Raw genomic sequence first — 144,179 nt, 5'->3', positions numbered from 1 at the left:
AACAAGCATCCTGGGCTTCATAGGCCACACAACTCAACACTATGGCATGAGACTGAGGCTGACATGAGAAGTGGGCATGTCTGCTGCTGTGGGAGATTCTCCATGGCATTTGTGTGTGGAGAAGGGGACTTTAGAGAGATGCTTAGGTCATGAGAGTTCCACATGGAAAAGGATTGCTGGGATTGGGTCCCTCCTTCCCACTTACCTTCCAAATTTGAGAACACAGCAAGGAGCAAGGAGGTCCCCAGCAGACACCACTGGCATGGCCTTGGAATTCCTAGCCTCTGAACTCTGAGAAATAAATCTGAGCGCTTCATAAATTACCCAGGCTCTGTCATAGCAACAGAGGTCAGACTGACACAACAGGATTCCAATAAAACTTTCCCAGCTCAAGTTCAGAATTCAGGATTATTGCTGTCTCATCCCACTGGGTCACCCCTCCCAACTAAGTCAGTTGCCAAGTCATTCAGGACTGGAAATCCACAGAATCCTCACTTGGAGGGATATTTGTCAACTTTCAGCTCGAGCTCATAACACTTCAGATAAAAACTGTTCGAAAGGCTGTGCTGACTGTCCTAGCGTCATTTCTGCAGCTGTGGCAAACACCCTGACAAAGAGCAGCATGGGAGAGCAAAGCGTTTGTGGGGCTTACAATTCTAGGTTGCAGTCCCTCATTTCAGGGAGTTGAGGCCAGAACTCATCAAGATACCACATTATAGCTACAGTCAAGTGCATAGAGAGAATACACACACCCTTCCTTTTGCTTGCTTATTAGTATTCAGCTATATTCTCTTTTTAAAAAGTAATCCAGAGCTCTGCCCATGAAATCATGCCACCAGAAGGGCCTTGGTTTTCCCACCTGAATTAGTAATCAAGATAAGCCGCACCCACGGGTATGTCCACAGGCTAACCTGATCTAGATAATCCCCCATGGTAGTCTCTTCCAAGGTGAGTTTAGGTTACTTCAAGATGACCATTACAGCTAACAAGCACACTAAGTACAAAGTAATTTTATGAACAGAACTCTGGTTAATATTACACCTGTGAAAAAAATTGATGGAGTCTAATAAGAGACAATATTAACCAACCTTTAGCAGGTCTCAAATTCTCTCACATTGTTGTGCCACCCATTAGGCACTTACTGTTTACCATGTTTCCTTTTCTGCTCCTTCCTCATAGTGATGGCAAAGTCTTTGGCATAAAGCACTTGTGACCTGGTTTAGGTTCCTTGTCCATCATTTCCAATAAAAGTCTTCCATGATGTATATTCATAAAGAGGGGGCTTTAGATATGAATATAGGCGATGTGGCCAAGGTGAGTGTATACCTTTATTTATGCCAAATGCAGATCTCTACTAATATGTTTCTAGCAGTGGGCAGTGGCTGGGGACAAAATCCCTTGCCCCTCTGAGTGAGCACAGACCATCAGAGTAAGAGAAGTAGATACCAGAGGTTCATATAATAAGATACAATCAATCCTGGTCTCTGCCTACTCACATTTATATATAACCACCAAATCCACACTGGGCACCATTGTGAGCATCTGTGGACACATGCCTAGCCCTGAGGAAGCTGAGGTGTGGATGGCCATTCCGGGTGAGATCTAATGGATGAGGTGACTGACAGCCTCTGTGTTTCAGATCTTATCATTCCCCACAAGTGTCACTGCATGCTCTTTACTGTGATGCTGTGGTGATTGCTCTGCTTAGTTGAGATGCTATCTGGTGTTCCTACACACAAACAGGCCGTGATTTGCCTTACGAATGACATTCCCGGTATTATATCAGTTTCTTCAAGGAATGAGCTATATAGACTGGTATTGACCACAACCTTATTTTGAATTGGCAAAAGCCCAATAAGGCGTCTTTATCAGAAGGATAAATGAAACAAGGCCGTACGCGGATCATTTGATTTAAAGTTGATCATGTATGTATAGGCACCTAACCTTGCACTTCCTCTAGGAATAATGATTCAATATTTGGTAATTCAGTATTTTTGGTGATTTTATAGAATGTAGCTATCATGAATAACTAAAAATATTGTGTAGCGAAATTTCACGGCACATCAAACGCCTGGGGCAGTTGTCGTGTTAAGCTTTTGCTGCACGCTCCCTAACTACCGCCATTCTCGCCTCTCTGTGAACAGACACAGGAAGGCTGATGCCGGTGGAAGCAAAGCAGAGTGAAGCAGGGATCACAGGTGTTCAGTGCCAGCCTGCCCAGAGCGAGCAGTGCGGAGATTGCACTCTGCAGTGGGAAGTAAGCCGCTCTTCCTCCTGTGAGTGCCCATAGGTACAGAGAAGCACTCAAGTTTACCATGATCTGAAAGGTCACAGCGAAGCCTCGTTTTCCTTTCTGAACAGCCCTCTAGGACAATCTGAACTAAAAGACAATCAATCACGGAAACAGATGGGGCACAGAATGCACTTCTGCGCTGCAATTAGTTAAAGGGAGAGACGGAGAAAGTGAAACTCATTACGCTGAAAAGCAGAAGCATCGCCAGCAGCAAAAAGACCTTGTGGTCACGCACAGCTGTAAACTGCAGGGCAGACACACCGCTCCCGGGAGAGAAGAGGCTAGAACTGATAAACACATCCGGATGCTTTTCAGATGTTCCAGCCCAAACGAGGAGACACATTAAGTTGTCTACAAACATGAACCAAGATGTTGATAGACTTGAGAATGCTGAATTCGTGGCCATCAGCAGTCACCTGTGTGTGTATCAAAGGACAATTAAATAAGAGCCAGCATGTCAACCTGGCTGATTAAAGACCTCTAGCCTAGAGTGGAGATTTACTGCTCCTCTGTATTTACAATAAACCCAGCTCCTAATGATGGAGCATAGCTCTGAAACCAAGTGGGTTACAGATTGGCTGACTATTCACAATGAAAGTGCCTCTGGGTCCCTCCCGACCTACTTATACATAGTCCAGCTCTGGGTCCTAAGAGTGGTGCACTGTCGGCCACTCAGTGTAGTCCCCAGCAAAGTGCATGATGTCACCTGGGAGGCTGTAGGAATCCTAAGTCAAGAAGGATGAATTCGAGCTTGGCTTTCAAGACCTCTACAATCACCTTCAATGAAGGCTGCCAATCCCTTGGAGTCTGGTGTCAACCCTGTAAGAAATCTCTGGTTCACAGAAAACTGAACTGAAGTACTCATAGTACATTCTCAACTGGATGATAACATGAGACTTGAGAGTTAATGAGGGACTCTGTACCCTCAAATGATTGCCCAGGCTGGGCTTCAGAGTCACATCCGTGGGAGCCCTAAAAGAAAGTGAAGTGAGAATGTAAGGAGTCACATGGAAAACTACAACTTCAAAGGAGCATCTTCTAATCCAAGGCATAATGGCACAATTTCATTTTGAAGATGAGCAGGAAAAAACAAGTAAACAAATGAAAGTAGCAACAACAACAAGAAAATGCCCAGGAGACACTTGTGTTTGGCTCCATCATCTCGGTCTTTTCAAGTCCAAGGATAGCCACCACGATAGCAGCTATGTCCAAGCCACCAGATTTCCCTCAGACTGAGAAACAACAGCAGCAGCATCCTAAGCAGAGGTGGGGGTGGACAGTGCTTAGAAATTTAGAAACTTGGGCTCTACTCCAGCCCTGCTGAGCTGTGGTCCCTTTGAGAAAGCCTCATACGGGAGATACTGCATCCTGTGTACAAATACAACAGCTTAACCATCCCTTTGAGCCTGGGAGTATTTTATGATTTTTCTTGTCTTTCATGTTTCTGTTTTTATTTTAGCCACAGAACAAGACAAAACCCATTGTCACAGCTACAGATTCAAGAACTGTGTCGAAGGGATGACCTTCTGTGATCAGACAATGCCCTTGCTGACCTCAAAGGAACACCTGCCCTGGCTCAAGGAACATAAGGCACTTTGCTGTCTCCAGGGATCCCTAGGATCTGACCTAGGTCAGATGATGTCATCTGCACACAGCCAGTGCCGCAGGCTGTGCCTCGGACAGCCTGCACAGACACACCTCAGCGTCCCTGCTGCCCTTTGCAAACGATTCTGTGATTTTGTGATGGTGGCTCGTATTAGAAAGTTTGGCTCAACCATACAGGCTGGCTTGGCCCATAAGAAATGGAGCAATCTCTTCTATAAGTAAATAATGTTGCCATCGTACTTTCTACCTTAGCATCACTTTTCCGGTAACCTGGAGTACCAGGACTGTATGCCAGTTCTCTGGGTAATAGCTAAACATCACAGTCCAGATATTGTCTTGGACACTCAATAAACATCAATGTGTTTAATCTATATGACAACTCAAAGTAGCAACTATGACTGGTTCCACTTTACGAATTAGGGAATTTGAGGTGTGTGTGGGGGGTAACTTTCCCATGTTACCCAGAAGGAAGATTCTACAGCAACACACTAAGAACCATGTTAAAACACAGTGTTTGTCTTACCTTTCCTTTCCTGAAAATTCTATTTTTGAAGTTATTGTAGCAATAGATGGGGGAGCTGCATGCAGGAGTGGCCTTGTTACAGCAGATAGAATATGCCTTTACACCTGTGCATACCGAGCTCCCTGGTGTACAAGGGACAATGAGCCCAGACTTGTCCACACGTGAGCCAAACGCATAGTGTAAAGGCAGCAATCAAAGTGACAGAAATCACTCAGATAATCCATTAGCTCTCACAGTAGCCTTGTGAACTATGTGAGTCTGGATTAATTGTTAGGAACTGTCAAACCGTGGCATGTTGAGGTTCTATTCTTGGTCTCCAGGTGGGTGGAGGGGGCTTTGTGAAGCAGAGAACTGATTCTCAAGTAGGGGAAGGGAATGTCAACTCTCTCTCCAGGTTTGCAGGGGAAGAGACAAAGGGAGCAGGGTGCTGACTGATGGAGGGGTGTCAACCCTGGCACATGGCTAGGTGGCTTTCTCAGCCTCCTTGAGGCTAGCATGGCCTCGGGAATCAGTTCAAGGCAGTGAGATGTGACAATAGTCATGTCTTTAGAGCCCCATCTGACCAATGATGTCAATACTCAGAGAATCAGAAAGATCCACTGAGGGAAGACGGCAGAACCTTGGGTAATGTGGCCCTTAGCTGCCTGCCTGTTGTGACCTTTCCGATCCTTTCCATCTCCTGCTTAACCAAGACCAGCTGTCCCATTCTTGTGCCACCTCCTGTCTATTCCTTAAGATTTCATTTTATAAAGGGATTGAAATGTGGAGAATTGCCTGGAACTCCAGATAGTATTATCCAAACTATTATACTAATCTGTGTCCATCAACCCATATGCTACTTCAATTCACTCACATTGTTTCAAATTCCCATGAATAAAATTTCTGTCAGCCAGGCAGGCGGCATATAACTGTGAGCCCAGAAAGCAGGAGACTGAGGTAAGAGGATGATGAGGCCTACCTGAACTGTGAAAAATCCTAACTCAAAACATAACAACCAAGATTACATGAAGGCTAGGAAAAAATGCTTTAAAGGATTAAGGATAATTTTCTTCTCATACGGGTGTTAAGTTGGTAGTTTTCCTTATTGCCTATCAGAATATTCACACTGGATACATGAGAAGACAGATGGATGGATGGACAGATGGATGGATGGGAAACAAGCTTTACAGCAAGGACAGAGGAGTTTGTGAAAAGAATGACATTGATGTCTTTTAGCATTCTTTAGATTTCCTGGGTCAAATCAGAGTCATAAAGTGAGGCATATGGCTCCATCATGAAGTTCCCAGGCTTGTCAATCTTGACAAGACAGACATTGGAGCAGGGACAAGGAAAATTGAAAGGGTGCTACCTCCTTTGGAGAGAGGTTGCTATTCTCAAAGGACTGGACACTACTAGTCACTTTCATTGACCTATACTCCAGATATACATTGACAAAATCAATTTAGATGTATTTGCCACAGTTGTATACATTAAGGAAGTGTCACATTTGATTTCCTTGTGGCCACGCAGTACAATTAATTTCCCAAAGCTCCACGAGTCGATAGTTTCCTACTTCTCATCCTCCCCTCAAGCAGCAAGTTTCCTCCAGCCATATCATTTTTCTCTATGGACTACCTGCTTCTCAGTTTCCCCTACTGCAAGAAAAGCTAGGAATCAACAATTAAGAAATTTGAAGCCTACAGAGAAACTTGAAGACATAGACCAACTAGTTGCAGATATGGGAAAGAATATGACCTGAAGCAAGGCTCGCTATCTACTTCTTTGGCCCTTAGGAACAAATAAAACCATCACCCAAAGAAACCGTCCCCACAGCATCATCAGCCCATTTTGCCAGGTAGAGAAGAAGATGGAGCAAGGAAGTTCCCTGTCCTTTGTTCTGGCTGCGCACATTTGATAGGCTTCTGTAACTTCAGCACATGTACTGGCAGAGAAGAGCGCATCCATCCCCCTCCTCCACCAGGCCTGGGTAATACCTCTTGGCAGAGACCTCCACACATTCATCTCTCTCCAGGTCCTTCCAAGCTGCCGTGATTCTGCAGAACAGATGGGAAGGTCTGCTTGTCTGATGGCTGGCTGTTTTATCTCCCTCAATAAACATTTACAGGCACTTCACCTATGCCAAGCCCTCTGCTGAGGATAGTCCATAGATACATATGCTAACAGGCATGTGTCAACCTGCCTCACGAAGCAAGCACTGTGTGTGGCTGTCACCACCAAATCACCAAACAAACAGGTGAACAGCAAAAATGGAAAGACGACCAGCAACAGGGAGTTGAAGTGGTCAAGAGAGAAATGTCACGGTCTAGCCTGCAATTTCTCATTCTTGAACTCGGCCATCCTCACAAATCCCCCAGGGGATCCTTACACCAGATTCTGTGCAGCAGGATGCGCTCTGGATTCTGCATTTCTAATCAGCTCCCACGGGATGCTGCTGGTGCTCACCTGAGGGCCACAGAGCTGGAAAAGGCACTCTCATTTCCATACTCAGGTCATATTTTAGTGTAATAGTGTGTGTGTGGGTAGGTGGCATTTATTGATCCAAATCCACATGTACCCAAGAGGGAAATGAAGCCATGGAGCTCACTTCATAATGGGTCCACCACATGTCAAATTCTTTGCCTGTGTAAATCCAATCAATCTCATAGGCAGGTGCTGGTGCAGCTGTCTCAAGGTGAGAAGGTTACACTCAGAGCAATGCAGCCACTTGTCTGAGGGCCCACAGCCAACGGGTCTTAAAAGCAAGATCTAACGTGGTCTCCCTATTGCAGGAAAGCCACACCTGGCATCCTCGACTATGGAGTCTCCTCGTCCAGCTAGCCTACCTCTGCTCTGAAATAGTCTGCTGGGTGTGCTGCAGATTTAGAAGCAGGCTGTGTGTTCACTGAACTTAGCAAATGCTCAGAGGCCTTATTCAATTAATCTGAGATTTTAAAACATAGCTTCTGTTCATTAGTCTGAGTTTTTAAGCATAGCTATTACTAAAACACCTAGGTAGGTGTTGAGAGAAAAATAATCTACCAAATGGGAGTCACCACAATCCCTTTGAAATGACCTGACAGTAACAAACAGGTACCCGTAGGATTTTGTCATGTCAGAACAAAGAAATAATAAAGGCCAAGGGTGAAATACCGTATCTCAAGAGAAGACTTACCAGGAGACCGTCCACCAGACAGTCTTTGACTCAGCCTAGCCATTGCCAGAAAAGGGACTTATGACCATTGTTATGTAGCCCAGCCAAGTATTCAAAATACATTGGGTTTCATGGTAAAAGAATTATGCTTACTGTTTCTTCTAATCAATTCTCTTTCACAAAATAAATAGTGGCATGTCATTCTTAATTTCTCAGAAGAAAGGGTTGTCAGAAGCCTTACAAATAAACCATGCTAAAGGAAATGGGTTGAGAGTGGGTTCCTAACCCACAGGAGGATCTACAGCTGGCTCTGTAAGTTCACAGGAAACTCTAACCGCACAAAGAAACCCACAATTTCTCCAGAGAACTATTACTTAGCAAAATCCCCACAATAACAATGAATGATAGCTTGCCAAGGAATATAAATAGAAAAGGGGTTGATGCATGCTTTTAGTCATGAAATCATTGGCCAAAGGGTCCTGATAATAAGATCACTCCCTCAGCCCCAATCAAATTCCCACAAAATAATATTCAGATCTCCAGCCTCATAAGGGGAGAAGATGACCCTTTAATTTGCTGCCCAACTTGCATTTATTTTTCTATAAGGGAAATAAAAATGACAAAATAATTCCATTTTGAAGTAGTTCTTAGTGTGCTAATCTACCCATGGCTTTGAATTTATAATGCTGCCTATTCCCTGTTTCTGAGGACAATGAGCCCCTGACAAGAACTGAAACTGAGGAGCATTTGAGTTATTTCCTTTCCTTCCCATAACTGTGGTGAGTCCTGGGCCATTCTCAGTCCTCCCTCTCCTCTTTTCTTTCTGTTACTCCCAGGACTTTTGCTCAATAAAAAAAAAATCAAAGCAACAAAAATGAAGAATTCTTAATGCCTCATAGACTCTGGAAGTCAAAACTAAAACGAAATTTAAAAGGTAGCATCAATTAAAACAAAAGGGAATCAAGAATAAATGGTCCTTCTGATTATTTCAGCTGAAGATGGGCCACTTCTCAGGATGTCCTCTCACGTTTTGCAGGAAACCTCAGGATGCAAAGTGTGATACCTTCTAACTCTATTTTGCAGCCATCATTATTCATAAATATACAAGCTTTTGTATAACTATGAAATATGTCTAACTATCTCATTACTATTTAATCTTCTCACTAGTTATTTGCTGTTACACTGGGGAGACACGTTTTAAAGAAAATTCTTGGGATTAGAACTATGTAATAAACTTCATTCCGTTGGTCTATTTTTTAACTGCTCTAAAATGCCACATAAACTGAATAAAGGTTTAATTCTCAAAATAGCCTCACTATAGATAGTATTTTACAGTCATCCAGACTATCATGGGCAATCTAGAATATCCTGAATTAAACAAAGGCTTTCTGATTGACTGCAGCCATCAGAGTAAACAATTACAGTAAGAGTAATTTAAGTGACAACTCTGATGAACGACACGCACCCAGCCACAAGCTGGGCTGGAGGCCAGGGTATATGCACTTGGGCATATGAGGCTGCTGTGACCCAGGGAATGGCCAAGTAAATGCCCTTCTGGCAAATGCTGGAGTTTTTAAATTTTATGTAGCATTTTCAGTGATATCATCTTAGGCAGAAAGGACTTCCACAGAGTTACTGTATTAACTGTAATAAATGAAGCATAAGAAAGGAAACAAATCAAGAAATATTGGTCTTTGAATGTGGTTCTTGTGTTCAGAGCATCTCTTGAGTACTCATCTCAAGCTGAAATACATTTTAGCGATGCTTCAATTAGAATATCTTTCTAGGCTTCCCTCCCCGATGCTAACGCCCCACCACTTTCCCATGTGCAAACACCTGCATCTGCATGAGCATCCTGTGTTATGGTGGCATTTGAGTGCCCAGCTGGAACATGGCCTCCAGGAGGTTAGGCACTGTGCAGTGTGTTTATGAGTGTCTGCTTGCCTTTATCCCCCATACTTACTATAGCTGGGAAAAGATGGATGCTCAGTACATATTCATTGAATAATGGAGGAGGCGTCTGGGTCATCTTTCCATTTGTTCTTCTTGCTCATGCCAGCCTGAAGGAAATGGCCCAGGAGGGGCAGCAGTAGGTACTAACCATTTGGATTCCAAGGCTTTAAAAAACGTTTTTTTATAGGCATTGCCTCAGGCAATCCTTTCAAGCCCACAGTGACTTAGAAAACTTAGTGTTCTGTTTCATACAAAGGGACTCTAAAGCTCGGAGGATTTGAGTGTATTTCTCATATCCGTATGGCTTGGCTGGGACATTATAAAAGCAAACTAGCATCTGGGTTCTTAGGCACCAAGTCCAACTCTGTTGCCATGAAAACACAGCAATATCCTATGCTGGAAACTTCTGGAAAGAGGATCCCTCCATCCATGGCAGCCATGGCCAGGGAAGAGATGAAGACTCAGCCTGGAATCTGGATTGTTCTTTGGTGCCATTATAGCTTCATTTACTAAGCCAGAGGTCCAACATTCATCTTTTGCAGCATTCAGGCAGTTTTCAGTCCACAGCGTGGAAACTGATGAGTGTGGGTAAGAGGCTAAGGGCTCAGATCTGGATTCATGGGATGAAAATAACAGTGACATATGGGTTCCTTCCGGTTAATCTTCATCTTAGAGGTATGTGCTAAACATCCCATTTTGCAGGGGAAAAAAACAGTCTCAGGAAATGAAGTAACCTAGCCAAAGACTACTAAATGTCAGGACTCCATTCAAAGTTCAATTCCATTGGCCCACAGCTATATTCTCAACCATCCATAAGGCCTCCAGCCCACCCATGGAATCTTCTGAGCTATACTGGGTTGCACACATCTGTACTCTTAGCACATGGGAAGCTGAGGCAGGAGCATCACAAGCCTGAGGCCAGCCTGGGATACACAACAACATCTTGTCTGTAAAACAGGAGCTACTCAACTGAAAACAGACAAGCAGAAATGCCCTATAACCTCAAACCCAACATCTAGTATACATTTCCCAAGTCTCTGAGCAACTTGTAAAGTGTCTACTTAAGTTGGTCTGTATTCTGAACACCCTTTGCTCCTTGGCTCTAAAGACAAGAGTCATTTTGTAACTATAGATTTGCTCTTCACTTCTCCAAACTGTTCATTACAGAGCTCATCAACCTGTATCCTGATTCTACTTGTGCTGTACGTCTGAAGAGTGTAGACCCAGAATTCTAGCCACCCCTATAAGGTTCAATACTCAAGAGCATCATTATTGTAATCACCCTTCCATCCTGCTGTTCTACCACAGATCAGCAAAACCAGAACTCTCAAGTCACAGGGTCACATCAGGGAGCTAAGGCCAGAAGCTTTCTGGCCTCACTGTACTACAGTGGCTTCATTTCTTTATCAGTGCTAATTGAGCGTAATCTATCATATTGAATTCTATTATACTCAAGCATAAATTTACTCAAGACAGGTAAAACTACAAATTGCTAACTGCCATGCAACACACAAAGCTTAGTTTCATTAGTTTGGGCTTTCCCACATTTTAAATGTTGACTTAGTTGGCATATAAAATCCTGGAGATTTTACACTGGTTTCCAGACTCACCCATAATCCAGATTTCAAAATGATCTCTTATATTTAGATATTTGCCATTTACAGGCCCCCAAAGCAGGCCAGTATTGAAGTTAATTTCACTCCTTGTTCCCATTACAGGTGTCATATTTCTTGGTGATTCCTGTCTCCGGAAGGCATTTGAATGTGCAAAGTTCTTTGTTGAGGATTACTGTTTAGAGGACACAACTAATAAAGGAACTATGTCTGCATCGATCCTGTGAATACCATAATATGTGCTCAGTGTGTCCCAGGATAGATGGAAAATGCAACCCATTTTGTCCACTTTACAGCTTTCTGCTGTGACTCTCCAGCTGACAGTCCCGGAGTCAGCCCACACTGCTGAGCAGACCCCACGGGCCCTGTGGCAAGCTGCCTGTGACCCTGTGTCGTCTCCTCTTCTGTTAGTCATGTGACTGCGTCACCTCACCACACATGGAAAAGAGGCTTCCAACATAGTTAGTCATCAATAAACCTCACAGAGGAGGTTTTCCTGAATTGCCTGGGTGGACCAATCTTCCACTGTCCTTCCAGAGCACAGAGCTTTCCCTGGATGCAAGTAGAAAAAAATGAGAGGAAAAAAATGTCCGGGAAGCTTCAAGTACAAGAAGGACTTGGCCCACTGTATTAGTCAGGGTTCTGAAGAGGAGCAGAACTTGAAGAATAAATATATATCCTAATAAATATATATTCAAATATATGATAGTTTACATCTTAAATTTTATATAAAACAATAATTTATAATATGAATACATGTATAATAAATAATACATTTAATTATAATAATCTAAAATATTATATCCCGTTCAGTAAATCTCATATCTATATCTATCTCATAGGTATGAGATAGATATAGATGTCGATATAGATATAGATGTAGATGTAGATATAGATATGAGATTTATTAGAATGGCTTACAGGCTGTGGTCCAGGAAGTACAACAATAGAAGGTCCAAGAATCTAGTAGTTGTTTAGTCCACAAGGCTGGACGTCTCAGTATATGCCAGATTCCTGAAAAAGTAGGCTCTGATGCCAATGAAGGAATGGATTTGTCATGGAAAGTGAGAGCAACCAGGCAGAGAGCCAGCTTCCTTATTCCATGTCCTTTATATAGATTGCCAGTAGAAGGTGCGGTCCAGGTTAAAGGTGGATCTTCCTACTTCAAATGACTTAATGAAGAGAAAATAAAATCCCCCACAGGTATGCCCAGATATTTTGGTTTTAGTTAACTCCAGGGATAGTCAAGCTGAAGACCAAGAAAAACCACCTGCCCACCATTGCTGGCTTTGAAGATAGCTAGGCTATTAAACCAAGGGTATACTTCTAACCGTTCAGAATGATCCCAGTTTACAAAGAAGAACTGGAGATCAGGGGTCACAGTCCTACATCCCTAGGGAACTGAGTTCTCTCAAAAATGTAGATAGAATTCCATGCGGATGGGGTCTTAGAAATGACTCAGTGGCTAAGAGAAAACACTGCCATTCCTGAGAGCCTGAATTTGGTGCCCAGCACCTGTGGCATGTGGCTGGCTCATCCCCAATGTATCTCCAGGAATCTAGTCCCCTCTCCCCTCTTCAGGCCTCCAAGAGTACTCCTACACACACACACACACACACACACTATTTTTTTCCTTAAAGTTCATACTGGTGACCCTTTTGTGGCTTGCTGGAACTCTAACCTGAGTGTTCACCCACACCTGACTAAATTTCTGGTCAACAGAAAGCTGGAAATAAGTAATGTGTAGTGACTGGAGCCGCTAGGCTTGCTTTATTTGGTGCATCAGTATTATAAAGTTGGCTGAGGCCTCACAATCACCAGCTCCCCTCAAGATGGGATCTGAAGGACTTGGACTGTTTCATTCACACGAATCATTATTTCTGTCTCATTGTGATGTTGTTAATCATTGGTATTTTTAAGTCAATCAGAGTGAGTTGGAATCTACAAATTTTTGTTGCTGTTAGAGCAAATCCACACATACAGAATATACAGGGAGCAAAGTTGGTGTGTTACAAATATTTGAGTGTGTTTGCTTAGCCACCCAACTATCTCTCTTTTGTCTTTAAAAACTGCCTTCTCTTTAACTGGTAGACCATACGTGTATAGATTAGAGGACCCACTTTAAAGTACTGTGAGTGAGTTTTCCTTGGTAATCATACCTGAGAGCCAACAGTGAGCTGTCTCTGCCGTGCTTTCCTGCAGAAATTCAAACCTTCAGATCTACCCACCTGAGCTGAGCATGTGGAACTTGAACTCACAGTGCCATTGTCACCACCCATCATTTTCTTGATGTATGCCCACACCAATGTAGCCACTGCAGCTTCCAGACTTTCTACAACCAACTATCTGCATGGTTATTCTACATTCTAGGGACATGGTGCTACGACGAGGAGCCTACACTAAAGGACAGAGTCAAGAACATCTGAACTGACATCCTCTTAGCTTTGCAACCTTGGCTTATGTCAGTTAACCCTGTTCTGTCTATATACATTTTGCAGAATACAGGCTACCTAAGAGTGAGGATTAAATAGCAGGTCTAGGTCTTCTAGTCCACCACATACACACAACAAGCACTCAACAATTATTACTTAACAGCACCCAGGCCATTATTCAATTTTATCCATCTCTTTGAAAATGAGCATGCATTTTTCAAATGGCAGATGAACCCAGAATGTTGCTTTTTGCCTGACTTGTTACCTGGCTGCAAATCTAACTGAAGAATAATCATTTTAGAGCACAGCTTCTTAAATTATGGGCTACGACCCTATAGGAGGGTCACATGACTGGATGGGGCATCACAAAATATTGGCCACAGTAAGAGGTTTCTGAATGCTTAACAATACAAAGTGTACAATGAACCCAAGATGTATCTGGCAGCATCTGCCAGTTGCTTCACCGGACTTTACTGTAACCTTGGTTCTGGGCACATGACCTATGCATATTGCACTGTGCATCCCATCACACCATGCATCAAGAACAAATCCTGGCTGAAACACCTCAGCTCACATTAGAAACTATTATACATTAGGAATTGCTGTTTTCACTGTACATAACAAGTTGTCTGTTTTTAAAGAACATGATCATTTAATAATATGAGGGAAAGACCCTTAATATTTTCCTACTATCACTTCTTACCATATAAGCATTCGAATTCAGAATATCTTTGCAATGCATTACACTTGAAGATTTGATTTTAAAAGTTGTTATCTGAAGAGTCAGAGGAATTAGCTCGGCTAGCACAGTGCCTGCATGTAAGCATGAGGGCCTGAGGTTTGAATATCCATTGGCCATGTACAAATAGTCATGGATGTATCCGGTACTTGTTCCTCCAGTGGCTGGGGAGGGGCGGGGAGGCTGACAGGCAGCTCTCTGAAGCCTGTTTGTGAGGCAGCCTACCTGAATCAATTAAGCTTCAGGTTGAACAAGAGACCCTCTCTAAAAATCAAGGTAGAGAGCATTCAGAGAAAGCCATTCATCTGGACCTCTGCCCTCCACTTCCACATGCATATCCTCACCTGTATGCACACAACTACACTAAAAGGATGTATATCACAACTACATGCATGCATGTACATGTAAACAAAACTGCTGCATGAGTTGCTGGCCTGAGTTTCATAAGAAGTTCTTCAGTGAATTTTATGAGGAGTAGGTCAAATATCTAAAATGGCCCTAAACATAAATCTGACACTTTGTACCATATATTTATGTGAAGGAGCCTTCTCAGCATTAGTAATTATAAAATGAAATATCAGTTAACTCAGAACAACATTGAAGATTCTCTATATCCTGCAGTATCAAATATCCCCCAAGATTTAGGATTTTTTTCTTTTTGGTTTTTCAAGACAGGGTTTCTCTGTGTCATTTTAGTGCTGGTCCTGAATCTCACTCTGTAGACCAGGCTGGCCTCAAACTCACAGAGATCTGCCTGGCTCTGCCTCCTGAATGCTAGGATTAAAGGTGTGTGCCACCACTGCCCAGCCCAAGATTTAGTTCTTATATAAAAATAAAAATTTAAAAATCCACCTAATCTGTATGAAAATATTTTCATCTTTAATAAGTGCCAAAGTTCTATTGTACAAAAAGAAATTATTTGAAATAAATTTCTTAATGGTTTATTATTAGTAAATATTTAATTTGTTCCCTCATTTCACATACTTACAAATCTGGAGTCTTGTAAAACTTCTTGGAAGACAGTTCATGAGTAGAAACAGTTTAAGAAGCCCTACTTTGGCATATTTCATCAGTGTCAATTTCTTCCTTTTTTCCCTATCTCATGTATGTTTGTTAATTAACAGAGGGAAAAACAAGTAAAGAATTTTAATTTTCTGGATATAAGTTTTAAATAATACGAAGACCCCCCAACTGCAGAAAAAGCAAGGGCCCTGTGGCTGAGAAGCCAAAGATGAAAGGGCCAGAACAGACATTCTTCCAAGTCCAGCTGGGTTTTATTGTTAGGAGTTTATCTGGTTGGTTGGTTGGTTGGTTGGTTGGTTGGTTGGTTGGTTGGTTGGTTGGTTGGTTCTGCTCTAAGAAGGATGGTGGAGAAAGAAAATGAGAAGGAGACAGGGTAAAAGAGGTAGGGTATGAGTGTAAGCACCAGGGTGACAAAGTTAGAAAGAAAGACATGATAAGAAAGGGATACAAAGAGGAAGGAAGGAAGGGAAGAAGGAAAGGAGGGGAAGAAGTAGAGGAGACAGGCACCCTAGTGCTATGCAGAGGCAAAGCCAGAGGGCACAGAGGTGTTCAGACAGAGGAACACATGCTTCGTGGTTCCTGTAACTTGTGACTCTAGGAAGATGGAAATGGACTTTTAATTCATGTTGCTATGATATCGCTGAACAATGATGTGAGGCTTGTTTGTGTGGTTATGTTGGTGTTATTGTTTTCACATTACAGAGACCCAGCACACAAGGTAAAGTGTTCTCAGGTTGTTTGTTGATTAAGAACTGTGTTTGCAGAAAAGAATCAAATGCAAACACAAACCCTTGGCTTTGACACTGGCCATGAATATTGTTGATGTGATAATCTCTAGAGTAACCTAGAAGTGAACTCTGGTCATCTGTGAGGATTTTCTAGATTAGGGTCCTTGAGGTGGACATGCCATCTTCAATGTAGGCAGCACTATTCCATAGCCTGGGATCTTGACTGTGTGGGAGAAAGCCGGCTGGGCACCAGCATTTAGGTCTCTCTGCTTCCTGAGTGAGGCTGCAAGGAGATCAGTAACTTCATGCCTGACAGCCAGAAGCTCCCTGCCACCCTTCAACTGTGAGCCAAAGTAGACCCTTTCAATCTTCAATTTCTTTTACCACAACAATGAGTTAAGTTACTACTACAGACAGTGATGTTATTTCTCGAATTATTTTGTTTCTACTCTTCATCAAAAAATCTGTATGTCAGTATATAATATCCAAATAACAGTGTCTTAATTATATATTGTTATTATATTATTATATTATGTTAATATATTATATATATTGAAATGTTTTTTAAGATAGGGTTTCTCTGTGTAATAAACCTGGCTGTCCTCCCAAGTGCTGGGGTTAAAGGCATGTGCCACCACCACCCAGCTGTCTTGATTATATTTTAAGATTAGGTTTTTGATCAAATGTACTCTGTTTACCTAGAGAGAAAAAGCAGTCCATTCCTCACTATGATTATGTTCATTTCTTTTTTTAGTGGCAAAACTTTAATCTGATGTCTGCAAAAGATGAAAGTAAGCTTTGTAAGTCAGCCTTTTGTCACAATGGCAAAATGCCTGAGAAAATCAACTTAAAAGTGAAATGACTTCTTTTGGCCCCCAGTTCCAAAAGTTTCAGACAATATTCTCATAGCCCTGCCCAAGGTGACACAGAGATCATGGTGGGCAACATGCAGTGTGGGAGAGCAGCCTACCTCATACAGTTAGAAGGAGAACAGAGAGCAGGGGAGGGGATTGGTGGGGACAAGACACAGACACGGAACAGGCCTCCAGGGAAAAGCTACCTGAAAACAAATCTCAAGCACTGTGTTTTTATCATCTCCCTGAAACTCCCAGCAGCCAATGTGAATCTCAACAGAGGCTGCCTCTAAGGGTGGTAGAGCCAGAAGTCAGAGTGACATGAATGGACACTGAGGCAGGGGACCGACTAGCATGGCCACATTTGGGTGACATGGAGCAGAATTAAACCCATCACATTGCAGAGCTCCTGGATGAGTTACAAATATTTGAGTGTGTTTTCTTATCCACACATCTATCCCTCTTCTGTCTTTAAAAACTCCCTTCTCTTTGACGTGCAGAACATACTTGCATAGATTACAGGATCCACTTTTAAGTACTGTGACTGAGTCCAACTCAGCCCTAAATACGTACTTTGTACTTCAACACCTAGCTCTTAACAATGGTCACTGATTAAATGGATCCATCAATAATCAATGAACTAACAAAAATCAGATGTGTGCCTTTAAGAAAGTCAGAGGACTCCTGTAGGGCTGCTATAAAGAATAGTGGGAATGAAGAGAAACTGGTCACCCTGTAAAACACATAAAACACAAGAGCAAAACAGAGAAATGGTGATGTGAAAGGTGAGTATAGTAACGGAACACAGACTCGAGCTACTCATTGCTCAGACCATTGCACCTCCCGAGCTTGTGAGCAATAAGCTGTTAAGAACTCACTCCAGTCTTCCATGTCACCGTCTCCACTGGGAGGGACACAGTGTTTTAATGTCTCTCTATACCTAGGAGATCCTTGTCCTTACAGGGAACCAACTCCCAGGTCATGCTGAACTTACACTGTTGTCTCACACAGGACCAGTGTGTGTTTACTTGGGGAAGAAAAGGCACATTCACTCACTTCAATGCTGTGTGTGCCCGGTAAAGATAAATGGACTTTTTAAAAAACATTCATGTGATTGACTGATCACTCCCAACCACCACATGTGTGGCTCAGCTGTTTTGCTGGCACGTACTTCAGAGCCCTTTTAATACAGTTATTAATTGTTCTCTTTATCATATGAGCGAGGCAGTTTTAACAAACATTTCAAGGTTAAGATAATTCACATTCATTTTTAAGATGGGTGAATGCTGATGTTTGTCTTAAAATGTGAATAACTTAAGTGTCCTCTGAATTTTTACTTGAGTAATAAGAAAAAAAAAGAGGAAGAGAGTCTGTCTTCACCTCCAGATGATCTGCCCTTTGAAACTCTGAATAGCAGAAAGTTTTACAGACTAACACAATTGCTTCATGCTACAATATGTGATGCTTAATTTTTTGTTTGGTTTGTCTAAGATTAGCTATAATAGGAGTATAGAGGTTGTCCATATATGACTCATATGCACATTGGGGCAAACCATCTGAGCAGAGTTAAATAAAACAGAGATGGTTAAGGTCGGCTAATCTATGCTCCCATTATTTGCAGCTAGCTTCAAATCTGATGAAGTTTTCAATTTCTTCATGCCTACTGGAAGGATAACCTCCTAGGGTTTGTGGGCTTTTTTTTTCCCAGTGTAAGTGTCAAGTATGTTTTTTCCTTGAAAACGGGATATACTATACAATTTAGCTATTCACTTATGCAAATGACGGTAAACAGAATTCTAAAGGCAGATAATAAACAGCAAATGAGGTTATTTTGTTTCACGCTTTATGTTGTCAGAGTTCTGAGCATGGTTTAGTGTTTTCTATTCATGCTTTATATTACCAAATTACTCCCTGATGGTGTCTCAGATGTGCTTTTGTCTGCAAATGAGAAGAAATAAAATACCAGGACATTAACGTTAAATTACAATCGTTAATGGCGTAAATACGAAAATAATTACTGCATCATACCATCAATTGTTATGTGTTCATTACTGAAGTTCTTGTAAAGCCTTCATTTTCTTGTTACAATTATTTTTTTCCTTTATTTTTGTCTGGCTATTTTATAACCCTGACAGTACTTTAACAACACTCAGCAGTTACACAAGCCATTTAATCCCGCTCAAAGCTTCATTTAAACTTCATTTAGCTGCATTTTATTTGCGTATATGACTTTTACTTCTTCCTGGCAGTCGAAAGGTTTTTCTGGATAGGTGCAGGAAAGATGTGTCAGAGGATTGCCTAAAACCAGTCATAAACTTCAGAGGAGATTTCAGACTGACTTTAACACCACTCTGTAAAACACCTTTGGAAAATAATCACATTTATTGTGCCATAGCCTCTAAAATGTTGGCTTCGTCTTTATTTTCTTTTTCTTTCTTTAATATCTTTTTAAAAGCTCAGTTTATAATTCTTCAGCTTATCAGACGAGATGCTTCAAATCCCGGCTTTCCTCCCCCCCGCCCCCCCCCCCCCCGGACTCCTGTCTCTCCTGCTCTCCCTGTTTTCTGGCTCTCTGGCAGGAAGGGGACCTGTTCTACTCACACGTGTGTTCAGGCAGCAAGCCCTCCTAGGGTCTTCCAAATGTGCGCTTTTGTCTGCTCTGCTCAGACCTTCACTTCGCCTCTCCCCTATCAGAGCAAGAGTGGAATAGCTGGAACTCACCAGCTGTCAAAAGCGCGAAGGAGGCGGGGAGAAGGCACCCTGTGGTCCAGTCCCAGAGCATCCCTAGTCGCTGTGTGTGTCCACACTCTCACACAAGGCACATACATCGTAATGCACACGCGTGCGCGTGCACACACACACACACACACACACACACACACACACACACACACGTGTCTGCTGTCACTATCACCTGTTCGCTTTCAAAGCCAGTTCCAGTGCTGGGTAAAACTTATCTCTGGCCCACATTTCAGCCCTATTTCCAGCTCTAGGAACTACGGTACGATCAGGTACCCATTGTATTGTTCTTCCAAAATATCCAGACGCCGGGTATGCATATAGTACCGGTACCTTCCTCCATTTCCAACTCCTCAACAGCCACCTCACATGCATGCTGTGGCCAAGCACCCCATCCCAGCCAAATATCCAGGCTCAGAGCAACATCCTCCAGAACTGGGTCCTGGTCCTGCTCTCTCTGCTCACCTCCAGCACCTTGCATTCTGGTCAACTCCTGCCAGCTACAGCCTTATGCTAGCAGTTCTCTGGGCCCAGGCAATGCCCCAAACTTTTTATCGCCCCCTCTCAGGACCCATATCACCACAACCCAGAAGTAAGACGCCTGGGCTTGAGCCCAGACCCTCAAGGAGCTATCATCACTGCTCAGATGGACACTACATCTCATGATGTCTGCCCCAGTAAGCGCTGGACAGCGCTGAACCCCTCCGGGATCCGACTTAGGGGAGAAACACCCAAGGAGCCAGCAGGTGGAACTTGCCAGCTTCTCTCAGGTTCACACCCCTGGAAACCGCGGGAGAACAAAGCTGGAGTCCGGGAGCTGGTGAGGCTGGAGGCGCTAAGACAATGGCAATAAAGGGAACTTGGAAGAGGAGTGCTGCGCAAAGTTGCCTCCGACTCGGGACAGCCTAGCCTGGCTGAGGCGTCCGCAGAGACCCCACTCCCCCAACCCCCGACCCAGGGCCACGCACGCCGAACCCCCGCTGGGCATCCTCTGCCTGGATGCCACACAGATGCCCAGGCACCCGAACGCAGCTTTTGTGGCCCGGGACGCTCCAGGTTGGCACGGCAGCCACCGGGCAGGAGGCACGCGAGCGCGCTCCTGGCTTTACCTTTTGCGGGCTGCTGGGAGTCCACGGCGCGCCGCCCGCTGGCTGTGCCCTCAGCCCCTGCCGCCGCCGCCACCAGCCACCAGCGGGAGCCCGGGCCGCTGTGCCCCGCCCCCGGGCGCCAGGCCCCGCCCCTGGGCGCCAGGCCCCGCCTCCCCACGCTGGCTCTTTACCTACAGATCCAAGCTGGCCCGGTGGGGTTTCTGCTTATCCGTGGCGGGCTGCTGCAGTCACAACTCCTGTGGCTATAGCGGCTGGGCTACCGTGCTGACTGAAGTCACCACTACTATTGATGGTACATACTAGGACATCCCAAATTGCCAAGGAGGTTCCCCTACCCCAACAAAGGAGAGCACTGGAATTGAGGTCTGCACCTTGGCTGCCAAGTGTGGACCCTGCATCACCTGTGAGCTTGGTAGAAATCGCAATCGCTGGGCCCCACCCCGCAGCTACTGACTCCGAATCTCTGGGAACCCGAACTAGCTGGGGATATTTCAGCACGGTGGGGAAGAGGGGTTTCCCAATCACATTGAAGTTGGAAACCGGCTGACTACGAAAAGGAAGTAGAAAAGAGACCAACCCTTTGCCCTGGGTCCTGCTTGACCCCAGGAGCCACCAAGCACACAACCTGGCTTGGCACTGCCTGCAATGCTCACGAGCGTGTAGAGTGCGCCCTGCATGTCATTCATCTTTCTTTATTGACTACCAAATCTTTAGACATAAACAGAGAGGGGAACACATTTACTTTTGATCTGACAGCTCTAATGAGCTCAAGGAAGAATTATGTAAACGTTATTAAGTGTAATAAACACACGTCGGCACCAGGTAATCATCTCTGGAAAAGGGCTGGCAAAAGGCACGAGCCACAGTTTGCTTCCTAATGTCTTTTTAACCTTACATTGCCCGTGTAACAGGCCTTTGGCTGTGCTGTTGTCCAGACGGAAAGTCATTATCCCCGTAATGGATGAGCCCCTTTGACAGAAAAGCCACCTGGATGTGGAGCACTTTCATTCATAAATGCCGAGACTCCGAGACAAGGGGAGCCATCTCCTTCATTGTCCAGCTGTTGTCCTGGTTTAACATATAGAACTAAATAGAAGCTAGCCTTCATTTACCTAACCATTTATTATGTTCTCTTTCAGTATCTTCCCTCTATCCCTGCCCTTTCTCCTCTTCTCCCACTCCTTCTTCCCTCTACCTTCAGATAGTAATAAACTGATGGTCATTTTGGTGAGAGCCCATGGGGTACTTGTCTCTCCCACTGGCTCTGGACATGGATTTGGCTGTGAAGTAAAAGTTCCAGCCATTTTGGAAGCCTGAAGTTTGACCCTGCTGAACATTTTCTCATGGTTTCTAGAGCAAGAATGCCTTCAAGAGACCTCTTCTGAACTGCTTCACATTGCTCCTTCATTGTAAAGGTCAACCAAGGGCACAATCCCTTGGCAAAAGTGACATGTGTTATTGGCAGGAGATGAAAGGGGGCCTTTGAGGGTCAGCTGCTTCCCAAGCATCATTGGAAACATAGGCATATCTATGTTGGCTTCTTATGGTACAAGTGGCACAATCAATGACCAACAGTATCCTTTCTGACATGAACAGCTACAACCTCTCAGGTTGGGGACCTCCTTTAGACATAGTGACATTTCTGAAACATAGTATGGCTGTTGGTCAGTAGCCCTTTTACAAATAGCATGGTAAGTAGTTCACAACACCCGTTTGACTTACATGGATAGCAGGCGCCCCTGTCAGCCAGACAAGGCAGGAGACCTGGATAATAAAGAGAAAATCCTATGTTGCACCCTCAAGAAGAGCAGCCTAGGGCAAGAGGGTAGAAAGAAACACGATGTACCTGAAGACAGAACGAGAAAATGAGAGGAGAGCAACAAGTACCCCTTAATTGGCACTTACACACACCCCTTTCGACACAATCATTTACAGGCTCGCTGCTGAGCATGTCAGCTTCTGAATTCTAACTCAGAAAATGTAACTTCCCCCTTTTCCTGTCCATCTATTTCCCTTCTCCAAACACTGATCCAAATCCCAAGCCTCTTCATAAAGACAACAGATCAAGAACGTGACAAAAACAAACCATTGTTTTCAAGATGATCAATCCATCCAGGAACATAAACTGATTCAGCTTTATCTCCATGATTCCCAGTGCTAGGTGGGAAAAGCTCGAGGTGGAGTCAGAGATTATTCTATCAGGAAAATGAGAGGGAAAGGAAAAGACAAAAAGAACAGGCAAGAAGAAGAAAGGAACAGAGGAAGTGAGAAAGAGGAGGAAGGAAAGAAACGTTCATGGCCACTCTGCCTCTGAAATTAACCAAAAAGGAAGCTGGTCCAAGGTGGTGGTGGTGACAGAGCCCCACACTTTCCCAGCTGCCTGTCAGGGTAGATCTTCTAAACCACATTCTACCAGTGCAGAGCTCGAGTGCGGAGTCCAGAGGGTTGTTGAAAAGTTGTTCCCAGGAGATACCAATAGGGTACTGGGAGCAGAGCGGGAAGATAAGAAAACTTCCACAGTCCCCAAGTCCCCAAGTTGGTTTGGGACTGACACTGCCCAGGAGTTAAGTGAAGCCTCTAGCTTGTTTCTAATGGAGTGAGAAGAGCTGGGACTTTGGGTTCCTTTTCTGAATAAGCTATGGTAAATACTTTCCCAAGAGAAATAAACTTCTGGTGGCACTTCATTAGGCTCCGGTAATTCAAGAGCTGTCCTTCAAGGAAGAAACAAGGTCTTAGCCATAGAAAGCAATGGGACTAGGGGTTTGGGAGGAAGAAGGATGCAGAAACCTCAAAAAGGGGCTTAAGGTATTTGAGCTGACATCTGAGTCTGTCTACTTCAATATGGAATTTTTCTGTTCTGAACAGCAGGCAGGAACTGAGGATTAAACCCCACCCGAGAGTGCTCGGACCTAGGTACAGAGCCTCAGCCAGAAGCAGCTGGGGAAGGTTCTGTGAAATGCAATAGTTGGGGAAGTGAGGCAAGTGGGGCAGTGTTAGCTCAGAGAGGAAAGATATGGGAAACCTCTGCAGCCAGCCCCCAACTCTGGCACCAGGAGAGCTAGCACATTGTATCTAGCATAGGATGAGCAAGAGGGGATATATAAAATTATCTAATGAATGTAATCCTGTTATTGACGGCAGCATGAACAGAATGGGAGGATGTTACATTAAGAGCAGTAAGTCAGGCGCAGGTGTTCTCACAGATATGTAGAAACTAACAAAATTGATCTCAACAAAGTAGAGAGTAGAACAGTGGTTACCAGAGCTCAGGGAGAGAGGCAGGCATGAGAAAGTGGAGCATGGATGGCTAATCAGTGTAGACCCACATCTGGATAGGAGACACGACTTTATTGTTTTATTAATTAATGGAGTTTTGACAATGTCATACATGTATATAGTGCATTCTTCCAATCATATTCTCTCAGTGCCTTCTCTTAGCCTCCTCCCATTGAGCCCCTTCTAGGAGGCAGGTTTGTAATGTTCCTACAAATGGTTATCTGGATAATGATAGCAGACAACAATTAATCTGTGTATTTCAAAATCGCTGGTAGAGAGGATTTGGAATATTCCTACCATGAAGATAAGATAAATGTTTGATATTATAGATAGCCCAATTTACTCTATTTTGATCCTTGCATTCTATATACATGTATTTAGATGTCACACTGTACCCCATAAATAAGTATAATTGCATACCGGTTGAAATGAATAATAAAGACTGGACTGTGGTTTAGTGAAATTGCCCAGTATCTGAAAAGCCTGGAGTTTACTCCCCAGCCCTGGAAAGGAAGAAAGGAAGGAAAGGGAGGGCCCAATGGGTGGGTGGAGAGCAAGCGAGAAGATAAGAGGGAAGGGGAAGGACTTTTAGCCTCAGAAGCCATGACAACCATGTTAGAAAAGTTAAACAGTAAAACCTTGCCCATCTTCCTCTTCCCTTCCAGGTTCTACAACCGAGAAGTGATCTGTGCTTTAGGGGCAGAAGGGAAGGTATAAGCTCCAGACCTTCCTGCTGATGCTGGTTTGAGACAAGGAACCACAGGCTTCTCCTTCTTACTTCCTTGAAGGTAAGAGCCCCACCTGTGAGCATGGAGGCTGCCTAGGGGGTGAAACTGCAAGTTCAGTGGATGGGTTTGACAGCTGTAGGTGAAAAATGGAAAGTGACACAGTCTTGGTGATGGGTGTTCAGCCTGATGGGGAGGGGAGTTTGACACGACCTCTCTGACAAGTGCAGTCTGAGAGACAACGAAGAGCTCCTTGTTTGTACTGCACTTTGCACAGTGAGCTGCTCACTTTTGGAGTCATTTGTTCCTGTTTGCATCCTGTGACATGCACTCCAGTTCCTTACCCTACCTCGTGAGAGCCTCCACACCAGCAATGACTGGGACCACAGTCAGCACGTTTGCCTTGCCCAGCTCTGCTGTCCTCTGGAGCATTGAAAATGCCAGCAAAGCACAAAGGAAAAACTTTGATACACATGGTTGCATACCTTGGGTAAAGCTATTTTGCTTTCTTTTAAGGAAAAGCTCTCACTTAAAAATACGCATAGGGTAGATTGCTCTCTTCATTTTTTATATTTAGTTTCCTTTAAAATTACCATCTAAAAACCTTGATTTTTCTCTTAGTTGGAAAGTTTGGTCCTGAGTATATGCAATATGGGTTCATCAATTCAGGAAACTGGAGTTACCTTCACTTGGAAATGGTTGTTGTAATCACTGAAAGTTAAAAAGCCTGATGTCCTACAGATATCCATGATTTTTCCACTGCATGGATGTAAGGGGCCAGTGTCTCTTCACTCCAGTGTTGGAATGCTTGTGGGGTACCAGCTAAGTTCTCTACCCACCCCTTTTTGTCTGGTATTTCCTAACCTGCTATGGTGATATTTTATTTGTACTGAAATGTGATTTTATGTGTATGTTAATAAATAAAGTTCCCTGGGGGTCAGGGCTAATAGCAAGCCATAGCAGAAGCGGGGTAGTGGTGGGGCACGCCTTTAATCCCAGCTCTTGGGAGGCAGAGCTAGGCAGATCTCTGTGTGTTCAAGGATACAGCCAGCATGGAGACATATGCCTTTAATCTCAATACCAACCATAGAAGACCTGAAGGTCTGTACAGACAGGCAGTGATGGGGAGGTCATGTGGTTGGGTTTACAACCAATGAGAAGGAAGAAGAGAAAGTCAATAAAAAGGACAAACAGACAGGAAGTAGGTCTTTTGGCTGAAGAGGACAGCAGCAGCAGTGAAGGGTAAGGTTTTTAGCTCTTAGCTCTGACCTTTTGGGCTTTCATCTCTGCATTGGCTCTGTGTTTCTTATTTAACAAGACAGTTACATCTACAACCTGCCTTCTATCAGATTCTTCTCCATTTTCTTGGTCATGAGTATAAGATAAAATACACAGCCCATCCTGTTCTGCTGCGGATGTGATAAACATGATTCATTGGCCAGCACACATCAATACCAGGTTAGGGTAGAAAACACACCACATAATGAATAGTCTGCAGTTCAGGATTTGAGACAGTACAGTTGTCCCATAGAGGCTTTTCAGTGATGCCATCAATCACAGAAGCAAAACTAAAGTGGTCTGTGATCTACTGGAACACCACAAGGGTTCTCTTCTACCTCTCTCCTCAATCACCCAACCACAAACACCTGCTTTCCTTACAGATAGATATAAAACCAAAGGCTACATGGGAGCTCAGTTACCTCCTGCCTCTGTTGCAGTCCCATGAAAGGCATCTATTAGTGTTACATTATTGTCCAAGTAGAGCTATCCAATAATAAGTTCATAAAGATGTTCCAAGTTCATGAAGTTCATTTACTTACTGGATATAACCTCAGACCTCAGGACCACATAAAGGGATGGAGCTACTGATAATCTGAGAAGCAGAATTTCTTTTTTAAACACTTTTGAATCTAGCTCCAAATGCCTACTTAAGAAATTTCTCTCAAAACACAACACTTACAAAAGCTAAATCAAGATCAGATAAGCAAGCAATTAAAATAGATCTATCACCCCTAATGAAATAGTAATTAAAAGCCTCCAAGGATATATATATATATATATATATATATATATATATATATATATATATATATATATGCAGAGCCAGGGCCAGTTGGTTTTAGAGCAGAATTCTATCAGACTTTCAAAGAAGAGTTGATACCAATATTCCTCAAATTATTCCACAAAATAAAAACAGAAGGAACATTGCCAAATTTGCTTTATGAAGCCTCAATTACCCTGATACCCAAAACATGTAAAGACCCAACAAAGACAGATAAATACAGAACAATTTTCTTTATGATCATAGATGTAAAAATTCTCAATGAAGTAATTGAAAATCAAATCCAAGAACACATCAAAAAAAGAAAAAAGAGAGACAGAAAGAAAGAAAGAAAGAAAGAAAGAAAGAAAGAAAGAAAGAAAGAAAGAAAGAAAAAAAGTCATCCACCATGATCAACTATGCTTTGTTATATAAGGGATGGTTCAACATATGTAAATTGATAAAAGTAATTCACCATATTAAAAACCTGGAATACAAACAAAAACATGATCACCAGGCATGGTGGCACATGCTTTAATCCCAGCACTTGGGAGGGAGAGGTAGGGGGATTTCCATAAGTTCAAGGCCAGCCTGGTCTACAGAGTGAGTTCTGGAACAGCTAGGGCTATTACAAAGAGAAACCCTGTATTCAGGGGAAAAAAAGATCATTTCATTAGATACAGAAAAGGTCTCTGACAAAATCCAGCATCCTTTTATGATAAAAGTCCTGGATATTAGGGATACAAGGAACAATTTACAGCAAGCCCATAGCCTACATCAAATTAAATGGAGAGAAACTCAAAGCAATTCCACTAAAATTAGGAACAAGACAAGGTTGTCCAGTCTCTCCCTATCTATTCGAAATAGTACTTGAAGTCTCAGCTAGAGCAATAAGACACTGAAGGAAATCCAGGGGATACAAATTTTAAGAAAGAGGTCAAAGTATTGCTATTTGCAGATGATATGATAATATCCCTGAATGACCCTAAAAAATTCTACCTGGAATCTCCTACAGCTGAAAAACATTTTCAGCTAAGTAGCTGGATACAAAATTAACTCACAGAAATCAGTAAACCTCCCATATACAAATGAAAAATGGACCGAGATAGAAATAGGGAAACAACACCTTTCAACAATAGCCTCATATTACAAATATGTTGAGGTAGCTATAATAAAGCAAGTGAAAGACTTGTATAATAAAAACTTCAAGTCTCTGAAGAAATAGAAGGAGATATTAGAAGATGAAAGAGCTCCCACGCCCATGCTCAGTAGGATTAATATAGTAAAAATGGCCATTCTATGAAAAACAATTTACAGATTCAATGCAATCCCCCATCAAAATTCCAAAACAATTCTTCACAAATCTTGAAAGGAAAATTTCAGCTTCATATGAAAATACACACACACACACACACACACACACACACACACACACACCAAAACCAATCAATCAAACAAACAAAAATCAGGGTAGATAAAACAATCCTGAATAATAATAATAATAATAATAATAATAATAATAATAAAACTCCTTAAGATAGCAACATCCTGGACCTCAAATTGTACTACAGAGCTATAGTGAAAAAAAAATCATGGTATTGGCTCAAAACTAGAAAAGCTGATCAATGGAATCCAACTGAAAACACAGACATAAATTCACAGACTTATGGAAATCTGATTTTTGATTAAAAAAAAAGCCAAAAATATACACTAGAAGAACGTCAGCATCTTCAGCAAATAGTGCTGGTCAAACTAGATGGCTGCATGTAGAAGAATCCAAATAGATCCATACTTATCACTCTGCACAAAACTCAACTCCAAATTGATCAAAGACCTCAACACAAAACCAAACACACTGAACCTCATAGAAGAGAAAGAGGGAAATAGCCTTGAACTCATTGGCACAGGCAAAGACTTTCTGAACAGAACACTATTAGCACAGGCACTAAGATCAATAATCAATAAATGAGACCTCTTGAAACTGTAAAGCTTCTGCATGGCAAAGGCCATAGTCATTTGGACAAAGTGGCAGTCTACAGAATGGGAAAAGATTAATATCCAAGATATATAAAGAACTCAAAAAAAGTTACATGTCAAGAAATCAAGAACTCAATTAAAATGGGGTATAGATCTAAACAGAGAATTCTCAAAAGAGGAAACTTAAAAGGCTGAGAAACATTTAACTAAATGGTCAATATCCTTAGCCATCAGGGAAATGCAAATCAAAACAACTTTGAGATTTCATCTTACAGCTGTCAGAATGGCTAAGATCACAAACACACGTGACAGCTCACACTGGTAAAGGTGTGGGGCAAAGCAGCCTCTCCTCCACTGCTGGTGGGGGACAAACTTGTACAGCTACTTTGGAAATCAATATGGTGGTTCCTCAGAAAATTGGGAATCAATCTATCTCAAAACCTGACATATGCCCAACGGATGCTTCATCTTACCACATTTTGAATTCAATTTCTTTCCTAATTCTTAAGATTTTTATTTATTCTTTCAAGGCTTAAAATATGGACATACCCTCTTAAAGCAATTTTGTTTTTATCAAGTTTCTTGCAGTAGTAAAAAATTTCAATACATGCACATCTGGACAGTACATTTTCTTGCTTATGAAAATAATTTAAAAGACCTAACTGGTCTTTTAAATTAAAATAATTTAAAAAGTAACTAACCATGAGACATGAATAATATTTCTCATAAAAATCCTGCAGAGGCTTCTCCTTATTCCCCAGCACTGAGGTTCTGATACAACTCAATTGTGCTACTTTGCTGAGTGATAGGATGTTTACTGGATGATGACTCCAGTTTGAAAACTGGTAAGGTGTGTTTGGAAATGCTTGGATGCTTGCCATTTTGGTGATATTGTTTAAAGGTAAAAGAATAAAATCATCAAAATGTACAAACTTTTCATCCAGACTGCTTACATTGTTAAAATTATAGCAGATTCATGTTTATTTGGTATACCTACCTAAACATCAATTCTGTTCATTTTATTCCATTCTTTCTCATAAATGTTCTCCAAAACAAGTGAAAGGCCAAACCTAACCTTTTTCCCGTATTGACAGGCAGATGTAGGAGGCAGACCCATCCTACCCAACAAGTCTAGAGGAAAAGTGTGCCCTAGTGATGACCCTCCCAGTGCTCATGTAAGCAAACCTAAACAAATGCAAAGGGCACATGGGGGACTCTTCTGTAAAGACATGAAAGCTGGAGGGCAACTTGTTAAGAAGAAGGGGTTTGGTAGGAGGGGGACAAGAATGGATATGGGTGTGTATGATCAAAGTACATTGTATATGTTTATGAAATTGTGAATAAATAAAAAAAATGTACAAAACCCTTTATTTTGTATGCTAGCATTAAAACATTTTTAAAGGAAGTTGAGGCAGGGGAGAAAGTGAAAGCTTAATGATGTGAATGCAGTTCAGTGGTAGAGCACATTTTCAGCACAAAAGAGACCCTGTGATCCATCCCTGGTTTCCTACTCACCCCACAAAACAAAGTTTATTTAGGCTACCAGTTTTCCAGCTTCTAGTCTGTGATTGTTTGTCCCAGTTGCTTTGGGTTCAGTGATCTGGTTGCTTTGGGCCATGGGGAGTCCCACATCAGTCGGGAGGTCATGATGAGCAAACCTACTTACCTCACAGGCAAGACGCAAAAGAGAGAAAGGAAGGGTTCAACATCCCAAAGTTACCTCATTAGCATCCTCTAAGAATCTGAAGACCTCCCACAGGCCTACCCTTTCAGCAGCCTCTCAGCAGCACCAGCCTGGAGATCTTTAACACCCCCCCCCCCCCAGGAGAACAGCAAAGATTCAAGTGGTCACATGTACTCAGATGTAGATTTCCCAGGAAAATACAACTGGGCACTCCATTAGTTTACTCTGGCTTCATTCCAATTTTAGATTCCATACTTTATAAAACAATGCAGATTGTTGCTGTTGCCCCAAACCCACAACTCTCATCTCAAAGAAGACAAGAGATATTTTATTTTACAGCCAAGTATGTGGGAGCATGGCCACACTGTACAAAGGACAGGGTCAGGGTTAGGGAGATGACTCTAGAAGAGCCAGGTTCAAGTACCAAATGCAAGTGGTTGTTCACAATCAGTTCCAGCCTTCCTCTTTGACACAGGCCTCTCTTGGATGCTAATTTTACAGTTTTTGTGTAAGGCTCCCAGGACCTTGCTTTCTACTCTACTTTCCTATCTTCCACCACATGGAAAGCTAAGGGGAAAGATCATTATGTGCCAGGTCCCACTGGACTGTTAAACAGTCTTGAGCGGATGAATGAGGATTAAGAAATAACAGATATGAAAAACAGAGATGTAGACAACGTAAAAGAAGAAGACAGAGACACAGCATCAGGAGGGCTCTGAGTCAATACCACAGTCACCTAGAGTTTATTCCTCATGGACTTTTTATACACCAGCAAAGGGAGAGGCAAAAGACCTCTCTCTCTCAAGGACACTATAGTTCAAGGTACAAAGTACAGACAAGTGTAAACACTTCCTTAATTCTCAGAACATCTAGTGGCCATGCCTTATGGCAAAACATCCTGTAATTAGGCCTTGAAGTATAAGACACCTGATAACCATGCCTTTGGCCAAAACATCCTATTATGCAGCCTTGCAGGGCAAAACAAGTTCCAACTCTCTGACCTTGAGTCAAGATGGAATAAGGCCACACTATGGAGCCTCTGTGGGCCACCACAATCATGGATCATAGCCAGCCTAGAGTACTGGTCAGAATGGCTACAGACTAATTCTCTATAATGAACTAAGTGATGTGCCAGTGTGTCAGACAGATGCTGTAAATCACTCTTTCCTCTGGGCATTACACAACTGTGGCCATTACAAAGAGTGGTTTCTGTAGTAACTTATAGTGTACCTTTGTCCAATAGTCATGGCCTATAGCAATGTCACCGGAGCTGTTGTCACTCCTGTGGAGAAAGGGGACTAATTCTCACTTGGGATTCCAGCCATTACTCTCTCCCTTTCGGGATCCTACGGTATATTGAAGTTAGAAGGTCAACCTTCAGTCGATGTGGTTTTCATTTTGTTGACACCCATGCTGAGGGGAAACAGTGGAACTGTGGCTTTTGTGTACCTGTGGGAGAAATAAGACCCTCATTCCATAACAAATTTAAGAGACTTCAAGTTGGGAAAATGAAAAAGACAGATTTCTCTCTCTATGCAGAAGGTATTTTATACTCTCTGATACAAAGAAAGAAAAAAAACAGAAAGGAAAAGAAAAAAGAAAAGAAAAAAATCCTGCATTCCTTTTCCCACTGGATGGTATTCCAGAGAGTTCACTCTCCCCTCTCATTCAGAACAGCCTTTTCCTCAAATTCTCCTCCCCTTCTCTGACACAAAGGCTTAGTCATTTAACAATCTGCAGTGTTTCCACCCAAAGATAAACTGGCCCAACCAAGCAAGGGTCAGTGGATAGCTAGGGAAGATGGGGGCCAGGGGCTAGTGCCTCCAGGTTCTCTGAAAAGCTCCAAACACACTTTATTCTGAAAATTAACCACAAAGATTTGTTTCTAACAACTCACTTTCCTCTAAGTAACCACTTCCCATTCCCCACTAAGTGAACGACAAACTCTGGTTCACCAAGATGGAGGTGGACAGTACCATTTCTCTGCTCTGTCTTATATGCCGAATCTAAGGTTTGCTTACATCTCCCCAGCAAAAGCCACACAGCAGCAGCAGTGACACTTTACTGTGGCTGTGTTTTGCATTTTCCTAATTATTGATGAGTGTTTAAAATACTGCAGAAGTTCGCTGACCTCCTATGTTTCCTTGTTTGTTAAATGTTTGTCCTTGTCTTTCTGGGTTTCAGTGGAGCATTGATCAAGGGAGATTCTGATTTAAAAGCTTTAACGTTGACAAACGGGAGCCTTTAAAAGAACTTGGTGATATTAAAATGAATATAACTCACCCTTCCCAATACACTTAAAAATCACTCCACTTGATCTCAAATCCCCTTTAACTTCCCACTGCCAAACCCAACCAATCATAAATTTTAAATGCTAGAGGGAAATTAATTCACTTATATTCATTAATGTGTCTACATCTAGAAGATGGATTGTACAAAGCTCTTAGATACAATCTGTAAAACATAAATATTGTAAAACTTTTAAGTTAAGTAATATTCTCACTTAAATTTTTATTAAAATATCAAATATATTTCATCCTTTCTTTTTAGCAGAGGTTTAAGTTTGAAGTAAATTGCTAGTCTATAAATTCAAAAGTATTAATGGCAATGTTGTTTACCAAACTTTACACCAATGAAGGCAAAGGACTTGGTTGGCATTGTTTTGTCTCTTTAAGAAATAAAAACTATATCTGTATCATACATCACTTTAAAAAGCTAAGCAGAAACTATTTAATAAGAAAGAAAAATAATTGAATTCCTTTTGTTACCTAAAAGAGAGATGACATTTTAAAATCTAATCCTATATGTAGTGAATACATAGTAACAATGCAGCTTTCCTGTTGTGAAGGAAGTAGAGCTAACAGAATCGATAAGCTCACTTGCCTGAAGGGAAAGAAGTTGGTAATGCTGCTGCTGAAATGTCTGAAACTGTGGAGTGTGTACATGAGAAGTGAGAGCAATGCTGACCACCACCACTCACCAACTCCTGAGTGTTAGGGACAGACTGTGAGTTATTGGACAAGAACAGGACTGCTTAGCAACAGAGTGATAGAGTATACAAAGCTAAAAGAAGAGGCACCTGTGTGGAACACAATGAGGCACCTGCCCAGATAAGAGAACTCACTTGAGGCCATTTCATTAAATACAGAGAAAAGATATCTTTTTTCCCCCGCCCCCAGAGAAAAGATATCTTAAGAGTGAGCTCTGTGCTCTAGAGTGAAGACTTGACCTAGGATGAGAATGAAATTAATAACTGGATATCAATAACATTTTAATAAGTAATAAATTCCTCCCACAAAAATAAGCATATCTACCACTGATTTAGATGTGGGTTGTAAGAAGTCAACACTGTTTAAGAAAAGTAACCTAATCTAAATTTTCTACAGCTTCATGATATCCAGCGGATGGCCATATAACTAGACATTATAAAAAGGTTGGAAACTGCAAGGCATATTAGAGATTTTCTTTAAAAAGGCTAAAATCACAAGAAAGTCCACAGAATCAATTAACTTGGGCTCCCAGGGGCTCACAGAGACTGAACAGCCAACCAGAGAGCTTGCATGGGACTGACTTAGGCCCATACATATGTTACAGTTGTGTAGTTTCGTCTTTTTGAACTCCAAACAGTGGGAGCACGGGCTGTCCTGACTCTGTTGCTTGCTTTATGGACCCTTTCCTCCTACTGGGTTGCCTTGTCCAGTCTTAGTAGGAAAGGAGATGACAAGTCTTACTGTATGTCATGGCTGGCTGATATCCATGGGAGACCGGCCCTTTTCTGAAAAGAAAGGAGTAGATGGGGGGTGTGGGGGAAGGGATTGAGATGAGAGGAGGGAGGGAGGGAAGGAGGGTAAAGAAATGTAATTAGGCTTGGAAAATTAATTAATTAATTAAAACTAAAACAGATATCTACCACATTAAAAAAAAACAAGTCCATACAAATCAGTGACAACAGACATTTGCAGACAAAAACTATATACCAGTTAATGTTCATTATGAACATTACAGAATCTAGAATCCCCAGCAAGATGGGCCTCAGAATATGTATGTGGGGGATTTTTTTTTTTTTTTTTTTTTTTTTTTGGTTTTTCGAGACAGGGTTTCTCTATGTAGCTTTGCGCCTTTCCTGGAACTCACTTGGTAGCCCAGGCTGCCCTCGAACTCACAGAGATCCGCCTGGCTCTGCCTCATGAGTGCTGGGATTAAAGGCGTGCGCCACCACCGCCCGGCTGTATGTGGGGGATTTTCTTGATTACAATAATCAGGGTAAGAAGGCCAGTCTTCTGTTGGTAACACCATTACTAATCCCTAGGCAGGGGTTCTGGTTTGCGTCTCTGTTGCTATAATAGATACTTAACTTATAAACTTGAACAGCTACTATAAAAATCAGTGTGGCAGTTCCTCAGGAAGATAAGAATCGATCTACCCCAACATCCAGCTATACCACTCCTGGGCATATACCCAGAAGAAACTTCATTCTACTACAGAGACATTTGCTTGACCATGTTCCTAGGTGCCCTATTCACAATAGCCAGGAATTAGATACAACCTAGCTGTCCCTCAAGAGAAGAATGGATAAAGAAAATGTGGTACATTTATAGAGTGGAGTATTATTCCACCACTAAAAAATAATAAATCATAAATTTCAAATGCAAATGGATGGAACTAGAAATAAATCATCCTGAGTGAGGTATCTCAGACCCAGAATGACATGGAATTTGCTTATATGTGGATATTAGCTGTTAAGCCAGTGATAACCAAGCTACAATTCATAGAACCACAAGGGTTAGGTATAGAGGAAGGGACTGAGACAGACAGATTTCTCTAGGAAATGGAAATAAAATAGATAGTTGTGTATGGATGGAAGGAACAGGAATGGGACGACAAAGTGGGAAAGGGAAGAAAAAGGGGGAATAAAGGAGGAAATACAGTGAGAGACAACTAAAATGAGGGACCATTTAAAGGATGCTGTGGAGGAAACCTAATACAGTAGATGCTTCCTAAAATACATGCATACATAAAGGTAATCTAAATGAAATCACCAAATAACAGAAGAGAGAGTGTTCCAACTGGACATTTCTTGTCACCAAATGAAGCTTCCGGTACCAGGACTGGGTTACATGTAATTGAGTTGTTGGCAAACAGGGTCCCATGGGAATCCATAAACAATCCAAATGGTTACCTAGACTATAGTTTGCTCTCTACAAACTGACAGCAAGGCCCCATTGCTGAAGACAACACTTACACAGCTCATTGAAAATGGAGATGTTGAGCCTATATAAAGAGAGCCTTCACCCCTATATGCTAGCATCTTTGGTACAGGAAGGTATTCTGCATGATATCAAAAGAGAAACATAAACACCAAGCCAGCCACAAACACTTTGATCTACAATGGGGTCCTGCCTGCAAGCTATGCTAGTGCAATGGTGGCACATAGCTTATGGTAATAGCCAAGCAATATCTGAAGCATGACCTTCATTAGTCTTATCAATAAAAACCAAGAGTCAAATATCAGCATAATAACCTGAAAGGTTAGAGAAGCAGAGCAGCAGCTACTAGAGACTTCTTACCTCTAAGAATCCTCAGACCAAAGGGGGCTGAGATCCTGTCTCTACCCCCTTTATGTTCCAGTCTTCACCTCCTGATTGTGCTGGGATTAAAGGCATGAGTCTCCCAAGTGCTAGGATCAAAGATGTGTGCCCCCCAAGTGCTGGGATTAAAAGTGTGAGCCACCACTGCCTGACCTGTATGGTTAACTAGTAACTAGCTCTGCTCTCTGATCTCCAGGCAAGCTTTATTTGTCAGAACACAAACAAAATATCATACAACATTTCCCCCTTTTGTCTAAATAAAAAGCAAAGGTTTTAACTAACAGAATAACTATATACAATAAGTACAATAACCATATACAAATATATAGAAACAATAATTACATTAGCAATGTCTAGCCCATTAATATTTGACAAATTCAAAGAAAATACTCCATATCTTGGTGAATCCAAAATGTTATACCTAATTCACTTTCTATCTTAACTTGCATCATCAACCCAAAATTACCTTGTTATGTCTCTCAACTTAATATACTTAACATCTCTTTTGCGAGTTTCTTTTCTGAATTTGTTAAAAAGGAATACTATAACTATAAAGTCTTCATCTCCATCAGAGACCTGATAAGCATATAATATTACCAGAGTAAACAAGAAGTGTAGAGCAAACAACTTCCAAAAATAAGAAATAACAGAAACAGCTTGCTGCCTGGAAAGTCACCTAAGATTCCTCTGCAACATTGGGGCATCCATCATCAGTCTACAGACCTAGAATATCTGACAGACTTATCTGTGAAGCAGGATTTTTGAAGGACTGTCCCACCTTGTCTTGGCAAATTTCTGCAGTCACTTTCTTTTCTGTCCTGCTTGTCAAATTTGGACGGCATACTGTCAGCAGTTGAAACAAGGGCAGCTTCTTGTCCTGTGGCTAACTTTTGCTACAAAGAAAGTAAAGTCCATGTGCCCATCATCTTCTCTCAAGTAGACTGGTGCTGCTAGGAGCAGAAATGCCTCTTGGGAGTATGGGTGCCATGTTCTTAAAATTACTTCCTGCTGTCTGGGGGTGATAGCATCTTTAGGGGACCCTGAAAAAAATTAGGATAATTGTCAAGTCCTGGGAGAGCTAGCTGTATCATTTGTTGTCCAGTCTTTGTGCAACAGGAAAGTGCAGGGCTTATTTCAAATCCTGGCTACAGAAGTCCGTAGGCTGGACCATTTCAGCTAGCCACGTTGAAATACTCCTGAGTAGTTTGTAGTCCAAAGCCAATCTTCAGGTGGTATTTGTCAGCTTAGTGGTGTTACCATAGTCCAGGTGGGGCCCCATGCTCCTTTTGCAGACTTCAAAAGTCACTGTTAGGCCTGGTCATGGTTCATTACAGAAAATTTAAACATTTTAAATGTTGCATGCAGCAGATCTCAAAGAGGTTAAAGGGCCATAATTTGTTATATGCTTCCAGAGTACAAAAACTTCATTTGTATTTACCTGATAAAGACTCGAACCTGAAATCATGCACAGGAAGCTAGATGAAGCCTTTTTCTAGAATTAGTACTCTATGAACATTAATATCATGATAAAATGTTTTATATATATATTTATCTTATAAATTTTGATATAATATTCATACCTTAAGAAAAGTTTTAAAGAGTCTAAATAAAACCAAAGGATCATGAGATTCATAGCAATAGAACAGTCCCTTAATTTTTGGTTTTTCTTCTGTCCCATGTCAGATGGCTCTTCTGACATAAGACATAAATTTTGGATTTTCCTTTTAACAAACATGCTGGGGTTTAGGGGGGGAGAGAGCCATGCTTCAACTCCAAAGCCAGTTTTAATCTTTAATTGAACTGGGACTACAAAAAGACAATTTGCATTATGTGTTGTGGTGGACCAGCCCCCACCATTATTTACCCCAGGGACTCTTGAGGAATGAGGGATAAGAGACTTAGTTAGAAATAGAGGGGGAGAGAAACAGAGAGAAAACGTAGGATAGACTCAGGTGGGCTTGAATCCTTATCCAAACGGGCCCAAAACTTTATTCCAAAGGCCTATTTATAACAATGCCAAGGGATGGAGCACAAGACCTCCCCCTTGCTAGTTATACCCTTACTACCTGGTACCCAGGCCCCTGGTCCAAACAACTTCTTATGCAGTCCTGCTGGGTACAGCCACTAGGAAACCTAGTGGGCTCCAACAATGTGTCTGTAGAGTACAGCAGAAACAAACATTTAGGAAGATTTATTTAATTTTATTCTGTTGGAAATATGATATATCGATAGGCCAATTTGCTCCTTTTCTTGGGACATTTTATCTGGATGATTCATCCTTTTTCTAAAGCTGTCTCATTTGTTCAGTGGTCTTCAGATTTCTTAGCTGATTGCCTTCATTCTCTTGAAAAGACACAAAAAAACCCTGCCCCAACCCTAACTTTGAGGAGTTTCCCTTTTGAGAAGTTATATCTGATCAAATGAGAAGCATCTGTTAGTCTAGTAAGTTAGTTTAGGCTGAATGGTCATGCTGGTTGATGAACTATTACCTCTTGTAATAAAAAAGTATTTCATGTTCAAATCTAACCTTTATTAATTTTGATTTATGGTTTCTCCTGAAATTTTTGTTTGATCTTTTAAAGCTGTTCTATCATCCAGAGCAGTATGGGGTGTTTGTTTGTTTGTATTTTACAATAGGTATTAGGTCCTCCAATTGCTCTGTGAAGGTGTTTCTCCCGCCGTGTCTGGGAATGATGAACCAAATTTGACATGGGGGCCTGCATGAGGCCCACCAAGGAGTTTCCCAATGGCAAAGGGTTATCCTGTCTATCCCTTGTTGATCTGCATTCATGGTCCAATGTTGACCTTTGCTATACCTTCTGCATACTCCAGAAGGGAGGGTCTTCTGTTTGGATTATTCCTAGAAAAAACATTGTTTCTAGGAGTGCCCTATCTACAATCCCTTTTTTGGTGACCTTGTTTGCCACAATTAAAACACCTGAGATTTTGATTTTTCTTTTTCTTCAAGACTCTGGAAATCTCTCCTATACAAGCATCATCAAGGCTTTGAGATTCAATATTGACTATCTCAGATCCAGTCCTCTGTGGGGGCTGATCTTGCCTTTAATGGCCTAATTACCCTAATATTGAGAAAATAATGTGCAGGGGTAGTTGTCTGTGCTTCACCCCTGAAGTACCACCCCTGGTAGTCAGCAGGTAACTGCTGGGTACCAGCCCAACATGGGGTGTGGCTGAGACAGGGACCCCTTAAGACCTGAGATGCTTACATGCTCACTCTCTCTTGGCTACTGCATGATCCTGAATGCTGGATGCTGGACTGCAGACCAAGTCAGAGTTCTCCTGAGAACCATGTTGGACTGTGCCTTACCTCTCCTGGATCCTGTAACTAACCCCTTTGCTTGCTGTAAGTTTACACAAAATAAACCTCTTTTGACTATCAGATAAACTACATGGAATTACCTCATTAATTTCCACTATAACAATGGCCACAGTTTTTTATGACTTTTGTGAAAATTATCAATTTGCACAGCCAACCCTGTGAATTTAAATTTTTATATCCAACTGAAATAGTTTTCTAAATAAAGGTGAAACCAAGGTATTTTTAGATAAATAAAATATAGACAAGCACTGTGAGAAATACTAAACCAGAAGTTCTCAACCTTCCTAATGCTGCAATTCTTTAATACAGTTCCTCGTGTTATGGTGACCCCCAATATTATTTCATTGATACCTCATCACTATAATTTTGTTACTGTTATTAATTGTAATATATATATATATATATATATACACATATATATATATATATAAATAACCTGTGACCCCCAGATTGAGAACCACCACACCTGATCGCAGGCTATCCAATGTGAGCAGTACACACATGAATAGGTGCACTGTCTGAGAAGACATAGCTTAATGGAGTCATCCTGTTGCCAGAGCTTTTTAATTGTACCTGAAGTAGTACAATGTTAGCTACCCATGCTCTCAAAAGGCCACATATTATAATATAACAATCATTTAAAAATTAGTAAGAAGTATAGCCAAAGTATCTCTTTCTCATTTTACTTTTAATTGCATTGAAAAGTAGGAGAGAAAAAGTTTAATTTCTCTTCCCCACCTACTGTAGTGCTCATGGCCAACACACCAATAAGAGACAGGATAGCAAGAGAAAATCATAACACTTTAAGAAACCTTTATGTGACATGGGAGCCTTCCTTCACACATGAAAAACTAGGGTAAGATTTTATTCTCAGTCTGTTGAGAAGTGAACTATGGAAAAGCATGCCTGGGCAAGAGGGTATAGTCTAGAGAGGTAGACTGAGGGGGGCTGTGGCATAAGGACCACTCATATAGGTGCGATTCTTGTATCCTCCTCTTAGTCCAAGGCAGGACACTTATTACACACGGACTATCAGGAGGTAGAAATGACAAGTATCTTCCTGAGTCCTATGAGTCATTTTGGGAAACAGAAATTTTAATTTCTATGAAATATTCAGTGGTAATAGGATGAAGGAATAAGGAGAGGTGGAAGCCAGCAAGAACTCACCTCTAAGGTCACCCAGTTGCCTTCAGAATGAAGCATTCACCATGGCAAGACCTCACATTTATGAGTATCATGTTTTTACTCCAACAGTTAAATGCCATAAGCAAGGTCCAAAGTGGAAAAATACATGTGATACATTTATATAATCTTAAATCTCTGTATATTGGGTGTATGTATATGTATGTGTGTGCTTGTGTATATCTCTCCCCATATATACACATATGATAAATATGAATATCCTGGGCTGGGAAGAACTTCCCCTGAACATCCAGATGAGCTTAAAACATCACTGATGCCGGGCAGTGGTGATGCATGCCTTTAATCCCAGCACTCTTGAGGCAGAGGTAGGTGGATCTCTGTGAATTTGAGGCCAGCCTGGGCTACAGAGTGAGTTCCAGGAAAGGCTCCAAAGCTACACAGAGAAACCCTGTCTCAAAAAACCAAAAAAAAAAAAAAAAAAAAAAAAAAAAAAAAAATCACTGATGTGTAACATTTTCCTTTTAATGACAATTGATGCTTGCAGTCTGTTAAGCAATTTTCTTGGGATAAATATTAGAATCAGAATAACAATGCTTGTGTTATTGCATAGTTGAAATATCTTTTTAAATATTTCTTCTATATACTTCTACATACACTAATTAAAAACTATGGGTTACAACTTCATAAAAGCAAACAGTCTTCTTCAACTCACCATGTTTCTATCTTGACTATTAAAATAGCCAACACATTACTATTTTGCCAGACATTAAAAGTGGCTGAAAATTTCAATATGCCCTTCTATTTCTGCCTTAGACCATTTTCTGTCTTTATTCTATTGAACATTGGTGTGGGAATTCAATATCGTAAGGAAAAGAAACTGGTGATTAGTTCCTAATAGAACAAGGTCATCACAAAGTGTCTTTTAACTCATGTGGAAATGTTTTTCTCATCTTAAAAAAGTGGATTGAAAATAGCTCAGAGGAAGAGCAGTTGCCTACAGTGTTTTAGGTCTTTATCTTGATTTCCACAAAATGTTAAGAAAGCATAGTGATATATATGTATAAAAATGTCACAGTAAAATTCTTTGTATGCTAAAAAATAATCAATTTAAAAATTAAAGTAAATTGCCTGTAAATTTCCCTTTAAATTGAGCATATATCTTATTCATTAACTATCTTAATATATGTCTATGTATGTGTGTACAGTATATGTGCATACATGCGTGTGAGTATGTGTACATAAGCGTGAACAAATATCAAAGCCAAAGTATATATCTGATATCATCCTCAATATCTCTTAACTTATTTTTTGAAACAGTTTCTCACTGAGTGCAAGGCTCACTGATTCAGCAAGACAAGCTGGCCAGTGAACCACAGGGATGTCCCTGTCTCCACCTTCTGAGACTGTAGCTGCATGCCACCATTCCCTGCCTTTACATAGGTTCTGGGACCACTTTACCACCTGAGCCATCTGCCCAGCCCCTGATTCATTAACTACTTAAAATTATCAACGCACTAAGCAAAATTCGCTTGTACCAGGTATGTTTACATGTACCATTTTCTTATATTGCTCTTTTTTCATACATAAGCAAAATCATTTGATTGTGGATTTTTTTTTGTCCTTCAATCATAATTGAAAAAAATACAGTCCCACACAACCTGCTGGAGTTCAGAGTAAACAAAACTATAAATTCCAGTGTTCGTTGTGTGAGATGAATCAAGGAAACCACTCCACAATTAAATCTATAATGAATATACTTCTTAATTACCCAACGTTGAGTTTTATTTTATTCACTTGAACTTGTATTCTTTATAGCTGATAATCACATAATTCTTTGTAAATGTTATGTGGTAAAAAAAAATTGATGTTCAACCTTAGAATGTTTATCAAAACATTTGTGTTGGTGGTAAAATATGCCTTGCTTCCACAAAGCCAGGACATGAAGGACACTGTTAGCTGCTAGACATGAAATATGGAAGCTCACAAAACTCCAATTTTAAAAACTTAAACCCAGATTATACCTATAGTCTCCATTAAAAATTCACAGACCAGTAAAGCAGGCCACATTAATTTCCCCCATTATGGTTGAAGCCAATAACTATTTCTACTATTTTAAAGTTACTTCTTAAATAATAAGAACTTGAAACTGAGGCACAGACTGGAGTTGACAAGGTAGGATATTGGCTTCTAGAAACAAAAGGAAGAGTAAAGGAGACTGAAAAGCCAAAAGAAGCCATGAGGCTTCTGAGCATCGGTTGGTCCACGCCCTTTCTTGTTTCCTGTTGGTTTGGTAGATAACCTCTCCAGACTTTAAAGTGTTAATTCTATCAACACTCCAGTGTGGCCTTTGATGTTAGTACAGGTGACTTGAAAATTAACCTCACTTTATGTTCTCATTGCAGAATTTTAATCAGGTTTGGCCAGAATTTGTCATTTCATCCCTCAAGAGAGGGTGATACATTGAGGAGAGGGGACAACTCATCACAATAATGAATGATACAGGTCTCTCTGTGTCCAAGCATTATCCATATAGAACCTGTGCTCCATCTCAGATGGCCACAGTGAGTCTGTGCAGGAGACAGCACATGGCCAGACTTAAGACATAACAATGGCTACTCCTTTCCTGCTGTAAAAGCCTGTCCTTCCATCAGGCACTCTAACTTCCCACAAGCTCCAAATGACACCCACCCCACAGGGTCCTCATGCTTATGAGTCATGTCACATGGGAGCCTATCTGAATGCAAACACATACAGTGTGACTCCCTTAAAACATCCTCATGCAAGAAGCTGGACACATTGTCTCCAAAGAGGGAGCCAGGTGAATTCAGGCAAAGATTTTTAGCTTTTCATGCTTATCCACTGAATTTTCCAGCATTCTGAATAACTACAAAGAGTGCACAGTGGCCCCATGGCCATGTGTGCCCAGCAATGCCCAGTGTTGGGTGTCAGTCATATTTTACACCTGCCACCCATCATGAGAAACATGGAAACCTGGTGGTTGAGAGACTGCAGCTCCTGCACAGGGGGAGGATGGACTTGACAAAGCGTCCCAGGTCAGAGAAGGCTACCAGAAGGAGTTCCCAACACTACATAAACTGCAAGTGCATGTGGACAGTGCACTTGAAACACATCTACACAGAATGATTATCCACAAACAGTTATTCAGGTAGAAGGCCCACTGAGGATAGGACAAGTGACAGCATGTGTTCCCAGGGTTCTCTGCACCTCATACTGGACTCGGCCTGCAATGCATTCTATTGTGATTCATGAATGCTGTATACTTATTCACTGCTGATCTATAGATTTTCATCCTGTTCCCTCTAAAAGTGAGGGCTCCTTTCCTTGCAGGCAAACAGTTAATAATCCACCACAAGTTAAAAGATTACTGCTGAAAAGGTAAAATAGGAAACGAGGTGTGGTTACATTTGGAGCCCGATGTAAGGGGCAGAAGACGGCACCTTGCAGGTGAGTGCCAGCAATAAACCGTGATGCTTATGGAGAATCTGAGATGCTGAGTTCAGACATTTGAGATGAGGAAACAGCATTGTCAAGGATGAAGTGACCTCAGAAAAGATGAAGGGCTGTCACAAGATGTATGTAAATGATTCCCATGGAGGTGTCTCTGTAAAACACTTCCAGCTACTTTCCCAAATCTGTGTGTTTCCAAGGATGCTTGACATAGTTTGGGAGAGAATAGGTATGAACCAAGCTGGGAGGTAACTGAGACCAGGATGCCCTTTGTGATTTCCAGAATGAAGTGAGGTGAGGCCTCTGTGACCTCACAGGTAAATCTCTGCTGCAGTAACATCAGTGTTCTTTGCCTGAGGACAGCACAGATTCCACGAAGGAGGGCTGGGATTTGAAGCAAGTCAAAGTGTCTGAGTAAGTTTGGGCTGTTTTCTGGGACGGATGCTACCTGAAACTCATTGTGTGACTCAGTCAGTGTGGGGCACTTCTTCATTGAGACCTTAAATGGGGAGAATGAAACATAGTGAGGTCATTGAAATGTTCCTGCCCGAGGACAGCTCGTCCTAAAATCTAGAAAGATCAGGGATCAGACATCTTATAGCAGTGGGACTGGTCCCTCAAGACCACAGGGAAAGAAACCCCTCATCTCACCACGGAGAGAGGCCTTAAGATGAAGCTGCACAGGTGTCTCTAAACCAGGACTTGGTATCCAGCATAGGTAACGAAGAAGGATCCCTTCCTGTTGGAATGGCCACATTAGACCAGCATGCATGGCTTCTCCAGGGAAGGTAGGAAATGCACCCGGGGGACTGCCACCTGCTCTTCCTTGAGGACTCCAGTCCCTGCAGTAGCAATGTTTTCATTTGTACTCAGCTATCACAACATGGAAATAAACATCAATGTCACTATTAGAGGAAACACCATGAAAGCACTCTACCTCTAATTCTGTAGTTGTGTGCATTTGCACTTTGTGTGTGTGCTCATGTGTGTGCTCTGTCTGCAGGTCCACGTCATACATGTGAAAGTGCTTACAGGGGACACTGAATGCTGTCACGTGTCCTCCCTACCAATATACACATTGTCATATGACACAGGGTAACTTTTTGTTCAGGCTTTTTTTTATTAAGAAATTTTCTATTCATTTAACATACCAACAACAGATCTCCTCCCCTCACCCCCTAGCTTTCCCCCCCATCCCCACCCCCATTCCTACCTCCTCATATCAAATGTCTGAACTTAGCAGAGCCTGATACACTCAGTTGAGGCAGGTCCAAGCACCTCCCCCTAGACCAAGGCTGTCTGAGGTGTCCCACCATAGGCAGTGGGCTCCAAAAAGCCCACTCATGCCTTAGGGATGGCTCTTGATCCCACTGCCAGGGGGCCCCTTAACTAGATCAAGCTATATAACTATCTCGTCTATGCAAAGGGCCTAGTCCAGTCCCATGAAGTCTCCACAGCTTGCTGGTCTCTGTACATTTCTCCATCATGATCTTGATGTCCCTTGCTCATAGAACCCCTCTCTCTACAGTTGGACTCCTGGAGCTTGGCCTGGTGCTTGGCTGTGGATCTCTGTGTCTACTCCCTTCAGTTACTGGATGAAGGCTCTATGACGACAATTAGGGTTTTCACTAATCTGATTACCAGGGTAGGCTAGTTCAGGCACCCTCTCCACTACAGCTAGTAGTCTAAGGTGGGGTCATCCTTGTGGATTTCTGGGAACTTCCCTAGCACCTGTTTTCTCCCTATCCCCATGGTGTCTCCCTCTATCATGGTATCTCTTTCATTGCTCTTCCATTCTGTCCCTGTTCCAGCTCAACTATCCAATTCCCTTATGTTCTCATTCCCCGCCCCCTTCGTCCATTGTCCCCAGTTTACTCATGGAGATCTCATCTATTTCCCCTTCCCAGGGGGATCCATGTGTCCCTCTTGGGGTCCTCTCTGCTAACTAGCCTCTCTGGAGCTGTGGTTATAATCTGGTTATCCTTTGCCTTTCATCTAGTATCCATTCGTGAGTAAGTACATACCATGTTTGTCCTTCTGAGTCTGGGTTACCTCAGTCAGGATGGTATTTCCTAGTTCCATCCATTTGCCTGCAAACCTCATGATGTCATTGTTTTCTACTGCTGAGTAGTATTCTATTGTGCATATGTACCACATTTTCTTTATCGTTTTTTGGTTGAAGGGCATCTAGGTTGTTTCCAGGTTCTGGCTATTATGAACAATCTGCTATGGACATGATTGAGCATGTGTCCTTGTGGTATGGTTGAGCATTCCTTGGGTGTATGCCCAAGAGTGATACTGATGGGTCCCTAAGGTAGATTGAATCTAAACTTTCTGAGAAACTGCCATACTGATTTCCAAAGAAGCTGTACAAATTTGCTTGCTCCACATCCTCTCCAACAAAAGCCATTATCAGTGTTTTTGAACATAGATATTCTGACAGACATAAGGTAGTATCTCAGTCGTTTTGATTTGCATTTTCCTGATGACTCAGGATGTTGAGCAATTCCTTAAATGTCTTTTGGTCATTTGAGATTCTTCTGTTGAAAATTCTGTTTAGCGCTGTAGCCCACTTTTTAATTGGATTGTTTGGTATTTTGATGTTTAGTTTCTTCAGTTCTTAATATATTTTAGAGATCAGCCTGCTGTCAGATGTGAGGTTTGTGAAGATCTTTTCCCATTCTGTAGGTTGTCATTTTGTCTTATTGACCATGCCCTTTGCTTTATAAAAGCTTCTCAGTTTCAGGATGTCCCATTTATTAATTGTTGCACTCAGTGTCTATGCTACTGCTATTATATTTAAGAAGTGGTCTCCAGTGCCAATGCCTTCAAGACTACTTCCTACTTTCTCTTCAGTCAAGTTCAGGGTAACTGGATTTATGCTGAGGTCTTTGACGCACTTGGACTTGAGTTTTATGCATGGATCTATTTACAGTCTTCTACATATTGACATCTAGTTATGCCGGCACCATTTATTGAAGATGCTTTCTTTTTTCCATTGTACAGTTTTGGCTTCTTTGTCAAAAATCAGGTGTTCACAAGTGTGTTTATTAAGGTCAGGATCTTCAATTCGATTCCATTGGTCCACATGTCAGTTTTTATGCCAATACCAAGCTGTTTTTATTACTATAGCTCTATAGTAGAGCTTGAGATCTGGGATGGTGATGCCTCCAGATGTTGATTTATTGTACAGAATTGTTTTATCTATTCTGGGATTTTTGTTTTTCCATATGAAGTTGAATATTGTTCTTTTCAGGTCTACGAAGAATTGTGTTGGGATTTTGATGGGAATTGCAATGAATCTGTAGATTGCTTTTGGTAAGATTGCCATTTTTACTGTGTTAATCCTACCTATCCATGAGCGTGGGAGATCTTTCCATTTTCTGATATCTTCAATTTCTTTCTGCAGAGACTTAAAGTTCATGTCATACAGGTCTTTCACTTGCTTAGTTAGCATTACCCCAAGGTATTTTATATTATTTGTGGTTATTGTAAAGGGTGATGTGTGGTGATATTTTATTTGTGCTGAAATGTGATTTTTATTTGTATGTTAATAAATAAAGTTGCCTGGAGATTAGAGGTCAAAACAAGCCATAAGCAGGAGTCAGGCATTGGTAGCACATACCCTTAATCCAATCACATCTCAGGCAGAGTCTCTATGTGGTCTGTAGCTTGAGTTTTCCGACTTGCCCACAGCCAGGACAAATCTCTGTCACCCGCCAGTCCCACAGCCGCTCAGACCCAACCAAGTAAACACAGACACTTATATTGCTTTCAAACGTGGCAGGCTTCCTGCTAACTGTCCTTATCTTGCTAACTGTGCTTTTATCTTAAATTGATCCATTTCCATACATCTATACCTTGCCATGTGGCTGGTGGCTTACTGGCGTCTTCACATGCTGCTGGTCATGGCAGCGGCTGCAGTGTCTCTGGTCATGGCGGCGGCTGCAGCCTCTCTGGTCATGGCAGCGGCTGCAGCCTCTCTGGTCATTGCGGCGGCTGCAGCCTCTCTGGTCATTGCGGCGGCTGCAGCCTCTCTGGTCATTGCGGCGGCTGCAGCCTCTCTGGTCATTGCGGCGGCTGCAGCGTCTCCTTCTGCCTTTCTGTCCTTTTATATCTCCTCTCTGTTAGTCCCACCTATCTTTCCTGCCTAGCCACGGCCGATCAGGTTTTATTTATTAACCAATCAGAGCAACTTGACATACAGACCATCCCCCAGCACAGCCAAGTGCAGACCATCTCAAACACCTGCACTCAGGCCCATGGTCCTAATCATCCTCTATACGGACCTGCTGGGTAAAGCCACAAAGAACCTGAGAATGGGCTCCCACAGGACCTACAGAACATCCCACAGCAGTGGTCAAGGACACAGCCAAGCGTGGTGAAACGAACCTTTAATCCCAATGCCAACCATAGAGGCCTGGAGGTCTGTATAGTCAGGCAGTGATGAGGAAGTCATTTGGTTGGCTTACAGCCAATGAGAAGACAGAACAGGAAAGCAATAAAAATACCAGTTAGGCAGGAAGAGGTCTCTCCTGGGGGAAGCTACTGCTGGTGGTAAGCTAAAGCTAGTTGTGGCTCTTGTTCTGATCTCTTTGGCTATTAACTCTGTATTTGGCTCTGTGTTTCTTATTTAAAAAGGCTGCTTAGAAATTTGTCTACAATGATGTTTCTTTGGCTTCCTTCCCAGCCTATTTATCATTTCTGTATAGGAGGGCTACTGATTTTTTTGAGTTAATCTTGTATCCTGCCAAAATACTGAAATTATTTATCAGTTGTAGGAGTTCCCTGTTCAAGTTTTTGGGATCACTTATGTTTACAATCATACTGTCTGCAAATAGGGAAAGTTTGGCTTCTTCATTTCCAATTTGTATGTTCTTGATCTCTTTTTGTTGTCTTATTGCTCTAGCTAGAACTTTGAGTACTATATTGAATAGATAGCCTTGTCTTGTTTCTGATTTTAGTGGAATTTCTTTGAGTTTGTCTCCATTTAATTTGATGTTGGCTGTCAGCTTGGTGTATATTGCCTATGCTCTGTTTAGGTATTATCCCTGTATTTCTGATCTCTCTAAGACTTTTATCACAAAAGGATGTTGGATTCTGTCAAAGGCTTTTTCAGCATCTAATGAGATTACCATGTGATTTTTTTTCTTTCAGTTTGTTTATATGGTATATCATATTGACAGATTTTCATATGTTGAACCATCCTTGCTTCTCTGGGATGAAGCCTACTTGGTCATGGTGGATAAGTTTTTTTATGTGTTTTTGGATTTGGTTTACCAATATTTTATTGAGTATTTTTCCATCAATGTTTATGAGAGAGCTTGGTTTGTAATTCTCTGTCTTTGTTGCACTTTGTGTCGTTTGGTTATCAGGATAAAAAAAATTTTGGAAATCTTCCTTCTGTTTCTATTTTGTGGAACAATTTGAAGAGTATTGGTATTAGCCCTTCTTTGAACATCTGGTAGACTTCTGCACTGAAGCCAGCTGGTCCTGGGCTTTTTTGGTTGGGGGACTTTTAATGACTCTTTCTATTTCCTTAGGGGTTATTTGTCTATTTAAATTGTTTATCTGGTCTTGACTTAACTGTACCCCATTTTTTAATTGGATTGTTTGGTTTGTTGATGTCTCGTTTCATGACTTCTTTATGTATTTTGGATATTAGCCCTCTGTTGGATATGGAGTTGGAGAAAATCTTTTCCCATGCTGCAGTTTGCCTTACAGAAACTTTTCAGTTTCATGAGGTTCCAATCATTAATTGTTGATCTGGGTGCCTGTGCTATTGGTGTTCTGTTTAGGAAGTTGTCTCTCTTGCCATTATGTTCAAAGCTATTCCCTATTTTTCTTCACACAGGTTCAGTGTATCTGGTATGATGTTGAGGACTTTCTTCCACTTGGACTTGAATTTTGTGCAGGGTAATAAAGATGGATCTATTTGCATTCCTTATGTGCATATATCCAGTTGGATGAGCACCATTTATTGAAGATGCTTTCTTTTTTCCATTGTGTATTTCTGGCTTTATAAAAATCCCAAATGGATGAGAAACACTTAAAGAAATGTTCATTGCTTATTGGGAAATGTTATCATTTTTACTATTTTCTACAGAGAAAATATTTTCCAGTTTCAAATAACTCTGGACTTTTGAATTATAAACTGTTTTTATGTTCAAGCTATCTGTGTATTATTTCTTGTGCAGTTGTATATAAAATGTCTTTACATTCAAAAAAATTTTAAAGTTCATCTTGCTTGACATATGATTTGCATAAAATAAAACATTTATTTTTGGGTATAGTTTAAAAAAGGAAAATCGCTGGGGATCTATAAAATATTTGAATTTGAAAACAATCTTAACAAGAGTATTTTGCAAAGAACAGATTTTTTTCAACTTTTGAATGAAAATTGAACCTAAAAAATTTCCCAAAGGAAATGAAACGGACAATAATTTCTCATAAAAATAAAGACATAATTTACATTAAGAATGTTTATTTTAAAAAAAGAAATCAGCCTGGCGGTGGTGGCGCACGCCTTTAATCCCAGCACTCGGGAGGCAGAGGCAGGTGGATCTCTGTGAGTTCGAGGCCAGCCTGGGCTACCAAGTGAGTCCCAGGAAAGGCGCAAAGCTACACAGAGAAACCCTGTCTCGAAAAAAAAAAAAAAAGGAAAAAAAAAAAGAAAAAAAAAAAAAAAAGAAATCAGGTATTAATTATTCTGATGGGTCTGCCTGTGTATGTTACTTGACCTTTTTCCTTTGCAGCTCTTAATATTTTTTCTTTATTCTGTATGTTTAGTGGTTTTGTAGATGTAACCATCTTATTAAATAAGAAACACAGAGCCAATACAGAGATGAAAGCCAAGAGGTCAGAGCAATAGCTAAGAGCTAAAAACCTTACCCTTCACTGTCGCTGTTGTCCTTCCTCTCCGAAAGAGAGCTACTTCCTGTGTGTCTGTCTTTTTTATAAAGTTTCTGTTCTGCCTTCTCATTGGTTGTAAACCCAACCACATGACCTCCTGGTCACTGCCTGTCTGTACAGACCTTCAGGTCATCTATGGTTGGTATTGAGATTAAAGGCATATGTCTCCAATGCTGGTGGTATCCTGGAACACACAGAGATCTACCTAGCTCTGCTTACCAAGTCAAAGTCATTGACTATATCATTGCACAGCCAGGTACAGACTTCAAGCTGTGCTTAATGGTGGTGAAGGAACAGCCTGCAGGATAAATTTATCAATCAGTTTGGTACCCAGGGCCCAGAAAATGGCACACTCCAAGTTTCATGATGAGAGAAACTTGCCGATAACCAGAGCATCAGAAATGATAAACCAAGAATTACACTTTGCACATTGGAACTGAGTATACATACCTCATCCCCACTGGACTTGCTCTTCCCAGGGGTAAAGTTCCCTAGAGAAAGAGGAGGCATGGCTCTGAGTTTCTTCTTATGAAATGGTCATAAGTGATGCCTTCAGATACTTCCCATAAGTACGAGCCCAAAATATACCCATGTGCCTAGACAGCCTTTGAGATTTCCCAAACAATGTGGACTGGCCTGTGACCTCACATGAGGGTGCCTGTCATGGTTAAAGGTGTGCCCTATATCTAAGGGCAGCAGAGTCAGAATAGGCAGGGATTTGAACCAAGGAAAATGTGGGCAGGGAGGCTTTCAGGTAAGTGACTGCAGAAAATTCTTTAGGTGAAGAAGTGATCTCACACCAGTGTATGTAGTTGGCAGGGTGATCTCTGAAAAGGAGTTTTGAAGGCACAATTCAGTGTCAGGGGTTTTTGATGGATAAGACAAATGTGATCCTCAGAAAAATTGTGATTCAAGGACCAGAAAGAGATCATCACAGAGCATAGCTGTAGATGTAACCAATGGTCTTATTAAATAAGAAACACAGAACCAATGCAAAGAAGAAAGCCAAGAAATCAGAGCTAAGAGCCTTACTTGCCTGCTGCAGCTAGCCTCTTAAGCCAAGCGACCTCTCCAAAAGAGAGCTATTTCCTGTCTGTTTGTCTTTATATAGACTTTCTGTTCTGCCTTCTCATTGGTTGTAAAACCAACCACATGACTGTCTCATCACTGTCTGTTATACAGCCCTCCAGGTCTTCTATGGTATTGAGATTAAAGGCGTGTGTCTCCAATGCTGGCTGTATCCTTGAACATACAGAGATCTACCTAGCTCTCCCTACCAAGTGCTGGGATTAAAGGTGTGTACCACCAATGCCCAGCTTTTGCTATGGCTCTAATAGCTCTGACCCCCGGGCAACTTTATTTATTAACATACAATTAAAATCACATTTCAGTACAAATAAAATACCACCATACATAGCCATGCATGATATACAGGGACAAGACACCATATCTAAATAAGGGAAAGAGGCCTTGTGAAGATCTTCACAGCTTCCAATGCCTTAGCAAGGCATCCTCAAGACACACAGAGGACTACCCTCGATTGTAACTACCTGTGATATTCCTTCATGGGAGAGTACCACAGGAAGAAAATGCAGCATGATGTCTTGATGGGACTCTATTGTGGGTCTCACAACTTAGAAGCACCAAACGTTCCATATGAGTTCATGGGCAGTCTCTACCTCATGGCCAGTGAGCTGTACAACAAGAAGGTCTTTTCTAACTCCCTTTTTTCCCTATATATTTTATCTTTCTATTTGTATAATGTAAGCTTGTATCATCTAGATAGTGGGCTATAGATATATGTGTTTGTGCATGTTTCCCTGAGTACAGGTCAATGACATGGCATAAAAGAACACCAATATTATCCTCTATAATTATCCACAAGTCTATTTATGTTTTCTTTCTTTCTTTTTTTTTTTTTTAGAAATGATGGCCATATAAAAACACTGATGTAAAAGTATGTTTTGACCTACAAGACCTCAGAATGATCCACTACATCAACTGTAAAGAAACTGGTATGTTTGACTCTGAGGATGGTCAGACCCTCAATGGTAAGATATGCAGGCATGTCCTAGCAGTTCAAATGAAAGAGGCCTTAGGCACTTAAAAAAATAGTGTGAGTGGGCCTGAGCCTGAGCCTGAAAGGTCAGAATGAAAAAAGCAATGTGGTGTTGAGACAATTCCTAACAAAGAAGTATGTTATTATATTTGGCCCAGGCCCAAAATGAGGAGAGATGTGGGCCTGTGTCTATCCTTAAACCTGAAGAGTCCCAAGCCAAAAGGAGAAGAAATGTGGGCCTAGACCTATCCATAAACTTAAAGAGGCCCAGGCCAAAAAAAAAAAAAAAAGCTTGGGCCTATCCCTGACCCTGAAGAGGCCTGGGCCCAAACAAGAAGATTTGTGGGCCTGGGCCTATCCCTGACCCTGAAGAGGCCTGAGCCCAAACAAGAAGATTTGGGGGCCTGGGCCTATCCCTGACCCTGAAGAGGCCTAGGCCCACACAAGGAGAGGTGTGGGCCTGGGCCTATCTCTGACCCTGAAGAGGCCTAGGCCTTAACAAGAAGAGGCGTGGGCCTGGGCCTACTCTTGAACCTTAAGAGCAACAACAACAGCAACAACAGCAGGAACAGCAGCAACAGTAGCAGCAACCAAGCAGCAAAAACAACAGAAAAAACTGCAACAACAGCAGCAGCAATCACAACATCAAGAGCATCAATAACAACAGCAGCTGCAGCAATAACAACATTTCAGCAGCAACAACAGCAGTAGCAACAGCAAAAGCAACAAGAACAACAGCAAAAAAGGCAGGAACAGTGGCAAAAACATCAGCAGCAACAGTAGGAACAGCAGCAAAAACATCATCAGCAACAGCAACAGCAACTACAGGAAGAGCAGCAACAGTAGGAACAGCAGCAAAAACATCAGCAGCAACAGCACCTACAGGAACAACAACAACAGCAGCAACAGCAGGAGCAACAGAAGCAGCAACACTTTTGGCAGCAATACAACAATGACACCAGCAGCAACAGGAACAGCAGCAGCAGGAACAGCAACACCATCAACAGCAGCAGCAGCAGGAACAGCAACACCATCAACAGCAGCAGCAGGAACAGCAACACCATCAACAGCAGCAGCAGCAGGAACAGCAACACCATCAACAGCAGCAGCAGCAAAAACAGCAACACCATCAACAGCAGCAGCAGCAAAACCAGCAGCAACAACCACAGCAATAGCAGCAGCAACCACACCAGCAACAACAGAAGGAACTGCAACAACAGCAACAGCAGCAACAACCACAGCAACAGCAGCAACAATAATATCAACAGCATGTCTTATTGTACACATCTTCCCCTAACATTGTGTATATAGTTTTCAATAAACATAAGGTTATCTACAACTATGGTTGATCCTGAAATGTTTATTTTGGCTCTTCCCCTATGTTAATAACTTTGAGCTACTTAAGAACAGGCTGTGATAGTTACTCACAAAGGGGAAGATTAGGCAGCTCCATGGATAGAGCACTTATCTGTATGCTCAGACTTTATACTGAAGATCAGTGCACCTCTGTCCAAGGTTTGTAACGTGGCTGTTTGTTGGAATCTCTTAAAAAATTAAATAAAAAAAAGCTAGTGAAAGGCATCAAGTAGGTAGGAGCCCTCACCTAGTTATGAAATCACAGGGATAAAATTTCTCCATTGGAGAACAGCTCCCAGCCCCATTCAGTGAGAAAATCAGATTAGCACCCATTGTTAGAAAGGGGCTGATAAAGGTCTGGGAGGCAGAGGAGTAAGAGAAGCCTCAGTGTGGATCACAGGACACCAGTCATCTGGAAATTGTCTTCCAGGGAGACTCCTTATAAAGATGAATGGACCCCCCCACTGATATCCTCTGCATAGTACCACAACACAGTCACAGACAGATTCATTTTCACTTTTATGCAAATAATATGAATAGTTGGTTCATGTCAGGAATAAATCTTTTGAGATGTATATAATTTACTGTGGAAAACTGATGAAAGGCTCTGGGAACATAAAGAACTTGTTTATAGTATTGCATGTTAAGTTCCATCTAATACATTGAGTGCCAAATCATACAAGAATTTTTAACACATGGTTTTCAATATCCAGAACATCCAACTCTTTAATCATCATTTTGTTCATTTCTAATATCTTGTTTGATTTTAAACCAGGTATTGCTACATGGGCAGTCCTGGCCTTGAACTCACATTACTCCTCTTTTCTCTCTCCCTCAAGTGATGAGACTCAGGGGCCACCATCCTGTTCCTAACATCTGCAATTAGAGCCACAGCTGCAGGTGGGAGCACACGAGCACACAAGGCTTGCGCTCTTCTCCCCTAACCTCAGTGTGGAGGGTGGTAAAGGGTTCTGCTATGATGGGGGGACCAACAACAAGTGGAATACACATCAGTGCATCAGGATTCAGGCTCCTCTGTCTATCTACCTAAGGGTTACACAGATGAGTGTTACTCATGTTGGACACTCTAGGAGAAGGGCCAAACAGAATAGTCACTATAATTTCATATAAAAGTCAATGAAAATGAATACCTTATGCAGTTCTGCTTTACCTAGGAAACAGCTCTTAAAATCATTTTTGTAAAATTCATCATCTTACCTATAGTTTTCAGTATGCCGACTCTACAAAGAAGGGTGGCCTCTATTTGTAATTTTGTAAACCTCATCAGACAGGGCATATGGATGGTGTATTAGAACACTGTGGTGTTATCTTTCTGCTTTTGCTGTGTTAAGGATGTTTCACCTGAACAAATATATGTGTCACTAGCACACATTAGTGCTGAAATGTAACACTGTCCTGTAAGGGCTACAGGGTAGAGAGAAAAAAATGAATCTTCTTAAAACTAAGTAACTGAGTCCCAGGACTTTTCATTATCCATGTTTTATTTAGGTACTAGGTACTTCATAGCTATTTACTCTCCAAAATACAAAGAAAATGAAATGATTACTTTTTCCCCAAAGACGATGACACATTTTCAAAGGTCTCATTAAGATACACAAGACAATAGTTCACATTTCCTGAGAAAAAGAAAATAGTTGAAAAGCACAAGGGAAAGAACTGAGCCCACCCATCACCTGCCTCTGCAGCCAAACCCTTTTTCTCCACAGCACATAGGCTAAATTGCAGGGACAATGACTTCCATTGAATATTCAGTGCTGGGGGATGTCTTTCTGTAAGCTGTGAATATGTGTTGCTCTGATTGGTTGATAAATAAACCTGTTTGGCCAATGATGAGGCAGAATAAGGTTAGGCGGTACATTCCAACTGGAGAGAGGAAGAGGAAAGGAGTCTAGGGAGACACCAGCTGCCACCAGGAGAAGCAACATATGAAAGTACCAGTAAACCATGGCTATATGACAAGTTATAGATGAGTAGAAATGGATTAACTTAAAAGAGCTAGCTAGCAAGAAGCCTGCCATAGGCCGTGCAGTTGGTAATTAATATTAAGCCTCTGAGTGATCATTTAAAGTGGCTGCAGGACTGCGGGTGAGAGAGATTGGTCCCAGTTGCAGGCCGGGTGGGACACAGGAAATCTTCCAGTTACAAATGGCACCCAGACATGCTGGCAAGAGTTTCCACCTAAAACCCGAGAGAGCTAAGAGCAGCTTCCTATTTCATATCACTCATGGAGGGCTGCAGTACAATGACATGTCCCCTGGCCATGGTAGGTTTGTGGTGTGTGGGCTTGACCTACAGCATGGCAAATTCCTGCCATGGTACACAGAGGTGTCTCTAAGATATGCAGTGCACTGCATGATGCATTTAGCTTTTACTGGTACAGACAAAAAAAGGGGTTTCCAGGCTACATAATGCTGGATGGAGGTATAGATCCACTGCTTCCCAGACTTGATGGTCATCATGGACCCCAGAGTTGGTAGGGTAAATGGGACTCTCCTGGGTACTTCTGCCATGCTGAAGTGGGTGGAGTCAGCATCCAAGGCTACCACTTTTTGTCCTAGCCATGCAGTTTAGCAGTTTAAAAATATCTCCTGGTCAGAGAAGGATTAGAGATTCACAATAAGACAGATTCAGATGGAATAAAACTCTAAACTGTTTACAGTGTGTGTAAAAATGTACATAGGCTTGGAAAAGAAAGAAAAAGGATTATATGCAATTAAATAAAGAAATAGTTTTTAAAATAAAGTCTTTAAAGAGATGGTAAAAATAATATAAAAATAAGCCATGCAAAGATAGAAATCACACAGAGAGTCTGGATTATCTAGTCTTTAGGATTTTTAACTGCAGAAAGACATTTGATTGCAAAGGCTGCTGTGTCAAACCAATATATATAAAGGTATCTTGACTTCAAAATTTATGTCTAAGGATATGTTGCTTTGGAAAAGAGGTTCTGCTTTGATTTCCACAGAGGATGAGAACCTGTGCATTGCTTCCAGGCTAATATGGTTTGATCATCCAAGATCTCCTGAAAGGTCTCCAGTAACACCATGGCCCAGATGATCCAATATCCAAAATTAGCTTCAAAGCAACTGGATGAGACAATCCATCCTCATAGACTACAGCCAAGATTTAACTATAATTAATAATTTTCTCAGGATCCCATAAGGTTACCAGCATCCCCAACCAGCAAGAAGTAGTATGAGAAGCTATACACAAATTCACAAAATATTGGTTATAAATGTTTACTTTTATTTAAAGGAGGTTGATTATAAATGCAATCTCTTTCTAAAAGAATAAAAGGGGATATGATATAGATATGATAGGATGAAATTATAGATTATTGAATCTACTTTTAAAGAGCAACAACTTGTTTGAAATGTTTTACAATGCTATGGATTTTAGTTTATTGATACAAATTTAAAGTTAATTTTGTTATACTGTATATATATTTCTACTCTTATTTAATTATGTTCGTGCAGCTCATTTGAAATTGTAATGTACAATTAAGAAATAAAGATTAATAGTTAATCATCTATGATAATCAAACTTATAATCATATTAGTTGTTTTTTAGGTATACAAAGATATATTTCAGATAGATAGGTAATCTTCAAATATTTCAAAGACTTACAGAATATGGCATTTAAACTGTTTAAAAAACTGAAGACTTTCTGGACAATGAGACATGTCTGTTCCTGGCAGCACCAATTTACTGCAGAGAGGAGGATGGGCATTGAAGACATTCCATATGGAGTTTATATTCTTTTTGGCAAAAAATAGTCATTTGGGCAAGAGGCTGCTCTTGCCTGAACTGCTGATAATATGTTCTATAAATTAGATGTGCAGCATGCAGGACCCATAGGAAAATGACCACTGAATTTGCCAAAATTGAGTGAAATGGTTCTTCAGGTTTCTGTTTCACAGAGAAGCCTGCCAAATATTCTGCAGAACACAAGGAGAAGCAGCTAATAAACTCTAGGCCTATTGGCTGAATGTGGATGCCCCAATGTTACAGAAGAACTTTGGATGTCTGTCCAGGCAGGCAGCTGTTTCTGTCATTTCCAGAATTTTGGAAGTTGCTTACAATGCATTTTCTGTTTACCTAGGTAATATTATATACTTCTGGGATCTTTGACATAGTTGAAGACTAGATAGTTATAATTTTCCTTAGTCATGATAAAAGATAAATTAGATATGAAACTTTAGACTCACAAATATAGGGTAGATAGAATATTTTCTTTAATTTTGCCAAATACAAATAGACTAGATATTTTAACTGTAATTTTTGCTTGGTTATTGTTCTATTATATGAAATTTTACTATGTTAAAGCTAAAACCTTCCTTTTTGATTGGACAGAAAGGGGGAGTGCTATGGGATTTCTTTCTGTACACTGTGAATATTTGTTGCTTTGATTGGTTGATAAATAAAGCTGTTTGGCCTATGGCAAGTCAGATTATAGCTAGGCTGGAAATGGAAGAGAGAGAGACAGGAAGAAGAACAGCAGAGGGGAGAGAGACACCAGCCATGCCAGGAGAAGCAAGATGTGAAAATACCAGTAAGCTACAGCCATGAGGCAACTTATAGATTAATAGAAACGGGTCAAGTTATAGGAGCTAGCTAGCAAGAAGCTTGAGCCATAGGCCATCAGTTTATAAATAATATAAGCCTCTATGTGTTTACTTGAGACTAAGCAACTTCTGGACATGAGTGGGAGAGATTTGTCTTGATCATGGGCCTGGCTGGACACAGGAAAACTTCAGACTATATTTCGGAATTATAACAAAAATCACTGTGCTTCATGATTTCAGTGACTGCTAATTCAGAATCAGTGTCAGGGCTTCTGGCTCATGGCTCCTTAGAAGGCTATTGTCAAGGTATCAGCCCAGATGCAATGACTGGGAAGCTTATCCTGAGGCTCTGCTTCCCACAGCACAGCTGAATCTAACGAGCGCCCGTGGCTTCCCTCACACTGGCCTTGAGAATCTTCACATCATGAAGAGGTGCAGCAGCATCTGTAGTTTTTGAGACACACTTTGGGAATTAGGAGGAATGCTACATTCTAATGGTTAGAAGGAAGTCACCAGGCCTGGCCCAGGCAGCAAGGAAGGAATGATGTGACAAGGGGCATTCTTTTGAAGAGAGGGATGTCAATGTATTTGCAGGCTTACCTAGACTCTCCCAAGGCAGTCCTACCAGAGCTGCTGGTAAAATAAATCTCTTCTGATGTTGTCTTCTGGTTTTGTGTCACTTGTTATGGAGACAGCTAAAGGTCAAGAAGCCACATTATCATATTTTCTTCACAGATACACCTTTTAGTGAAAAAATAGCAAAATGTCTTGGCTTGTATTTCCATAAAAGGTATATATGATGGAAAATTATTGATAAATTCCTAAAAAGAATTAAGGATTTGATTATTTTGAGTATATTATACCTATGATTTTTAGACATCCACCAAAAAAAAGTTCACAAGATGTAGCAGCAAGAAAATTTCAAATTATTCATATGAACCAAAATTAGATGTATCGAACACATACAAACCAAATACACCCCAAATCCTAGTGCACATTCTTTGATTAGCACAGTACACAAGTGTGTTTTTGAGATTTAAGGCCTCACAGACTGCTCTCCACTCCAATATCTCAGGCTAAGCTAAATTTCCTGTCTTGCACAGCTATGGATTTCTGTTCTTCCGTGTATTTTCTGAGCCTGCAGTGAAACTGCTCACTGAACGACTTCCTCTTCCTATTGGATTTCTGTTAGCAGTAGCACTTTCTGTTCCAAATTATTTAAATGAAGTATACTACCAATACAACAATTTATATTTTATAGGGAAATAATATCTCATAACACTTTCTGAGCTGGCACTGTTAACCTCTCAGGAACGGAGAATTTTCTATAATACTGTTTTCTTAGGTGTGAATGTGAAACCCAGGCCAGCTTCCACTAGGGGCTAGGGACCTGGGCTCCATCCTTGCTCCTCTCTCCTCTTTTTTCTTCCCTTTCTCTCCTCTTTCATCTCTTCTGTCTTTTTTTTTTCTTTTTTTTTGAGTAATCTAATCCACTAGCATGACATGAGGACACTCAAAGAAACCTGCAGGAGCCTCTCTGCTCCAAAAGTGTAAGGCAAAAATTTTGAAAATGACAAGCATTATATATATATTGACTAACCACTTTGGTCTTGTTTTGGGGCTTCACCTATGACTTTCTAACTACTTGGGGGGGGGGCAGGCAGAATTCCACAAATAAGATGTTCATATGTAGACAACTGAAGCTTCTAAGGGAAGGACAGTACATTTGTTTCTCCACTGGTCTCAGCCATGGTGTACAACTTGTCTTTCTAAGTCAGAGAGTCAGCCAGCCATGTTCCTGGGACCCCTGGTTTCCTCAGAGTTCTTCACAGGTGATAGATATGATTGGAGTGGAAGACTTTATCCCAGTAATCTACCTCCAAAACAGTGATTCAATTGTCTATTTCATCTGAAGGATTTTCAAGAACAATGCTGGTTGAAGGCAGCCTAAGGCAGTGAAACACACGCACGCACGCACGCACGCACGCATGCACACACGCACGCACGCACACGCACACACACTCCAAAGGCCACTAAGAATAGAACTGAAAGGAAGTAATCTATTGTAGAAACGTAGGTTCTGTCCCAAGTGATACTCATGAGAAGATCAGGCACCCCATCTTCAAGAGTCCCCCAAAACCTCTCCATTGAGCTGGTCTTCCAGCAAGGGATTGAGTCCTAGGACTCTGTGGTGTGTGAATATTGTGTAACTGTTTCCTCTGAAATTGAAAAATTCCATCTTTCAAAGAAGTTCCTTTCACAAGAGGGTAAACAACTCAAAATAGCTTCAGGAAGTCCCTAAAACTGACCAGATTCACCAGGCCCCTCCCTACCAGAATAAGCAACATAAGCTGAGAGTGTGCCTTTCAGACCGAAGGAAGCTGGGTGACAAAGATCCTCAGAGGAAAACAAGTGCAAAGAAGACAAACTAGCTGCCCTGAAAGAAGCAAAACCAGCCGAACTTCCTGGGAGTGGGTAGACTGAGGCACCTGGAACAGACACTCTCCATCCAAGCTTGCTGGGTGGTGTGCTCTGGGTTCCCAGCTTTGTGAACTGTCACACATGCTGAGGTGGGCTTTGATGATGCAGCTGACTTTGATCCATTTCTGCTCCTGTAAGTAACACCTCATCCATACCCCTGTAAGGAACCAGAGCTCCCCAGAGCTGCTATGTTAAGAGCAGCACAGCTTGAGATTTGTGTGGAAGGTAGGCTCCTATGGTGAGATGGCTTTGGTTAGAGCTGGTGGGGAGAGGTGGGGAAAAACAACTCAAAATAGCTTCAAGAAGTCCCTGGATGTGATCAGATTCCTAGGTCTCTCCCTACCAGAATAAACAATAAAAGCTGAGTGTTCCCCTCAACAATATTCCTGTAAGTAATCTCAGTAAAACTCACTGGTACACCAAACAGGAGTTTGGTCATATCCTCTGTCATGGGCTCCCTACTGGGGTGAGTAGATGTGTGTGTAGTGCATTGAATCTTCCCAGGAATGTTTTGTCACACAACACCAGAAAACAAAGTGTTCAGACCTTGTGATGTAAGACACCTGAGAAATTCCCTTTTAATACATTCTCTCCTCCTCTCTTTCACACACACACACACACACACACACACACACACACACACACACACAAACACGCACACGCACATGCACGCATTGTATTAGTCTGTAACAGGCAAATAACACCATGCCTATTACAGCAGGTATCTTTTTGGGTAATCATCTTCCACTGTCACTGCTACAGCTGTCTGTTTACCTGTGTCCCCAAAAGAACAACTTGTAAACACTATGCTTGTTCAGCCAGAATGCCCTCAACTCCTAGCACTCTGCTTGCCAAATTGCTTGTCTCACCCCCGCCCGCTACCTCACACTTGAAGACTCAGTTCAATATATTATAGATGAGTAGCCATGTTCAAAAAAATGATTTTTTTCTATAAAATTCTAGTATGAAAATGTTCCCACATGTAGAAGGTGAAGGAACAGCACCCCCTTCTGCCAGAGCAGATGATATGGTAAACATTCTACAATGTGAGTGTTTAACTATCTACCTAAGTAGCATTATCTGGAAGACAAGAGGCTAAGAAACAGTCTTACAAATGTGACTAGTTACCAAATTTAACTATAAATCATGTGGAAAAGTTCATAGTTTATATTTTTCCATTATATATTCATATGAATAGTGTTATAGTAGTGCTTTATCCACTATATTTTGTATTCTGGTTAAGTTACAAAGAAAATTGGTAGTACAATATGGAAATATCAATAATTTCTGCATGTCTAAGAATGTATTTCCCAGCTCACTAACTACAGAGACAATTCTTTTCTAATATGACAGCATTATGCCCAGTTCCATTCAATTTGATGAATATTTACTGAGCACTTTGCATGCCAGATAGAACACGCATAATTCTTACCCACCAGGAGTATACTGCCTGGGAGAGTGATAGAATACCACGGTGTGTCACACACAGCTATCATAAAGTTTTTGTTAAGAACCCAGAGTTGGTCCAGTGGTGTATTACCTTATCTCCCTTCAGGACCACTGCACCCATTCCTCCCAGAGTGGAGCTTGGTAGAGTCAAGCCCTTCTAAGATGCAGCCGAGATTCAAATCTGTTATGTACAGAAGTGTAAAGGACCAGCTTCCAGCTTCTTGGGCATCTACCTGAATGGCTACCCATGGTCCATAGTGCCTCTGGAAGCATGTGGAGAGACTGTGTCAGTGTCTATATATCCAACCTTACTTCTGGCACTATCCCAATATATTAGCCTGCAACAGTTTTCTAATAAACATCCTATGTGTACACCTTTACCTCAGAGCCCATGTTTTAGGAACCTCACCATGCAGAACCTCACTGAGTCTATCATTATGTATTCAGCACAATTATATCTTTATTTGTATAACAACATCACACATATTACAGATGCATATGATCTGTGTCCACCCAGTGATGATGTCACACATTAGGAACATCATTACCCCCATTTTGTAGATCAATGGAAGAAGTGATTTAGTTACTCCCCTCTAATCACAAGTTTCCTAGGAAACAAAGTTACAGTAGGAACAGAGTTTTTGTTGGCTGGATCTTATCAAGCTGCATTCTCTAATCTTGCTGACATAAAAGATTAAGGGTCCAAGCTTGTGTTTTGTTCTACATACTGCCACACTTGGCATTCATTCAGGGTGTTACGAAGCCAGCCACTATCTGGAGATCAAGAGCATGAAGAGTGACATTGCTTTGTCCAGTACTTCTTGCACAGGCTTATCTATAAAAATGTTGCAACATTGGAAATGCTGCCCAGGGAAGTGGCTGACAACAAGGATAGCTAGCCTTTTGTAAATAAAAGCTATTTTGTCATTTAGCCACAGTTCAGTGATTTAAGTGTGAATGTGAATCTTCCACAGATAGAAAAGAGAAAACAAGAAAGCAAGACGAAGGTGAAGCTAAAAGAGATGAACACAATGTCTGATTTAAGTGTGTAACAACTCAGGGCTCCAGAATAAAACACATTAACTTTGAGCCACCGAGGGAACAGCAGATGCTGCCAATCATAAAATGAAGATGATGGCATTGCAATAAGTCAGGTTTCTATTGAATAACAGGTCAGTTTGAATTATAATATCCTATGTTTAGTATGTTCTGTGGCATACAGAAAGAAAGAAATTTATCTCCATAAAAATGTTCAAGGATACTAGACACAGTCACCAGGTGTGGTGAGTAAGATAAGTAAAAGGAAGTTTTCAGTGTAGCCTCTGACAGTGTCCCCAGCCTCTTCTGAACATGCCTGATGACACCTGATATCTCATTTGCTTCTACTCAATGGAAAGATCAGCAGAGAGGTAAACCTTAGCCTTTGTACATTTCAAAACCCACAAGGTGTGAGAACAGCCTGGAGGAAACACCTGTCACAATGCATTCATACAAAGAGCTTTTATTTGCTTTTGTATACTTTAATTCTTTCCATTTTCAGGGAACTTCTGGGGGTGGCTCACTGTCACAGCCTTCTAACTCAGGAGGTGAAGGAGCTTGATCAACAAAACACAAGAGGAAATGGTAGGCTCAGGGTTTTCATCTAAGCAATCGGCTCAGAGGGCCAGTCCTTGCCAATGGTGTCTTCTTGCTGCTTTTGTTCATAAACAGACCTCATCCATTGTATAATCCTTCTATGGATCTGTTCTCACCACAGGGATATGAGTGACTGTTGCCTTCGCAATAGAAGCAGCAGCCACAGAAATATTTATGGAGCACTTACTAGCTGTCAAGTCTCAAGTCTCATGAGAAGCACTTTACATGCTTTTTGTCATTTAAGATCCTAAGATTTAAAAAAAAAATTGTCTTAAGGGAAATGAATGTGCCTGACAAGAAGTGCCCAAAGACAACCTAAGTGGAGAAATTACCATGAGCTAAAGTGAGGAGGGAGGAGGGGTGCTCTTCTCAGCTAAGGGGAAATTTATTCAGAATCAAAAGGAATATACGTTGAAGGCAAATTAGGATTTATTAAGCACTGCGTGACAGACTCCAGACTAGGCTGCTTGGTATGCGTACTCTTAGCAGCATTAATCCTTGTTACTTCCATATACAGATGAGAGATTGAAGATACATCCAAGTTACCTAACCTGCCCCATTCTGTGGCCAGTGGTGGCAGTCAGAACAAGATATGCTCTGTTTGACTCTGTGGCTACAGCCTCCTCTGCTCATAAAAGTCAAGGGAGGTTGTTGGCAAAAAAAAAATAAATAAATAAATAAATAAAGACTTGTAATGATCAGATGACAGTACCTGGAAATTCTGGGAGCGACGGTGAAGGAATATAATGCAGAAAGGCGCACTGAGGCTGTTCATAGGTTGAGGCATTTGATTACAGAATTTATAGAGCCTCCAAACTTCCTGGAAAAGGTGTATCACAATAAGTCATTTTATAACAACATAGAAAGCAAGCGGGCATTTGACAAATGTTTAAAAATTCTTATGAAAATGGCACACTAGCTCATTACATCTTTGTTGTTGTTGTGCATACATAATATTGTTAAACCCATATTATGACCATGATCGCCTTCCCCTAGAAGGTACATCTACTAGGAACATCCACCTCTCAGTCACTTCCTGGCTGTGGGAAATAATGGCATCATTCTTTTTTCCAGGCTTCAGATTTCACACCACATGGACTCTGCTGAGGACTTGTAAGCTAAGAGACTTAGAAATTACTTTGACATGTACTTTTAAAGATCATAGAGATGAATGTTGGAGAGATGACACATAGATGACAGATAGAAAGGTGATGGATGATGGATGGGTGGATGGGTGGATGGATGGATTGATGGCATCCTCCACCTAGTCCCTGTGTCTTTGAAGCATCCTCTATCTTGGCCATGTGTCTTATAGATCATTCTTTACCCAACCCATGTGTTTCCATTGCATCATCTTTTCAGAATACCTGTCAATGAAGCATCTTCCATCCAACCAGTGTGCTGTGGATCATATTCTACCAGCTCACATGTATGTGAGAATATTCTTCCTAATCCATGTGCCTGTGTTGGATCTTCTCTGAGTGTTATCTGTTGATGGAGAATCTTCCACTCAGATATATATTCTATATGTGTTTGTGGACCATATTTCATAATGCCCTGTTCCTGGGGACAATTTTCACCCCACATGTTTGCAAAGTATCTTCCATCAAGCCCATATGTCTTCAGGACATCTTATGTCCAGCTTAGGTCTATTGAGCATCTTCTACACAGTTTACTTTGTGTGGCACATTTTCTACTACCAGCTGTCAGCCTCCAGAATCCCATCCCAGAAAACTGCCACTGATGATGTCCCAATCTTCATCATATCCTTCATTCTCAAGTTGAAGTATTAGGCATGCTTTGCTCACTGAGGAAGACATAAACATTGTGGTGGTTTGGATAGGTAAGTCCCCCATAGACTCATGTGTTTGAATGCTTGGTCTATAGGGTGTGGTACTATTAGGAGATGTAGCCTTGTTAAAATAGGTGTGGCCTTGCTAGAGGAAGTATGTCACTGTGTGGGTGGGATTTAAGGTCTCATATATGTTCAAGCTATGCCTAATGTGAGATAGTTTACTTCCTATTGTCTATGGATCAAGATATAGAACTCTCAGCTTCTTTTCCAGCACCATGTCAGTCTGCAAGCTGTCATGATTCCCACCAAAACCATAATGGACTAAATCTCTGAAACTGTAGGCTAGCCCCAATTAAATGGTATTCTATTTTCAGGAGTATGTAAATGAAGCAAAGTGGCTGAAAGAAATGCCAAAGCAAGAAGTTAGGCTGCAGTAAACATCTCTCTCTGTCTAAGTTTCTTTCTCTCTCTCTCTCTCTCTCTCTCTCTCTCTCTCTCTCTCTCTCTCTCTCTCTCTATTAATTTCTATCTATTAAAATTAGGAAAAAATATAGGGTTAAGTATAGGAATATAGTGTAGGAAAAAACTTAGAAGAATAACAAGGCAAAGGAGCTGTGCTCTTGGGACTCTGAATGCAGACTCCTGGGTATAACACAAATTGCTAAAAGGTCTTATTAATTAAAAAAATAACAGAGCCAGATAATGGGGTGAAAGCTGGAAGACCAGAGAAACAGAACAAACCACAGCCAACCTCATCTTACCAAGTCCTCAGCCTCCAGAGTGAGACTTTCTATTTATTCACACTATATATAACTTTCTGTGCCCTGCCATCTTCCTTCCTTCCTTCCTAGTGCTGGGATTAAAGGCATGTGTGCTTCCCAAATACTTAATAGCAAAGGCATGAGATGTCAAGTGCTGGAATTAAAGGTATGTGCCACCACTCCTGGCTCTGTTTCCAGTGTGGCCTTGAAATCACAGAGATCCAAATGGATCTCTGCCTCTCAGAGTAATAGGATTAAAGGTATGTGCCACCATGTCTGACCTTTATGTCTAATTTGGTGGCAGGCTCTGTTCTCTCAAGCCGAGATGTTTTATTGGGGTGCACAAATAAAATATCACCACACCTGAGGAAAAAAAATCAGAGTCAAAATGAAAAAATATGCTGGGTGGTAGTGGTGTACACCTTTAATTCCAGCACTTGGGAGGCAGAGCCAGGCAGATCTCTGTGAGATTGAGGCTTACCAGGTATACAAAGCAAGATCCAAGACAAGCACCAAAACTACACAGAGAAACTCTGTTTTGAAAAACCAAAAAAAAAAAAAAAAAAAAAAAAAAAAAAAAAAAAAAAAAAAAAAAAAAGAAAGAAAGAAAAGGAAAAAATACTATGAGGAAAATGGGCCAGAAAAAGATTCCTGTGGAAGCTTTTAGCCTGTGGACAGCTTAGATCTGAGTCCTGAGCAGTAGGGAAATAAACTTTCCCTGAGATAGATGTGGAAAAAACAAAACTCTCCTTTCTACTGGCAGATACAACACCATACAATCAGAGTCAGTTTCTTCTTGGCCATGAAGTCAAGTTAAGGGAACAGAAGTCTTGGGGAAAACTTAATAATCTCTCTCTTGAAAAACTGGAAGCTTTTCAGGTCTTTCTTTCTCAGATCTTTTTTCTTTCTGTAAGAGCAAAACTAGACTCACCTGGAAGGAATGTCTATTAGAATGGAAAGCATGTCCACAACTGTCCTAGTGCACACACACACACACACACACACACACACACGAAAAAAAAAAAAAAAAAAAAAAAAACCTCTCAGAATATGGTAAACAGTCTTTGATAGTCCTGTCTCCCCTTCAGTATTACAAACAAGGCAAAAATGGAAACTTAACCCCAGAATAGAAAATAGTGAGGGCTGAGCCATGGCCAAGGCATCAGGGACTCTGCATCTGGGGAGAGGAGACAAGCCAGGACAAAGAGGATTATCTAGGCAGGGTGGGGGTGGGGGGTTTCTCTGAAAAAGCTCTTATTTCAAGTATTTTTCACTGACCCAGTAAGGTGGGGGAGTGAAGCCCCAAAGGGATTTTCCTTCTGGCATCAAGGGCTGGTCTGAATGCATGTGGGCAGACAGGTGCGACCCACTCTGGGGACAGTGCCAGGTGAATAGTCTGATTAAGGAGGTACATCTGTATGTAAACCTCCCATGGCAAAAGAGCAAAAGTACAAATACAGAGAATACAGATCTAGTGAATGGAACCGGGAGTGCAGCGGGCTGCAATTGGCCATGAATTTTCTCCCAGACCCATAAAGGCAGATTGGGAAATGTAGTTCTTAACAGTGTGGAGGTATAAGCAAGTCCATAGGAAAATAGAGATAGACTGGGACAAAAGCTTTCAAATGTTCCTCGTAATAGAGAAGTAAGACACCCAAGGGAAATATCAAGCAAATGCATGTTCTAATTCCTTTGAAACAGCATAAGGAATTTAATATGGCTTGCTGCTGGTACAGGTACAGCCCAAAATGTTGTTTTGTTTTTTTTCCAAGTGCTGTTAGAAAGCTTAGCTTACCCCATGAAAACAGGAAACAGGTGAAAAGCTTGCCTGTCAGGAGGCAATTAAAATGCTAATGCTGTTTGTCAACAAGCCATTTTGACACCCTTTAGAAAGCAAGGGAAAGATCGTTCTGACGCCAGAAAATTACTGTGGGTATGGAAAAAACTTATAGGCAAATAAAAAACTTGGGTTGTGCTTGAAATGCAAGAAAGAAACATTGGCATCGTTAATCTTAAGATGCAGTTTCAAAAAATTAAGAAGGGGGCAATTTATGGTAATCTAAAGATGTAGTTTCAAAAAATTAAGAAGGGGCAATTCTACCCTCAGCCACCATATGAATCTTGTTGGCTGCCTGAGTTTGGTGAGGTGTGTCATACACAGGAATGTCAGCTCCAATAACACTCCTCCAGAAGAGCTGGAGTAAGAGCAGTGGAACCAATGTTCTTGATATGGAGGTTCCATCCTGCAGTCTCTAGAAAGTAGGAGAATAAGGGGGCCCCCAGACTGCTGAGGAGTTTGGGACAAAGGTTTTGTGGCTATTGGAATGAAGCAGAACCTGGAGCCACACTGCTTTTAATGGCAAATTAGTGCATGGTGCCTTTAAGAAACAGTTTGAGTATACAAAAACTCTAGAGCCACTGACAAATTAGGCTCTGACTTCAAACTCTCAGGAAAACTTTCAGGATGATATCAAAGCTGACTGTGAACTCTGAACTTCAAAAATGAAGCAGTTTTGATTTCACCTATAATTTTAACTGTGGTAACTCATGATTTGTGAAATCTCTGTCTTGTTGGAAGAAAATGTAGATAGTTCTGTTAAGAGATTTTTTCTAGATGTTTGCTAAAGTTTGTAAAATAGTCCTATAGAGTTTCCTTTTGAATATGTTTGTAAAAAATGTAAATATGCATAGTGATATCCATGCTAATTGTAATTATGTATAGTAATGTTCATACTAGAATTGTTTTTATTACTCCATCAGTATCTGTCTAGTCTGGACAAATTAGGTAACATTAATTTTTAAAGGAATATGATTTATAAATCAAATCAATCACATTAAAAACATCCTGAAGCTTTTGTCTTCTTTTACCTTCAGATATGTTTGAACACTTTTTATGATAGCCCAAAATATAATTTTATGGTCTCAGTGGCCCCTGGAAAACTTAAGCGAACGTGTCTTAATTTAAGGCAGCTTTTCTGTCTTCTTTCTAGAAGTTTTCATTCCTCCTCTGTTTCTGTTCAGAAAGGGGTAGCCTTCTTATAATCAAGTTAATTTGTACAGAAATTCTACTACTGTGGTAGAAACACATGTATATATGAGCTACTTAAACAATTAAAAGTGTATATAATTAGCATGGGTTTTTGTTTACTTGAATGGATACTTAGTGTTTTAAAATGAATGCTTTCTCTTGGGAATCAAAATAGTCTCTTGAAAATTTTATTGACACTAATAATTAGTCTCCTAGGTTCTTTGTATATTGACAATGAAAAAGTTAATTGCTCTAATTTTTAAATTAATGAAACTTAATTCTGATTTTATTGTATTCAATTCTTAATGAATATAAATATAATGAAAGTCTTGCCTTTGTGAGGAATATCTGTTAGGAGGGAGTTTTGATTTAGAAAAGGGCTTAGCAGAGCTAAAGCTGCTACAGACATCTTAGACTCATTCAATAAGGACAGTCTATCTTTATCATCCTTTACTCCCTTTACTGGGGGTGCGGCAGCCTAGGGATCACTGTGGATGTTCCAACTATTTGCAATCTCTTAGTAGGGACCTGAGTCAGAGCTGAGTTAGGCTCTGTACTCACTCTTGCCAGGGGCTGGTAGTCAAAGAAGTCAACTTTCTTCTTCCTAGCTTCCAACCTAAGCCAGAGTATGCTTAATTTAAAGTTTATCTCTGAGACAGGTAAGGAAAATTAGTAAAGAAGAATGACCTAAGACAGGCACAGTCTACCTGAAGAGCCTGGGGACCCTTTATCATATCAAGATGGGGGGGTTGTGGAGGCCCACAGAAGTTTCCTAATGAGATCTGGGCTTGCTTTACCTAGCAGGGCTGCATTAAAGGATGGCTTGACCACGTGCATGATTACCAGGTGATTGAAAGGGGCTGCATTTGGCTGTGCTAGGGGAGGTCTTCTGCTCCTCCCCTTGGTATTCCTATAAAAAGTCCTTTAGAATAGATGGAAGGGTCCTATGGATATTGATCCAGGCCCTCCCAAAGCTATCCTGTGTTTCTGTCTGTTTCTCTCCCCACTATATTCTAACATTTCTTATCCCTTTCTCCTCAAGAGTACTCTGGGGAAAAAGTGGGAGCTGGCTTCCCACACTTCTGAAATTGGACTGAATGCATTTTGCATTATGTTATGCCTACAAACCTATGGGTGCCAGGGAATGAAATGTGGTGGTTTGCATAGGTATGGTCCTCATAGACTCATGTGTTTGAATGCTTTGTCTACAGTGAGTGGCACTATTAGAAGGTGTAGCCTTGCCGGGCGGTGGTGGCGCACGCCTTTAATCCCAGCACTCGGGAGGCAGAGGCAGGCGGATCTCTGTGAGTTCGAGGCCAGCCTGGGCTACCAAGTGAGTTCCAGGAAAAGGCGCAAAGCTACACAGAGAAACCCTGTCTCGAAAAAACAAAAACAAAACAAACAAACAAAAAAAAAAAGGTGTGGCCTTGTTAGATTCAGTGTGGCCTTTTTGGAGGAAGTATGTCACCATGGGGGTGGGCTTTGAGGTCTCATATATGCTCAAACTATGCCTAGTATGGGTACTAGTATGAGCCTGTTGTCTGTGGATCAAGATGTAGGACTCTCAGCTTCTTCTCCAGCATCATGTCTGCCTGCATGCTGTCAAGATTCCCATCATAACCATATTGGACTAAGCCTCTGAACTGTAAGCCAGCCTCAATTAAATGTTTTCCTTTATAAAAGTTGCCATGGTCATGGTGCCTCTTCACAGCAATAGAAACCCTGACTAAGATACCCACTTAGGCAGAGTAGACATGTCTTAAGATAAAATTATGCAGATACTTTTTTTTACTAGATTTCCAAATATATAAACAACTGACTGTATGTGGATACTTTGTGATCCCATGATCATTCAAATGAACTCAAACACTGGAGAAATTTTGTACTCCAAGGTCAACTGAAAATACAGAGGATTGTCAACTGCTCTGTCTCCCTCATTCTAAGCAAAGCCTTTGTATGGCACCTCTGTCACTGTAGAGTATGAAGAACATTTGAAGTCTCACCCCTGCACGGACTTGAAGAGAAGTATCAGCTTTCCCTATTCATGCAGAGACAGGCAGTTGCACTCACACAGTACACACAGGAGGGACTGCATGCTTTAAACAGTTCATGGCAACAGTGGAGTGATGAAATCTGTCTTAGTGTTTTCTATTGCTGTGACAAATGAAATAATTAAAAGCAACTTGGGAAAGAAGTGTTCATTTCATCTATAAAACTCAAATCCTACTCCATTGCTGAGAGAATTTGGTGCAGGAACTTGAACAAAGTAGGAACCTGGAAACAAGAAGTGACACATGAAGGAGTTCTGTTTACTGGCTTGCTCAGCCTTGCCTTCTTATACAACCCAGGACCACCATCCCAGAGCAAGCTGAACCCTACCATGTCAAACATTAACCAAGAGAATATACCACGAGATTGCGAACAGGACAAGGTGGTGGGAGCATTTTCTCATCTGAGATTCCCTCTTTCAAAATGACTCTGGCTTGTGTCAAGTTGACATAAAATTACCCAGTACAGACCATATATGTATATGTGCATGTGTGCATATAATAAACATAGTATAAATATGTATATGTACTTTCTTGTTTGTTTAATTTAATTTAGTGTTTGTTATACCTCATTTTGGGGGACAGGGCCTTACTTTGTAGCCCAAGCCAGCCTCAAGTCACTATGTAGCCAGGTTGAACCTCATGCTTCAGCTAGATGGGTATTGGGATTGCATGTATGGACCACCAGTGATTGGCTCTATAGGAACATTTTTAAAACTTACTTCTGTGTTGGCCTGTTGCACTCGTCTGAGGCTTGCTTTCTTGTTTTTATTTGGCCCATCGTGTGAGGAAATACATTAGAATTGTTGTTCTATTTGACCCACTACTGAAATAGGGAAAACAAGCCACTTTGCAGCCTCCATGCCTTCTCCATCACTCCCTCCCACACTTCAGTAAAGATACCCTCAAACCCATCTTAACCCATCCTGAGAGAGTGGGAAGATGAAGGAAGGAGCAGCTGAGATGGAGGAAGGAGCAGCTGAGGTAAGCACCCATCCTGAGAGAGTGGGGAGATAAGGGAGGAAGGAGAAGGAGCAGCTGAGGTAAGCATCACAAGTTCATGATGTGATCATCTCAAGGACAGCAAGAAGCCCTTGTGTTTCTTTTTGCCTTAAGGACTTTGAAAAGCCAATAAGCATTAATTAAGCAGAATTTGGTTGAGTAAAACATTTTGTTTACCCTGAAGCACTTAAAGGCACCAACTTAGATAACCTCAGCTCACCTACAGGGCAAGGCAATTATGAATGCTCTCATCTTAAATTCCATGGACAGGAAGAATGCTCAGACTCCAGTTTGCCCAGGTTATTTATACAGCTCAATTTACACAGCCTCATACTCTCCTTAACCAATAATGTTAAATGTAGCCATTTCTCCATTTCATTCATTTCTGCAACAGATGTTCATGGGGTACCAACTGCAAGTGATCACTCATCTAGCACTGGGGGCACAGTGAATAGAACAAAGGAAATCTCTTTGCTGCAGAATTACCATTACATTTGGAGATAGATCATCTAGGCAACACCAAAAATAACCAGCTTTAAAAAAGTCAAATGATTTCTTTTTATACTTTGAAGGAAAGGGATTTGTTGATTCTAAGAAGAGAAGCTCAAAGCTGAGACTGCTTTTTATACACGGCCACAAATGGTGGGGCTTTCTGAGCACTGCGGCCAAGGGGATGATGAGGCAACTAGAAACTTAGCACTCCTTGTAAGGGACTGATCAGGATGCCAAGAAGGGCAGAATGCTGACAGCAGCTATGAGCTGTATGCTCCATCCTCCCAGGGCACCTGTGGTATTTAAAAGCAAGTCAACCCACTAAGTACATTTTATAATGTCAACATACAAAAAGAGGGCAACTTCTGACTGCATATGACCTCATATGCATCCCAGTCTTGAAGTACTATGATTCAAAGTGACAGTAAGACTCCAAAGAACAGCCCCAATTTGTCTGTTATCCAACTAAAGGTTACTTGGTCTAATTCTATCTTTGCAACCTTGTGGAGGACAATGATGATCCAATGATCTTTATTTTTCTTTCCATACCCTTTTAATTTGTCCTAAATCATAATGTATGCCATAGCAACTAACTCATAAAATGCAGGGACTCTGCAAATGACATCAACTAACTTTTATCTCTATTTTTATTAGATTTATTTTCAAAAGTATAAAACTATAAATCACAAATAATAGACTTATCTTACTAACCCAAATACTACCTTCTTTGTTTAGCTCCTAACAATGGAAAAAAAAATAAGGAGCTGAGGGAACCATGAATTAGATATTCAGAGTATAGTGCATGCATCTGTTCACTCCATTTTTCTTATGTCAGCTCAGGCACTGCAAAAATGTTGCTAGTAAATTGTAAGAAGGAATATCTGTCAATATAATCTTGGAAGCAGCTACAAATAAATTCAATCAAGGGGGAACAAGTATGACTAATAAACTCCAGTGAGAATTAAGGAGCCATTCAAAAAGTAGAATGGACACTGATGCACTATTTGAAAATAAGATTGTTTCTTTGAACAGTCTATTCATAGCGAGTTCTTTAGATGTTTGCAGTTTGGCAATGGCTCTCAGAAACTGAGTAAAGTTGACCCCTTTGGGAAAACGTATTTTTTCTTACCCACTGTGGTAGAAGGGCAAGCAAGGGGTGAGGGCAGAGTAGACGTGTATCAGGGAAAAGAACAAGACATGAAGGAAATTTAGAGCATTTTGGGGAGCTTGTTCCCTCTCTGCTTTCTAGTGCACAGCCATCTGTTTCCCATCTATAGGGATGGAGAATATAATTAGAGTGGGAGTGCCGGTTGATAAAGGGAACAGTTGTGTGCTCTGATGTGATCAGCTCCCTGCTGGTAGGTGGGAAGATCTTCCACTGTCATCAGGCCCCGTCTACCCACAATTGGGTGGTCTTCCCAGAATCCTGGACAGGTCTCCAGGAGACATGGGACTTCTGAAAGAAACCTCAGACAAACACATCTTGTGAAAAGGCATTCCCCAAACAGGCCAGATTGAGGACAAACTGGCTCCCTGTCTTAGTTGGGCTTTCTGTTGCTGTGAAAAGACACATGACCACAGCAACTCTTATACAAGAAAACACTTAATTGAGGTGGTTTGTTCAGAGATTACAGTGGGGTGTCTTACAGTTCAGAGATTCAGTCCATTATCATCATGGTGGGACATGGTAGCATGTGGCCTGACATGGTACTGGAGAAGTAGCAAGCAACAGGAAGTTGTGTAAGACATTGGGCAGTATCCTAAGCATATATGAGACTTCAAAGCCTGCTTCCACAGTGATACACTTCCTCCAACAAGACCATACCTACTCCAACAAGGCCACACCTCCTAATAGTGCCACTCCCTTTGGGGGTAATTTTTTTTCGAACCACCATATTCCACTCCCTGGTCCCCAAAGGCCTATAGCCATATCAAAATGCAAAAATGCATTTAGTCCAATTTCAAAAATCATCATAGTCTATAACAGTCTCAAACTTATTTAAAAGTTTAACATACAAAGTCTCTTAGATTCATGCAATCTCTTAACTGTGATCCCCTATGAAATCAAAATTAAAAAAAAAAACAGATCACATACTTCCTACATATAATGGCACAGGATATATATTATCATTCCAAAATGGAGGAAAGGGGGCATAGGAAGGAAATACCGAACCAAGGGAAGACCGAAAACCAATTGAGCCAACTCTAAACTGCATCTCCATGTCTGATGTCAAAACACTCTTTGAATTTCCAACTCCTTTCAGCTCTGTTGACTGCAACATACTTCTTTTTCTAGGGCTGTTTCTACTTCTTGTTAGCAGCTTTCCTTGGTGGGTATCCCACTGTTCTGGCATCTCTAACAGCTTGGGGTATCCTAGGCAATCCAGTCTTCAAGTTTACAGCTTCATGAAATGACCTCCCTGGTTCTCCATTCAGAGACACCCCTGACACATGCCTGGTCTCAGCAGCTTTTCTTAGGCATGGAGACAAATTCCATTACTTCTTCCTTCTATCCTTGACTCTAAAGCCAGACCATGTAGCTGAAGCTGCCAAGTTCTGTTGCTTGCTGGGGCCCCCTCATTCAATCACATCTTCACAGCTTTCTGTCCTTCACTGCCTAAGCTTGGCTGTCCTGAAACTTGTTCTGTAAGCCAAGCTAGCCTCAAATTCAGAGATCTACTAGCTTCTGCCTTCCAAGTACTGGGATTAAAGGTGTGCCCTACCTCACCGGTCTATAAGTTTTTCTTTAGTTCATTTTCACAAGTTGGGAACTTAGCTGGGTGGGATCTTGCCCTGAGGTCACCACTCCCTTTATTCCATTTCTCAATCTGATATCTCCTTTAACATAGGACTTCATTCCGTTCCAATTTTGGTGCTCCCTTTCTCCTTAAATTTTACATTTTGTAATATACCCTGCTCAGCTTGCTCCTTTTCGTTATAAGTCTTCATTATAGTTAGCACTAATAACCATATAATGGAGTCTCTAATAGGCTGTTTTGTGATTCCTCTGCCAATGGAATTAACCCAAAACTCTTCACTTTAGTCTTTAGCAAGTTTTTTGAACAAGGGCAAAAATCAGCCACATTCTTCATCAAAATATCACAAGAACAATTTCTAGGCAACCTACCAAAATTTTTCTCCTCTGTAACTTCTTGAGCAAGGCCCCCACCGTTCATCAGATCTGTCTTCCATGTTCCTACTGGAATGGCCCATTAAGCAGTGCTTAAAGCATTCTTCTGCTTTCCTAACCCAAAGCACCCAAGTCTCTATTCCTCCAAACAAAAACATTGTCAGGCAATGACAGCAATACCCAAGTCCCTGGTACCAACTTCTGTCTTAGTTAGGGTTTCCATTGCTATGAAGAGACACCATGGCTATGGCAAGTCTTACACTGGAAAACATTTAATTGGAGAGGCTTGCTTTTGGTTCAGAGGTTTAGTCCATTATCATCATGGTGGAGCATGGCGGCATGCAGGCAGACATGGTGCTGTAGAAGTAGCTGAAAGTTCTACATCTTGCAAGCAACAGAAAGTGGTCTGAGACACAGGACAGTATCTTGAGCATATATAAGACCTCAAAGCCTGCTTCCACAGTGAAACATTTCCTCCAACAAGATCACACCTACTCCAATAAGGCCACATTTCCTAATAGTGTCACTCCCTTTGGGGGCCATTTTCTTTCAAACCACCACACCACATTTCAGCACAAATAAAATATCACCACACCCCTGATTGAAAAGGTGGACTATCATGCACTAGTCTGATAGGGAAAGCATAGGTAACCGGAGCACCATTCCAAGTACAGGGCATAGCTGGCTGCCAGCCTGGTGTCTTTCTCCCATCTCCCAGAGAGAAGAATATACTCACTACAAAACAGAGTTGTGGCTACATGATGCTCATCCTCAAGTTTTAGTGAGCATGAACATCTACCAGGGCTCTTGTTAAACAGATTGCTATTCCACAGGGCATGGCATGGATAGAGAAGGACTGCCATTTTTATAAATTCACAGGTGATGTTATTGCTATTAGTACAAGGGTTTACATGGTCAAGAGAGTCTTTAGGTCACAGGAGAAGGCTGCTCCTTAGGCTGGCAGGGAGGATAACAGTGATGACCAATTCAGAGGAGGGTTACACCTGCCAAGGACAGCTGAGAGCAGAAAGAATAGCTCCATCTGGGCATGGTGGTACATACCTGTAAACCTAGCACTTGGGAGGTGAAAGAGGAAAGGTCAGGAGTCAAAGGTCAGTCTCAGCTACATAGTGAGAAGAAGGCCTACCTGAGACGCATAGAACATTGTCCATAAATAAATAAATAAATCACAAATGCTAGTGAGAGGACTCACCAGGTAAAGGAACTTGCTACCTGAGAGTAACTCCTGAGACTTGTCCCACATCTCCTCTGCTATGCATGGTATGTGCGTGCCCCTACACATGCACATGCATACACAAAATAGATTAGTGTGAAATAATAATAATAAACAAATTAAAAACAAATAACTCCCAGTGACCTTTAGGAAACAAAATCCTCTAGAGCCCAAGATTTAGAATCAGAATGACCCCAGATGCATCCACGCTGTAGTCATGCAGTCTTGGGCACATGGGCTAACACTGAGTCTGCATTATCTCTTAGCAAGTGGGCTCCCTGTGCCTACTACGCTAGGCTGTAGTGAAGATTAGGTGAGGTGATGTAGGGATATCCTGGTACCCCTTAGCACATGATAAGTGGAGGTGTTGGCAATTTTCCCATAATCCAGCTCTATGCCCATGCCTGAAGTAGGATCACCCAAGCCTTCTTAACTACGAGGCTCTGTGGCATGTCCACTAAACATCTCAAGATGTTGGTAAAAGAGTAACATGAAGGATAGAAAATCCATTTTTTCTTTCCTCTTTTCTTTCCAGCTCCAGAAATGTAGGCAGTGGAATAGCTAAAGCCACAAGGGTTCAGTGACTAAGTGTAGCCACAAAAATGACAGCACACTCCTGCAGATGACCTCTAGGTGTAGCAGCTGCAGTCACAAAAATGATGCCACACTCCTGCAGATGACTTCCAGGTGCAGTAGCTGCAGTCACAAAGATGACATCACACTCCTGCAGGTGACCTCCAGGTGCAGCAGCTGCAGTCACAGAGATGACATCACACTCCTGCAGGTGACCTCCAGGTACAGCAGCTGCAGTCACAGAGATGACAGCAAGCTACTGCAGGTGACCTCCAGGAGCTGTATTATGGATAGTTATGGCAGCAGCAGTGTAGAAACCAGTGATTGTGGGCTGCACACCCAGCAGTGTCAGGAAGACTGGACTCCAGGGCACATGCGGAGCAACAGTAAGACTCATGGCCCCTGACCCCATCAGCAGCACAGCCCTTGTGGTGTCATGAACTACCAATGTGCCTTTCTCCCTCCAGTTATGAGGGCACAGAACCTTTGTATTTCTAATCTCTGAGCAATGTCCTCTCCATTCTCCCATCCTTCCCACACTCTTCTAAGATATGGCCTCTGTTTGCAATAACTAGAAAGGGGCTGGAGAGATGGCCTAGTAGTTATGAGCTCATACTTCTCTTGCAGAGGACCTGAGTTCAGCTGCCAACACCCATGTCAGGCAACTCAGAGCTGCCTGTAACTCTGGTTCCAGGGGGACCTGTCACCTCTGGCCTCTGCAGACACCTGCACTCAAGATTGTACACAGAAACTCACAGACATATACATAACTAAAAGTAAATCTTTTTAAAAAATAACTAGGTGGATTCTGATTTTTCATAAATGAATACTGACAGGTACCATGTTTATTGCTGAGAGTAACAGTTTATTGGTCTGGACAAGACAGGCCAGGAAGCAGCAGCATTGGCTCGGGCCCAAGGGAGGTTATACTCAGGGGCCACACATTCATCCTTCACTCTCTCTACACAAAACACATTTATTTAGATGTTGTACACTGGGAGTTCTGGCTACGAGACTTAATCAGGTGTATGATAGTACATCTAAAACACAATAGTTGAATGTGGCCAACAGACTCTCAGAACTGTGTCCTAAGATTTGGTGGAAGTAAAAGATGAGAATGTAAAACAAATATAGAAAATGTGAGAACCAGTAAAGCAATCAATTACCCAAATAATGAGGGTTTCAGCAGGAGGGGAAAAAGCAAGTAGCCAGGCGGGCCTCACATACATGGTTCCGTTACTTAAGAGGCCGAGGCCGGAGGACTGTTGCACGTTTGAGACCAGCCTGGGTTGCACAGAAAGGTCTGGTCCAGCCTGAGCTTTTGCACATGCCAGAGCACATGAGAGATTACAGCAACAGTCCCCAGAGGCTGGGCAGCAATGTGGTGGGGAACTTCGGAAAGTATTGTAATTGTACATAATTATTAGTCATAACGTGAATATGTGCAAACATATCTATATAGTAATTGTAAACCCAGTGTGGCAGCTGTCTTTTGATATGTAAGAGCTCAAAATGTTTCCTCCCATTCACCTTTTCCAGCAAGTGGCTGTGGTGGCCCACAGAGGTTATCTAGTGAGGCCTTACTCAGGGTCTCAGATTCTGAGCTTGCTTTACCCAGCAGGGCTGCATAAGGACATGGTTTGACCACAAGCGTGGTTACCAGGTGTTTGGAAGGGTCTACACTTGGCTTATGGTGTGCTTTGATCTTGAAAGGGGGAGCTCTTCTGCTTCTTCTCTTTGCATATTATAAAAAGCCCTTTGGAATAAAGCTCCGGGAGGCTGGGTATTGACTCGGGGCCCTCCAGAAGCTATCCTGTGTCTGTCTTTCTTATCGTCTCTTTCTGTCTTTCTATCATTTTTTCATTCCTCTCTCCTTCACACAAGAACCCTTTGGTAGGAGCAGGGTACAGCTGGTCTCTGGCAGACTCCGACAAGCAGCCAGAGGCTACACCTCAATCCCAGAGTAAAGTAAGAGAAGGAAAGGTGATATTGAGGGGGAAATATATTATTTGGGTTTAGAGGGCCAGAAACAGACTTGGAGACAAGGAGAAAGGGTGAAGGGGAAGAAAGGCTGATCTTCAGAGCAAATGACCAGGAAGCCTGAGCTGATTGTGCTGGGAGAATCTGGACAGCCATGGAGGCACACAGCTGCATGGCATCCTATTGGAGGATGAGGGGGATAAGCTTATATTCACCTGGTTCATCATTTGTTTAGAGTTGTTTCCAGGGATGCCAGTTTCAATGCATTGCCAGCATGCTTTTATGAATAGCAAGGCAGGTTGTGGAGGACAAAGTCCTCTAGAAGAATAGAACAGGTACTTGCTGTGGAGGCTGGATATGCACCATAGGCCCCAGCAGATCACTGCTTCCCACTGTGAGAGCCATCCACTAGCCTACCCAGATGCCAAAGTTGTCTTCTGGCCTGAATGGTGTAGTCTTTAGACTATTAACAGCCTATGGGAAGGACAAATGCCACCGTCAGACTTGGGATGCCCTCATTGCTCTCAGCTGTTGCCTTTTAAAGACTTATTATTTTATGTGTATGAGTGTTTTGTCTGTGAGCATATATATATATATATATATATATATATATATATATATGTGTGTGTGTGTGTGTGTGTGTATATATATATATATATATATATATATATATATATATATATATATATATTCCACATGCATGCTTGGTGCCCTCGTAGGAGAGATGATAGTGGACTCCCTGGAAGTAGAGATACAGATGATTGTGAGCCACCATGTGTGTGCTGGGAACCCAATCGAAGCCCTCTGTAAGAACAGCCAGTGCTCTTCACTGCTGATCTGTCCTCCACCCAGTGCTCCTCACTGCTGAGCTCTCCTCCACCCAGTGCTCCTCACTGCTGATCTGTCCTCCACCCAGTGCTCCTCACTGCTGAGCTCTCCTCCCCCCAGTGCTCCTCACTGCTGAGTCATCCTCCACCCAGTGCTCCTCACTGCTGAGTCATCCTCCACCCAGTGCTCCTCACTGCTGAGTCATCCTCCACCCAGTGCTCCTCACTGCTGAGTCATCCTCCACCCAGTGCTCCTCACTGCTGAGTCATCCTCCACCCAGTGCTCCTCACTGCTGAGCTCTCCTCCCCCCAGTGCTCCTCACTGCTGAGTCATCCTCCACCCAGTGCTCCTCACTGCTGAGCCATCCTCCACCCAGTGCTCCTCACTGCTGAGTCATCCTCCACCCAGTGCTCCTCACTGCTGAGCCATCCTCCAGCTCCAACTGCTGACTTTTAAATATATCCTGTTTTATAGAAAGACATAACTAATAGCATCGTTATCACTGTAAGTTTAAGTTAGCCTTGGCAACAATGATATGAATCCAGACACCACTTGATTTAATTTAGTTTAACAAATAATTATGGAGTGCTGGGCTTGTGAGATGGCACAGCATAAAGACAGTTGCTGCCAAGCCTGATGACCTGAATAAGATACTTGGGACATATGTGTTAGAAGGAGAAAATTGACAGCTGCAAGTTGTCCTCTGACTTCCACACATGTACTGTGGCCTGTGAAAGCATGTATGTGTGTATGTGCACACACCATAAACATATATACATACAAATACTGTATATGTGTGTGTGCATATGGTTATATATATATGGTTATTATAAAAAATATTTATTGTGTTCTTCCTTTGCTGAAATTATATTAGTAATTTATAATGATAAATGGGGCATGTTGGCCTTTTTGAATTCTGAATGCTGCTGCACAGTAATGCCAAGGGATATCTGATACTGGTGTTTGGTTGTATTTAGCTTCATGTAACTCAAGACACCGTGGCTGAATACTATTGAGCAAAACAAGATCTGATATGTATGAATACTACTAAGCACAAAATCTAGAAACTCCAATGTAAGAAATAGTTACCTGGTGCTACCCCAAACAAATGCCATCTATTAGGCAAACTTCTCCAAGAAATTCCAACCACAGTGACTACCTCCTCTCTAAGTGTCCCCGACACTGTGTGTGAAAAACTATAGAAATGCAGCCCTGGGTTGTATTTTGGTTACATTTTTTTTTTTTGCTTCATTTTTTTTTCCTCCAGAAAATTTGAAGGTCCTCTAATGCAGGTACTAATACATTCTGTGGTAAATTCCAAGAACTATCATGACCTAGTACTCATCAAGCATATTCCTCTATGGACCAGATATGAGAAAGGGAGAACTCACTCATTCTGCAAAGTGCAAGATCGTAGTCAGCCAATCAATGACCACTATTGGAAACCAACCTCAGCCTTATTGCTGATAGTTCTCATAGGAACTGTTGTATTTTCAATCTTCTACAGGTGTCTGGTAAAAAATGTTCTTTGGGGCTGAAGAGATGGTTCACTGGTTAAGAGCACGTGCTGCTCTTCCAAAGGACCTGGGTTCATTTCACAGCCACCTGTAACTCCAGTACCAAAGATCCAATGTCTCTTTTGGCCTCCACAGGCACTGCACTCATGTGACATATACACAGACACATATACACATGCACACAGATAAAAATAAATCTTAAAAAACAGTGCTCTTTGTAAGGTGTTATACTTAGTTGTTTTTTTCTAATAACCAATGACACATGGATAATTATGGCAATGGCTATGGTGATGGTAGTGAAGTTGGTAGCGAGGCAGTGGTGATGATGATTTCAAGCATTATTGGGTCAATACTACAGAAATGTATACAGAAAAGTCACCTCACAAAAGCAGTGACTTACTAGTAAGAGTTATGGAACCTTATCTAGCTCTACCATTAAGTAATTATTTAATACTGGCAATTAACCCCTTAATCCCTTCAATATTATGTCCTCTTTCACAAAATGCCAAGAATAACAGCTTATGCCATTGTAGTAAGAGTCAAAAACCTATAAATATTTTTGAACTTTGCAAAAACTCTCCAATGTGCTCCCATGCCAGGAATTACACTGAGGAGTGGATGACATGACCTCTCGTAATCTCTCACTGTTCTGTTGTATCTGCATCAACCCCAGAAAGAGAAATGGCCTTTAGAGGTATGTCCAAATGGCACAGGTGTGTAGGATACAGAAAACAAAACAGAAATGCTCAAAACTACACACAAAGGGACATCATCTCCCTCAAAATTCTGAGAATACAAATGCCAACAAAAATTCATTACTTCCAATTAATTGAAAAAAAATTACAATTCTATGCCTAAGTGGCAAGATGTGTAAAAGTTGGCATTCTCAAACATTACCAGAGATAAGCAAACCAACACAAAATGTTTGAGGTTGTTGGCATAGTTGCCAAACACCCACATTTGAAATGGTGACCTGAATCCTGTACTTCTCCTCAGTGGGGTTAAGCAGTTTAACAAACACTGCTGACCATTTCAATGCCTGTCAAACATGGTAACTGAAGTAATGGTTCTGGCCAAACAATAACACACCCCCTCTACATTGTTATCTCCACAGATCTGTGTAAGTTTGAAGTAACAACTTCTGACAACAAACTAGAATTTCAGTGTCTTAGCACAAGGAAACTGGTTTCCTGCACATGTCCAAGCACTGGCTAATGGTAGGGTGAGTGTTTAGCAGGGGTGTTCCTGAAAGCCCTTCAGACATTAAGGGCACCTTCCACACCCAGTTGCACAGTCACTGTGGTCACCAATATGCCCCTGACCAGTACAACACGAGAAGGGTTTGTGCATAAGAGATTTTAGGACTTGTACTGGAAGGAACAGAGACAATTCTCATCCCATCTACTAGCTAGAGATGTGACTAACTGGAAAAGTCACACCAAACTACTAGGCAACACTGAAAACACAGTCTGTTGTGAATTCAGGAAGGAGGGGAGATGGGTTTGGTGATGAAGAAAGCTACCCTCATCTATGATGATACATATCTTAAGGCCAATCCACATTCAAATTAGAAAAAAGGAAAATGCAATAAATAGAACCACATAAGCATATGTATACATATGTATGTATCATATTCATGGGTATACAACTGTATGTCATCAGATTTTTTAAATGCATTGTTTGAAAAGCTTATACTGTCATGTGCATTCATTTGCCTACGTGAATCGTCAAGAAATGAATAAGTGCTTATGAGACATTTTTAATGAATATTGTCTTTTGGGTCGTGAACCTAGCCTTTAAAGATCTCTAGTGGACATGGAAACAGGGGGGATTAGGTTGGGGGGTAGAGAGATAGAGTACAGGGAGAGACTACTGGAATAGGGGGGCATTTAGGGTGCTATGTGAAAACTTCCTAGAACCTATGAGGTTGACTCTAGTGAGGACTCCTACTAGTAAAGGAGGATGCAGATCCTGAACTGGCCATCTTCTGTAACCAGGCAAGGCTCCCAGCAGTGGAACTGGGACACCAACACAGCCACAAAACCTTTGACCAACGTCTGTCCTGCCTACAAGATATGCTAGAGCAATTTGGTGGCTCAGAGCTTGTGGGAGTGGCCAATCAATGACTGGTCTAACAAGGCCTGTATACAGAGAGAGAGAGAGAGAGAGAGAGAGAGAGAGAGAGAAGAGAAGAGAAGAGAAGAGAAGAGAAGAGAAGAGAAGAGAAGAGAAGAGAAGAGAAGAGAAGAGAAGAGAAGAGAAGAGAAGAGAAGAGAAGAGAAAGAGAGAAAGCCCATGCTCAACACTCCCTTGATAGCTCGGAGGCCTAGGGTAGAACCAAACACAACCGCCAGAAAAAGACAATGAAATTATTCCTAACGGTATTCTGCTATACTCATAAACTGGTGTCTAGCCCACTTATCATTGAAGAGGTTTCTTCTGTCAGCTGACAAGAGCAGGTGCAGAAACCCCCAGCCAACCTACATCCAAACATTAGGTGGTGCTCAGGGAATCCCACAGAAGAGGGAAGAGTGGAAAGAAGGATTGTAGGAACCAGAGGAGTCAAGGACACCATAAGAACGTGGCCCACAGAATAAACTAAGAAGGGCTCATAGACACTCACAAAGACTGACAGGACAACCAGGGAGCCTGCATGGGTCTACACTAGGTCACCTGCATACATACTGTGGTTGTTTAGCTTAGGGAATTTTGTGGGACTCCTAACAGTGGGATTGGGAGTGTCTCTGACTCTTTTGACTGCTCTTGGAACCCTTTTTCTCCTACTAGGTTGCCTAATTCAGCCTTGAACCTAGTCTTATTGCATCTTGTTATGCTGTGTTTGCTTGGTATCAATGGGAGGCCTACTTTTTTCTCAAGGGAAATAGAGGAGCAGTGGATCCAGGGGAAGTAGGGAGGGGGGAGCTGGGAGGAGTGGAAGAAGGAGAGGCTGTGGTCAGGATGCCTTATAATAAAGAAGACTAAATAAAAAGATAAAATAAAACAGAAAAAAAATGAAGATTTAGGCTGATGAAGAAACATCCTTAACCACAGTCTACAGTTATAGTAAAGGAGAGGCATTACTCCTGACTTCATGCATCTTTTTTTTTTTTTTTGGAGAAATGTACAAAGTCACTTGCATATCACTAGCGTTCTTTAAAATGTTTGAAAGCAATGAAAAAAATACCAAAGTGTAGGTACATTGTTGCTGCTTATGTTTCTACTTAAACAGGATTCATTGATAAATTCATATCTATCTTCCATCTATCTATGTAGAAAATTTCTCATAAAAACTAAATACACAAAAACATGAATCAATCAATAAACTACATAAGTGACATGAAACCAAATGGGATTCAATGAAGGGAAAATCAGCAGTGCTGCACAGTTCATGGAGCCTTCTTAAAGGATGCAAATAGGAATTTGGTCTCAAATTATGCCTTAATTTAATACTAAATTTGTTTGCATACTAGAGTAGAATATTTGGCATCCAGACAACTTGTAAGAGGGGCAAGAGAAATGGGTCTCTGGTTAAGATCTCTTGCTGTTCTCACTACTCTTGTAGAGGACCAGAGTTCAGTTCTAAGCACCTGCATCAGATGGTTCAGAACCTCCTGTGACTCTAGCACCAAGGATCCACCCTTTTCTGGCCTCCACAGGCAGCAGAACACACATGATATATCCAACTCCCTCACACACATATATACATAAATAAAAAAAATAAATCTTTCTTAAAAATACTTACAAAAAGGATGGTAATGTTCTGTATTACTAGACCCATTCTGTGTTCACTGACTTTAAATCACCCATTTCTTGGTTTCTCTGTCACAGCTTTTAGAACATTATAGTCCACTCAGTTGTTTTATTTTCTCGGCCCTCAATATGACCAAGATTTTTCATTCCTGTTCTGTTTTCTGGGCAATTGTTCATTTGTTATTTCCTACCATCCCTTGGGCCTCCACTACCTCTTATACGAGACTTCAGCTTTTATGGGCGCCATCTTTCTATGGACCGTTACCAGGAAAGGGACCTGGGGACTGCAGCCTTCGCTGCTCCTCGCCTCAATCCTCCTGCTTGTAATCATGTGTGTAATACAATTTTACTGATGGAGGTATATTTTCCTTCCCTTCAAAAACCTTTGTTTTGTGTATCATAGTTAAAAAATATGTACACTGTTATGACTATTGTATTTTATCAGCCAGAAGTAAGGACATTATGTGGGGAGGAATGGGTGGCTTGTAAAAGATATTATATCGCTTTCTGCTTTTGCTCTATATCCTGCAGGTAAACTGACTGATATTTTAATTTCCTCAGACTCCTTTGAAAGCTCTGTAAATGAATGTTCTGAAGAAAATATATAACTTTGGTTATCATACTTTATGGTTATTACTGTGTACACATTAAATGTGAATTAATGCAATAAAACAGTGTATTTCACATAAAAATACTATGAATTTCACTGCTGCCACTGACACAGCACATGGATCAATGTAATTCTGCGTTACAAATCTTTGCCATGAGAGGAAGTAACTTCTACTTGATATTCACTTATTGCAAGAAATGACAGGTCTTCTCTTTGATGGCACACTCTGATATGATCCACCCCCTCACTTGAGGGGCCTCTGGGGACAATAGACTTTCCTTTAGCCTCATCTTTAGTTCAATAAGAATTGTAGTTTGGGAAACGTTTAGGACAGAGGGGTAGCAGTGATAGTGTACATGCCACTGGAAATGGATGAGTGAGTCTCAGTCTAGCATTTAAAGGGATTCTGCTATCTTTTCTCCATGTCATTGATTTTAACAAGATATTTTATACCCTTAGTCATATACTAGATAAATAAAATAATACATATCGTGTAACAAAATGTAAGATTTTCACTGCCTTCTGTAACAAACAGTAAAAATCAACAAATGCTTTCACAGATACTCCATATGGAACTTCTGTGTGTGTGTGCTGTGTACTTTAAATGAACCAGCCAAACTATATGGGGCTTGGGGTGTATCTCAGCTTGTTTAGCATATGTGATACCATGGATTCAATCACCAATACTCGAGAGAGAGAGAGAGAGAGAGAGAGAGATCTCATCAGAATGAGAAATGAATGTATTGCTTTTGAATGGAGGACAAAAGCATGGGAAATGTATAGACTTGTAACTAAGGTTTCCTGCAAGGATGGATAACTCTCTAGAGTTAGAGTCTATGACAGAATTTCTCCTTATTCTCTATAGCGTCTATGATAATGCACCATCATGGTTCCCCAAATCCCTGATTTTTCCCGTCTTGCTTTAGCTGTTACACTCTCTTATAACATTGCCAGAGTTCAATCCCAGTGTATGTGCTGATGTGGGTGCATCTGACATGGAAGGAGCACAATGGATTTCCACCAGACGTTTGTCTTCCCTGAGTATGTGTCATCCACATGTCCTCACTAACTGACCACTATTTCATGTCTCAGGTTGGTGAAGATCTGGTTTGGGGGGAGGTAGACTCAAGTCCAGCATTGACGGAAGCCCAGTTTTGGACAATGCATCTTCAAAAGAAACATTTTTTCTCTCCAGCATATCAGGGACAGCGGGAGGAAGGCGGCTTTCCACAGCAGAATGTCCTGCATTCTGTCTGTGGCTGTGACACTGCTGTGCTGTCAGTGTGGCCTTGTCCTGCAGCCATATGTGAAAGACCAAGAGCTCAAACCAGTACTGCAACATAGATGAGCTGCCCACCTCTGGATTTCTTGGTACATGAGATCAGTAAGAGTCTTTGTTACTCGGCTATTATTGGTGGTTTTTTTTTTTTTTTTTTTTTTTTTTTTTAGTTCATTTGAGTATCTATTTGAAGTTTATGGTCATTTTCACAATTTTGTTTTTCAAGATGGGTGTCTCTGTTTAACAGCCCTGGCTGTCCAGGAACTTGCTCTGTAGACCAGCCTAGCCTCGAACACACAGAGATTCACCTCGCCTCTGCCTCCCGAGTGCTGGGATTAAAGGTGTGTGCTGTCGCCACCCCCCAGCCATTTCCACAAATTTAAACCAGTTACCTGGACTAAGTGATAATTCTCCCAACAGTGTTCAGATGGACCAATGCAGGTGTAAAGATTGGAGACATTTAGGTTCAACCAGGGTGTAGTTTTTAATATACAAGACAGAAAGGGCATTGGAAATATTTGTAAAATAAGTAAGTGATGACAGTAGGACTCACAGATAGGGATGAAAGTGCACGTGGGAAAAGGTGCAATAAGGTCTGAGAACCCTTTAGAGTCACACTGAGACAAACGGGTTGGAAATACATGAGACAGCAGGAGTCGTGACATCAGAATGAGAAGCATGTGCAGAGATAACAGCAACAAGTCCCCCACATGTCTCCAGAGGTGGTGGCTGTGTGAGCCAGAGAACATGATGGGAAACAGAGGTCAGGATCCATGGTGACCCAATGGCACCAACTGGCATCTACCAACAGAATTACTTAGGTTCCTGGCTTTGTGGCCTTTGACTGAATTAAAAACAAGTTGGAGTGTCACTTCCCTTTCTCAGCTCTTCCTGTCCATGTTTCTGGCAGCAATGAGTACTGGGTTGAGGTCCTAATAGACCTCAGCTCCAAAATGTCCCCAGATTCTTCAAACAGTCCAGACCCATCATTATGCCTTCCATCCTGTGAGTGGCAATGGCTTCATGTAAGGTACTTTGTCAACCCGATTGATTCCATATGTCCAGGTCACACCTCTTAAAATATTCCTGTTCTTGTTTGAATGCCTTCTCTATGTTGAAGCCACCTGTGATGGCAGCAAGTGGTCACATCTTTAAGAAGTGATTAAGTGATGAGGGCAGGCAGAACTTGCTCATGTGCACTGATTCATGCCATTGAAGAGGGATCAGATTCCTCATCATGGGAGTGGCCTCCTGATACAAGGATAGGTTTGATCCCCTTCTTTCCCCATCTGTGCACTTATTAGCTCTTCACACTCTGTCATGGGATTATGTAACACAAAGGCTCCACCAGAAATCATCATAGTTCTCTTGAACTCCCCAGCCTCCAGAGATATGAGCCATAGGAAGGTTCACTCTAAAAACTACCAGCAAGTAAATTAAGATAACGACTTTCATTTAACTGTTAATTAAACTGTGCATTTGCTACAAATCTTTGGCAAAGTTAGCCAGGACCCCAAATATTTCAGTCAGTTTCTCTTACTATATTTGCAAACAAGTTAAGAACAGAAATGTGTGTTAGGAGAAATGTCAAATTTGAAATATGAAATAGTATCAAATCATGCGATAGCAAACAGCATTTGGATTGTAATTGAACAGTAAAGTTTTCAGAATTGAAACTGTCCTTAACAATCAAAATACACTTTAAATGATTCATATTACAAATGGTCCTATTTTAATACAGAGAAATTGGACAGGTCATTTTGCATCATAGAGAAAAAAATTACTCTTTTGACTGTTTTGGCTGCCTTTCTGAAATGAGAAATCTTACCTCCTTCCTGTTCAGACCTAATTTTGTTTGGAAAAATAAATGTATTATTTGTAAAGTAAAACTTACACATTTTGAATTCAGGAAGATAAACTGAAAATGTTTATCTTTTAATGTACCTTAACTCCATTCAGGAATGGCCCTTTCTTTTGAGATATGGCTAGAATTCCCAGATAACTACAGATGACTTTGTAAGAGCTAACCCATGTCATCTGGAGGCCCAGAGAAAAACATAATCACATATGATCCTGTTATGCAGCTACTTTATTTTTTTTTCAATTTTTTCCTTGTCACTTCTACCTCAGTACTAGAAGAATATTTCATTAATATTATTGATGTTATCAGCAAAAATTCACATTTACCTTCACAGTGGCTAAAAATGGCACTTGAGGTTGTTATATTTCCATAGGAGAGACCTCTGTAAAGATGAGACTCTGATAGAAACATTCAAATGCATCAGCAGACAGAAGAATAAATATCATGAGCCTTATCTCCTCTATTTGTACAAGCAGCAGAAAATATTTGATGACAAACATCCTTATTTCCATTTGTCACACAATGCTTCTAACAATGCACCCCCATCAGTTGGTATAACAGGAAGTTGCCACTGACACCGTGTGCCAGGGAGATGTTTTCCTGATGACCTTTAAATACCACACTCCAAGAATGACTCTTTTTTATCCAAAGACCATATTTTAAAAATTCAAATGCTCTGGGGCATGTCATTGAGTCTACCATGCAGTATTCTATCTTTTGCAAGATGTTAGGAGAAGGGAAAGCTGTTAAACCTTGAATGTCCATTGTCATTAAAGCTATTTTTAACATGCTTATTTATAACATCTTCTTCCACAGAGCACAAAACGAATACAAAGAACTCCTATCCTTATCCTCAACTGTCTGGAGAGGTTGGGATGTTCTGAGAGAAGATGAGCATCAACAGGAACATTCTTAAGGCATGCCCCCCATGATGACAGCAATTAGGATAAACATTAAACTAGATTACCCTATTTGCCAATACTTTATTTCATGTGTGTATCTGTGAATCCATCAAGTGCAAATGGTTCAAAGACTTGTTCTCCTAATAGTACCAATATTTCGAGGACTATGGGGGTCCAGCCCCTCAATAGTCCCCTCCCAGGGTCCGGGAAGAATCTACAACCAGCTGATAATTAACCTTTGATGAGAAGAAATGAATCTATGTACACGAAACTCCTTAGTCCATATACTTTATTATTCTGTGACAGTTACAAGCTTATATTCTGCTCTCATATTTAGGTCATCTCTAGCCTGATTTCTCTCTACACTTGTCTGCGATCCCCTCTATGTTATATCTTAATTCCTTCATCTAGTTCTGTCCCTTCTAGGTTCTCATCTATCTAGTTCTTTCTCCTATCAGCTCCTCTCCCGTCTCCTTTCCTTCTAGGTTCTCATCTATCTAGTTCTTTCCCCTATCAGCTCCTCTCCCATCTCCTTCTTTCTCATCTGGCTCTTCCTCATCTTGTTCTTCCCCATCTGGCTCTTCCTCATCTTCCATCTAGTTCCTCTTGTCCTCTCTTCTAGCCCTTCAATCTAGTTCTTCCCCATTCAGTTCGTTCCTCTCAAGTTCTTACCCATCTAGTTCTTCCATTCTCTTCTCTCCTCTCTGTCCTCTCGTGCCCTGGGAGTTCTGGTATATACACACGTACAAGCAGTATTCCCTTAGCAGTGCAAAACCAGGCTTCCAGGCTCAAATGGAGGGGTGATAAGAATCACATAGGGAAGCAATAACCGTTAATTATCACTTGCAACCCCAAAGGGAAGTGACCAATGGGGAAATGAATTAACTAAAGGCTAAATTCAGGTAATATCTAAGAAGAGGGCTCTTATGTGCTCAACTATAATCTTAAACGTGGTTGGTAGAAAGTGAAGAATTTATAAGCTGCTAGGTCAATGGGAGAAAATAAAACTGTCTTCTTTTTTCCTGTAGCTCCTATCTGTCCAAGCTATCTGCCGTTTTTCTGCAGGGTTGGGGAAAGTGTGCTCAGTCGCTGGGCAACCTGTGTACAGCTAGATGCCTCTGGTGATAGTTAAAGGGTGATCTGGAACTGGCGGTAAGGTTTGGGAAAAGAGGAAGTAAGGCTTAATTGGCACATCCGCCAGGCCTTCTCAAACAGGTAGCCTGGATGCTTAAGTCTATTCTAGAGAGTACAGAGGTATCTCTGATAAGGTACTTTCCTCCATCTGGTGATGGACCTGGCCGGATGCTACCAATAATGATAATTACAGGGAGGCTTGAACTGGGGTTCTGGCTGAGCATAGCTGTTAGCACAGAAGGTTATCTAAATATTCCTAGAAGTGGTTAGGTAAGTAGTTAGAGGTCTATAAAGTTAGTAAGGCTGTAAGAAAGGAGGGGTCTGAGCTAAATTGTGTAAAGCTATTACTTAATGTCTACCTGACCTAGGCGGTGTCTCCTTGTGGAATTTACCTTAAGTCAAGAGACTCGCCTGTGGGTTGTTATCACTGTTAATCCTCGAAAATTGGGTGACCACCTGGGTGATGTCTCCTTTAGTCCTTGAAAGTGGCTAGGGGAGTTATCTGATTCCAGAGAAACCCTTTCCTGAGGCTGTTCTCCAAATGCCTGGAATGTGTATGTCTAGAGAGTGATCAGTCCACATTGTTAGCCCTTCTTAGGGAAAATCAATTGGGAAAACTATGAAGGCACACATGATTTTCATAACAGAATACAGCTGATATATAACAAGCCAAGTAACACCAAAAACTCCTTGGGATTTGGCTTCCTCTGGAGGAATTCCCTGATTCCTCCAGGTAGTGACTTTGCCATAACCAGCTGAGTTCTTATGATATATTCCTGCGACCCGCAGCACCAATACTGAGCAGCTGTTAGAAGGACATACCACATGAGACAGATAATTCTTCCTCTTCAACTGTGGAAGTCAGAATCAATGGGATAATAATAAAGCTAATATTCTCTCCTTTAAGATCATTATCTCTTGTCATTTACCTGTAATAATATGAGGAAATATTTTGTGTATCTGAAAAATATCTTTTCTTAAATAATTTAAGGTTGAGAAGCCCGAGAAGGCAATTTGGGACAATTACTGGTTAAAAGATATCTTCAGGTGTAACCTCTGCAATTCTTGTCTCCATCCCTCAACTACAGTTCTAGAAGTGGGAGAGGGGAGTAGAGGAGACTGCTCACTCACTAAAGTACCTACTGTGCAAGCTTGGGGACCTCAGTTAGAGGGTGCCTATGATCTTAGCATTGGGAAGGTGGAGACAGGGGGATTCCTGCCTGGCACTTGTTGGCCAGAGTTACCCTTGAAGAGTTGGTGAGTTCTGGGTTCAGTGAGATGTTCTCTCAGAAATAAGTTAGACAGTGATAGAGAATGACACCCAATATTGATTTCTGGTTTCCAAAACACGTAACACACACACACACACACACACACACACACACACACACACACACACACGCACACACACACACACACACACACCACATAAAAGAGACAGAGAAACAGAGACAGAGATAAAGGTGGGAAGAGGGAGTATTATGATGAAAAGGCATGTTGATCACTGAGCATTGAGTTGCGCTGAGAATTCATTGGGACAGATTGGGGCAGATTAGAATTTTCCAATTCTTAAGAACAACATTTTCTGTGTCTTGAATGTATCCCCTTCAAAGCTCATATATCGCCAAGGCAATAGTAGAATGGGGTGAGGACTTGAAGAGGTGCCAGGCCATAAGTGTTCCTCTTCAAGAATGAGATTAATGCATGTGTGGCTTTTTGTCAATCCTAGCGTGAACCTGTTGTCATAATCTTGGGGTCAAATCTCTTCCTACATCTCTTCCTACGTGTCTGATTCCTTATGGAAATTAGATAGCTTTTATAACTCCATGAGGGATGCAGAGATGTAGGAAGATACTTGATCCCAATATTATGGCAGCAGAGAAGAATAGAGAGTTCTCTGCGAACATAGGACACTTCTGGAATGGATCAGAAAGCTGATGTCACTGGAAACGTCATCCAGAAATCAACAGAGAGAGATGCCCTTCTAGAACAGTAGGGCTGTGAGCAATAATTACCTGATATAAATATGGCTGGATACTGGAAAAAAATAGCAGTAACAGATGGCTGGAACTGTGTGAGGATTAGGAAGAGTCATAGGGGGTGGATGCAGAGGAAAGTTTATCTCTACTGCAAGCTGTTCTTCTCCACAGATTCCTCTCTATCCCCAGAAGACCAATAAGCATCCAGGAAGGCATGCTTACTGGTATAGGACTGAGCAAAGAAGCATCAATCATGTGGGAGAAACTCACACCATCACAGATCTCCCTTGTTTTCACTGTGAACGTGAAAGCTAAATAGAAAGGGATGGAGAGCCTGTACTATTAACCCGAGGACAATGATAAAAACCCACTGTAGTCTAGGAGTGAACAGAAAACAAAACTGGATACTCCTGAGGATACATCAGAGACACGTGCCAGAACTAAAACTATAACTGAGGTATGGAGGTAAGAGGTCAAGAGGGTCTATCTGAGACCAAAAGATACAGCACATGTTTTGAAAACTAGAAACCCGGGCTAGTGAGCATAAAACAAAGTAACTACAGGTATGGCCAGAATAATTTCAAGGATGCAGAGAAAGAGAGAGTCTAAAGTGTATGCAAAGCAAAGACCTAAAGTTTCATTAAGCAGCATTAAGCACGTGAGACTCTCCCCCTTTTGCCCCCAAGCACAAGGCATCCTAGAAGATTCTGGAACACTAAGGGTAATAGTCATAATAAACCTGAGATAGATCCCAACATCTTGAGTAGATCAACTTAATAATGCACAATAAAGGAATAACAGAAAAAGAAAGAAAATGGTCTTATAAAAGGCAAGGTATGGACATTTGTAGACATAAAATTTACTTACCTTAGACTGTTGTCCAGCACCAGGGGACATAAGAAAAGGTATGCCATAACACACCTCCAGAACTCAAAACCGTCAAGGGACCACACTCAGACACGACACTGGCATTAGGAGCAAGAGGGTGGCTTAAATATTGATGGTTAAAAAGATAAAGATTTATATAAAAGATAAGATAAATGGTCATAAGGGAATTGTCAGCAGAGACTGAAAACCTACAGAATTAGTGAGACAGAAATGCTAGAAATGAGGAAGAAACCTGCCGAGATGAACAACCTCGAGGCCCCCAAGAAGACTTGATATGAAGCAGGTGTGGGAGGGGATCAGCAGCATAGAAGGCCTTTTGAAAGCAGTGAAAGTGAAGCTGGAAAAGAAAATATATAAAATTGAAAAATGGACAGGAGCGCTGGAGGGCTTGAAAGGACTATAGTCAACATCCTCACTAGGAGAGATAGAGTAACAGGCCAAAAGAAATATTTGAAAAAACAATGGCTTAGAGCTTTCCAGAACTAGGTACTAGCACCCAACCACAGATCAAATCAGAAAATCAAATAAGAAGTATAAAAATATGAGAAACCAGTGCCTTGGCTAAAGTATCAGTGGCCACTGCTGGTGGCAAAAGAAGGGGAGGCATTGAGCCCCCAAAAGAAAACTCTCATGAAGTGTGCAGCTCCAGAAGACAGAACCATTCTCTCCTAAACCACCCTCCAGACACAGGGCACTGCCGTCTGTAGAGTGCTGAAGGAATGGCTATCTGGCTAAGAAACAGTGGCCTAGGAGAGAGACCCAATAAAAACATTGTTTTCAAAACTGAAGGAGATATACTTTCACAGAAAAACCAAAATGATATGAAGGTTTATGCCTAGTCTTAATGCGTCTTGTTAGGCCATGTTCAGTTGATCTCACTGGGAGGCCTGCTCTCTTTGGAAGGGAAACAGAAGAGCAGTGGGTCTGGGGAGAGGGGAAGTGTGGTGGGGACTAGGAGGAGTACATGGAGAAGGAATGCTGTAGAGAGAGTTATTGTATGGGATAAGAATAAAGAATAAGAAAACAAGTCATTTCTAGATGATTTATGAGGAAAAATCAAAAACTGATGTAGGAAATTCTCAGGAAGAAGCCATCCCAGACCAAAGGGAGACCATATCTGCACACACACAAAGAATAGCACTAGACATGGAATAGATAAAATGGCCTTCACTCATCTCAGATAGCTCCATATTACAGCTAATTGCTGAGAAAAAATGTCAGTGTCACGTTGTGTACTAGCAGCAGAGGAAAATGTAAAATGTACTAAGTTTAGAAGGAGGAACGGGAAATCTACAGTGTGACTGCCAACTTTTGTAAACCAAGTGTTATGTAGGCTACTTAGATCAGCAGAGAGATTTGGGGTTTAAGTTACATATAGAAACTCCTAAAATTATTTAACAAGAAGCATAACTAATAATCAGCTAAGAGTTAAGACAAATAACAAATCCTGAGTTATATTTTCAAACAAAGGTAGAAAAAAGAAACAGCAATAGTTGGAACAGGTCAGGAACAGGTATCAGCAGAATGGACTTAAAGTAGTCTTGACATTCAGTGTGGGCAGTCTAAACAAGATTAAATAAAAGAGGTGGCCATGTTCGAACTACTTACTGTTCACAAGAAATCCACTGCAAACATAAAGATGTGGACAGGCTAGAGACAAAGGGTGCAGCAGATGTAGCATGCAAGCAGTAAGCTAAACAAAAGTGGGGTAACCCACTACGACCTGACACACTGGGGTCCTGGAGAGGGAGGGACCACAGGCAGACACATGAGAAAATGGTGACGAGTTCAGTTCTGTAGCAAACACGGCTGCCTTGCCCTTGTGTATCTGAAGAGAGTTTCAAAGTTTATAAATCATAAAAAGACAGAATTGGAAGCAGCAACTCACAATAGTAATTAAATGCCGTAATTTTCATCTTTTAGTAATTGGTAGAACAAGTTGACAGAAAATCAATAAAGATGTAGAGACACTAAATAAAACTGTAAATCAATTTGATCTAACAACAGTGCCAGAGATGGCAGCACACATTCATTTCAAGTACACATGAGCGTTCATCAAGATGTTCATAGTCTATCATAAAGGACCAATTGAAAACAACACAGATCACACACACAAAATTAAATTCTTGAGCAATAACAAAACTAAAGTAGGAACCAATAATAGAAAGATACCTGGACATTTTCTGAATATTATAAATTTATTCAAGACAATTCTAAACAACCCAGAGTTCAAAGAGGGCATTTTGAGAACATTTGAAAAACACTTGACTCAATGAGAAGAAGAATTAAGCATGTCAAAGTTTGTTGCACACATACATCTGGGAAAGAAACTGATGAAATTATTATATTAAAGGAGGATACTGATGGCCTAGCTCAGCAGCGGATCACTAGCCTGGAGATGCAAGGCCACAGACATGAAGACGATATTTACAAACAAAACCACATGTTTGACAAAGGACCACCAGGTAAGATAAGGTTTTTTGGTTTTGTTTTTTATAACCTCCAAAACTCAGTGAGCAAATAGCTCATTTTAGAAAACACTAAAAAACATTTGGTCAGACCTTACTAAACAGGGTACATTAATGGCACTGAGAAAATACTCAAAGCCATTATTAATTATTAGAGAAAAATAAAACCACAATGAGACATATGTTTCAGAATACGGTAGCGAGAATTTGAAAAGGGAGGATAGGAAGTGCTGAGCACAGAACAGCTTGCTGACCAGAAAGCTGAGGGGCCCAGTCATTCTGGAAAATTCTGTGGCAAATTAAAAAAAAAAAAAAAAAAAAAACACCTTACACATACAAGTATCACATGGTTTAGCACATCTGCTCCTAGTTTGGTTCCAAAGATAAAAATGTTCATAAAAACTGAACATGTAAATGTGAACAGCCTCTTGGTTTTTAACTGTCCTAAGAAACAACTCATAGGCCCTTGAATCAGTGAGTGTGTGTATGACAATTGAACACTACTCACCAATACAGGTAATGAATCATTAATATCTGCAACAACCTGGATGAATCTTCCACATGTTTTATTTAGTGAAAAAAGGCAGACTATTATGTTATAAGCTGAAATACAAAAACTGATTTTTGTGTGTGTATGTGTGTGTAGTAACCTTTTTTCATGACAGGCATATCGATTAAGAATTCTGAATTGTTTCCTGTATATGTCAGAATTGAACAGATAACTGAATATGCTCCAAATTTCAGGCTTCTATAAAATAAATATAAATTAAGAACAGGGAAAATCTAGAACAAACCCTGGGCTGTTGCATGAACTCTTTCTTATTGTTATTCTGCATGTGTAGATACATACTGGGATTATTATAGAAGTATGTCTGTCCAGATTTAGACACATACATGCATAGAGCTTCTTGTTCTGTCCACTGGGAGGGTAGGGACGTGACTCCACACCAGTAAGATTAAACACACCTGCCTTCTATGGGTTATGGGTGATCCCAGATCTACAGCTTCAAGTACACACAGAAGAGAACGCACAAGCAGCCAAAATGAAACAAACAGAGGCCAAACTGGAACAATCTGAATGAAATAAATAATCCGAGTATAACTAATAGATGAAAGCAAATATCTATGAGGCCATAGAAACATCGATGAGAAAGTGGAACTGCAAATATCTACAAAGAACCGTACTTGGGACCTGTAAGAGGAAGGAGATTAGAAAGTGCCGGAACACAGCAGCATAGTGGCTGCTCCAAGGAGGGCTGACTGTCCTAGCTGAAGCCTTTTTATAATCCCTAAAGATCACCCGCACCGCTCCAACAGTGGGGAAACAGAGACTCTGCAGAGGAGCGGAAAGCCAGCAGCCACACACATCTTCGAAGCAGTGAGAAGCAACCCTGAAGCCACGCCTTCCTCCTCTTAGGTTATGGGGCGGGTGGGCGGCACATCACTTCTAGGGGATTCATGTCACTCAAGTCTGCTCGCTATTCCTAAACTCCCTAGGTTCTTGGGAGACAAACTAGTCTCTCTAACTCATACATTTACACAATACTGCCACTTCCCATAATTTTTCTCTGATCTTGAACTTTCCCTTTGGCTGATTATTTACTTAACTACTCAGTTACCTACTTAACTACTCTGTTCCTTATTTTACTGCCTGGTTACTTAACTACCCAGCTATTTACTTAACTAACCTGGTATTTACTTAACTGCTACTTACTTAACTTTCCTGTTACTTACTAACTAACCTGTTCTTTACTTAACTACGCTAAGCTTGCCCAGAACTTTTTGTTTTGAAGTAATAAAAGGCGAGCATCAGAAGCACTTTGCCGTTACCCACCACTGCTTAGAAAGGTTGTCATGAACGGCTGTCAAGCAGGGAGATTTTCCAACCCTCAACTTTCCCATCTCCTGCTTGCTTTCTCCCCGTCATGACTGTGTGACTTTCGGTGGCTTAGTAAGATCTTTTGGTCTCTCTTCCTACCCAGCCTTCTCTCTCCACCTAGGAGGGCATTAGCGCCCCCTGTCGGGGATCCAGCAGAACTGATCCTTCATCCTATGATCTTTGAAGAATCACTTACTTCTGGACTTCTATTTCCTCAATCTGGAAAATGGAGATGACCTACCCCACAGAGGCACTGTGAAATCATACACAGCTTCACAACGAAGACACTTAGGAAGGATGGGTGGAGCACAGACCCCTCACAATAACTTCATTACTCATTTGAAGCCTTCTTTGGCTCTAGGAAATGTGGAGGTGCCCACTCACTCCCCCACTCCATCATCTGTGACTTTCCTCCCAGATGTCCTCCATCCTGCTTAACACATGATGCAGCCGAATGTTACTAAGTGTTCCAGTTTCATGTCCATTGTTTTCAAAAAACACTCTGACAAAAGCAATTGAGAGGAGAAAGGGATTATTTGGCTTACAAATTTCAGGTCATAATCCATCATGCCAAGGAGGTCAAGGCAGGAAATCAAAGTAGCTAGTAACATCACATTCAAGAAAAGAGAAAGAATAAATCCATGGCTGCCTCTTCCTCAGCTAGCTTTCTCTACCCTCACACAATCCAACGCCCCAAACCAGGGAAGCTCACTTTCTGGATGGGTCTCTGAAACCAACCAGGGCAGTCAAGACAGCTCTTCGCAAGCAGGCTCAGCACAGTCTAGACAACCCTTCACTGAGACTCCCTCCCCAGCTGATTCTAGGTTCCATTAAATTGATAAGTCAAACTAACCATCATATGAAGGAACTGTCGTGTAGTGTGAGTGTCCCTAGTTTACACATATGTGGTTTGTCTCACTTTCAAAAACATGACATGTATGTCATGTATTGATTGTTAAGTGTGTATTCGCATTGCCTCATGTGTTCTAGTCACTTGAGGAACTTATAAACAATATCAACAGGCACGCAGGCTGAGCCACTACAATGTTTGAAGTTCCTCAGGCATGCAGCCAGGATCAGAAACACTGCTTCGGTAGCTGCTTCCGGTGGCTCTGTTGCTACCTCCATCATCCATTCATTCACTGGCTTTTTGGTGGCAGATGCCTCACTTTCTTCCAGTTTCAATTGCTGTGTTCGGTATTTTGAGGCACAGTTCCATACCTGCCTCTCTAAGAGCCCAGAGAGAAGTATCATGGGGTGTATAACAGTATATGCAGTGGAGCATGCATCTGATTGAATAATGCAGAGCCTCTCCATTATGTGTATGCATTTCTTCTTCCACGGTGTGCTGCCCCCCCCCCCATTTCCAGGCTCTCTGCTGCTCCCGTCAGACACTGCCCATGTGGTACCTGCTATTTTGTAGATGAACAGCAGACTCAAAATAAACAGTGGCAGGGAGATTGCTAAGATAAAGAAACAAAACTTAATTAGTTCAGACTTGACAGCTGATGTGCCAGCTTGGAGGTTTTTCTTCCTTTGATTTTTCTTTTGTTTGTTTGCTTTTTGAGAGAAGAACTGCCTGTATAGCCCTGGCTGGCCTGGAACTCACAGTGTAAACCATGCTGGCCTTGAACTCACAGAGATCTGCTGACCTCCAGGACTCTGAGGTTAAAGGTGTGTGCCATCATGCCCAGCTTTCTATGAGTTTTTATATGCATTTTAAATGTCCTGGAACTTCAAAAGTAAGACTTTAATGACTGTTTTGTATACTTATTAACCCATGTAATTTAAACTTACAAAGTGTTCCTTGATCAATATGAAGGCAGATTGACAAACTGCACTCTGGTAAGATGAAGATTTTTTAAGTTGATTTTGTCAGGTATTGACAAACTTGAAGAAATTATAGCTCAATAACTTCATTAATACACAAGCCAATACAGTGCATGTTCTTGGTCTCCTCTCATAAAAATAACAAAAATGACTAGTGTCTTTCTAGGAATTTTCCATTTTTCTTGTAAAATAATATATTTCTGTATTTCACTTATTTTATGTTTTTCTATGTTAATAATTGTAATAATTAAAATAAGAAAGGCAAAGTGGGTATCTTTTGGCAGGCCCTGCCAAGGTGTGCCACTAAGTAAACAGTGCAAGAGGTTTATTGGGGGAGGGGAAGAGCAAACAGCGTGTTCCAGTGGGGATGAGAGAGGCAGGCAGACAGACTGACAGACAGGGAAGAGACAAGAGGAAGAAGAGAGGCAAGAAGACGCAAAAAGGGAGCGAGCTGTCCTGGCCAGCTCTTTTGAAGAGTGCACACGTCACACAGCTGAGGGCAGAAAGGCACCTGGTGACAGTGATGATGGAACTGCTTTGGTGGCCAAGGAGGGCCGCTGCCGCCACGGAGAAAACCAGCAATAGCGAAGGGAAATCACTGTGTTGGGAAGGGCATGATTGTCCTTTTTGACTTCCTGGTCATTACTAAAACAGTTTTGTCACACAGATAAGGCCTGCACAAAAGAAGCCACTCTGGTTATCAAGGGACAGCAACCTGCTGGTGACTTGAAGTTAGCACCTAAGAGAGAGCTGGGTGGGGGTGGGGCACACAGTTTGTGAGTGCTGGTTGCAGCACTGCTAAGTGTAGACCTGTGGTGTGGGTATTTATATGGGATTTATATGGGGACATGAACTACAGCCTGAAAGGTTTTCTTTTCAAATGGTTTGTTACTCATGATAAGTCATCATACTGCTGAAAATTTAGTGTTATGAAGACTAAATTTTCAAAAAAAAAAAACTAGCCGGGCGGTGGTGGCGCACGCCTTTAATCCCAGCACTTGAGAGGCAGAGGCAGGCGGATCTTTGTGAGTTCAAGGCCAGCCTGGTCTACAAAGTGAGTTCCAGGAAAGGCGCAAAGCTGCACAGAGAAACCCTGTCTTGAAAAATCAAAAAAAAAAAAAAAAAAAAAAAAAAAAAAAAGACTAAATTTTGACATTCTGTCTAAATTGTTCTCTTCATCTTATTTTTCCCTTCAACTTTATTATCTTCTGTATAATTTATCTAAATTTCTATTTGCTGCTTTAAAAGATACATATTCAAACTTTAGTCTTAGCGTTGCATATGTGTGGGATGTGTGGAGGTCTACTAGTTCCATTTGGAAGTCAGATAAGGACAGCATTATAGACATGATTCTCTCCTCTGCCTTCATATTGGTTACAGGCATTGAACTCAGGTGTCAGGCTTACCTGGCAAGTGATTTATGGCCTGAGTCATCTGTCAGACTACCCCTGGAAGAGGAGGATTGGGGAGCCAAATTCAACAAAACACAAGCAAAGACAGAGTGGAACTACAGAGTAATGATGTATGTGTCCTTAATAACTCAGCTTATGCAGAGAGGTTATACTGGACTGTAAACTTGAAAATACCCTTGTGTTAGAAGAGACAAAACCAACGTGGTGGCTGGTGGAATTGCATTCATGTCTTTCAGGAACTTAGTAACTCAACCTAAGAAGCCCTAGGTCTCCATCAGCAAGCACCTGAATATGGAACTAAAATGGTATTTTAAAAGTAGTTTGGGAAAAGACATAGCAAAACAGAGAATATGAACACAGACTGCTCTTGGGAAAGAAGGAAATGCCTGGAGATTTTGAATAGCATTGAAATGCTCATGGTGGTGCAGCTGAGAAGTGCCTGCTGTGCATGTAACCTCTGGGGAGGTGGCAGAAGCCAGGCCTCTGAGAAGCAGCAGCTGTGATCTGGGGCCACATTTCTCCTTCTCCCCTGGTTTCCTGTTCTCTTCCGGAGCTCTGTTGACCTCTGGCCTCCTCACAGAGGCAGAGAGAAGTCAATGGGAACACCTCAATCAGAAGCCCCTGACCGCAGTCGAGTCCTTGGCTACTTCTTCCCTATGGATACTTCCAAGAAGGTCATCATTTCCTTCCATGGCAGTGAGTGATGGAGTCAACAAGGGGTTCATACTGCACCAAACACTCTCCAACGTGATTCATGTTAATGGCGTGTCTCAGGGGATTGGTGCTAAATAGAAGCTACAACTGAAGCTTAAAAGATGATTTAGCAATCGGGAAGCCCACAGGCTCCACACACACGGGCTCCACTGACGGTAAACATCTAAGAATAAATACAACTAAAAGTCATAAAATCGGATAGACGATAAATCTGACAGTTCAAGACCTTTTAGAGCTTGAATCATAAAAAATAAAATTACTTACTCAGGCATTCCTAGGTTTATTTATTTATTTTATTTTTTATTTATTTTTATTTTTTGCCACGCATCTTTTACAGGGCAGTGAACTGGAGACAGTTTCATATTTCTGACATCTTAGTGTGGGTTACTAAGGTGGTTGCTACAGAAAATAAAATCAAATGGACATATTGAAGAAATACTCCCCTTCTGTCCATAATAGTGGCCATTCCGTGAAGGGAAAGCTTGTAGGGAATTTATTCACCAAAATCAGGCTTGAAGCTTTTATAGTCTTCCCATGACAGCCACAAAAACATAACAAAAAATAGAGCAGCTAGACCCTAGTCCTCCTCGTTCTTATCTCCCTGTGGCACCATTATTTTCCAAGGGGGTTATAATTGGGTTTGGAGATTCTGTTTTGTAAAATAAAGATGTTTAAGAGAGAAAAGAATTGTAATGTTTAGATGAACTGAAAAGAAGGGCTTACTTTTAAAATGAAAGAGTCTATTAATGTCAAAAATGCTTTTCCTAAAGTGTAAAATGCTTCTTGAGATGGTTTCTTTTAACAATTCTAAGTATAGATGATTCTCCATGTGTTTTTAAATAAGTGAAGAAAAGAATGAGCAAAACATATCTTTCTCCTATCAACAGCTTTGTATTTTAAGCAATTATGAATTTATAATTCAAACGATGCTCAACCAGCACGTAGAAGCTTGTGTCAAGACCGCTATGGCACTCAGTGAGGAGCAGGGCAAGCTTTGGTCAGACCACTCTTTCAGGGGATAGCTCGCTCTGAGGAAAGGAAAGCGAGCCTGTGTCAGTCAGCTCATGGAGACTGACTCTGTGTGTCCAACATTCACACTCATCAGCTCATCAGCATTGATTATTCATGTTGCATTCAAATCTATTCCATGGTAGTCAAGAAATGCTGCAATTTCTGGAAGATACTGAAGACCACTGAGATGGCTCAGTGGGGGAGGCGCTTGCTGCCGAGGCTGGTGACCAAGTTCAACTCTTAGGACCCACTGAGTCTGCAAGCTGTCCTCTGACTTCACTCCCACATCAATACATGCCCACCCACTTCCACACAAGATAAATAAATGTAATGTTTTTTAATTTAAGAAAATATTTTAAGCAATAGGCATATAATCAATTTTTATCACTTTTATTTCAAAAATAACCATTTCCTTTTTTTGTTTGTTTGTTTTTCGAGACAGGGTTTCTTTGTAAACAATTTCCTTATTATCTAGTAAATTCACCATACTTGTTTTTCTTGTGTTAACGGTGAAGCAACCCCTTGCAAAAAAAAAAAAAAAAAAAAAAACCATGAGCCATGTTGTTGGTTACTTGGTAAGAAGAACCCTGGGCATTTCCTTAGACTGTGAAGTCCCACCTGGGTACTGTCCATGAGAACAATATTGCTCCTTTAGAGTATAACACAGATATCCATACTATACATAGTCAGACATGTAGCATATTTGGGATATTAAAATATCATGGGTAAGAAATTATTTAGAAGTGTAAAAGATGCTTTTTAAAGGAAATCCTAATGGGGGAAAGGGGTTGGGAAATATTAGTCAGGGATGCCTGCCTAAGGAGAGTTCACCTGCATCTATCTATCTATTCTACACGGTGTTCTGACTCTCACGGGAAGTGTGGCAGCCATGCCGTTTACCCTTAAGATCATGCTTTGACTGATAGGATGTGTAGGTTACTAGGCAATGAAATCTACACTTTAAGGTAGCTGTGAGCTATGGGGCTCTGGGTTTAATGGGCTTGCTCCTTCAACTGATACTATAATTCTTCAGTGGATAAAGATAGCAAGGGCTACCTTAATTGTGTGCTTAGCATGTGTCTGATTCTTTGCTAAGTGCCTTGGTTACATTACCTCATTAATCCTCAATACCATTCCCACCCCATTTTATAGACGAAAAGGCTGGGGTGAAATTGGTTCAATAACTTGCTAAAGTGTCACTGGGGACTGAAACCCAGGCTCTCGGATGTCAAAGCCAGCAATTGTGCTATGGAGTTATCAGTGTAAGCTTTATTATTTCCTTCTGTCTTGGCAAGACGTTCTTACTTTTCCACAATCAGATTTGTGGGTCAGAGCTTCAACCCCTTTCTTGTCTTTTGGTGAATTCACAGCTCTTCTATTTCTCTCAATTTGTATCAGAAACTACCAGGACTTGGTTATGCTTCCCAAATTCATGTGTTGAAATCCTACAGACAGTGTGCTTGCATTGGAATCAGTAAATAGCTGAAGTTAAATGCAGTTAAACAGGCAAGTCCTGATCTGATAGGATTCATCTCACTGGAAATAAGACACCATCATCTTTCTTTGGTGAGGACACAGTAAGAAGCAGGAAGGGACACCTCATGAGGAACTATAGAGTCTGCCACCTTGACCTCTTCCCAGGCTTCTTAAATATAAGGAAATAAATTCCCATTTTTAAGCTAACCAGATTCTGATATTCTGCTATAGCAATTTGAGATCAACACAATATGACACATGATTTTAAGCTGAAAGAAATTTATAGGCCACCAGTCTCTTGTGGCAATTCTTTGTTATTTAGTGGTTTCATGGCCACCCAGATAGTAATATATTTATTCAGCCACATGTTCAGATACAGTCAAGGTCTGTATGGTCTAAGTAGAGGTAAATGTTCAACTGTCTGATTGTTTAGAGGAAGCAGAAGCCCTCTTTCTCTCCTTTCTTCTTCTCCATGGCTGGAAGACAGAGGTGCTGTGAGGATCTTGGGTCATAGTGGAAAGCCATCAGAAGGAGAATAAGGTGGCTTGAATTCTTGGCAGAGGGGCTCTGCTCTCCTAGCTCAGGCGCTCACTCAAGAGAGTAAATGCTCATACCTGAAAAGCCATTGATGAATTGATTCCAACTTTCATGAACCAAATTGTTATTTTCAATAATTTATTTAATCATCAGTTTCAGGGATTAAGAAACACAATCTGTACAGGATCATTGAAGTGCCTTTTTAGGCTCCATATTCCACATGAAAGCAGTCATGAGCAGTATAGAGCTGAACGAGTGGCTGTCTATGACTCCACAAACAGGAGATAGACCGGATTGGCACTAGGCTATAGGTGCCATCCCGTGTCCTGTGCTAACTAACCCCATCATCCTAAGAGTGATGAAGCTGTGCCCAGATACTAGCCCTGGTTCCTACATTCCCCAGTCCATATTCTGTTCACTCACCTCATTCTGATGAAAAAGGCTCACAAATATCTTGCTTGCTTTTTACAGGGGTTTTTCTCTTATAAAAACAAAATTATCCAGTTTCCTTTTTCTGTGTCTCTAAAACCCTTTATTTTGTTTTCCCTTTTTATTTTCTCTCCATATTCAGAAAAGCATGCTTTTGATTGTACTTTATGCTCCTTGCTTTTGCAGGTCACTTGTTTCATGTACTAGACATCAACGTGTCATGAGGCCACAGATATGCAGACATAGATCCTTATCATTAGAGCAACAACCGCCAATTATGTTTCATGAAGCAAGTAAGGTATTGAGTAAGGGAGCCTGATTTATAACAACAACAAATACGTCACGGAGAAGCAAATGGGAAGGGTGGTGTTCATGAAATCTAAAGAAAACCAAACTACTGTATGTTCACCAGATTCAACACTGTCACAATATTCTCCAAAATTGTTTAAGTCCTATTGTGAACTTCTTGATCCTTATCCCATCCAGGCAAGTGAGGTGTAAAATGTACCTTTTATAAACAAGACATGCTTTTTAACAAAAGTGTGATTGACCTTAATCATTGCATTCAAAAATTTCCCTTTGAACTATAGACCAGAAACCTTTGTACCTAGCAAATAAATGCCCCTTGGTTAAAAAATAAAAGGAAGGCTTTGGTTAAAAAATAAAGGAGGGGGCTGGATAGTTGGCTCAGAGATTAAGAACACTGACTTCTCTTTCAGAGGACCTATGTTTGATTGCTAGCACCCACATGGCAGCTCACAACCATCTATAATCCCAGTTCCAGAGGATCTGATGCCCTCTTCTGGCCTCCCTGGGCACAAAATATACACATAGTGTACATTCATGCATGCAGGCAAATCACCTGTACACATAAAAAAAAACTTTTTAGTTAAAAAATACACATAAATTAAGTAAATATAATTCACCATACTTTCTACTTCCCCCTGTAATATCAGGAAATTTGAAGGTTGCTCAGCATAGCACTGCTCTCTCTCTCTCTCTCTCTCTCTCTCTCTGTCCCTGGAGTTCTGCTCCCATGGGAGAAGCTTTACTCTGCCAGACACTATTTTTTAGATTCTAGTGTCCCACAACATACTCTCTTTGATTTTGCTAATCTATTCATTTATGTTTTGGAGTCCTTAGTGCTCCTGATAGCTATAAATGTCCACACTGACACCAGCTAGAAAGGGTCACACATCCTTTATAACAATGGGTTGTTAGCAGGAGACCTCTCTCTCTTTTTTTTTTTTTTTTTGGTTTTTTCGAGACAGGGTTTCTCTGTGTGGCTTTGCGCCTTTCCTGGAGCTCACTTGGTAGCCCAGGCTGGCCTCGAACTCACAGAGATCCGCCTGGCTCTGCCTCCTGAGTGCTGGGATTAAAGGCGTGCACCACCACGCCCGACGAGACCTCTCTCTTGATCTCATTAAGGAAGAACAAGGAATGAGAGGGAAAGGTACTGTTTCAGATCCTCTCCATTCAAGTGGTCCCCTGTTGGAGCCTGTTTTCAGGTACCTCATGGCTTTACCCAGCAGGTCCACATAGAGAGGATGATTAGGACCACAGGCCTAAGTGCAGGTGTCTGAGATGGTCTGCACTTGGCTGTGCTAGGGGGAGGTCTTTTGTTCCACCCCTTGGCATCTCTATAAATACCCTGGGGCAGAGACAGTCAGGGCTCATTGGAATAGGTTCTAGGCCCTCTCAAGGCTATCCTTTATTTTCTATCTGTTTATCTCCACAATCTAAATCCTTCTATCTAAAATTTCCTGCTGCTCACACTCAAGAAAACTCCGAGGACGGTGGGGGTGGTGGGTAAGCTCCCTGCATCCCTGACTCCCAAAACTTTCTATTACTTTTGGAAGTTCTCGAAGTGTGTGTGTGTGTGTGTGTGTGTGTGTGTGTGTGTGTGTGTGTTGATAAAATAACTGAGAAAAAAAGAGAAAAATAACTTAAAGGAGGAAAAATTCATTTTGGCATATAGTTTCACACATTCTGGTCTATATTTGGCTGGTGGCATTTCTTTAGACCTGTGGTAAGGCAGCAGCTGTTCACCTTATGACAGTCAGGATGCAGAGAGAGTAAGAAGTTTCCTAGGGCAAGATACACATTTCACATTTCCTCCCCCCAGAACCTATTTCCTCCAATTTTACTTCTTATTATTACTCCTTCAGATAGGAATTCATCAATGGCTCCATCCACTGATGAAGTTAACACATGCAGGCTCCAATCGCCTCACGGCATCCCTAGCTGGAGAGCAGGCTTTCACTAGTCATTTGGAAGACATTTCATAGCTAAACCAAAGCATGATGATCCCAAATTTCTTCTACAAATATAAATGTCTTCATTTCACCCCAGACATTTGAAAAAAAAAAAACAAAAAACAAATTTTAGGACCAAATAATAAGAACTTTCAACAGAAAGAAAATCCTGCCAAAGACTAAGACCCACTGGCTTTGAGACTAAAGTTCAGAGTTAATAATGTTCTATACACCCCAGAACCAAACATCACTTCCTGTAAGTCCCCAAGAAACCTCACCCTAACCCCACAGAACCTTCTCAAATTCTCTGGACTGTTCTGATTCTTCACATGACAAAGTTCTCTCTTCCCTTTGCTGGGCTCATCCTCCTCACTCTGCCCACCTGTGACACTCTATTTGGGCCCACATCCTCTGCTGGTTGTCTCTGACTTGGCCCAAGCCACACTGCCCAGTGCTAGTTGGTACCTCTTCCTCTGTGGTCCATGGTTCCCCACACATTCTCCCCTAAGAACTCAGCATGATACATCATGTTTCCATGGTTCACTAGACATTCTTTAGTGGCCCCACCTTGTTAGTTTCTCACCCTCAACCCCTATATATAGTTTCAGTCAAAAAAAAAGTTCACTGAATAAAAGAATAAAGAATAGAACACACACACACACACACACACACACACACACACACACACACACATTCTGGGGGCCTTTCAGCTTTTAATTAACCTCTAAAGTCAAATTGAAGGCCAAATGCTACCCGTTCCCCCCTTGCTTCTCTATGACTCTGAGCACAACTGTTAGGAAGCAAGAGCTCCGGCTGCTTGCAGCCCTCATGTCCTCTCCTTGAAACAACAGCACCTCTAATTTATGAGCTGCCACTTTGGCTTCACTCCTATTTCAGTTCAAATGACTCAACGGTTATTTGAATAGCTCTATAAGGGTCCAAGCCTTTTTAAAAAATGATGCCATATCTCATAAAACTACAGTTGATGTTGTTATAAATTCCAGGAATGAGGCTGAGGCTTTTGTGCAATCACATCTGGGCTCAGGGCACATTCCAGCCATGGCACCTTATTCTGCATAAGGGGTGAAGACCTATCCATGCACTAATTACCAGCCCCAGTGGAACCTCCTCCTGTTATGATAAAGGCTCTGGCGGCCTTTGAATAAGGCACTTCAAAGTCTTCCTTGCATACGGTTTTTGAAATTTCAGCCCATTGAGACTGTCACAGCTTGACATTCTTCTGCATTTGTCATGCTTTCTGGAAGCCATCCTCCAGCCCGGTGCCCAGGATAAGCTGAAAGCTCCCCCACTGATGATAACTCTTGCTTAAGGAGAGAAGTGGGTGGAAAGGGACAGCACACTGTCATATGACGAGGGAAGATTACTCTATTTGCTTCAGGAATTTGAAATGTGGATGTCAGCCCATGATATCAGAAGGGAAGGATTATTTCCAGCTGAGATACTTCTCCGGGCAAAGCAGTACCAGGTCCCAAGTAGACAGAGGTCGGCGATTGCATGCCGACACAGACAGAACCAGTGAGACAACTGAGAAGACTTTAAGAAAAATTTTACAGAGGTATAAACAGGATTCAGGGAGGCCAGCTGGGAATGGTACAATATCCTCAGCCTACCTCCAGTGAGGGGGCCCTAGACACCCCACATCTGAAGTGGGAAGGAATCCCAGTAGCTACAATAGAGCAGGCAGTGATAAAAAGAAACACAGACCTGGCATGATGCATCATAACTAGACAGCAAGGCTGTTCTTGAAGAATGGCTCTGGGGAACTACAGCTGGGAAAAAGATTTCTTCTGCTCCCAGAGCCAGCAGAACCTCCAGGAGCAGCAAAGCACATTACCTCCACGGGCAGTATTTCAAGAATGGTTTGGCTTTGGTCATACTTCAAAGAAAAGAAAAACCCCAAAAGTTGCAATTTGCAAGTCAGGCACATTAAAGGGCTGAACACATTAATTAGTTCTTAGTCAATACAGTGTTCATCTACCCTGAAATTATCACTAAACAAGATCAAAAGAAACATGCTAGGATCTGGGGTTTGGAGGATTGATAATTTGGGGAATTAAATTCATTACCCTGTATGCTATATGACTAAATTTCCTTTCATTGCCTGTCTTAGTCAGAGTTTCTATTGCTGTGAAGAGACACCAGGACCATGGAAAGCATTTAATTGTAGTGGTTCGCTTACAGTTCAGAGGTTTTACTCCATTATCATCATGCCAGGAAGCAAGGCAACATGCAGGCAGACATGGTGCTGGAGAATTCTACATCTTGATCCAAAGGCAATAGGAAATGGCCTGAGACATTGGGTGTGGGTTCAGCATATATGAGACCTCAAAGCCTGCCTTCATTGTGACACACTTCCTCCAACAAGACCACACCCACTTCAACAAAGCCACGCCTCCTAATAGTGCCACTCCCTTTGGGGTGCCATTCTCTTTCAAACCACAGCACTGCCCCTTCTCAGTCTTTCCCGTATCTGTTGTGCTCCAAAGCTGAGACATAGAGTTGGACATGAGTCCTATTATTTGCAGGGGCCTTGCACAAGAATAGTTATTTAACAACCTACACAAACCCCTAGATTATACTCAAGGGGACCCTTATCTCTAGTGTGCCTAGGAAGAGCTGCTCCAAAGGAAGATGGTACAAGACTATGGGATATTTATTGTGAATAGAATGTACTAGAAGCAATAGGTAAAAGGTTAAGTGGGAATGAGAGATTCTTGGATGGGGAATCTGGAGGTTAATAGAAATTTCTGCTGTTCTTCAAAATGTTATCACTTTGGATGGATAAGCTACTTCATATGGGAGCCACTGTGGTATGTTATGTAGTCTTCCTTCAGGATGGGGGCAATTCTAGAAGACTGCCTTAACAGCCATGTCATTCAAAAGATAGCTCATCCAAAGACTGCTGCTTCGTCCAGGGACGTTCCAGCCAATGACTGGCTAGAGAAGAAGCCTGACCTTCTAGTCCCAAATCAGATGACTCTAGTTGGGCATTTTACCTCCAGAGCTCCCCCCCCACCAACCTGGTATGAACGCAGGTTAGGTATGCATTGAAAGTCAGTGCTCTTTCACTTTTCTGCTTTCTTTCTTGTCCTTTCACAGGGGAAGTGCCTGGATTCCACCTCAAGTCTTGTTCCTAGGGAACCTAGCCTGTAGTTACATGTCTAATTTATGTCTGTGAACCTTGGGCTCTGCTTTGCCTCCAGTCCAAGCAAGTCAAAACCAGGATGGCTCTGAGCTCTTCACAGGATGCTCCTGTATGGATAAGACAAGGATTTTGCATGACCTGACACTGTGGGATTCTGGTGATGTGGAGGAGCACTTCCTGGGGAGACATCTCTGTCATTCAAGTGTTTTCTACTTCACCAGGTAGTTAAGAGGAGGCCTCTTGGAGGTGATTGCACCATTTCTAGAAATTCTCAAGATGGCATCCCTAAAACGCGGCATTCTGTGATAAGGGTGAAAGTCAGTTCCTAAGCTGGTGACAATAATCCACCCTCAAAAAAGCCTGTTCATTTCAGCAGGGCTCTAGGAAGAACCTTTCTAGTCTTAATAGCTAAATCTTTGATCTTTGAAAGCCTTTAGTTCTAGGCATTTCGAGGACAGAAGAATAAATCCAAAGTGTCTGGGTAGAGAGGTAATTAAGAACAGATGTGTGATCCTGGCCCGATGACTCTAGAACACATTCAGATAAAGTTCTGAAAACTCAATATCCACCTGCCACACCCACTGTTATGCTAACAAGTTTGCCTTCAAAAGAGAATAACAATCACCGTCACTTATATATTGATATGCCTGTCACTCTGGATACTAATTTGAGTTAAGCCTCCGGCCACTAGGCATCATGATCTCCCTTTTACATACACGATTTGAAAACTCAACACATTTCACAGCTTTACCCAAGATCACAAACTAACTTGGGGCTTTGATTGAGGTTTGTCTTGGTTTTCTCAAGTGAAGCTTTCATTCTAATTTTGAAGACTCTACCTTAGCTTGACAGACCCTTGTAGCAAGTTTCTGTCAGGCCTGAAGCAGTTCTTGGGCTAAAACGTGTCAGGGAATAGAGGTGGCACCTGTGATACTGGTCCATCTACAGAAGAGCTTGTCTTTGTTCTCCTGATGCCAAATGCGTTCGGCAGAGGTGTCTACTCTATTAGCAGTTGGCCCTAGTAGACCAAGCCAGATGGATGCACAAAAATGTTTCTTTATGTGCAACGTGGAGTAGATTCCACTACACTTTTTGTTCTTCTTACCAGTTTTATTTTATAGTGTATTTATTAGACAGCACTCACAGACTCCAGGCAGCCCATCTTGGAGTTAGTCCCAAGGTGCTAATCCCCGGGTGCTTTCTACCCACTCCCACAGAACAGTGAGCACCAGCAGGTGGAAATAGCACTTTCGAATGTGTATGTATAGTTCTTTAACCTGTTAAACGGGGACACAGAGCAGCCCCAAGTGACCTTCTTGAATGTCAAACTTGAAGTGCATTTGCTATCATAATGGTAAGTACTTAACTGGTTGCTCTGCCTCTGCTGATCTGGGGCCAGGCAAGTTGTCCCTGGGCATCCCACCCCAACCACTTCCCTTGGGAGAGTCTACACTGGGCTCCCATGATCCCTACTTCTGGATCAGGGAGGGATGCATGTGGACCCATCTGAACCAAAAAGAAAGAACTGCTACAGAACCTTGTTCATCAAAGTTCTCCCAGCTTCTATCCCACTTACAAGTTCCTACACTTCGGTTTATTTTAGAACAGTATGCTTCCTTGTATACCAATTTCTGTCCTAATTAGTTTAGGTTATAAGAACAAAAATACCACAAACTAGGTGGCTCATGAAAGTGTCTTATTTCTTGCTGGATATTGAGAGTCCAAAGCACCAGCAGATGTTTTCTGATGGAGGCTAACTTCTTAGTTTATGGATGTCCTTTTCAATGTCCTCACATGGTAGAAGAAGGGCTGGAAAGCTCTCGGGGATCCTGTAATGAAGGCACTAATGCCATGCTTGAGGCTTCCACCCTCATGGCCTAATTTCTTCTCCAAAACTTCCCTTCTGAATACACCATTACAGTTAGGAGCTGGGACTACCACATAAAGAAGGCAGCATACATACATTTAGTCTGTATCTAATTTTATAAAGAAAAGCTATACTCTTTATTTGTATATAGTAAGTGACAACATCAATTGATTCCATCTCCTTAATAATCGCCAGCACCAATGTGAAGATGGCCAGCCTTCATTGCATCCTCTTAAAGCTGTAATTTGATAACTGAAGGGATTCCTCTAATGCTTCATACTTTATTCTGACTTCTAGCCATTCCCAAACTTTACCAAGGTATAAAGAAAACCCAGATCTACAGCATGAAATGGTCTCACTTGCCCTTCATGTTGCTTTGCCTTCTCTTACTCCCTGTAGCTCAGATTCAGTTAGCGCTTTTGTCCTAAACCAGCAGGAATACTCCCCTTTACAGTCCTGTCCCTATGTTTCCCTCCTCGTTCTTTTTCCCATGACAGCCCATCAACTGCTTCCAAAAAAGACTCCCCAGCACTCCTGCTGCAGAAGCACCCTGGTTATTCTGCACCCTCTAACCCCAGCTTGTAGCTGAAGTTTCTGGTCCTGCCCAGCTCCCATGGCCCTGCTGCCACTTTGACCCAAGTAAACACACAGAGGCTCATATTAATTAAAACTGCTCTGCCATTAGCTCAGGCTAACTATTGGCCACCTCTTACACTTATATTAACCCATAATTCTTATTTATGTTTAGCCATGTGGCTTGGTACCTTTTCTCAGTTCTGTCTTTACATCTTGCTTCCTCTGTGTCTGACTGACAACTCCTGATTCAGCCTCCCTTTTCCCAGAATTCTCCTCTCTGCTTGTCTCACCTATACCCCTGCCTGGCTACCGGCCAATCAACATTTTATTTATTAACCAATCAGAGCAACACATTCACAGCATACACAGTGATATCCACAGCACCAGCTGATTGCTATTCATATCTCTTTATAGTTTATTCCTAAGAGCAAAGACTCTCTTATAGAAGCATGTGTATGTTTGTATTTGTACTATTAATTATTTATCATTTCTTGTCTTTGGACATAAATTCAATGAAGGCAGGGACTCTCTGATGTTCCCTTACCTATCCCTAGACCCTAGTAGAAGGAACATACTCAGCCTTGTGTGGTGCCAGCTCACAGTCCTGCTCAGGGGACAGTTAACAAAGTTTAAGAAATGAGTAACTTTCACTAAAAATATCAAAGAAAACTGGAATGTGGGAAAGGATCTGCAAGGAGGAGAAGGCAATGGCAGGAGGTAGCAGTGAGAGAGGATGAAGTGAGCAGAAATGTGATTTGCTATCTATACCTGTGAAATTGTTGAAGAACAATTTAGTCAATGATTTTTAACTTACAAAGTCAGGAAAGTTATTAAGGAAAGCCAGTGTTTCCCTTGCCAAGAATGGAGATTTTACAGGAAAGGATTTCATCCTAAATCTACCATTTTTATCTTATAGAAGTCCCAATGACCTATTTAGTCTTTCTCATATTCTAAGATGTCCACATGTATATAATGGACATAATTATATTTGTTGTGGAGGTTAACAAAAAGTGTAAAACATAGGCATAGTGCCTAACACATTGTGTATGTTCAGTGACTGGTCATCAGTTGAAGTATTATGAGCCAAAAGGATCATACATACAAATAACGGTCATTGATTTACAAATTTGTTGTCCATATACTAATGAGCAAGATACTGGGGTAGAAGGAAACAATAAAGCCCAGACCACACTGTTAGCAAGGCCAGAGATGTGATCTCCTTAGTGCTTCCAGAAACTTCTACCATATGCATATGAATAATACACTCATGCGATATAGTAAGACTAAACCATAACCATGTACTCAATGTTATGTTAAGCCCTTTTCTCATTTACTACTTAAATGTCACTGAATTATGGCTGAACATATGGAAAGTTAGGTTTGTAGCTTCATAGGGAAGTATGCCTCCTGCACAGTGACCTTATCTGAGCTCCATGGCATATATGGACTGCACTGTCACGATGATATGGGAGTTTAAGCTGTCATATTACAGAAAGATCTTACTGAAGGCCACTATGAGGTGTTTAAGCCTCCATGACTTGTCTCTATCCTGCAATCTCCCACGTGATCATGGTTCATTCCTCCAAGTGACAGTCACTCACTGTGTTCCACCTTTCAAGGCTGTGTGCTGAATTCATATACATTCATGATGGTGATATGCTGAGTTGGACTTTTAATATAATTTATATCCTTTATGTTCCTAGCAGTGACTTTGCTTTAAAACCTACTTGTCAGTTAACACATGCTAGGTATGTTAAATGGCTGGGTTGGCTTCCTCAGACCCTTAGATTCCAGTCTTTCCTGAAATTTTTCCCCTAAAAAAGTACAACCTGTCATTATTGCACATGGGCTGAAAGGCTATCCCTCAAAGTATAAATCCATTAAGACATAGAGGACAATATCCAGACGTGTGATTGCAACTGTGACAGAAAACTCTGACTAGTCCCATCCTCAAGCTCTCTTTTAGTACAACCAAGGAGGCTGGATTCTTCATGTGAATTCCCAGAAGGTCCTCCTGTTCTTCTAGCTAGAGAGTAGGCACCAGGATAGGAGCAGCATTCCCTGAGTGATCATAAAATTTAAGGGCAGATGTCTTGAAGTAAGTTTTATATTCTCAGTTTAGGAGCTATATAAGTGTTTCACTAGACGATTATATTCCTAGACTCAGCAGTGTGTCACGGGTCCTTCAGCCACTCCATTAACACATTCATTATTTTATTACTTAATAAAAACAGTGCGGCAGAGGGAAGGGTGTGTGTGTGTGTGTGTGTGTGTGTGTGTGTGTGTGTGTGTGAGAGAGAGAGAGAGAGAGAGAGAGAGAGAGAGAGAGAGAGAGAGAGAGAGAGAACTGGGACAGGTAAAAGAGACCCAGGGGTAGGAAAACACAATTTACCATGAAGATAAAAAAATGTATAAACATCCCCAATGAGTCTATAAATGGAAAATCAGCCTGCCTGCCATGTCCACCCAAATTTCCTTAATCTAATTGTTTCAATTTATTGTTCACTAATTAGGTAAAATTGTTGGCCAGAATGAAGAAATCACCACCCTGTAATTACTTCATTGTAAAACGTAATGAGCATCGGAACATTGGCCCACACTGTAAACACCGTGGCACAATAAATACAACACTGTTTTCCGACAATCACCCAGCAGTGAATTCTGTTAGTGTATTTCTTCGTGAAACATGTTTATGTGATAGTCTTCCAATTTTATGGTGGAAGTTTATCACCATAAGGTGCATTTCATGACAGCCGAATAACTACATTCAGTTAGGCTTGTCACCATGGGCCTTCCCTATCAAGACACATGCTGATTGTATCAAATACTGTTGACTGTCTTTAGTGCTGCAAATAGAAAAGATGATTACATTGTTCTGTGCAGATATGATGCAATGTTATTCACGTGGCAAGAAATTGAAGGTCAAAGTTGCCTACCAGCGTTAGACAGATTAGTTATTGAGAGGCTCTTAATGTAGAGATGATGTACTAATGGGCGAATGGCAGCAGGGCTTTGTGTGAATGATCCTTTATGCAAGCAGGTAGATAGATGGACAAGCACACTGAGTCACTGTCTTTTGTTGGGGACGATGTGAGTTATTAATTTACCTTTTGAAAATAAATCAAAGCAATGATTTAATGGTCCCCTACAAAATATGCATACTGACTTAGCCCAATGAATTAGGCTGCAGGACAATGGTGGACAGTTTTTGTCTCCATCCTGCACAGAAACCTTCTGTGAGGGTTTTGCTGAGCAGTGAGACTGCCTCCCACCTTTGTGCTTATCTGTGCTTGTGTAACAGCACAGGCGCTATGGACCCAGCAGACCAAGCATATGCTACAGAATGTGTCCTTGTTAGATTACACATCCATTTCTGTGTGCCACAATAGGAAAGATCAAGTTCCTATTAATCGAATTGGAAATTTGTCTGTAGTGCATTATCAAAGGGTGGGTGTGACCTGGACCCAGCTCTGCTACTGATGGTCCAGAGTGTGACACTAGAAAGAAAAATTTCTCAAAATTATATCTGAGAACTGATTTTTAAAAAATGACCTGTGGTCTTCAAATTATACTCATATTGTTTTGCTCAAAAGAAGAGAAGAGAGGAGACAGCGACAGAGACAGAGGAGAAAGGAGAGAGAGAGAGGAGTGGCGATAATATTTACTAGGGTGACTTTCAAAGCAGAATACTTTCCATCTAGTCTTCTACCATGTCTACATACTTATAAACTAACTTAAAACATAACACCAAGATTTTTTTCAACAATTTATCAGACTAATATGTAATTCTTTTAGACTGTCAGTACTGAATTCGATAGTAGGTTAAATGGTGACATTAGAAATTCTATTGACAAACAACTATGCCATAGACACTTCCTATTAGTCTTTCAGGAACGAGAGTTTGGTGTAATTAGAAGCCATGTAGTGACATTTGACTATACCGCTTTAACAGATATTGGTAATTCTTTTTATTCATGGCCTTTTCTAGTACAGCCCAGAAGACTGTCCTGGCAAGACCCTACTGAGTATAGTCAAAAGGTAAAGTGAGGGGCAACTTAGCCCTTAGTCAGAGCAGGGGACTCTAAATGAAGGGCCAGCCTGAGGTAACAGGAGGACATATTCAGCAGCTCAGTCACAGGAACAAAGAACAGAATGTGGCCATTACATGATAATGGAAATCCCATCTTCAAAGAGTTCAAAGTGAAATGACTGGCAGTTCCAACTCCTGGAAGTGCCCAAAATGCTGAGAGGAGCATCTGACAATGACAGGTCAGCTGGCTGTCTTGTTCCAGTCTGTCTTGACCAGGGCTACAGGCCTCCATAAAATGATGGAGAGACCACATGGCAACAGCACTGTTGACGATTGAATAATGATCAACTAGGGCCCCTGGGGCAGGGAAACAGAAGGAGGAAGATGGCTCTATGATGTTGCTTCTGTTCCACAGGCAGGAAGATGGGTGACTATGGGAGGAAGGACAGTGGGCTTTACCAAGGAAGAATGGCACAGAACAAGGCTCACGCCCACAGTTTAGTATTAGTGACTTAGAGTCCAGGGAGTACCCTTTCTCACATAGCTGACAGTGGACAGATGAACACATGAAAACGCAAGGCACACAGTCTTACCCATCATCCACCTGTGACAGTCAACCATCACAAATCAAACCAACACAAAAGCAGTAAAGACGCACAGATGCGGCCTAATCAAGATATTTAGGTAACATGAGATTTTTGAGGGAAAATAAATTGAATTTATATATAATTTACAATGATCATGAGCAGGGTTGTACCACCTCATTGTTTATAAATCTGAAATGTTTACTCTAAGGCATAATTTAAGAATTACCTTTTGCTGATTAATACTATTGAAGTAACTGCATTTCTACAAGTTAAGAAATGAACACAAATTGTAATTTGTAGGGAACACTACTCTAGACACTTGCTGCAAAATAAATCTACAGTTAATAGAGTCATAGTTCCTAAAGCTTCAATTAAGAAGTATAATTTAACTGTTTTCTGGGAAATACTACTCGGTCTTTTTTTTTTCTTAACAGTTTAGCAGTCTAATGTAAAAATAATACTCACTAGCTAAATACTTCAAATGTCTTTGTTGTAAACTTAAGCACAGACACTTACATCAGTGCTATCCGTATTGTATTGTTTGGTAAATGGAAGCAGTGCTCTGTGTGTGTGTGTGTGTGTGTGTGTGTGTGTGTGTGTGTGTGTGTGTACTATAGAGACTTGGTTTCATAACTATAGAATTCCAGAAGCCTGTAGTGGGTAGCCATTCCAGCTTTGATCTGGAAGTTCCAACCCCCATTGAGACTTTGGCAACTGTCACACCTACAAGGCGGGACCAAGGGAGGCACCTGGAGACCCGAGATCAGGATGGGCCAGCACTCTCTCTATTCTGGGACCCTGAAAGGTGGAGGTGGACCGAGCAGAGCTCTAGAGAACACCGTTGAACTGCAATACACCTTCCCCAGACTCCGCAACCTACCTATCCCTTAATTTGTAAGTTACGCCATTAAATAAATCCCCTTTTAACTATGTGTAGTGGCCTTAATAATTTCACCAATATCTGACACTCAACGTGGGGCAAATTCCAAAGGCCCGCGTGGCTCCCACCCTCAGCCTCCTCCCCGGCTGGCAGGTACCTAAACCTGCCTACAAAGTTCCATATAACCAAGGAACGCCTACACAGTTCCATTCCCAATAAAAGGGAGCTCTGTTGGGAGGTGTGGCCTTCTTGTAGTAGGTGTGGTCTTGTTGGAGGAAGTGTGTCACTGTGGGGGCGGGCTTTGAGGTCTCTTTTCTCAAGCTTCACTCAGTGTGACTGTCAGTTGACTTCTTGTTGCCTGCAAGATGTAGCACTCTCAGTTCTATCACAGTATCTGCCTGAATGCCACTATGCTCCCAGTCATGATGGTAATGGACTAAACCGCTGAAACTGTAAGTGAGCCACCCCAATTAAATGTTCTATTTGTAAGAGTTGTTATGGTTATGGTGTCTTTTCATAACAATAAAATCCCTAACTAAGACAGACCTCAATACACATGCTTTAGCATGTACACACACACACATGCACTTAAAAAGGAACAGATTCCCAGCTCAAAGGCATTTGACCCTATTCATAGAAGAATCTAACTTTTTGTTTGTCTCAGACCCCAACTTATTGGACAGGGCCTATTAACATCAAAAGGGCAATCTGCTTTGCTCAGTCCTTTTATGCATGTGTTAATTTCATGCAGAGACATCCAGAATAATGCTTCACAAAGTGTCTGGACACTCTGTGACCCACTCAAAATGACCCATGATATTAACAACCATATTCAGCAACTAGGTTTTGTATAAACTGAGGTTTTTGACAGCAGATGTATAAACAGAGGACATACTTGCTCCAAGGTGTGGTTGAGTAGAAAGTTTTTATTGTAGATGTAAAGGAGAGTACACCCTGAGGCATCTGGAAGAGTCCAAAGCAAGGAGAGAAAGTAGTAGACTGAGCATGGTCAGCAGACTAGGCTTGCCCATGAGAGGGGGAAAGCAAGACAGGAAGAGAAAGAAACGACCAAGAGAAGGGGTCAAGAGAAGAAAAGAGAGAGAGAGAGCCACGAAGGTGCATGGCCAAAATGGCAGGGTTATATGGGAATGAGAAGCTAGGACAGGGAAGCCAATGAGCCAGAGAAGTTTAGGATAGGGGGCTGAGTGAGAACTGCTAAGAACAGCCACACATAGTTGTGATACTGAGAAATCCTGGAGGTCAGCATGTATAGTCAGACTTTCTTCGGACTGCCAGCTCCCAAATAATGACACAGAGACTTCTTATTAATTATGAATGCTTGGCATTAGCTTAAGCTTGTTCCCAGCAGCTCTTATAACTTAAATTAACCTGTTTATATTAATCTACATTCTGCCACGGGGCTCTTTACCCCTCCTCAGTACTGTATGTCCGACTTCCTCCACACCTTTCTGGCAAATCCCTTGCCTCTCAGATTCCTTCTCAGAGTCTCTTCCCAGAAGTCCCACCTATCCTCTCCTGCATAGCTATTGGCTATTCAGCTCTTTATTAAACCAATCAGAAGGTGCCTTATTAGGTAGGTGAGGTAAAACAGAGACACATCTTCACAGTGTACAAAAAAATTGTCCTACAACAAGCATGCACTTTGGTATGCTAATAGACATAATACACAGAGATTTGTTCCTTTTGACAGTGATGAAGAATGGCTCTTGTGGTAGAGGGAAATGGGTGCCAGAATTTGGGAGAGTAGCATTGACATTCTAGCCATTTGTTGGCAATGAAGGGTGACAGCATCTCTTCTGTAACTGTTTCTTAGCTGAAGTTTTTCCGCCATTTTCAGGGCCCAGTAGGGCTGGAATGCTGATCAAAGGCTTGGAGGGGTGAGAGGAGGTCATCCTGGGAAGCATCTGTTTCGATTTCTGCCCAGGTTCTGTAGGACCACCACCCGAAGCTAGTGAAGTGCAGGCCACATTGGATCAGTCCCGAGTGCTGGTTCAAGGCAGAGGCTCAGGCCTGCAGGAAATTCATCAGAAGCATCTAGTTCACATGAGCCTTCAGCAAGTCCAGGACTCATTGGTTCCACCAAGAGCCAGTGCTTTTGGAGCAATTTGAAATCTACAGTTGACTGGAAATCTGCTGGGACAGATTTTGACTACAGAAGGTTAAGTTAAGGAGTTTAGAGGAAAATCTTTGCCTTGGGTGTACACTTGAAAATTCCAAGTCATGGTAGCTGGGGGAAAGGGGGGGGATTCCAAGACCAGTGAAATGAGAGAGAGAGAGTAACTCCTAACCTCATGGGTAGGCAGTAGGTGGGAAAGCTTAAGCTGTTGACTGGAGTACTTAGCTGGAGTCCATTTGACCTGTGAAAGGTCCCCGGAGCTTATGTGAATTTTTTTTTAATTTACCAAAAGAGATACAAGTTTTAGATAGATTAGTATAACCACTGTTTGTAATGTGCACTGAAATCTACATTGTAGAAAAGCAGTTAACCAGTGTCTGTAAACAGCTGGAGTAGACTCATGCCTTTGAGTCAGAGCAAAATCTGTGGTTTGGAGTTCAAAGCATGAGCACTTTCCTCTGTCCAGAGGGCTGGGTAGATAGCTTGGACAGAAGTGACTTCAGCACAACGAGAAGACCTTTTAAGTCTACTTAGAAAACAATCAAAAGAAATTTAAATTTTTGAGCTGTGATTATGATAATAGTATTCAGTGGTTTACCAGGTCTAGATTAATAGTTTATCAGAACTCCATTGATTATTGTTAAAACTCTGAACTTTTGAAGTCTCAATATAACAATAACACTGAAGGGTTTATTTACTAGGTGGACACTTCCGCCTAGCCATTTCCGGATCAAAGCGTCTCTCGTAGCCAGGATACCCGGCGGACCCGGAACTTGCTGGGCGGAGATGTCCGGGCCCGCTGGGTATCCTGGCTACGAGAGACGTTTTGATCCGGAAATGGCTAGGCGGAAGTGTCCACCTGGTAAATAAACCCTTCATTCCCGACTCTTTTATTTAAAAAAAAAAAAAATTGTGGTTGACTGGGTACGGGGGCGACGTTTCTCTCAAAGACTGCTTCCAGTTGAATAGTGGGCGTTGGTTGGCTCTTGGGGGGGAGGTGAGGGGTATCTTGTGAAGTCCTGGGATGATGGTGGAGGTCCTGGAATGACGTTCTGCCATCTCCTCATTCTGCAGCTGTCCATTCGTCCTGTGGTTGGGGACCTCCCGTGCTGCTGCTGGGGACTTTCTGTTTAACAAGATACTGTTGACATAGAAAGAGCTTAGAGAGAAAGAATCATTATTATTTTATTTTGGAGTTGGCATTTGTCTGAAGTAGATCTGGCCTGCCCAGATAGAGGCATGTGACATTTACCTGAGGTAGATCTGGCCTTAGTACTCTGCTTAATTTCTATCTGAGACAAGCCTCATTAGAGGTGGTTCATTTAAGGCACCTGTTTTTCTTATTAGGTTAGCACTTAGGAAACACAGGTGATCAGTTGCTGAGTATTGAACAATGATAAATTGTTGTATTACATTATTCCTTACCGCCTGGATATTTTTGATGGTCCTTTTTGCCTCCGGCTCTGTGTGGCCCTGGTTGGGAAAGGGAGGGGTGATACCTTATTCCTCTGGAATTGGTGACAAGGCAGTGGATCCTGATGTCCTCTGGAGCTTGAGAGTGAGAGGCCCTGTTTGTTTCACTGTATATGAAGAGAGATTTTTCTGGGATGGAGGTGAGATAAAAGGTTTTAGGTGAGACAGGTGGACCCAGTGAGGAAAGCCCTCGAGTTTAGCAGCTGTGGGGGTTACAAGAATTACCTTGAAGGGTCCCTGCCACTTAGGGGAAAGGGGTAAAGGGCGCTGGCCTGGAGGAAAGAGAAGAACCTGATCCCCAATGTGTATTGGAGATGGGCAAGGATTGTCACACGGCTGAGGCAGTGAGCAGTCCACATAGCTCCATAGAATAGACCTTAGGTGACATAAAAGAGGGGTTAACAGACTATCTGGAACAACTGGAGGCTTGGAAAAAAGACCTGGTGTTAGAACTGGCCTTCCATACATTAGTTCAAATGGAGAGATTGAAAGAGGCTTTTTAGGAAGAGCCCTGAGCCTGAGGAGAGCTAGAGGCAATAATCTTACCCAGTCAAGATGAAGTTCCTGTGACATCTTGGTAAGAATAGTTTTCAAGGACCGGTTGGTACGCTCCACCTTTCCTGAGGACTGGGGGCGGTATGGAATATGGAAATTCCATGAGATATTAAGAGCCTTAGCTAGTGTCTGAGAAACCTGGGAAGTGAACTCTGGACCATTATCAGACTGGAGAGAAGCAGGGACTCCAAACCGAGGAATAATCTCTCGGAGAAGGAGGTTTGCAACTGTCTGGGCCCGCTTATTAGACACAGGAAATCCCTCCACCCAGTTTGAAAATGAGTCCACCATCACGAGGAGATATTTAGCTTTCCTGACAGTGGGCATATGGGTAAAATCAAGCTGCCAGTCAGCCCCTGGAAGGGAACCTCTAGCCTGGTGGGTGGGAAAAGGTTGACTCCTGTACTTGGTATTGGGATCTGTTTTCTGGCAGATCTCACACGAGGCAGTAATCGTTCTTAAAAACTGTAGGTCCTCAGAGGTGGGCTGCAGGTGAGCTTTTACGAATTGAGACAGAGCAAGATTATTAGGATGAAAGAGTTGGTGTAGATAGGAAAGAATTTGTCTGGTGTCCGGAGTTTCCTGTGAGGGTGTAGGCTGTACTGTATGGATTCCCTGTGGTAGGTGAGGTGAGACTTGGCCCTGGAGGGCCGCTGTTCTGGCTGCCTGGTCAGCCTGGTTGTTTCCCCTAGAGATGATGGAGCTGTCAGTCTGATGAGACCGGCAGTGGACAATTCCTATAGCCCTGGAGAGGTGGGAGGCCTCCAACATGGCCATTATTTGACCTGAGTTAGATATGGATCCTCCTTTTGCTGTAGGAAGTCCACGCTCCCTCCAAATAGCAGCATGGGACAGGAGGATATGAAAAGCATATTTTGAATCGGTATAAACGTTTAGAGATTGTCCCTTTGCCAATTGGAAGGCACGGGTGAGAGCTATCAGCTCAGCCTGTTGGTTAGTGGTGTGTGTGGGCAATGCCTGTGCTTCTACCACCTGAGTGTCTGACACTATGGCATAGCTCGCCTTACGGGTCCCTTCATATAGGAAGGAGCTGCCATCTGTGTACCAGGTATAAGTAGCCTGAGGCAATGTGCCCTCTGTATGTGTGAAGGGTGAGGTAACAGCTCTTCTAAGGTTTCAGTGCAGGAATGAGAAGGAGAATAGTCAGTGTTAGGTTGAGGAAGGAGGCTTGAAATGTTAAGAGGTGGACAAGTCCGGAAAGTAAGTGTGGCATCCTCTAGTAATGCCACCTGGAGAGAAAGAACTCGGGAAGGAGGTAAAGTTTGTAAGCCTTTATAGGTTAAAAGATGGGACAGATTATGGTGAGAGAAAACAGTAATGGATGACCCAAAACTTAGCTTCTTTGATTCCCGAATAAGGAGCTCTGCAGCTGCTAAGGCACGGATACAAGGTGCCCAGCCCTGACTGGTAAGGTCTAGCTTCTTTGACAGATAAGCTACAGGTGCAAAGGAGGGTCCCAGCTGATACCCTAGAGCTCCCAGGGCAAATCCTCCTTTCTCTGCTACATAAAGGGAGAACGGACGAGTTAAGTCTGGGAGATGGAGCGCTGGAGCCTGAAGAAGAACCTGCTGAAGCCTTTGGAAAGGTTTAGTGACAGGATGAAGAAGGGGCTCATGTGGCGAGCCCTGAGCTGCCTCATATAAGGGGCGGGCAAGGAGAGAAAAAGACGGAACCCAGGACCGTAGAAAGCCCGCTATTCCTAGGAAAGACAGGGTTTCCTGTTTAGTGGAAGGGACTGTAAGGGACTGGATTAGACGTTTCCTGTCTACAGTAATAGCCTTGTGAGTTGGAGTAATGGATAGACCTACATAGGAGACCTGGGGAGCTGACAGCTGAACTTTAGAAGGAGATACTCTGTAGGTGTGAAGGGTGAGGTAACATGAAGGGTTTATTTACCAGGCGGACACTTCCGCCTAGCCATTTCCGGATCAAAGCTTCTCGTAGCCAGGATACCCGGCGAACCCGAACAGCCTAGCAAGTTCCGGGCCAAGGGGTCTCGCGTGATCAGGGTCCGTGACGTTACATGGTCACGTAAGCGCGCAATGTGACCATGTGATCTACCCACACGCGTGGAGTAGTGACGTGACCTGGCCACGGCCCCAGCCGGTTTTAAAGTGGAGCGCCATGCTTCCTGGTCCCTCTTCTCCACGCACGTGTCTCTCCCACAGGCCTGCGAACTCTATCCCTTTATTTCTAATAAACTCTTATAAGCAGATTCTGTCGTGTTTCGTGACGTTTCCTTGCAGGGTAAGAACACAATGCAGCTAAATAACTAACAAACACAGCAAAAGGGAAAGAAATCTGAACCATTTCTCATTTTTCACATACCTTAATCACTTCCTGAGGTCTTTAAAACTTGCATTTAAATGCCATAAATCACTTTCTTAAACCCTCAGAACTTACTTAAGTTTTTACATGTTCAGACCTTTACAACTTACATTTAGATACCATGAATTACTTTATTAGACACTCACAACTTACATAAACTTCAAACCATATCTTTTTCCATCCAATCATTTACCATGAGATATAGTGGTTGATTACTAAGAGCAGTCATTGCAAAGCAAATTCCTTTAAATAAAAAAAATAGTAAAAAGTTACATTGAAACCTGTTTTATGAGTTTATCTCTTCCCATGTGAATTTTGCCTTTCTCAGCGGGAGACCTAGCAGCTCTAGAAAAACAAACAAATAAACAAATGACCTGATTTTTACATATGAAGTGGACTAACCAGGCAGCTGCAGCAGTGTGAGGCAAGGGGAGCTGTTTTTTTTTTTTTGCTGCTGTTAAACTGATAAAGCTACAGTTAGCCATCAACATCATGGCAGATCTGAGATGCTTAGATTAGAGCAGGAAGTATAATCCGAAGGGCCTCTGCACAATTAACACGGCAGAGACTTACCCCTACCTGAATGGTTAGCCACTGCTCCTCCATGGTCTCCAGGGCTTTGTTGGGGACAGAAGTCATCAATCTTCAGTTGTCCCATGACAGCATTAAGTCCTCAGCTGTCACATAGAGCAATGTTAGCCTTCAGTGGCCAGACTGATCCAACAGACTTTCCTTCAGATAAGGAACTTGGGAAAATGGCCTACCTTGGTGAGGCAGCATAGGGAAGACAATTCAACAGTGTTCACAGTTTGGGCAGGGCCCTGGCGGCGGGCAAAGCAAGGGGCAGTTCTTTGCCCAGTGGACAGCCTTGTCATATCTGAAGCAAGCTCCTAACGGAGTTCGTTTGTGCCCTGTCATCTTCTTTGGAGGAGACCTTAGGGGCACAGTTCAGAGCTGGCATTTTTGTCTATCATTGGAAGCTTTTTCATTAAATACTTTAAATGCCATATTCAGTAGATCTCTGGGGAGTTTTGAGGGCCATAATCTATTAAGTATGCCGGATTTTAAACAAAGACTACTTATTTTTAGTTACTTGCTTCATGCTTAACCTTGAAAATATACTATTTTTCTCTTATTAAATTAATACAGCAAAGACTAACCTTGAACATTATGAAGTAGAAGATAACCTTGAACTTTTGTTCCTCTTGCTCCATTTCCCAATTATGCCAAGAGAGGGGGGTGTTTTCTATGAATCATCCATCAAACAAACAATACTTAACACTTCTGTGCACCAAACACACCCTAAGAGAAGAAGACACCAGCTCAGCCAATACCACTTTATAGTGAGGCTGGAAGAGGTGTAGTCACAGATGAAATGCCATCACAGGGGCCATGAAGTAAAGAGAATAGAGAGATAATAGACTTTAGCAAGGCATTTATCTAACGAAGATATCAGAAAATGGGGGCTTTTCTAAAAAAAAAAAAAAAAAAAACCAACAACAACAACAAAACCCCAGTGTTTTAGGGGGAGATTCTCATACAAGGAAGAGAAATTTGATCTACAGGCAAATGAAACTGAGTTCCTGAAATGAGAGGAAAGAGAAGTCATTTTAATCACCTGTGGGCCAGCCTGACCAGAGGGCAGCGTGCAGAGGTAAGTGGAGATGAGGTAGGAGTTGGATCTTCCCTAATGAAGATCTGAGGGGAGGGGATTTCCTTACACAATTGAAACCTTGAAGGATTTTTCCATTCTGTGCTTTGTTTCCCCAGTAGGGAGGCAGTTTTACTAAATCAATCAATCTACAGAAACTTCTGAGATTTACATAAACCAAGCAAGTCAAGAAAGGGATAATGATGCCTCTCTCTGGGGAGAAACATGGAGACCCATCACTAAGGGATCTAGAATATAGCAACAGTCATGATGATTCCCAGAGACTACAAAATGGAATGTAGATGCAATGTTTACTTGTAAATATTATCATGCAGATGTAGGCAGTCCCTGGACAGTATCAGGAACACTGACATTGAACTGCCTGAGGATTAACTCACTCATTAGCAAGAACCCCTGCAGACTTCCAAATCCTTACCCAACCTTGGAAGTCACACAGACACTAGCCAGCAAGCCTCTCTCCTACATCCTGTGATAAGGGGAGTAGAAACCCCACCCACCCAAAGGAGCATTCATCTCAGCCTTCAGGACAGTGTTGACCTCTGAACTTTTCTGATGTTATTTCCCTACATGCCTTGCTTCCTGTCCACTGTCTCCCTACTTTTAATGGGAAAGCCTGCTTGTCTTGCCATTGGGAAAAGCAAACTGTGGGACTGCCCTATTTGAGGAACTACCAACAAGATGGAAAAACACTAGCAAGAGTATGAAGCAGTTAATGGCCCTTTGGTTAGAGCTCTGAGGCGGTTCTTGGTCTATGGAATGGTATGGCCAGTTCTCACTATGTGATTTCTGCCTTTGGAAGTTAGCAGAGTGTGAGCGCGACATGCCAGCCTCTCTGCTCAGACACTACCCTTCTGCCGACAAGCTGTTTGACCATAGCAAGATATTAAACCCCTCTGAAGCTGTTTTGTTTATCAAATAGGACATTCACCCCTTCCTGGGTCTTAAAAGAGCTGCTTGGGCCATGTTTGGGCCATCCTGGGGTGGGTGACCTTCAGTTCACTTGTACTTTTCACATTCTGTGAGAACAATGGTCCTGAGTGCTGTGACACTCCTTACTCACCCCAGAAAAAACCCAAGGTCCATAGTCAGTGCACTTGCCTGCTCAACAGGGGGCAGGCAGTTTAACTAATGAAGGGCTTCCTTTCCAGCCTGCTGGAAACAGGCAGCCAGCGATTCTGGCCCACCTCTCAGCAGCCAGCCCTTGACAGCATAAGCCATCATCGGTTATGATCATCACTATCCCCAGAGAGAGAGGGAAAAACTTAGTTTCTCTATAATAAATTCATAGTATACTAGAAAAGCACTAGAGGGGAATACAAAATTGCTATTTTGGTAGGTCAGTACTGCATTGCTGCTTAACAGTAGCTATTAGTATTGACTATTAAGTCATTGAAGTCTGGTGGTAAACCCTAGTATGAGTCAGTTAATATTTGTATTTTTGATTATTTGTTATTTTACTATTGTTCTTTTCATTCTGGCCAACGTACTCCAGCTGATCTCCCCTTTTCCATTAAGCCCTCCCAAGCAGCAGCATTTCTGGCTGTTACATCACACTGGTGGGCTACAGGCACTTCAGATTCAAGAAACCATAGATTGAGAAATGTCTCAGCATGGACCCTCCTGTGCCTCTGAAAATGGAGGCAACCTTGTGGCAGGGTTAAGACAGTGCAGAGGCTCCTCCATCTTGTCTTCTTGCTGAGGCCATTCCAGATTTAACTGGAATCTGATCTCTTGATAGGGAATCCCAAGGAAAATGACCCAGCTCTATTCTAGGAACAAAGGTCAGGATGTCCTAGCTGACTTAGCCTCTGTTAATACTGTCTGTGCAGAACACCTCCAGCCGACTGCTTATCTCAGCTTCTGTTAAGCTGCTTGCTTCAAACTGCCTACTTCTGCAAAGGCCTCACCCTGCAGCTGCCAAGCAAGATGGCAGACATGGTTTCTATGTTTAAAAGCCCCATGTTCTGCACACTCAGCCACACCTAGATCCTGAATTCCTAGATGTGGTCTCAGCCAGCTAGAATAAAGACTTTCAATTGTCTATAAACTGTGGCTGAGTGGTCGTCTCTAGTGGGCTACCCGTGAGCAACCTGATGTGACTGTCCCTGTGTTTCTCAGGGACTACTGTGCACAAGACATTCTCATATGACCTGATGTGTGGATTGAATCCCAAATGCCAGTCTGGACTCCTGAGATCTGCACTCCATTGTCATCACTGTCATTTTGGTGGAACTCCATTACCAAAAGGTCTTGTTCTGAGAAACTGGGGGTAATGATGCCTACAATGATTTCCTCCTTGTTCAGTTGGGCTGTCTTAGATGGGAACGTTTGAAAAGCTGTCTGTCAGCAAGAGTTTATTATCAGCTTGCTCTGTTAGTCCCCTCCCCCAAATTACCAGAGAGGACTAATCCCTCTTCTGTACCATTTAAAGCCCCAGCATGGAGGCCGGGCTACAAGACAAGCTGTCACACTGTAGATGGGTACTTGGTGCCACACAGGCTCATGGAAAGCAGAGTTCAGAATGCCTAGTTTCAGCCAGAAAGCCACTCTGATGGCATGTTGCTCAGCATTATGAAACAGGCAGAAAAAAGATCTATTGACTATCAATTAGATTACAATGTCTGTTTCTATGTGACTACTTTCTATTCAGGAATAAGATCACCAATTGCTTTTTTTTTTACTGAATACAACCAAGAGGGTGAAAAACATTATCTAATAGGTTAGTTGTGATTATTAGGGAATTCCTCTGTTAAAAGAACCAAGAAAACAAATATTTGTGAAGACTACCTGTTTGCTCACTCACTCATTCTTTCAGCAAAAATTTCTGAGCACCTGTAAGAGTCAGATACATGTGGTAGGTTCTGGGGATGTAACTATGAACAACAGCCAACAGGTGAGATATGCATTCATTCAAACCATGTTTGGCCATTTAAACTATCAAGAGGCCCATTGCTTACATAGGAAAAGAACTTTTATTCACCTGTAACTCCCATAAAATCAGTGAGGAATTGTTGGATCTGGAGGCTTTCTGAGGCAGAAGTAGAATGATGCAGATGACAGATAGGAAGTGCTGTGTTCCAGGGCTTGTCTCAAATCTGCTATGAAGCTGATCTACTCCCTTCTCCTTGGAGTTTCCACTTCACCCCCACAACGAGGCCTCTTTCCTTGCCTAATGCTTATATATGAATGCCTGGTTCTGGGGATCTTTAACTCAGCTGCCAATCAGCAGCTTGTTAGCCCCTCTTAATATTTTGTATGATCAAGATAGGGCCACTTTACTGCTGTGGGATGTCTTTCTGTATGCTGTAAATATGTGTAGCTCTGATTGGTTGATAAATAAAGCTGTTTGGCCAATGGTGAGGCAGAATAAGGTTAGGTAGTACATTCCAACTGGAGAGAGGAAGAGGAAAGGAGAGGCAGGGGAGACACTGCGAGCCACCACCAGGAGAAGCAAGATGTGAAAGCACAAGTAAGCCATGAAGCCACATGGCAACTTACAGATACATAGAAATGGGTTAAGTTATAAGAGCTAGCTATCTAGAAGAGTGAGCCATAGGTCGTCTAGTTTGTAAATAATATAAGCCTCTGTGTGTTTACTTGGGACTAAGCAGCTTCGGGAAGTGAGTGAGAGAGATTTGTCCTGATCACAGGCTGGGCAGGACACAGAAAAACTTCTGACTACACTCTACATTATGTGTTGTTCTTATTCTCTTTTATATATGACTTTTGAATGAAAAAAGGAATAAAAAAAGGAAAGGTTGTGACTGCTCCTAGGTATGGTGGAAGAGAGGTTTATTATAAATAAAAGGGAGAGCACAGCCACAGGCAGGTACCTCTACAAGAGTCCAGAGTGAACAAGACTAGACTGAGATGGGCCATGTGAGGAGAGGGTGGAGGGAAGAGGAGAGAGAAGCTGCTAACCAAGAGGGCCATCCTTGGCTAAGGACTTATCAAGAGAGTAGCCAAAATTCTGGGGGAAGGATACCCAGCCCCTGGACTGGATAAGTTCAGGGCAAGGGGTGGGACATACCAGTCAGGAGGGCTCTGTAAATGGTTTGGACCAAGGGATGCTGTGAGAACCTGGATGCCAGGTCTGCTTTGATATGTTAAATAGACACCTCACCCATTTGTCCCAGGTGTGAAATATAACAACTTTAAAGTACACTTTAACAACTGAGATGCTTCATTGAAGCGTCTTGACTTCTCTTCATGAATTACAAAGGTACTTCTCTGGGTGGTCTCAGGTTAGGGACCTCAGTGGGGTTGTCACCTTTGGAGGTCCTCTGCTTTCTCCTATCTGCTGTAGTTTGCTTCTACCTCTAGCCTGAAGAGATGGCTCTCAGGACATTATCTTTATTTCCGGAACTTCACACAGGCTTGGGTTACCTGTTAAGCTCCAGACTATATTTCCCACTTCCAGGAAGGTTCTCCATCCATAACTGATGTCTTTCAGAGACTCCTTGAGCTGATTAGAAATTAAAGCACTGTTCTCACCTGCTGTACACCACAGCCATGTGGGGAATGCTGGAAGCATACTAATACCCCAGACACCACCCCTGGCTGATTGGAAGGGGGAGGGGGGAATCAATATTGTTGAAGGGCTCCCTGGGTGATGCTCACAAGGCAGTTGCACGCACCCTGCAACTCTCACTAATCAAGGGGCCGGAATGACCTTTTGTGGTTTGGGGCTCCGGGAGAATTGTCTCCTTTCATGGGACTTAGATGTGTGTACTCTAAGCTTGCCTTAAGGGCTGGCTCTAGGGTCACACAGGCAACATGCTGAGAAGGGTGCTATGCTTGGCTTAATGCTCTGTTGGCTCCACATTAAACTACTCATTAAGTCTGTTCATAGATGGTGTCTTAGTTAGGGTTTCTATTGCTGTGAAGGGACATTATAGGGAAAACATCTAATTGAGGGGGCTCGCTCACTGTTTCAGTATCATCGTGATGGGGAACATGGGAGCATGCAGGCAGATGTGGTGCTGGAGGAATAGCTGAGACTCCTACATCTTGCACACAACAGGAAGTCGACTGAGACACTAGGTGGTATCCTGAGCATAGGAAACATCAAAGCCCTCTCCCACAGTGACACACTTCCTGTAACAAAGCCATACCCACTCCAACAAAACTATACCTTCTAATAGTACCATTCCCTATGAGCTTATGGGGGCCAATTACATTCAAACTACCACAGCTGTTAAATCCTATTCCTGTCCAGTTTGCTCCCGTTCTGGTACTGGACTTACTCAAGGGGCTTTCAGGGCTTTTCTCTGGCCTCTAATGTGAACTGTACTATTGCTTTTTCTTAATGTTCTGCAAAAGTGGGCTGTTTCTGGGAGAAATTTTTCTGTACCTCTGCCTGTGTTTCCTGTTGATCTATAAATAACATCTGACTCCTAGGAGAAACACTGCCAGTATTTCATTTTCCTAACAAGGAATGGCACATTTGGTTGGTATGACTTCAAGTTCCATCAAGACACCTCACAGACCAGCAACAGATCCATGTCTACAGACCTCACACCTTGGAGACCAGGGCAGTGGGGTGTGTACAGCTCCCTTGAGGCAGCCTCCCAGGTGTGAATGCTAGCTGTCACGGGAGAGCTAGGAGGCAGCCTTTGGCACCCAGATTATCCACCCATTCCATTTAAATGAAGTTCCCAACAGTGTAGGAAGTAACTGAGTCTTGTTTCTCGTGGTGGCACATGGCTGTGATTCCAGCATTTGGGAAGCTGTGGATGGAGGCTTTCAAGTTTGAAACCAGGCTTGGCTACTTAGCATTTTCCCTGAAAATGGGGGAAAAATAAAGAGATGGTGAATGAGGAAGAGGAAGGGGAGGAAGAGGGAAGAAGAGGAGGAGGAAGAGGAAGAGGAAGCAGGAACCAACCCCTCACCATCCCCACTGCCAGCAACCCCAAACAAAAGCTCCAAAATCAATTGAGCCTTCAATATATTTCATTGGCTCTAGGACACATATTAAGTTATAAGCACAAGACACTGCCACATGGGTGTTGGATGAGGTTGAAATAATGGAAGAAATGAGTAGACACCATTGAAGCCTCAGGCCCCATCCTGGTTTTCCTGTTCCATGTAGTCTATTATTAGGTTGACCTTTTGACCTGGCTCCCATAACTGTTTCTCTTGCAGCTTTGATCTGTGGCAGGAAAACACAGGACTGTTAGTCCATGTAAACTATGACACAGGGAAATTATAAACTCGACTCTGCTCCTCCGAGCTCACTCTCATGCACACATATGCTCTCACCAATCCCCCGAGAGGCTCCACTCCTTCAGCCTGCCATCCTAGAGTCAGAAAAGATCTCAGGAATGGAGGGAGCTACCAGCTGACCTTGACTGACACAACCAAGCAGACATGTCCCAGAAGCTTCTGCTGTTCTGAAGCCAGAAAAGAATGGGCTTCGTGAACTGCTGGGTGTTGTGGGGAAGTCCCCGGCACCATGTATAGGATGAGTGGATATCTGGCCACATGGCCACGCCCCTTCTCCTACCTGCTCCTGCAGAACAGTGGACTCCAAAGGCGAGTCCTCCTGAAACTCAACTGGTAGCGGTTATGGAAGGGAAGAAGCCACTGGTCCAGCAGCAGCAAGTGGGGAGGGAGGAAGAAGTGGGGAGGGAGGAAGAAGCAGGCAGAACAGAAAAGGAAAGTACAGCTGCTGCCTCGGCGGCGCCTGAGACCACGCTGGCAAGTGGCCTAGGCAGGATGGCAGAGAGGAAGCGGGTCACTCCGGGGTCTTCCCTCCAGGAAAGAGCCTCTCCTTGGAGCATTGCTTCCCGGTATGGAGGGTAATGAACGACTGCTGGTCCAATTTGCTTTTCCTCCAGTGTAGAACCCACCCCGTGCTGCCAGCCCTGTGGATTTATAGAGGCTGCAGGGAGTTTGGAGAAATACAGACATTGTTATGGCTTTCGGGTTCTTTGTTTGAAAAGAAATGTTTGAATTGTCCTATTTGGCAAAAAAGAAAAAAAGAGAAAAGAACAGAAAATAGGCTTGACAGTCAGAATGCCTGTTTCTTACACCGAGAGCAAGGAAATTGGAAGATAAAAGAGGAAATAAAATGTGCTTTTTTCTATAGTTTTTTTTCAATTAATGACATAGAACTGAAATGATTTTTGTGAGAAAAATATTATGTACTAAACTAAAATACACACTACTAATAATGGTGCAGTAATGGAATAACTTGGTTATTAAGCTGTTGGCATTGCCCTGAAAATATCACCGGAGCAACTGGTCAAAGACATGGCAGGTTGTGGTGTGTGTGTGTGTGTGTGTGTGTGTGTGTGTGTGTGTGTGTGTCCTTACCACTAATAGCGCAGAACAGTTTGGGTCAGGCCCCATTACCGAACACACCTAATATTGTTTTCTAAATTTTCAGCAACTATTCAAATAGAAGCCAGAGAAGAAAAATTGCCTCTCACCGGAAAGCCTTAAAACACACAAAAAGGCACCATATTGCCACTTTAGGGACACATTTGTTCCCTGCTGTTGCTATTTTATATGTCATTTCAGTCCTGCAGTTAGCTATAAAGCAAATCTTTTCTTTTTCCAGAGAGGAATAAGAGCTGCCTGAAGGGAAACAAGAACGGGAAGCATCCTTAAAATGACTGATTTACAATGGGCACGGCGATCCAATATGAAAATTGCAGCTCTCCATTTTAAAGGTAGGAGCCTTGGTTCTTACTCTAAAAACATCCCCCGAGGGCCCCCTATTGGCCAAACAGCGAGGCTGCCATGAAGGGGCTGCCTCACTTTCAGAAACTATGGGGAGGGGGGCAGTGCATGGGGGGGGTGACGGCAGGAGAGAGGGAGCTCAGTGGGGATGGGTAGAGTTAAAACGAAACTCAGAAATCTTAGCCTTGGGGGCCATAACTCACTGCACCAGAGCTGGTCTAGCCCAATGTCACTTTGGGATTCAGATACCTGATCTGTGATCTCTATTCTGACAATAACATATAGATCCCCTCCAGCAATTCCCCTGTGTTTTGACACTAACTTATTATTTGCAATAAGGAAAATAACACCCACTGATGAGGAATATGGTGGAAACTTACTTATATTGCCAAAGGATAGAGGAGACTCTCAGACCATCAATGGGAGGCTGAAGATAAGTCAAGACTGTCTGTCAACAACTCATATGTAGCTCATGCGTAGTTCTCTTCAGGAAACATGCCCCTGGGTTTTAGCTAAGTGGAAAAGACGCCAGTTCATCTCACAAAGAAGGGAAAGATTTACCTAGCTGTGTGTGATGACAGGGCTTAAAGATGGTTCCACTGATCTTCACCTCAGAGCAGTCCCTCTCTCGTGCCCCCCCCTCCCCCCGCAAAGTGTTTCATGGCTGGCCTGTTCACAGAGCATGCAAGTACGCAGGTTCCAAGGCATTGTGCTTTCTTTCATCCAGCTACTTTACGTTGTTTCCTCAGGGGGGTGTCAACTTCCATGGGTAAGGGTGTTGAAGAAGCCCCAGGAAATACAAAAGAACCAACTTGCTAGCACATAACTGAGCCACAGAGAGATGAACTTAAGAGATAACACAGCCATCACTGATATTCAGATATACAGACTAACTCTCAGGACCCTGGCCTGAGGAAAGTCTAGTGCCGTTCTATTAGAGTCTACCTTCAAGCTATTGTCCTGTTTGAGACCATTGTGGGTCCTCTCTAAAAAGTCCACTAATGAAATCTTTCATCCTGTAATTCAGCAAATATTCACCAAGCACATATCTGCCAGATTCTAGATTCTGTGGGACATTCTAGAGACTACAACCCAGTTAAGTATAGTCCCATAAGATATCCCATCTAATCCTGGTGGAGTCAAGTAACTTATGTAGCAAACATGAGGATGGGCCATACACAGGGTACTGTGAAGTTCCTGGCTAAGAAAGAAACCAGCTGGATGTTGACACATGAGGAATGGCTAGTGTAGCAAGGGACATTTGACCCTTTCCAACAGTCAACCCAAAGCATCAAAGTGAAACAGAAAAGGCTGGAAAGGCTACATGAAGAAAAATGAACTGTGCATGTGAAGATGATAGAGCCACAGGCTGAAAACCAAGCCTGGTGGGTGGGGGGCACCAGTCAGGTCTGTAAAGAAAGGAACTTATGGTCCTTCCTAAAATAAAAACCTTTCTCTTGTGAAATCAAACGAACTGTAAGACAAATAAATGATGCCCTTCATTTCAGCATGCAGACATCATTAACGTTCTTTCCCTGGGCCTCTGTCTTCATAGGGCCACATGCTCATCATTCCCTTCTGCAGCTAGTGAATGGGTCATTCATCCATGCCACAGAGAAAGTACTGCATTATTAATCTCGATGGGTTTATCTTTCTCTGCCATGGGAATGTGTCATCACCTCCTCAATGCCCTCTGGCTCTTCCATTGTGGAGGCCCACAAAGGTTACATAGTGAGATCTGAGTTTTCTTTACCCAGCAGGGCTGCATTAGAGGATGGTTTGACCACATGTGTGGTTACTAGGTGATTGGAAGGGTCCGTACTTGGCTGTGCTGTGGGGGGGGCGGGGGGATCTTTTGCTCCACCTCTTGGCATTCCTATAAAAGACCCTTTAGAAGAGGCAGAAGGAGCCGGTGGATATTGATCCAGACCCTCCCTGTGCTTCTGTTTCTCTCCCCTCTATCTTTCTACCTAATAACTCTTATCCCTCTTTCCTTAAGAGTACCCTGGGGAAAAAGTGGGAGCAGGTTCTCCCACATTCCATACAGAGATGGGTTCTTAGAATCCATGGCAGATATCACAAGACATCACATCTGGAGCTATCACACAATCCATTACACTAGATTGTCACACATTAGTTCCTCTGTCATCTCCCTGATTAGACTGAAGATCTTGTGTCTCAGTCTTGAGTGGCATGCCTATTGTCTTCAAATTGATGCAGTCATAGAAGACGCACAGAAATGGCAATGTTCCTTTTTCTTTTCTTTCTTTCTTTTCTGAGACAGGGCCTCTGGTGTAACCTCAAATTCACAAAGGTAGCTAAGAATAACTTTGGATACCTGATCATCTTGCCTCCACCTCCCAAATACTAGGGTGACAAAGCATCTCCCATGTGTCTCAACCAATGTTCCACATAGAGCTTGGTAAACATAAAGAATGCCTTCGACACAAACATAAAGGTACTTCGGCTTTCTTTCTGAAAGCTTGATCACTTCCCAAGAGAAACCTGTCTATATGAATGGCAACAAAGAGGTTTTAATGAGATCCCAACCAGAAAGCTCTCTTCACATTGCTAATTGGCAGGTAGGGGCAAGAAAACAAACCAGGAAGTATTCCTGATACCTTAGGAAGGATCCAGAGCAGATGAGGCCGGAAGCTCCTCTGGCAGGGGCCTACAAAAAGGCCCCAGAGCCTTGGTGAAAAGCTGGACATTAGACTCAAGGACCCAAGTCCTTTAACCAGCACTGGTTAAAACAAAAGAGAAATAGAGAACCGAGAGGGGCTTGATCCAGCCCTCAGGAGAGCCCATCTTTCTAGACTCCCTGGAAGGCCCCAGACAGATAGGTGGTGGTGATTTGAGAACAACGGGGTTTGAAAAACACACACCTGTGCTGGGGGATGGGCAGTGGAAGGCTGATGCTGTAATTCCCGTAGTCCCCCCTTGGAAACTGTGTGTATCACTGCTCCAGGAATGTCAAAAGAACAGTGTCCTGGAAGAAAGGCCAACAAATAGAGTTAGTTGCTTGCTTGCTTGAGTTATGTTGCTCTATCTAAATACAGCCCTGAAATTAAAATAATAATGTTTTAATTCAGATTTATAGTCTTAAACCGCAGATTACGGAAAACAGTGCCTGAACTGATGGCTCTAAACTCAGTCTTATCATTTGTAAGGAGAGGATGAGAAGAACTAAATTATAAATTTATACTTTGTACAGGGATAAAGAAAAGGGTTCCAGGTCAAAGTTTGCTTTCACCAGTATTCCGTGAATCTTTAAAGCATAATTCAAATAAATGGACAAGATTTCTAGCCAATCAGTTATTCAAAATAGTGTGTGTGTGTGTGTGTGTGTGTGTGCATATGTGTATGAGAGAGAATGTGTATATATGATATATATATGTATATGTATATATGATGTATGTATGTACCATGTGTGCATGTGTGTGAGAATGTGCATGTGTGTGTGTTTATGTGTACATTTGTGTATGTGTGTGTATTTCTGTATGTTCTCAGGCTATCCTGCATATAACCTAAGTTTTACTCCTGTAACTATTCAATGGCATTTGTGAAACACCTGCCATGCAAAGAGGCATGGTGCCAAGACAGGAAATTCATAAAGCTTGGCATCTGCCTGCAAGGACCTTGGTGCTATAGTCTGTAACTTGGTCTTGGCTTAGCATCTAAACATATAATTCTTTGGTGGTTATATTGCCTTTACCACACCTCAGTGCAAAATCTAAAGGTGAGTTTATTCATAAGTAAAGCCATTTAAAATATCACTTCCATGGGGATTCTGAAGAATCCATGCAATTTGAACACATTCAGTTTCATTTTTAAAGATGCAACACTTTAGAAAGTTAATTGATATGGTAAAAGTCCTGATTTGAAAAAGCTGAGAAGCTTCTAGGCTTCTCCACTGCCCAATCAGGTGATCATCACCTGCTGCTCTCCTCAGTGCCACGCTCAGCTTGTTCTGTTGCAAGGGAAAAGTTAGTGTGTCTTCACATCCTTCAATTCTGTCGTAAGCTCAGTGGTCAAAGAGATGACACAGGCTGTGCCAGTTTCTTATCCTAACAACTTATTTTAGCCATGAGACGCTAAGATGCAGAAACACAAGGTGGCTTGCCTCCATATGTCATATCCAGAGACCCATATAACTAACTACAGCTGAGGATTTGGAAATCTTCTCCAGAAATAACTGGAAGGATTAGGATGGCTGATCATATCCCCAACATGCATGAGTGAACAGAACTACCCACAAAGTCCATAGGGATATTAAGTTCATGGCTCTCATAATGAAGTGCTAGCCATTATAAAATAAGAGCACAAATAGACACATTCATTAAGCATCATGTTGATATATGTGTCAGAATCTAAGAAGGTAACAGGGTGCTTTTGGCTAGCATGTGCTCTAATGCATTATGTCCCCACACATTGAGAAAAAAAAAAGAGAGAGAGAGAGAGAGGTTGGTGAAGGGTTCACAACGCGGCTACATTTACTGGGTGAACACTTCCGCCTAGCCATTTCCGCATCAAAAGAGCGTCCCGTAGCTAGGATACCTCCGCCTAGCAAGTTCCGGGCCAAGGGGTCTCGCGTGATCAGAGTCCCGTGACATTGCATGGTGATGTAAGCGCGCAACATGACCATGTAGTGACGTGACCTGGCCACGCCCCCAGCCGGTTTTAAAAGTCCGGCGCGATATTCCCTATCCCCTCTTCTCCACGCACGTGTCTTTCCCACAGGCCTGCACTTTCTATCCTCTGTTTCTAATAAACTCTATAAGCGGATTCTGTCGTGTTTCGTGACGTTTCCTTGCAAAGGGTAAGAACACAACGCAGACAAAAACCTAACAGTTGGTCCTAGAAGGCCTGGGCAATTTATCAGAAATGATTTTGTATTAGGCCAAAGGAGAGAATAAAATCATGTGGCCACCTTCATTTTTCTATTTGCTTCATGACCACAAAATTCTCTATTCCTTTCTTGTTTGGGGGTTGTTTATCACAGAGCAAGACCATTGCTTGAAATGGAATATTGCTTTCTGGCTGTGGTGAGATGAGCAGCCTGCTCTGCACCGTGGGCCCCGGCCCCCCACTGTGAGTGGCTGCCGCCTTGCTTGCCGACCTTGACCAAATGTCCTCCCTATTCAGATTCCCTGCCAGTTTCCTTCTCACCTAAGGATCACCAGAGAGATCACTGGAGGTTCTTTGTTCCTGTATCCTGCATTTGGTGTAAACAGCTTAGATGCAAGAATGTAGAACATTCCCTAGTGAACTTCTGCCCTCTGGGGATCCTCCATTGTGCTGTAAGCCTGTATTTAAGGTTTCCTCCCTCTTTCAATAAATGGCATTTTGGCATTCAGCATTTCAGCTGTGGCAAATGACTCGCTGTCTCTTGTCTCTTATTTTCTAATCCACAGCCCCTCACTTGGACATAGTGAACAGGTATTGGTAACACGGGCGTTACCGCAACACTGCACCATGAGGTACTGCCTAGCCAAAGGCATCGAGGCCAACTGTAAACCAAAATCTAAGACATTGGAAAAAAGGAAACTTTCCCTCTTTAAAAATTGATTTGTTTCTGATATTTGTCACAGTGATGGAAATGTGTCTAATGCAACAGAGTCAACCTTGGCACTGCTGGAGGTATCACATGCACTGCGGATGTTGCTCAGCACCTGAAATATATCCATCCCAGCCAGTTATGTCAACTAGATACTCCTCCAGATATTGTATTACACCTTACCTGCAAAAAGCACCGTTCTGGAAGATGAAAGCCAATTTTTATTCAGCTGAGAAGGGAATGTTTGCAATTGGATAATGTCATAGTCAGCCATCAGCAACACCAACACAACCAGCATTATTTTTCACCCTAGAGAAAGAAGTGTCCACTTGGACCATAGAGATGAGACTGTGCACTTCTCCCATGAAAAGGCATGGTGGGACATATACAGAAGAGTCCTCTAATTTATTTTAATTCTTGGGGTCTGGATCCTCTCATTGGCTGATTTGAGGATCAAGTCAAACCTACTAATTTTTGAATGGAAATGATCTAAAACTCCCCCTAAAGCAAGTGTTCCAATTAGAAAGGATAGAAAGGAATGAAAATTTGGCTAGGTAACGCCATAGCTAAGCTTTCAGACTCGTGGGCATTTTAAATTTAAGGGTTAATCATTACTTAGCTTACTGTCGTGGTTATTTTTAGTGGGTCACCTTAAGTGAGCTATCTTACAGGGCCTAGTTTTAAATACTGTAGTAGAAGATTCTGTAGAAGAATTTATTAGATGTGAACTTTTAAACCAATAGACTGAGTAAATTATGTCCATTATGTGGACAGACTGTCCATTCAGTTGATGATCTGAAGAAAATGATTGAGGCACTCTGAAGAGGAAGTAATTATGTTTGTAAGCTGCCTTCCAACTTAATAGTTCAACATCAGTTCCTGTCGAAGCCTCTACCCTCTTGAAGCATCTACAGGCTTCAGACTTCACAGCTTTGTGCATTTGGACCAGTTCCCTGAAATCTGTAGACAGACAGACAGATAGATAGATAGATAGATAGATAGATAGATAGATAGATAGATAGATAGATAACCAATAGGTAGATAAATATACATAGATGATAGGTAAGTAGATGAGAGGATACTAGAAAAATATATGATAGATGATAGAGAGAGACAGAGACAGATAGAGAGATTCCTTTTGCCTAGAGACTCCTTGCTAAGACACTATTTAACCATTTCAGGTCATTTTCAGCCATTTCAATTCTAAGATTTTCTATATCACTTACACAGCCAGGGTTTTAAATGAGAGTTCAATGTTTCATGAACACCACTGCAGCCTTTGCCAGACTTAATGTGAGACTCAACAACATACAGTCAGAGATCTCTAGGGAACAGGCCTGGACTACTCTTGATCAATATTCACATACATCTCAGCCAAAGCTAATTTTTCCTCTGAATTAGCATCATAAACTGCAATGTGTGGGCCCTGGCCCCCCACTGTGAGTGGCTGCAGCCTTGCTTGCCGACCTTGACCAAATGTCCTCCCTATTCAGATTCCCTGCCAGTTTCCTTCTCACCTAAGGATCACCAGAGAGATCACTGGAGGTTCTTTGTTCCTGTATCCTGCATTTGGTGTAAACAGCTTAGATGCAAGAATGTAGAACATTCCCTAGTGAACTTCTGCCCTCTGGGGATCCTCCACTGTGCTGTAAGCCTGTATTTAAGGTTTCCTCCCTCTTTCAATAAATGGCATTTTGGCATTCAGCATTTCAGCTGTGGCAAATGACTCGCTGTCTCTTGTCTCTTATTTTCTAATCCACAGCCCCTCGCTTAGACATGGTGAACGGGTATCGGTAACTCGGGCATTACTGCAACAGCAATGTTTATGGTAACTCCAAATAGTGTAAGCAACCTAGTGAAGGATCTCACTCATAATACAAATATTTTCCATTATTTGAATATGCTTACACCATACTCCAAGACATATATGTTTTATAATCTAACAATTTTACTTTATTTAAATATTTATCGTAAGTAGTGTTTTAATAGCAATAGCATTATATTACATGACCATACCATCCAATATGCAATATTGGATACATAGGTTGCTCCTAAATACCCCTGCCCTGAGTATTACTATATATATATATATATATATATATATATATATATATATATATATATATATATATATAGAGAGAGAGAGAGAGAGAGAGAGAGAGAGAGACCTTTTCAAATTTTATTTCTGAGTCATTTTTATGCTAAAAATGAGAATCTGTGGCTAGAAGACTTTCCTACTCCTATTTCATTCTGGCCATGAAAATCCATGACTACAAGTTGGACTAGGCAATGTAAATACCTCTTGAGGGAAAAAGCAGGCTCCCTGTTTTTCTGTGTTTAATTATAACACAAAGAATTAGGTGTTGTTGTGGCATTTGCAG

At 41.9% G+C, this 144,179-nt stretch overlaps 3 long non-coding RNA genes across 3 annotated transcripts; 2 read left to right on the top strand and 1 right to left on the bottom strand.

Moving 5' to 3' along the window:
- Nucleotides 1-44,352: 44,352 nt before the first annotated feature.
- On the top strand, nt 44,353-54,293 carry LOC143267267 (uncharacterized). The gene is made up of 2 exons (XR_013042226.1): nt 44,353-44,397; nt 52,820-54,293. It is a non-coding gene; the product is annotated as an uncharacterized LOC143267267 (long non-coding RNA).
- Nucleotides 54,294-55,878: 1,585 nt separating this feature from the next.
- On the bottom strand, nt 55,879-111,568 carry LOC143267266 (uncharacterized). Its single transcript, XR_013042225.1, has 3 exons — nt 111,464-111,568; nt 59,497-59,591; nt 55,879-55,947 (listed from the first exon to the last, which is right to left on the bottom strand). It is a non-coding gene; the product is annotated as an uncharacterized LOC143267266 (long non-coding RNA).
- Nucleotides 111,569-111,707: 139 nt separating this feature from the next.
- On the top strand, nt 111,708-117,518 carry LOC143267146 (uncharacterized). The gene is made up of 3 exons (XR_013042058.1): nt 111,708-111,918; nt 112,384-112,650; nt 117,386-117,518. It is a non-coding gene; the product is annotated as an uncharacterized LOC143267146 (long non-coding RNA).
- The last annotated feature ends 26,661 nt before the right edge of the window (nt 117,519-144,179 follow it).

This window comes from Peromyscus maniculatus, chromosome 9 (assembly GCF_049852395.1).
Source record: "Peromyscus maniculatus bairdii isolate BWxNUB_F1_BW_parent chromosome 9, HU_Pman_BW_mat_3.1, whole genome shotgun sequence".
Taxonomy (NCBI): domain Eukaryota; kingdom Metazoa; phylum Chordata; class Mammalia; order Rodentia; family Cricetidae; genus Peromyscus; species Peromyscus maniculatus.
The sequence above is the reverse complement of the archived record's forward strand: the minus strand, read 5'-3'. Positions and strand labels throughout refer to the sequence as shown.